Genomic DNA, 144179 nt, shown 5'->3' on the forward strand with positions numbered 1-144179 from the left:
CTGGAGGGAGAGTGTGTGAGGACAATGAGGCAGGAGGTGAGCCCAATAAGGAAGATGGAGACTAATCCTTGAAGGGGCTCATGCGCTTTGTTCCAGAGTTGGAGTTTATCCTACCTAGTGGAAGCTAGGGAAGATTTCCTATTGTAGCGTGACTTAAGGAAAACAGACAGAAAAGTGGAGATGGACCAAACTGGACAGCAATTGGTGGCCCTCCCCAAGTACAAAGGCTTATATGGTGCTTTGAGGGCAGGATGAAATTGAAATTCTGGCCTCTGCCTCCAAAATGGCAATTTACTATTATGTGTTTAATACCAGGTGGATGCTAATATAGTTCTGGAGGGAGGGAGAGCTTTCGGGCTGGGTGGTGAAAATGAGGGGAGCAGGCAGAGCATCCTGGGAACAGGGAACCAGCAAACAAAGTCATGGAAGTGAGAATGGAAGGGCAAAATGTATAATGGCAACCTGCTTTGTCCCGGGAACTAGGCATCATTAGTCCGTTTGTGTGTGTGTGTGTGTGTGTGTGTGTGTGTGTGTGAGAGAGAGAGAGAGAGAGAGAGAGAGAGAGAGAGAGAGATACAGAGAGACAGATTGTGTGTGTATGTGTGTGTGTGTGTGTGTGTGTGTGAGTGAGAGAGAGAGGGGGTGGAAAGAGAGTTTGTGTGTGAGAAAGTTTGTGTATGTGTGTGCTGGAATAGCATTACATTTTTAGAATTATTTAGGAAAAATTAACATCTTTATAATGTCTTTCTAGTCAATACAAATTATTTTGTTAACATTCTCAAAGTCTGTGACTTGAAAATAGGTAGACAAAACCCCCAAAACCAAACAAATAAAAGCCTTCAAAACCACAGTGTTGAAAGTCAGGCAGCTCTATCAGAAATGACGTAATAATCACAGTCTCTGGAATCCACCTAACCTTTCTGGGTCTCAATACTTACTGTCCTTGTCTATGAAACACCCACCTGGTTCCGTTTTATTCTTTTCCCTAGTGTTTGAACAGATTTTCTACATTAAGGAGGCAGATGGATTTGTGTCATGTACTCAAAACACACACTCTTTCTCTTACAACATCTTGAGAGTCTGATAGTTATGAGACTGGAAGATGAGAGGCTGATATTTTAACTGTTACTCTAACCCTGTAAATGACATCATTTCAGCATGTTCTTCATTGCCCAACTAGAGGGCCTGGCCTTTCCTCCATTAGGATTAGGGACTGTTGCCAGAAAAAGGCCCCACCCAGAGATGTTACTTGGGTAATGATGATTTGACTGTAGGGCTATAAATTGAGTAAATTATTTGTGTGATTAGCAGAGGTTAACTGTCACTAAGCCCTTGCACTATAGAAAGAAACTGTATCATGGAATGAGCAGAGAGGAACACATTTTAGAGAATGAGGATATGGGGAGTACTAATGGGAAGGTGAGCTGGCACACTGCAGGCAGCATTGAAAGCCCCAGGGAAGGTGTGTGAGCAGTAAGTAGGGGAAGGTGTGAGCAGTCTCCTTTTCAAGTCCTCCCTGGGCTTTGTTCCTATAACCAGTTAAGAAGTTCAATGCGTGCAAATATTAACTAACACCTGGGCCAAGTTTCCTAATGTTTCAGGCTTCAGTTTCTTTACACATAAGACTGGCTATTATAATAAAAGGAAGGGTACAATGAGAGAGTGAAGATGAAGAGAAGTGACCTATATAGAACACCCAGTAATTCAGTTCATAGCTGGCCGATAAATGTTCATGTTCTCTCTGTTTGTGAGTTCTTCCCTCGCTTCTCCTTAGCCACGTTTTCCTCCACAGCAGTTCACTCCATACAAGAGGGAGGACAATTCACTTCTTCGTTGTCTCCTTCCCATTGGCTGTCAGCGTTGTGGGATCAGGGATTTTTATGTTATTTTTTATTAGGAACTTGAACAATGCCTAGTACGCTGTTCCAAATCTTTTCAACATTTCCGTTGAATGAATGAATGTGTTTGTGAGAATATTGTCTTTCACATACAATTCTTCCTCTGGATGACACCACCTCTGATTGACCTGTTTGCTCATCCTGCCATGTCCTGATTAACAGGCCTTTTGGAAAATGTTCCTTGAAGGAGGCATTAGGGGAGAAACTATCTGCAGAGTGGCCATTAGAGGGCAGCAGTGGGCTTCACCATGGTGTGGTGAGCAGAGGCCCAATCAGGGGAGGACAGGGGAGCCTGGGAGAAAGGGTTCTCAGGGGAAGGGGAGGTAGAAAGACAAGCAGAATGCTGATATGTTTGCTCCCTTCCTTGCACTCACCTATATATCCATTGCCAGGGAGATCTGTGGCTTTTGAGTGAGAGAATACAGCTATTTTTAAGTAGAGAGAAAGAAAAATAAGGCATTTTCTGAGGGAGGTTCATAGTGGAGTCAATGGCTCCCTGCTCAGAATATCCTAAGATGTTAGTGTAAAGTGTGAATTTCTCTGAGTCCGGAATCCGAATGAGGCTGAGGGCTGGGACTCTGCACTTATTTAGCAGCTGCCAAGGGGTTCTGGGGCCTCTCAGGTGAGGACACCTGGTGAGTAGGCACCTGGCTGTCTCATCAGTGAGCCCTGATGCATGTATGTTTGCTTTTTATTTCTTAATTTATAGATTATATACATGGATGACTGTTTTAATGCACTGTGTACATTACAAAACAGTCACAAAAATGGAAAATTTGAAAGGATGTAAAACCATCTACATTAAAGTTTCTGTATCGGCCTTTTCTGGGAACTGACTAGAAATGCCTTGGCCCTCACCCACTGAATCAGAAAGTTTTGGGTGGGAATCGCCTTCAGGTGTTTTTGATGAACATTCAAGTTTGAGAACATTCCAGAGCCTTGGTTCTCAAACCTGCCTCCTCATTCCTTATTGGAACTCCATGCTGAGTTGCAGAAAAAAAGAAGTACTGATGTTGGGCTTGATGAATCCACTGTCTCTGCAGGCAGGGCCTGGACATTGGGATTTGGAAGTTTCTCCAAAGGAGCTAAACTCAGTGGACAGATTGCTAGCCCAGCTACTGTGCCCTCCCCACTAGAGCATGGTGGCCTCAGAGAGGAGCGAGCAGCAGCCTGACCTGTCGTGTCATTGACTGACAGGAGATGAGGCCATGAGACTGAAGCTTTTCCAAAGCTGCACAGTTACTGATTGTCTCAGCCAGCATCCAGTCCTCCCTCCCCTGGTGCAGCGCACATACTGAATCAGTGAGCCCAGAGCACTCCTGACATATGTATGTGAAAGTGGCTGAAACCATGGCACTTTCAGCTGTAGGCCACAGACATCAGCTCCTGACCCTGCAGGGCCCGCTGCTCTTTTCAACACTTGTTGCAGGGAGCTTTCTGGAGAATGAGCACAAGCAGCCATTAGGAGAATGGGTTCATGTGGGGTCTGCAAGCATCTGTCATACAGAGAATTCTGTGACTGAACGTGCTGCTGGTCTGATTGGCACCGGGAAGGACTCCATCCCCGTGGCCACGGGAAGCAGCCAAACTGGCGTGCAGCAGGGGGACAGTCTTCAGGGGACAGGGCAGGGTGCCCTGGTGGGGTTGGAGAAGCTCTGTGACGTTGAGCTTCTTGCCGAACTTCTTTGTGCCTCAGTCTCCTCATTTCTCCTATGCAGTTATAATAACAGCATGACTCCTGGAGGGTTGTGGTGCAAAATGGGGCTGACATCTGTGAAGAATGGTGTGCCTGTCTGAGTGCATGATCTGCAAGTGTCAGCCCTAAGTGGGTGGCAGGTACAGAAAAACGGTGAGCCTTTGAAGGGACAGAATGAAACTGATAGCTGTGTCCCTAACAAAAGGACAGAACAGAACTGATAGCTGTGTCCCTAACTCCTCTCCCAGGAAAGCCACAGAATGTATCAGTTACTCAGCCTGCCCTTATCTCAGCCAATGGGAAAGCAAGGGAAACTAGCCCCCGGCCCTCACTCAACCAACCGGAATCGACCAAGTGCCTCCACCCCTCTCCCCAAGCCCTATAAATTCTTTGTTCTCTTGGGACTCGGGGCTCTCTCTTGCATCCAGTAATGGAGGCAGAGGGGGACCAAGCCCGAGCTTGAATAAAAGACTCTATGCTTTTGCATTGGACTCGGCTCCCTGGTGATCTGTCTTGGGGGATCTTGAAATCTGGGCATAACACCTTCTTACTGCTGCATGGGGCAGAGAGCGAGAGCTTAGGATGCTACTTTTCTTTCTTTCTTTTTTTTTAGAGGTAACCTAAAAATGTCTTCATTTTTTTTTAAATCTATTTATTGTCTAAAGTTTTACATGCGTCTCCTTTTTCCCCAATTGACCCCCCAACCCAAGCCATTCCCACCCGGGGCAAGCCCCCACCACCCCAGTGTCTGTGTCTATTGGTTATGCTAATATACATGCATACAAGTCCTTTGGTTGCTCTCTAATAACCCCTCTCCTACCATTTGTCTCTGGATCTGTTCTTCTTCATCAAATTATGTTGATCATTATATCCCACATAGGAGTGAGATCATGTGATATTAATCTTTCTCTAACTGGCTTATTTCACTTAGCATAATGCTCTCCAGTCATCCATGCTGTTGCAAATGGTAAAAGTTCCTTCTTTTTTTATAGTGGTATAGTATTCCATTGTGTAGATGTACCACAGTTTTTTAATCCACTCCTCTGCTGCTGGGCACTTAGGCTGTTTCCAAATCTTAGCTATTGTAAATTATGCTGCTATGAACATAGGGGTGCATATATTCTTTCTGATTGGTGTTTCTGGTTTCTTGGGATATATTCCTAGAAGTGGGATTACTGGGTCAAATGGGAGTTCCAGTTTGAATTTTTGAGGAAACTCCATAATGTCTTCCACAGTGGCTGCACTAGTCTACATTCCCACCAGAGTGCAGGAAGGTTCCCTTTTCTCTACATCCTTGCCAGCACTTGTCATTTGTTGATGTGTTAATGATAGCCATTCTGACAGGTGTGAGATGGTATCTTATTGTTGTTTTGATTCGAATCTCTCGGATGATTAGTGACTTTGAGCATGTTTTCATATGTCTCTGGGCTTTCTGTATGTCCTCTTTCAATAAGTGTCTATTTAGATCCTTTGTCCATTTTTTGATTGGATTGTTTATCTTCCTTTTGTTAAGTTGTATGAATTCTCTATAAATTTTGGAGATTAAACCCTTATCTGAAATAGCATTGGTAAATATGTACTCCCATGTAGTGGGCTTTCTTGTTTTGTTGATGATTTCTCTTGCTGTGCAGAAGTTTTTTTTTTTTTTAATGTAGTCCCATTTTTTTTATTTTCTCCTCAATCTCCATTGCCCTAGGAGCTGTGTCTGTAAAGATATTGTTACAACATATGTCTGCTATTTTACTGCATATGGAGTCTTGTAGGATTTTTATGGTTTCCCATCTTACATTTAAGTCTTTTAGCCATTTTGAGTTTGTTTTTGTGTATGGTGTAAGTTTGTGATGTATTTTCATTTTTTTGCATGTATCTCACCAAATTTCCCAGCACCATTTATGAAAGAGACTGTTTTGACCCCATTGTATGCTCTTGCCTCCTTTTTCAAATATTAATTGAGCATAATGGCTTGGATCAATTTCTGGGTTCTCTGTTCTGTTCCATTGGTCTACATGTCTGTTCTTGTGCTAGTGCCAGGCAGTTTTGAGAACCGTGGCTTGGTAATATAGCTTGATATCGGATATTGTGATCCCTCCAACTTTGTTCTTCTTTCTCAGGATTGGTGTGGCTATTTTGGGTCTTTTATTATTCCAGATGAATTTTTGGAGAGTTTGTTATATATCTTTGAAATATACCGTTGGTATTTTAATAGGGATTGCATTGAATCTGTAGATTGCTTTGGGTAGTAGGGGCATTTTAATGACTTTAATTCTACCAATCCATGAATATGGTATGTTCTTCCATTTGTTTATATCTTCCTCTATCTCTTTTTTCAAAAAGAGATAGGCCTGTAGAGCTATGTGGTTTTCTGAGTACAGGTCTTTTACGTCCTTAGTTAAGTTTATTCCTAGGTATCTTAATTTTTTTGGTGCAATGGTAAATGGGATTTTTTTTTTTTAGTTTCTCTTCTGTGAGTTCATTATTGGTGTATAAAAAGGCCATAGATATTTGGGTGTTAATTTTGTATCCTGCTACATTGCCAAATTTATTTATTAGGTCTAATAGGTTTTTTTTCCTTTTTTTTTTTTTCTTGGTGTCAGGAGTGGGATGGTCTAGTAGTTTTTTGATGGAATATTTGGGGTTTTCTATGTATAGTATCATGTCATCTGCAAATAAAGACAGTTTTACTTCTTCTTTTCCAATTTGGATGCCTTTTATTTTTTCTTCTTGTCTGATCACTATGGGCAACACTTCCAGTACTATGTCAAACAGGAATGGTGAAAGGGGGCATCCCTGTCTTGTTCCTGTTCTTAGAGGAAATGAGTTTAGTTTTTGCCCATTGAGTATGATGTTGGCTGTAGGACTGTCATATAGAGCTTTTATTATGTCGAGGTATGATCCTTCTATTCCCACTTTGTTGAGAGGTTTTATCAAGAAAGGGTGTTGGATTTTGTCAAATGCCTTTTCTACAGTGATTGATATGATTATGTGATTTTTGTCTCTCATTTTGTTTATGTGATGTATCACATTTATTGATTTGTGGATATTGTACCATCCTTTCATCCCTGGAATAAATCCCACTTGGTCATGGCGTATGATCTTTCTAATGTAATGCTGAATCCAATTTGCTAGAATTTTGTTGAAGATTTTAGCATCTATGTTTATCAAGGATATTGGCCTGTAGTTCTCTTTTTTTGTGGTGTCTTTATCTGGTTTTGGGATTAGGGTAATGCTGACTTCATAGAAAGAGCTTGGAAGTGTGCCTTACTCTTGAATTTTTTGGAATAGTCTGAGGAGGATAGGTTTTAGTTCTTTGAATGCTTGGTAGAACTCCCCTGTAAAGCCGTCTGGACCAGGGCTTTTGTTTACTGGAAGATATTTGCTCACTGCTTCAATTTCTTTAGTAGTTATTGGTCTATTCAGGTTTTTCGATTCTTCTTGATTGAGTTTTGGGAGCTTGTGTTTTTCTAAGAATATGTCCATTTCATCTAGGTTGTCCATTTTGTTGGAATAGAGTTGTTCATAGCATGTTTTCATAATTATTTGTATTTCTGTGGGATCGGTTGTTATTCCACCTCTTTCATTTCTGATTTTGTTTATTTGGGTCCTCTCTCTTTGCTTCTTGGTGAGCCTGGCTAGAGGTTCATCAATCTTGTTTATCCTTTCAAAAACCAGCTCTTGGTTTAGTTGATCTTTTGTATTGTTTTTTTTTTTGGTTGTTTTTTTTTTTTTTTTTTTTTTTGGTCTCTATGTAATTTATCTCCACTCTGATCTTTATTATTTCCTTCCTTCTGCTTACACTGGGCTTTTTTTGTTGCTCTCTTTCTAACTCTTTGAGTTGTAGGTTAGATAATTTATTACCATTGTTTCTTGTTTTTTGAGATAGGTCTGTAGAGCTATGAACTTCCCTCTCAAGACTGTTTTCACTGTGTCCCATAGATTTTGGATTATTGTGTTTTCATTGTCATCTGTTGCCATAATGCTTTTTATTTCTTCTTTGATCTCTTTGGTAACCCAATCACTGTTTAATAGCATGCTATTTAGCCTCCAAGTGTTTGATTATTTTTCATTATTTTTATTGTAGTTGATTTCTAATTTTATGCCATTGTGATCTGAGAAGATGCTTGATATGATTTCTATCTTCTTGAATTTGAAGAGATTTTGCCTGTTCCCCAATATGTGGTCTTTCTTTGTGCACTTGAGAAGAAAATATATTCTGTGGCTTTGGGGTGAAATGTTCTGAAGATATCAATTAATTACTTCTGTTCTAGTGAGTCATTTAGGATTGATATTTCTTTGCTGATTTTTTGTTTAGAGGATTTGTCCAGTGGTGTTAATGGAGTATTAAAGTCCCCTACTATGACTATATTGCTGTGAATCTCTCCCTTGATATCCACCAGAAGTTTTTTTTTTTTTTAAATGTATTTCGGTGCTCCTGTATTGGGTGCATATATGTTTACCAGAGTTATATCTTCTTGTTGAATTGCTCTCTTTAGTATTATGAAGTGGCCTTTCTTATCTCTTGTTATGGCCTTCATTTTGAAGTCTAATTTGTCAGATATAAGTGTTGCTACCCCAGCTTTTTTTTTCATTTCCATTCGCCTGAAAACCCCTTTTTCATCCCTTCACCATCAGTCTGTGTGAGTCCTTTGTTCTGAGGTGGGTCTCCTGTAGGCAGCAGATATATGGATCATGTTTTCATATCTACTCAACTACCTTATGTCTTTTGATTGGGGCATTTAATCTATTTACATTCAAAGTTATTATTGATAGGTATTTGTTTGTCACCATTTTTATTCTTTATGCCTGTGTTCCTTCTTCCCTTCTTATTTCTTCTTTTTACAGCAGACCCTTTAGCATTTCTTGCATTGATGGTTTGGTGGTAATAAACTCCCTTAGTTCTTTTTTGTCTGTGAAGCTCCTGATTTCACCCTCAATTTTTATTGCTTGCCTTGTTGGGTACAGTCTTATTGGATTCAGACCCTTCCTTTGCATGACTTTGTATATTTCATTCCATTCCCTTCTTGCCTTATGTGTTTCTGTTGAGAAATCAGTTGATAGGCTGGCAGGTGATCCTTTGTAGGTAACTTTCTGTCTCTCTCTGGCAAACTTTAAGATTCTTACTTTGTTGCTGGTGTTTGCCAGTTTAATTATAATGTGTCTTGGTGTTGGTCTTTTGAGGTTCATCCTGTTTGGGACTATGTGATCTTCTTGGACTGTGTGAGTTTTTTCTTCTTTCCAATATCAGGGAAGTTTTCTGTCATTATTTCTTCAAACAGGTTTTCTATTCTTGCTCAGTTTTCTCACATTCTGGTACCCCTATTATGTGGATGTTGCTTCTTTTCATGTCGTCTCAAAGTTCCTTTAGGCTTTCCTCCTGTTAATTAAGTTGTTTTTTTTCTAGATGCTACTCTGCTTGGGTATTTTTTCCTACCTTGTCTTCTAGCTCACTTCTTCTAGTCTATTATTGATGCTTCCTGTTGAATTTTTTATTGCAGCGATGTCATTCTTCATTTCCACTTGATTCTTACACGTTGAATTTGTCTTCATCCTTTTCAGTGACTTTTTGACCATTTTTCTGAACTCTTTCTCTGATATATTGCTTGCCTCCATTTTGTTTACTTCCTTTTCTGGTGATGCCTCTTTTTCTTTTGTATGTGGGCTATTTCTTTGTCTCCCCATGATCACTCCTCTCTGGGTTTCTGGTTATGTAGCTCTCTCTCTCCTGCATTGACTTAAAGGTACAAAATACAATACAACAAGGCATAATGCACAAGGCACCAAACACAAATGTATTCACGATACTAATAACCCCAAATAAAGGTGGCCACCAGAGAATAGAGAATTAGGGGATAAAAAAGAGTGCAAAAATAATATTGACAGAAGGAAAAAATGTAAGAGAGAAAAGAAAAAGAAGAAAAAAAAAGGGAAAATATATGTATGTGGGGAGAAAACTCCAAAAAAATCAACAACTAATCCAAAGAATGCAAACAACAAACACCTAGAGATGAATGCAAACTACAAACAACAGCTAATCCAAAAATGCAAATAAAAAACACCCAAACAACCTATACCCCAATGAATCTGAGGAGCAGAGCTTATTTCCAGAAGGTAAGGTCAAGGAATTGAATGAATGGAAAAATAGCCAAAATTCAGTATAAAGGAGGTAGAAAGAGAATAAGTGTTTAAGAAGAAAAGTAAAAAACAAAATACAAAAAGAGAAAAAAATATATATATACTAAAATTTATAATAACAAAAGGGTAATATGGTAATTAGACCAGACAGCTGAACGACCTTCCGCACATCTGAACATGCTTCCCAACAAAGACAGACTGGCGGTGGCTGAGGTAGAGCCAGCTGCTGTGGTGGCATTGGGTGGCTGAGGCATCCAGGGCTGCGAGTAGGACCCTCCAGCCTTGGTGAGCCCACAGCCTCACCCCTGCACCAGCCACTAACCCTATGCATGGTTCTTGGGTCCCACAACACAGCCCTCACCTTTGCTGACCCTGCCGACCCGGCACCACCGTACACCCCAGCCTGGAGTTGTTCATGCACACACACGGGACCATGCACCCACCGGGCAGAGGGCAGCCTGTTCTGCTCCTGTGGCAGCACTCCCGACATCCAGGTGGAGAGCTGAGGAGGACTCAGTGCTGGCGATTATAATAGCTCTTGTTTATCAACCACTCACACTGTGCCAGTTTCTGTGTTGAACCCTTTGTGTGTGTTCATCCTCGAGTCAGCCCTGTGAAGTTGCCATGATTGTTATCCTTATTTTTCAGAGGCAGCATTTGAGATTCAGAAATGTCAAGCGACTTGCAGTCAGAAGGTGGTGAAGTCAAAAGGGAACCAGAATTTTCTTGACACCCTACCTGCTGCTGAAAATAAAGCTGTGACACCCATCGAGGTCTTGCTGATGTCAATAAATCGCTTTCCAGTAGAAATAAAATAGCGGTAAAGAAGAAGGGGAGAGTGTGGATGAGAAGTGTGAAGGAAGCACTGGAGGGTCACAGTATTTACTGCAGACTCCCTAGATAGTGGGAAAGCCAGATCAGTGCCCCAGAGGCCATCGAGGATCATGAGGGGGACAGTTACCACCCAGAAACCCTCTCATAGATCATTGTTTAAGGCAGAGATTTTAATTTATTGTAGCTGCTAACTATTTCACAGCTGACTGGAGATGCCCCCAAGTAATTAAAACTAAGGGTGTTAAAATAAAAATTTATTCTTTCATCCCTTTTAATGACCTTTGAAGAACTTTCACTGGGGTGAAAAAGAACCCTCTACATGCTAGCCCATACACATACACATTTGAGTCTGGATGCAGCTCCACTTCATCCACCCAGTGAACTGCACCACCATCTACTGGTTTGCTTCAGCCAGAAACCTTAAGATCATCTTTGACTACACTTTTGCTTGACTTTAGGTGAATATAAATGTTTTCAATTTTTATTATGGAAAATTTAAAAATATAGGTGAAAGGAGAAAGAACAGTGTAATGAACCCTACTGATATAGCAGTCACTCAGTTTCAACAATTATCAACACCTGGCCAAGAGTTTATTATTATTTGACAAATATCTATGATATATGAATCATATACCAAGTTCCAATATAGGCCCTAGGGATCCAAAGATGTATCAGATTTGACTGTAATCCAACCTGGAGGATATAACACCTGGCCTTGGTCCTTGATAGGTGAATAAGAGTTACCCAGAAAAAGAAAGCTGTCCTTATTCATTCATTCTCTTTCAACAAATAATTTTTATGTGTGAGTCACTGTCCTTGGTGCTAGGAACACATAAAGAAACAAGATTGCATTTCTACCTTCTTGAAATTTGAATAATGGGAAAGAGACATTAAACATGTGATTAGAAATGTGATGAGTATCTTTATTTTAAAAAATATTCTTATTGTTGATAGTATTACAGATATCTACCATTTCCCCCTCTTACTTCCCTCCCCCTAGGTCTTCACTACTCTATTGCCCATGTCCATGGGCTATGCATAGCCTATATAATAAAAGGGTAATATGCAAATAGACTGGACAATGGAATGACTGGTCACTATGATGCACACTGACCACTAGGGGGCTGACGCTCAATGCAGGAGCTGTCCCCAACCTCTCAGTCTCTCCCCTCCATCCACCACCCCTGGCCAGCAGGCTCTGATTACCTGATGGTGACCAGGGAACTGGGAACTGGGAGTGGGTGGCCATGGGGGATGGGACCAGCTGCCAGCAGCCAGGGAAACAACTTGGTCCTTGATAGGTGATCCTAGGTCAGGCCTAGGGACCATACTCGAATTTTGTGTGCCGGGCCTCTAGTATATATAAAAGAAAATTTATATATATAAATTTTTTTCTCTTCTTTAATTTTTCTATCTATGTATTCATTAACTATTGGAAAAGGGGAATAGAGAGTAGATAAGCCTGAGTTGGTGATTGGAATTAGTTAAGCTATTAGTAGAAGAAGATAACAAGTGAGGAGAGGAAACACAGAAGCAAAAAAAAGAAAAATAAACAAACAAAAACCCCCCAAACTAATCAACAATCAAACAAATAACAACAAGACAGAGAGAAAGAAAAAAGCAAAACAAAACAAAAAAAGGAAGAGAAAAGAAAAATAAAAAGATTTGGATAGTGAAGAAAGAGAAGAGAAAAGTGAGTATGGACTTGGAGTAGGAGAGCAGAAATTAGATATATAAGTAGGATCAAGTTTTTAACAGGAAGTAAAAAGAAAGGATAGGGAAAAACTAAAGCAGGAACAGGGTAAGAGAAACAAGACAAAAAAAGGGGAAAAGTGAGGAAGAGGGTGTTGGCATAAAGGAAAAATTGAGATAGAGTAAAATAATGCTAAAGAAAAAATAAAAATAGAATGTAGAACACTAATCCCAAAATAAAAGAAAGAAAAATAAAATAAAACTTTAAAAAAGGTAAAATAATAGTAGTAATAATAATAATTAAAAATGAAAATATAATAATAAAAAAGGTAAAATCAAGTGAGAAAAAAAATTAGTTTCTTAAGTAAAAGTTAAAAAATAAAAATGTCGAGTAGTGAAGGTCAATAACTTCCTCTACTGTTCTGTTTGGCACGTCTGTTTCCTGTCAGGTAGTCAGGACAGTATTGAAGTTCCCTGCTATCCACCGCTCCTCAGTGTCATAAGCCCTGTTTTCAAGCAGGTGGGATCTCTTTGTTTCTCAGCCTGCCTTTAGTTGTATTTACACAAGAGTCAATTTGTGATTCAACCCCTGGGTGGCAGTGTTTCTGTATTAATATCTGGTGCTAAAAGGCCTCTCTACCCAGTGTTTAGATTGCTTTCCCTGCAGCACTTAATACTGGGTTGGGGAGACAGACTGCCCCAAAGCTGGTTTTCTGTTAGTCTCTCCCCACTCTGATCCCCAGGTTCCACAAAAACAACTTTCCCCTGCAGTCTCTGTGAATGTTTTTAATTGGAAGATCCAACGTACTGGGCTTAGTAATCAAAAGCAAGGATTTAAAAAGAAAAAAAAAGCCAGAGTAAGTGTGAAGACTCACGTCTTTTCCCCCTGGCACTGCAAGTGTCACTGCGCAGCCAGTATACTGGTAGAAGTTCAGGCTGCCTTTCTGGGCCCAGCCTAGCTGTGGGTTGATTTCTAGAGTCCTCTTCTGCCAGAAGCCCCGTGGACCCCCTTGCACATTTTTGGGCTATACTGACCCCTCCGGTTGCGGATTTTGTGAGGCGCAGTCTTCCTCTGAGACTCTAGATCCCACTGCACACATTTCTCCCTCCAGCCTGGATCCCAGACCACACCTTTCTCTAGGCTAGTGGTCGGCAAACTGCGGCTCATGAGCCACATGCAGCTCTTTGGCCCCTTGTGTGTGGCCATGAAGTTTCAATCGCACTGTACGTGCTTGCCCGCACGTGGTATTTTGTAGAAGAGCCATACTCAAGGGGCCGTAGTTTGCAGACCACTGCTCTAGGCGATATCTGACCTTTCTGTCTACCGATTGCCTCACCAGCTGTGTTTAATTTGTCAATTCCAGGTGGGTGTTATTCGATTCAGCTGTTCCTTCTATCTGCTCTGTGAGAAGGCGCAGGGCTCCTCCATATATTCGGCGCCACTCTGTCTCCCCGTTTGACAGACTATCCAGGAGCCTGCGGTCTTGGAGGCTGGAGTTCTGGTGGTCGTGGGTTTTCAATTGAGGCAGCTGGTCCCTGGGGGTTGTGGTTGTAGGGTCCTGGGAGATATCCAAGGTCTCCTCAATTGAAGGTAAGGCTGGGCTTCCAATCACAGCCACTCTCCCCTTCAAGATGGCATGGTCTCTGTGGCAGAGCCAGCCACTCCAGGAGAGATTTCAACAGTAGTAGAGGCTGCCCGTACCAGGAGAGCCAGGTCCGGCAGTTCCCAGCAGTCCCTTGGAATATAGCTGTCCCCCACTCAAAAACACAGACACTCCCCGCATATCCATGCACTCTCCTTTGTTCTCTCACTCACACACTATCTTGCAGCCTGCCATCCCATCAGCTGCCATCTTGGATCTCCTTTCCTTTTTTTAAAAAAAACAACAACCCTGATGATGCTAGAAATCTGCCCCTGCATCCTGGCTTCTTCCACACAGACAGGATGAAATCACTAAATAGAAATACTTGGGATGGTGGGCTCACAATGCAATATATAGATGATGTACCATAGAATTGTACACTTGAAACCTACATAATTTTATTTACCAATGTCACCCCAACAAATTTAATTAAAAAAAGAAATAACTGTGAAACAAAAGACATAGGATTGATCAACCAGGGGCACAGAGGGTGGTTGTACTGATATAGGCGCTTTGAAAGATTATATAAAAATACAAGCTTTGATTTTAATATTTTAATTGATAGTTTTCACAAATTCAGGTTACTATGAATTAATGAACAGTATAAATGATAACATTTTAAAAATAACAATATTTTAGTGATTTCATTCTACACAGGAACCATAAGTGGCCCAAGAAAGCTTCCCTTCAGATGCTGTTAGGAGACTCAGTGAGGCCACTCACTGAGTGAGCCTGGCTGAGAGTGCACAAGCTCACCCTCCAAGAGCCAGCTATCTGGATTTGGATCCAGATGTCCCATTTGTTGTTTAAGGGGCCCTGGAATATGAGGATTTTTTTTAAGCCTTACTTTACTCTGAAGCAAAATGGACTAATCATAGTTTCTATATCCGAGGGTTGTGTCAAAATAGGCAAACCCAGACTTAGACAAGAAGAAACTTGATTCAAAAGGACAGATTCCACAGGAGAATATGCAATCTCAGGCACATGCAGGTGCCTCAGACACAAAGAGAAAAGGGTTTCCTTTTACAGGGATGGGTGGGCAGATCTCAGTGGCATTGGGCAGCTGAGCAGGAAGGTGCACAATGGCCGGGGTCTGACAGGAAATGCCTCACTGTGGTCAGCCCACTTCCTGGAGAAGCCGAGGAAGGGACACTTCAGTGCTATCTCAGGCTGTGGCCAAGCAGGGGGCCTGTGGGAAGGTTAGAAGCCTCACCAAGGTCAAGAAAGCAGAGGGCAAGACATGGGCAATTGTGAACGCATGATCAGTTCTGAGAAGTAAGTGAAATGATCCTTGTTATTATAACTCACCAAGTTTTCTGCTTATTAACTAGGAATGCTGGGTTGGTTTGTTGTTGTTGTTGTTTTAATTATAAGAGCTTGAGCTTGATTGTAAAGAGCCAGAGACTAGCTGTTTCTTTCTTTGGAGCAGAATAGTTCAGTGGCATGGCCACAACAATGGTAACACACCATGCAGTGAACATCTGCTATGACCTGGCATGGCTCAGAGGCCCCCAGGGGCTGGGCGATGGAGCCACGGAAAGGGCAAGGCTTGAGAAGTTGTGTATTTAGAGCAGTCATCTAGAGTCACTCCTGAGGTTCTATGTCTTCTTAATGCAGGCGATGACATTCCTGAAACCAGGAGTTCAGGAGAAGCATGTGTGGAGGGACTGGGAATCTTACTTAGAAATGTTGCTTTGAGGGGCCAAGGAGACATTCCAAAGCGGACATTTAGTGGGCAGGGCAGTGGTCTGGGCTGGATATAAAGATACTAGAGGCCTGGTGCGTGAAATTTATGCATGGGGGCCAGAGGGTCCATCAGCTCGGCCTGCATCCTCTCACAATCCAGTACCTTTTGGGGGATGTCTGACTGCCAGTTTAGGCCCAATCCTGCTGTGGATCAGGCCTAAACTGGTAGTTGGACATCCCTCTTGCAATCTGGGACCGCTGGCTCCTAACTGCTCGCCTGCCTGCCTGATCACCTCTAACCACTCGCCTGCCTTCTGATCACCCCTAACTGACTCTGCCTGCCTGCCTCATTGCCCCAACCACTCGCCTGCCTGCATGATCACCCCTAACTGCTCCCTGGGAGGCAGGGCCAGCCTGGGCAAGGGGCCGTGGTGTTCTGCACTTTCCAACCAGGAATGTTTTATTAGGCAGTCTCCAAAAACTTGAACTGGAAAACCTAAACATAGAGTGCTCAGATTTCAGGCATCAGGTGCTATTAGCAGGATTTCTATCCCAATTAAACTCTAATTCTGAGGTCTCAACAGTCTGGACAAACTGCCCTTCACTATCTCCAAAGTTTCTTATTCGTCACTACCCCATTTTCTTCTGCTTCAAACCAAGGTAACAAACAAAACCTTTAGTTCTGATCTTCCTCGTACAAACCTCAATTGAAATAATTTCCCGCCAGAAGTCATATCCAAATACTGCAAGACTGAGGACTATAGGGCTTACTATGCACATGCGTAATAACAGGCTCACATTCTAGTGGTAGGCGCCCAGGCGTTCTCCACAATTCCACAATCCTCTGGTCACATACTTCCGGTTTTTCTAGCTCCTCCTTAAGTGGTGTTTCCTTCAGTCACGTTGCAACATTCAGGGCCTGTAGTTGGAGAGGATTTTTCTGTTCTTTGACGTTGATACCTGTTTACTATCTGGAATCAGTGAAGTTTCAGGAGTACTGCTGCTGCCATGAACATGTCGGTCCCAAGTGCACTCATGAAACAACCGCCCATTCAGTCCATTGGTTTGCAATGAGAAAGGTACTGTGCTGAGCCATTTTCCAATCAGATTTTACTCTTCCTTCCCAGCACACTCCAAATCTACTCCGGGCGGACCACCTAACCCAGCAGACCCTTAAAACCTTCTCCCCTATTTCTGTGACTTTCCCCCATCAAACTCACACCCTATCACATTGCCTAGGGGCACCCCTAACCACTCCCTGTGGGGTGGGGCCAGCCTGGGTGAGGGGCCGTGGTGTTCTGGTCTCTGGTCATTCTAGTCATTCCACTGTTTCAGTCACTGGCCTTTTATTATATAGGACTAGAGGCCCAGTGCACAAAAATTTGTGCACTCGTGGGGGCGGGGGGCCCCTCAGCCCGGCCTGTGCCCTTTCACAGTCTAGGACCCCTCCGGGGATGAACACCTGCTGGTTGAGGCCTGCTCCCCAGGGGATTGGGCCTAAGCTGGCAATCAGACATTCCTCTGGCAGCCCAGCAGCCCTCAGGGGATGTCCACTTGCCAGTGGGGAACAGACCTAAGCTGCAGTCAGACATCCTTAGCGCTGCTAAGGAGGCAGGAGAGGCTCCCACCACCACCGCTGTACTGTCAGCCATCAGCCTGGCTTGTGGCTGAGCAGAGCTCCTCCATGTGGGAGCTCACAGACCATCAGAGGTCAGCTCCTGCATTGAGCATCTGCACCCTGGTGGTCAGTGTGTGTCATAGTGACCAGTCATTCCCAGTCTTTCTGCTCTTTTATTTTTTTAAAAAAAGATGTTATCAATCTTTTATTTAACTAAGCATTGACCTTCATTTTGAAGGAAATGATACAATTTCAAATTAGAACTTCCTTCTCAAGAAGTGGTATGAGAACATAACATAGAGTTAACATACAACCTTCAACAAAATTAAAGTTTACACAATTCACTGAGAAATAAAACACATGTGGAAATTATCATGTTCATCAGTGGAATTCTCCATGGATTACAAGTATATTGAAGAACAAAACAACACAATGAGAAGTTTAGTTACCCTGATTTTTAAAAATCATAAATAAAATATAACTTTTCAGACTAATCCATTCAATGACCATGATCATACTGGATTTTATTTCAATTTATTGGTATAAAAAATGGTTAGACAATCACATAATATCAAGAATCTTCAACACAGTGGATTCCATTTTGTTAAGAAAAAAATAGAAAACAAGTAATCCTTAAATTTTCTTCACTCTCCATAGCATATGTCGTATAAAATTAAAGTTTTGCTTCCAAAAATATGTTTCCATGTGGTTGTTGTGTTGTCTAGTGGTGCTATTAGGGTCAGAAGCACCAATGACATGAGACGTTTAACCACTGAAGGATCTTTTTTCATAAAATTTCCTTACAGGTCTGGAGGAAAATCTTCTGCTAGGCATTTTAGTGCTATAGTTACTTTAAATTAAATGTGAAATAAAAGCTACAAAAAGTTGAGTTCTTGCAGTACAAAAAGTTGTGTGGCTGAAGTTGTGGGCTCCTCGGACATACATAAGCAGTCCCATAAAATAGCTGCTCAAGTAAGAAAATAGAATTTGTCTGATTACACTTAGCATACGCTCCACTCGGATGTCCTGCTCACCCTTGCCAGAGCCTCTGAAAAACCTTAGAATCAGTATTTCTTTCCTTCAAACAGCATCTGTAATTCAAAATACAAAATAGTTCCAAAGTCTTAATCCTAAGGAGAAACAAAAATTATTGAATATATATATATATATATATATATATATATATATATATATATGTTTTGTTTTAAGTGCCAGATGTAGCCACTGCCTAGGATTAAAAACTCACCCACAACACTGCCATGCTGAAGAAGAGCTGAGAGCTGGTTCCTTTCTCCTTTCTTGGCACCTTCGCTGGTTGGTTGCTGCTCTACTTGAAGCTGTATAAGCCTACAAACACTTCCGAAGGCATCACAGTTCCTAAGTATCACATATTTCACATCTCTGGTACCCTGTACAAAATGCTTGCTTGACATGGGAAAGCAGCAAGTGGAGTAGATCTATTTCCTCCTATTATCAAAAACCTGTTTGCTAGAGGCAGAATGTGATCACTGGTGTAGGTCTTACAGTTCTTCATCACGTTGAAACTTCTCACAAAAAGCAGTTTGTTTGCAACAACAGATAGTCGCTGCTATGCCTCAATGGGACCAATGACATTCACTTTCCATTTGAGAGCAAAAGAGGGAGACGGAGATGGGGGAGTGGAAAAGAGAGTGTTGCCCGTTCCTCCTTTCTTCTGCCTGCACGTTAGTCATTCCTTCCAACTATCACTGCTGTGCTAAACATAAAAGAAAATCCAAATCTGTTAGGTAGAGTAGCTCTCCTCAATGCCTGTACCCATGTTTCTCTTGCTCTGCTTTTCCATGAGCAAGACAACATAAACACTAAGTGGTGAGACTTACTAAACATGGAAACTAGACTGACATTCCCAACAGGAGACATATGGGTCTCCAAAGATGCAGACTGGGGTCGAGTGTGGCTCATCTTTAACAATGTGATAGGACCTGTCTGGAGATCCCTGCAAAAGCAGGGAACATGGCTAATGCCCTTGTAGTGAAATGGTGTCATGTGGAAGTGCTATGAAGTCTTAAAAATTATGGCCTCAAATGCCAAGTCTGAAAAAGTAAACAAGGATATCCTTCAAGTCTTGTTGCCTTGATTTAGAGATATCCAGGCAGGAGGCCCAAGGATGACCACACTGTAGAGACTCAAATATGATTCTACTCCAACTGTGAGAATTAGGTCGCGAAATGACATGTTCACTGTAATCTCTAATGACTCCCAACAGGAAGAAAAACTTTACTCAGCCGAAACCGGTTTGGCTCAGTGGATAAAGCGTCGGCCTGCGGACTCAAGGGTCCCGGGCTCGATTCTGGTCAAGGGCACGCACCTGGGTTGAGGGCACATCCCCAGTGGGAGATGTGCAGGAGGCAGCTGACTGATGTCTCTAACTTTCTATCTCTCTCCCTTCCTCTCTGTGAAAAATCAATAAAATATATTTAAAAAAAGAAAAGAAAAAGAAAAACTTTACTCAACTTTTGAGACAGTGTTAGCAATGTCATTGTGTGGCAGAGCTGCATTCTGAAGTGCAGGGTACACATCATTAAAGAGCTCACATGAATACAAGGAACAAATTGTAAAAAATGTTTAAAGCCTCATAATAAAGCAAACTATAGCTCAGCAGGAGATCCAACTGGTATTAGGCAGCCTGCTGCCAACAGATCCCACAATTTGGAACCAGTGCTTTAGGAGTGTCGCCAGATTTGGCACTGACCTCACCTCCTGGCATTTGTGACTGCCCTCAGCTATCTGGGGAAAGCATTCTGAAGGGTGTCCTCAAGCACCAAGGAGACTGCTTCCATATAAAAAGACTCTGCACATCTTTTGAATTAAGTGTGCATCAGGTGTCGCTACCAAAATAAATACCTTATCATTGAAGTAGGCCTCAGGCCTAAGATTTTAACAGCAGAAGAACAAAAATGAGAAGGGAAAATGAAAATTCACAGGACCACCATGAAAGCCTTATGTTTGCATATTACCCTTTTACTATATAGGATAGAGGCCTGGTGCATGCGTGGGGGCTGGCTGATTTGCCCTGAATGCTGTCCCGGATCAGGGTGGGGGTCCCCACTGGGGTACCTGGCCAGCCTGGATGAGGGACTGATGGCTGTTTTCAGGCTGCCCGCACCCCCTTCACGGGTAGGGGTCCCCACTGGGGTGCCTGGCCAGCCTGGATGAGGGGCTGAGGGCCATTTTCAGGCTGGCCAAGCCTGCAACTGAAGCTCCCAGTCTCTCCTTTTTTTCTTTTTCTTTTTTTTATTCTGGGATTTATTTACCTTCTGTAATTGAAACTTTTTTGCGGGTCCAGTTCTGAGCCCGGCTGGCTGAATGCAGGTATCTGGGGTTTGTTTAGCTTCTATAATTGCAACATTGTTGCATCCGGAGCTCAGAGCTGGGCCAAGCAGGCAGGGAACCTTGGCTTCCTCCATCGCCAGGGCAACCAAGCCTTATATTCACTTCAGCTGCGTGGCTGCCGGCCACCATCTTGGTTGGCAGTTAATTTGCATATCACCCTGATTAGACAATGGGAAGCGTAGCGGAGGTATGATTAATTACCATGTTTGTCTATTATTAGATAGGACTAGAGGCCCGGTGCACAAAAATTTGTGCACTCTGGGGGGGGGGTCCCCTCAGCCCGGCCTGTGCCCTCTCGCAGTCTGGGACCCCTTAGGGGATGACCACTTGCTGGCTTAGGCCTGCTCCCTGGGGGATTGGGCCTAAGATGGCAATCAGACATCCCTCTGGAAGCCCGGCAGCCCTCGGGGGATGTCCATTTGGCAGCGGGGAGCAGGCCTAAACTGCAGTCGGACATCCTTAGCACTGATAAGGAGGCAGGAGAGGCTCCCACCACCACCGCTGTACTGGCAGCCATCAGCCTGGCTTGTGGATGAGCAGAGCTCCTCCATGTGGGAGCGCACTGACCACCAGAGGGCAGCTCCTGCATTGAGCATCTGCCCCCCGGTGGTCAGTGTGTGTCATAGTGACTAGTCATTCCCAGTCTTTCTGCTGTTTGGGTCAGTTTGCATATTACCCTTTTACGATATAGGATAAAGGCCTGATGTAAGGGTGGGGGCCAGTTGGTTTGCCCTGAAGGGTGTCCCGGATCAGGGTGGGGGTCCTGCTTGGGTGCCTGGCCAGTCTGGGTGAGGGGCTGAGGGCCATTTTCAGGCTGGTGGGTGACTGAAGCTCCCAACCTCTCCTTTTTTTCTTTTCTTTTTTTTATTCTGGGATTTATTTACCTTCTATGGCTGTCACTGGAGCTGAGAGCTGGCTCCAGCTTGAGGCCTCAGCTGCTGAAAGCAGGTATCTGTGTTTGTTTAGCTTCTATAATTGAAACACTGTTGCAGCTCCAGCTCTGAGGTCCGGCTGGCTGAAAGCAGGTATCTGGGGTTTGTTTAGGTTCTATAATTGCAACATAGTTGCTTAGAGTGCAGCTCAGAGCCTGGCAGCAGCAGGCAGGGACTCTTGGCTTCCTCCATCGCCAGGGCAACCAAGCCTCCTGTTTGCTTTAGCTACGTGGCTGCCGGCCACCACCTTGGTTGGCAGTTAATTTGCATATCGCCCTGATTAGCCAATGGGAAGCATGTTGGAGTTATGGTTAATTACCCTATTTGTCTATTATTAGATAGGATGGGAGACATGAACACAGTCATGAAAACCATGGCAGGAAGACCATTTCAGGAGCAGGTACCTTCCTTCAAGTGCAGTCTGTCCCTACGCTGATGGGTAAGTATCTGCTTATGCACTTCTATGTGCATTCGCTCAGCAACTACTAAGCTCATTCTACATGCAAAGCACTGCTGGTTTCCAGGAGGAAAAATGAATTGTTCTCCTCAAGCAGCACACGACCCAGCCCAGCAATTCACAGCTATGGAGGTTTGCCCCTGGGGACACTTGCAATGTCTGGATATATATTGATATCACAATTGAGTAGGAGAAGCTGGGACTAGCACTGGGAGGTAGAGGCCAAGGATGCTGCGAAACATCCTGAAGGGCATGAGACAGCCCTCCCACCCTTGACAGAGAACGATCTGGTCCCAAGTGTGAGGATGAGAACCCCTGACCTACACTAAGAAACAGTACATGCACTCACACAACTAAAACCCCATTGCCTTCTGCAAACTGCATGTGGTGGCTTTGTAACTTGTCAACTTGGCTAAGCCAAACTCCAGTCCCCCAAGTCCCCATTCCTCCATTTCCTGCTGGGGTGCACCCTGAGAGTGGCTCTATGAGCTGTGGAGGCCAAGGGAAGCAGCAGCACCCCTGGCTCAGACAAGTGCTGCCCACATGCCACCTCCCTCAAGATGTCGGGCAGCAGGTGGTCCTACAGCCCTCGTCATCCCCAGCTCCCCCAGCTTCTCCAACTGCTGGGCCAGGGAGAGGTTGTGCAGCTCTGTGGCAAAGGGTTTCAGCTTCTTCAGGAGCCCTGCACCTCTGAAGCCACAGGCAGTAAGAACTGACGTGGGTGTCAGTTCAGCTCATGCTTGTGGTTAGAGCTTGCTCTTGCTCTCACACTTTACATGCACCTTCCGTGGCTGATGCCCGCCCTGTAGACGTACAGCTCCAGCATCAGACAAGAAGACACATCTTTTAGAGAATGTGCAACTCATTCTTGCAATTACTAAGGGCAAGTCCTTGATATTTTTGTGTATACTAGAGGCCCAGTGTACAAATTCGTGCATGGGTGGGGTTCCTCAGCCTGGCCAGTGATCAAGGCCTATAGGGGGCTGGCCAGGTGGGGGGAGGACCCTAGGAGGTTGGCCGGCTGGCCCCCTGATCAGGGTCTATTGGGGGGCTGCCAGCCAGCAGGGGGGAGGGACTGCAGGAGGCTGGCCAGCCAGGGGCAGGACCAGGGTCTGTGGGAGGTTGGCCTGGTCCACAGGAGGTTGGCTGGGTAGGGGAGAGGGGTTGCAGGAGGTTGGTTGATGGGGGAGGGACCACAGGAGGTTGACCGGCTGGGAGGAAGGGCCGTGGGAACTTGGCTGTGGGAGCGCACTGACCACCACCTGGTGGTCAGTGTGCATCATAGCGACTGGTTGACTGGTCATTCCGGTCGTTCCGATTGTTCTGGTCTTTCGGCTGTAACAATCGCTTGGGCTTTTATATATATATATATATATATATATATATATATATATATATATATATATATACACACACACACACACACACACACACACACACACACACACACTAGGGGCCCGGTGCACGAAATTCGTGCACTGGGTGTGTGTGTGGGGGAGTGTCCCTCAGCCCAGCCTACCCCCTCTCACATACTGGGAGCTCTCAGGCATTGACCCCCATCACCCTCCAATCGCAGGATTGGCCCCTTGCCCTGGCCTGACGCCTCTGGCCTAAGCGTCCGGCCCGGGCAGCGGGGACCTGCAGTGGCAGCGGCCCCACGATCGTGGGCTTCGCTTTAGGCCCAGGCAAGGGACCCCTAGCTCCTGGGACTGCCAGCTTCGACCATGCCCAGCTCCCATCGCTGGCTCCACCCCTACTTCCTGCTATCACTGGCCAGGGAGGAAAAGGCACCTGATTCTCCGATCATGGCTGGGGGGCAGGGCAAAGGCAGCCCCAGGGCCGCCTTTGCCCTGCCCGCCAGCTCTTAGCTCCCCACTGGGTTTCCGATCACTGTCAGTGGCAGGGGGCTTCTTCCTGCTTTCCCTTTCGCCTCCCTGCATTGTGCCTACATATGCAAATTAACCGCCATCTTGTTGGCAGTTAACTGCCAATCTTAGTTGTCAGTTAACTGCCAATCTTAGTTGGCAGTTAATTTGCATATAGCCCTGATTAGCCAATGAAAAGGGTAGCTCGTACGCCAATTACCATTTTTCTCTTTTATTAGTGTTGATATATATATAGACTAGTGTCCTGGTGCACAGATTCGTGCACATTGAAAGGAAATTAATTAGAAGGTGGCCAGCAAGACAGGACTGGGTGAGACTGGCCAGAAACGCCCTAGAGTCAACCTTCCATGGTCCCTCCCTGGCTGCTGCAACTGGGGCGGAGCTGGGGCTTGAAGGGCATATGGGGAGTGAGCAGGGTCCCTCTGGCAGGTGGGATCCCTTGACTTGGTCTGCAGGGATTGGGCTGAAACTGGCTCTCCAACATCCCTGGAAGGGTCCCAGATTGCGAGAGTTGTTGTCACTAGGCAGCTCCCGTGTTGAGTATCTGCCCATTGGTGGTCAGTGCACATCATACCTAATGGCCGGTCGGATGGTTGCTTAGCCTTTTATATATATAGATTTGATCTCTGATTTAAACCTTAGTGATATGTTGTGTTTAGATCAGGGTCAGCTTATTATCATTTCTAACACAGAACAAGAGAATTTTAAAAAAATATATGTTTTATTGATTTTTTATAGAGAGGAAGGGAGAGAGATAGAGAGTTAGAAACATTGATGAGAGAGAAACATCAATCAGCTGCCTCATGCACAGCCCCCACTGTGGACGTGCTCGCAACCAAGGTATATGCCCTTGACTGGAATCGAACCTGGGACCCTTCAGTGTGCATGCTGACGCTCTATCCACCGAGCCAACCGGCTAGGGCAGAACAAGAGAATTTTATAGAACGGCAGATTATTTTTTCTCCTTGGAGTACAATCAGTGGTCCTTTCCCATAAATTTTTCTAAACCCTGGATTATTTTGTTCTTCTTTCTCCTCTTTGTCTTCTACCTCTGTCACTTCTTCCCTCTTCTTACTTTTGTCCCATTTCACCTTTTAGATGAATAAACTCCATGGATTACAATATGTGTAGTTGTGTGCCAAGCCAGTTACCCTGGGTTTGTGTGTACTTCACGTGTGTTTTGCCTGAGGCCAACACAAAGTCCTCAGTCATATCCTGCCACCACCTGGGTCTTAGTCCATTAAAGAGGTATGATGTGATAACTGGGATGATCCCATTTGGTTGGGATGGTCCACCTAACCATTGGTGTTCAGGTTTGTTTGGGACTCAGAGTCCTAGTGTCTTCCTTAAGCTGTTCAGAGCAGAGCTGTCCTCATTCCTGGGCAGACACCTACCAGGTAGGCCTTTGGCCTTATGCTCATAGACTCAGTAGGACTGAGGCAGAGGGAGAGTTCCACAAATAGCCCAGGTTAACGCCCAGTGCCACGTGCTCAGAGTCAGGAACCACATGCAGTTGTAGGAAACACAGTTTAAACTTCTATACTCATGGGCCTGTCATGGATCCATAAGCTCATGTCAGCCCCTTTGTTCAATTTGTAGCTCAGATGCCCACTTCCTACTTTTTTTTCCTGGCTCAGTATGGAAATCTTCTTACAGTTTATTTCAGGGCCAGGAGCACTACCTTACTCAGCCTGGGGGTGTAGGAGAAATGGCGTGGGTTCTGGGCACCTCCACTGACACAGCGCATCTATGGATTGCCTACCATGTGCTAGGTTCCTTGTTAGGCACTGGGGTGTAGCCTCGGATGAGATACTGTTCTTTCCTTTGTGCTTTTGTACTCCAAAATGTAGAGACCAAATCACGTACTCAAGAAAGCAATACCAAGTTAGGAACTCACATAAGGAAAATTTATGGACAATTTTATTACCAACCTTGGTGTGTGTGTGTGTGTGTGTGTGTGTATGGGAGGATCTGCAAAGGAAGGGCCCATTCAACCTTACCCTTTGTTTCCTGTCTCTTCCTTCCAAGTCCTCTTATCCATGGCAAGCTATTTTTCCCAATTTTATAGTAATTGCATTTGGAAAATGGCTTTTGTGTAAACATTTATCAAAGTTGTGTGTCACTTCTTTAATTATAAAATAATGAAACTGGATTTGATGATGAATACAAACCTTCATTTCTAAAATGTGTTTCAATGAAAAGCCCTAAATAAGGAAGTGATGCCTCCTCCACATTCTTATTTCCTCAACAAAGAACTTAGGTTGATGAGTCAGTCCCAATGCTCTGCTGTCTCTGAACTTCTGGCACATAGTTACCGGTGTGACCTTTAGGATTCGGCATATACTACAAGGGTTAACGGTGATCTGTAGAGTGTGAGCTCCCAGTGGGGTCTGACTCCTTTTTATTCTTGGTGCCTGCCAGTCTGTGGTCTAGTCAATGGTTGCTCACAGTGGCTAGTTTTTAGTTTTTAAAACTCAGCAGCTTTAAAAAGTAAGTAACACCAGAGATAGACATCCATGCCTCATGCCTGATATTTCAGATGCAGTAGGCCTATGCTGGGGTTCAGGAATCATAATTTTAGAACATTTCCTGGGTGATTGTGATGATTGGCCACATTTGAGAACAAGAGGTCTCAACGCATTTGAAACTCTCTGTGTGTGTGTGTGTGTGTGTGTGTGTGTGTGTGTGTGTGTGTGTGTTTATAGGTCCCTCAAGGAGAACGTAATGCGTAACTGCCTGCCTTTCCTCCTTCTTCCTGTTGAGTGCCAGGTTTGACCTCTGATCTCAGAGATCTCATTACAGTGAGGGCAAAATCAAAAGACGTGTAACTCCTCGAGTCTTCAGTGGTGATTCCCCCAGTGGCCAACACTCAGGGGTGATTGGTAACTGCTTTGTTAACGGCTATAAGAAGCCCCATTGTCAGTGTGCCTATGAGCTTGGCAGGTGCAGAGGTGAGACTTGCTGGCTTGTAACTCCCTCTGAGGTCCTCACTGTGCACGAGCCATGTGGACAATCGCACAGGCCTCCCGGTTTCATCCTTGGGACTTCGACATTTCTTAACCGTCCTTTTACAGATGAGGAAACTGAGACTTAGAAAGTAACTTTCACAGGATTCCAAGCTGGTATATGATGCAGTTGAGGTTTGAACTTAAATCAACACAATGGAGTTAACTGTATATTAGTGCCTGACCCATAAAACTAAAGTCTTAGTGTCACAATATAACACATAGAATTAATAATATCTATTATCTTAACCCTGGGCCATTGGCTGACAAGTTATTTTAAAAAAATCAACTTTAAAACATATTTTTTGTTTGATTAAAGGAAGCAACCTTTTGCCCCTCCTTCCCGAAACACTCACCATCTTTATTATCTACCACTGAATTAGTATTTTAATGTAATATTTATAAGGAAACCCTTATTCAAATGAATAGGTACAATTAGTTCAAACAAGTTAGCCAAAGGACAGCTATTAAAATTATTTTTGACAGGTCAGTCATTCTTTTTTTCCAGAAATCTTGACAACAAAATTGGTCTTAGCTGCTCATTTTAAAGTGATTTTATCCTTTCAATTATGTTAAACTTCCAATAAACATAAACACCCATATATACAAAGAAGCAGTGTGGTAGTACAGGTGACATCCATTTTTCATTCTTGAAGAAAAAGTTGTGAAAAATTAGCTTTTTACCAGCTCTTCCATTCTAACGGGAAGCTAATTTGAAAGATTTATAAATCTAACTTATGTGGGCAATCTGTTTTTTTATTCAAAGTTAACATAAAGCGCCAAGTTGAGCTAAGATGGAAACAGACAACCCCAAGGAGAGATTACTTTGAATGTCTTCTCACATGCCATCGAGTTAACAGAAAGTCATCACAGAGGTTTAAACTGGTCCATCTCCCTAGAAGGTAGAAAAAGTTAATTAAGTATGACATAATTTTTTTGGCTTACTTCTCCCCTTTCCCTCCATTCTCTGTCACCTCTTCTCTGATTACTCCTGCCCCTCATTGGTTACTTATTGGATATTTATATTCTATTCTGACTTTGTTTCAGAGCTTTATTTAATCTTTTGACTGTGTTTAGGTTATAGGAGTTGAAGCTTCATTTTATTTTGCATCAGTTATTATTAAAAACAATTTCTATAAGAAGCACAGAGAGTTCAAGTGATGCCTCTAAAGCCACAGCTAAGTAGCCAGGATTTGAACCCAGGGAGGCTGAACTCGGAGATTGTGTTCCTTTTCTGGAAGCTATGCTGTCTCACTGATTTTCATGCTGTTAGTAAATAACAATCAGTGCAATGTACCGAGCCTTTTAACTGTTCAAATGAATGTATATTAATTACCCCATATTAGATGCTCAGTCAACAACTTTGCGAAGTTAGTCTAACAATCACGTTTTACAAAGAAACAGATGAGGGCAACTGACTTGGCCAAGACTGCCTAGCTGTCACTCATCCCAGGCCATGGCTTGGATTTTAAAGCACATTTTTATTTCTTGCCTCTTCCGAGGATTGTGCCAGACTCAGGAACCTCTCATAAATATTTTCTGCCTGGATGAATGAATCTGCTCTGCTCACTTTCTGTAGAAGTTCAGTAAAGGTGGTTGAGGTAACTATGGCTCTGAGAAGTTAGGCAGCTTGTGTGGGTAATTCAGCTATTAAATAACTGCTGAGAGAGCCCACATCTTTCTGTCTTTCTGCCTTTCCTCAGCGACCTACTTGGGGGGGGGGGGGGGTGGGTAATGCTGACCTGCTCTCTGAGAGGCAAATTGGCAACTAGAGAGGAATCCTCACCAGACTGAGTTTAACGTTCACCGAAATATTTAGTAATGAAGTTCCACAATGTCTACAAAATACTTTCCAGTGGTTAAAAAAGAGAGAGTGAGCCAAAATTGAACAACTTGTATATCCAGGTGAAAAAGATCAGGTGTATATTGCAGTATTCTTCTGAAATTTATATAGATTTGAAGTTTTCAAAATAAAAAGATGAAGAAGGAAGGAAGGAAATAAGGGAAGAAGGAAAGGAGAAAGGGTGGGAGGGAATTTCAACAGGGTTCATCTACTGCCTTTTGCCTATCAATGATTTATTCATTAAAATTTCAAAAATATGATATTTGAGTAAATGACACTCACTGAAAAGAGTCAATGTACTGACATTTATGGGTATGTGGTTATATATACAGATAATCCTCAGATTTAGTAAACTACTATCTTGTATTCAAAGAGCAGTTGTATTTTCAATAAGTCTTGCAATAAAAATTTTCTACCTAACTATAAAGTGTGAAAGCAGGAAAATAAATAATATTGGTGTTTGAAATAAAATTGCTGATTCAGAAAGCAAGAATTCATTTAGGAGGAATCACAAGATTCAAGTGCTCAATATTCTCACTGCTATCATAAAAATAATTTTGATGAATAACTGGTAGTTTTCTCTCCAATTGTGTTTATTGACAAAAAAATTAAATACAACACAATAGAATTGAAAATTTATAGAAAAAAATCCATATCCAGTAAAATTTACTTATAATATATGCATTTTACAGTAGATTTCTGGAACTTTTTGTTTACTCTTTTATATTTTAAAATATATAATGGTTAGATATTAAATAATATAAAGTAGGAAGAAGAACAAAAATGAAAGCCTTCTTACCCACAAGCAACTATTATTTAACACTTTAGTTGGATTTCCTTTAGGTCTTTTTTATTTAAAGTATTGGTTTTTTCTTATTTACATACTTTTATATCCTGCATACATCTATTTTGTATTTTGCTCTTTTTAAATAACACTATCTCATAAACATTAGTAATAAGTTTTGATAAAATCCTTTCAAGGTAAGGGAAATAAAAACAATAAAAAAGAAACTCTGGGAGGATATATGAGAAATTAGGTAACATTTTCTGGGTGAAGAACTGGGGGAACTGGGGGAACAGAAGACAAGGGCAGGATGCAGCCTTCCCAATGGAATACCTCTCTATATAGCTGTATGTGTCACACACACACACACACACACACACACACACACACACACACACAACTTTTGACTTACAGACATATAATGCTTGCTAAATATTTAAAGAAAATTATTTGAATCCTTTAAAATTAGGGAATTATTTTTACAATATTATGTTAAGTAGATAGACATGTATTTACTTTATTTGCACAATTTCCAATTAGAGGACCATGTTGTTTATGCCCTCCCCACCTCCCCCCCACCCCCTACACAAATCTGAGTATTTAAATAGCTTTGTCTGATCTGGTTTGGTCATTAGTTGAAATTAATGCACTATCTTACTTCCCATAGTTTTATTTTTATTTTTATATCCTTGCTGATAACTTATCATCAATTTTGAGACTAAACTTTTTGTACTTTTCCTTTCCCCCCACTTTAGGAATATTTCTCTCTTTTATATCAGATATCTCATCAAAATGTAGTTGTTTATTTTTAATTGGTATGTTCTGTTCTTTTACAGAGAAAATAAAATATCTTGAAGCGTGTTCTGCATACTACTTGGCAACTTTAGCCCACTCTGTAGCTCTAGTTAGAAAATGGGGAGAACATTTCGGGCCAGGCTGTGATGCACTACAGTGACACATGCCCACTTCCTGGGGACTTTCACATGACATCACTGCACATTTATCAATGCATACCCAGTCCTTTGCCTCCAGGACTGAGTGTGAAGCTAAAAATTTGGGCCAATTTGAGCCTGGAAATGTTAACATGCACAGAGGACAGAGTTTCTGGGTTCCAGCAACACAATGTCACTGTTCCCTGGGTTGACAGAGGGGGCTGCCAGACTGTCCAGCCTGGCTGTGGCTTTCTGTAACTGCAACCCTCTCCACCCTGTCATTCCACTAGTGCTGGAGGCCAGCCTTGGCTTCCCATCCTGAGGAGTAAGGACAAAGACCTAACTTACCCTGCAGCAGCCACAACACCGGCAGTCTCCACACAGGGTCCCCAGGAGGCCGTTAACCACCTGGATGGTGCAGAGAAGCATCTGGAACACTGCTATGATGAGCAGGATGGAGAAGAGGGTCAGATTCCAGGACACCACGTTTTTGGGCTCCTTGCACTTGCTCCATAAGGCTTTGTCATTGAGGTAATCCCTGTCAGGGGCATGGGAAAGAAAGGAAACAGCTGTAAAATGTAGGCAATACCTAGACTAGAAAGTCACAATAATAATTTTCCTTTTGAAGTACTTTCATCCAAAAACATAAGTGCCATAAGAAAAATATCCTATAATATCAATACTTTTACAACAATACCTAACATGTCTATAGACTATATACTATGTGTAAGATCCTGTTCCAAACATTTTAAACTATTAACTATTTTATTTCTTTTTAAAAAATTTAAAAAATATGTTTTTATTGATTTCAGAGATGAAGGGAAAGGGAGAGAGAGAGAAGGAAACATCAATGATGAGAGAGAATCATTGATTGGTTGACTCCTGCATGCCCACATTGGGGATTGAGCCCGCAACACAGGCATGTACCCTGACTGGGAAACTAACCGTGACCTCCTGATTTATAGGTCAATGATCAACAACTGAGCTACCCATAACTATTTTATTTCTTGTAGAAGTCTTATGCTTCTTTTATTTCATTTTACAAATAAAGACATTGAGGCACAGAGAGGTTAAGTGATTTCCCATAGGTCATAGAGCTCAGTGACAGAGTGACTTTTGTGAGCTGACTGAGAGGATGGGTAAACTCAGTATCTACCGGGGAGCCAGGAAAATGAAGACACTCCAGGAAAAGAATCTCACCACCTGGGCTTGGTTCCACCTACTGTGATTTGGGACCACTTGGACATTTGACAAATTCTGCCACGTCTAGTGGCCATCTGAAGTCATGTAAAGTATAATCGTGTCACATAGTTAAAGGGGAGAGCTTGTCTTTTTTAAAGGCCTAATTCTAAACAAATTGTAAATTTGACTCAAGTATATTTTTGTCAACATGTGGGAATTCCACTTGCAAAAAGATTTAATTACCTAGAAGCACTAAGTAATCTGCTGCCTTAATATGTATCTTATAAAAACTTGGAAATAGGAGAACTGCAATACATTTACAAACTGTATATTAGGAGTCCACTGTGTGACAACGCACATCATGCCATGAAGGAGGAAAGTGAAGCACGCTGTCTTCAACGCCAACCCCAGGAAAACAGTCAGTCCTTTGGGTCATTATCCTTCCTCTCACATTCTCAGAGCCACAGATTGGTCTCCCTGTCTTCCTTTATGGCTCCTCTATCCTCCCAAGGCCTCAACGGGAAACTCCATCTGCATGTGGCTACTAAGTCAACACCCACCTTATTGTTTTTAGACCTTTTTGAGATGATGAATCTTTTAGTAATCAGTACACACTTATTTAATACATTCTGTGTAAAAACTTGAAAAACGTTTGCAATGATGGACGGAAGGAAGATATTTTGGCATTTACCAGTCAAAAGGACAAAGAAAAGGGCATTTGCTCTTGCTTTAAAAATAAAGCATTGTTCATAGCATCAATGGACCTTTCCATAAGAGCACATGTTCTAGCTGCTCACTAGCTGTGTGACTTATCTGTAAAATGGGAACAACATTATCTATGAAATCACAGAATTATTGTGATTAAATGACTTAATACTAGGCTTGATTCTAGTAGAGTGCTTAGGACAGTGCCTGGCATACGTTACGTCTCAATAAATGCTAGTGTTATTATTTCACTTAATCTGAGCTGTCTGGTCTAAAGGAAAGAGTATGGTATTTTGGATTTCAATGGACTTGGGTTTGAATACAAGCATTCCTCTTACTAGGGTGTATTTCTCACACAAGTTACTTATCCCTTTCCCAGCAGCAGTACCAGTTTCTTCATCTATAAAAGAGGCTAAAACCAACCTCTCAGTTGTGAGAAGTCACTGAGATAATACACCGTACATATTGTTGTGTAAGACTTCTTTTCAGTACTTACTATTTTTTAAACACACGTCTTTCTGTTCTGCATTTTTCCATGTAGTCCTATCCCTCTTTACAGTTTTTAAACTTGATGATGATAGGAAGTTACAGGGAGACAATATTTTCCAGGCACGTTTGGTAAAGAGAAGACCCTGAGATAAAGTGATTGGCAGTCCTGAGTTCTTCCCTCTTCTGAAGGTGTGTGCAGTGGGCACACTCACACCCTGCTTGTGAGGTGATGGTCCCATACCCAGCTCTCATGAACTCACTTTAGTCAGCGTTTCTCAACCTGTGGGTCGCGAGCCCTTTGGCGGTCGAACGACCCTTTCACAGGGGCCACCTAAGACCATCCTGCATATCAGATATTTACATAAGGATTCATAACAGTAGCAACATTACAATTATGAAGTAGCAATGAAAATAATTTTATGGTTGGGTCACAACATGAGGAACTGTATTTAAACGGCCAGAAGGTTGAGAACCACGGCTTTAGAGAGTGGAAAAGTCCTTTTTTAAAAGTTTTGCTATAGGTAACTGTGCCTTTAGCACCTCCTGGTGGTGAGATCAGCTCACCGGGGAACTTGGAAACAAGGATTGAGTTTGGTGCCTGGAACAGTCCTCTCAGTCCCACTCACAAACCACCTCAGATGCTGGTCCAGGCCCTTCTCCCATCCCCCAAACTCCCAGGTTCTGAGACTCTCAGAGATGCCAGCAATGATTGCTGTGTCCAACTCTCCGACCTCATATTCCTTGGACCTGGGGGCAAATCATGTTTCCACACTCTGTGAAGCAAGGGGAGCTGAGGCAGTGTACAGCCAGTTTACTGAGCTGGAGTTTTACAGCATCCTGCTCTTGGGAAGGGCATTCCCATGGAGCAGCAGTAATCCATCAACATCGGAATGGAGCGTCAAGGAGTTCATGCAACTCATTTCTTGCAGCTGAAAGAAGGACAGGGGAGCACCACTGCTTTGCTGGCCACTCTGCCTGGCTTTGGTCCCCTTCTGTGCTTCCCAGAATTCCGTGTCGTAGTCTGGCGATTTTTCTGTCTTCTATTAGGATTGTACACTCACAAGGACAGAGACCATGTCCTCTGTGTCTATCCCAGTTCCAGCACAGGGAGTTTCCATAAGTGATAGTAGCTTGCACCTACTGCGCCCTGCCTGTGTTCCAGGCCCTGGGCCAGCTGCTTTACATCTCCTTCCCAGCCCTAACAGTTCATGCTGCTCTCCTTGAACAAGACCTGCCATAGAGTCACCTTTAGGAAATAGTCACTGAATGAATGGACGTACACCCACCCACAGATTAAAAAGTTGAGGCTAGAAATGTAAGTGCCTGGATTTGATCTGAGGTCTGTCTGACTTCAAAGCCAATGCTCTTAACCATTACACAAATCCCTCTGTTTAAGAAAGTATATCTCCTTGGGCTATTTGAAATATGATTGATAAAATACATAAATACCTCCATAATAGTGTGCCAATCAGGGTTTATGTATATCATGATAAAGAGGTTATTCTCTTTGAATCTTCGTTTGACTGCTATAAAAGATTCAAATTAAGTCACAAATTATAATAGCATACATTTTAGAAAGTTGTAATGCATAATAATAAATTCCCCTTGTAGCAGTGAGTTATATGCATAAAAATCCTATCTAATAAAGAGGGAATATGCTAATTGATGGTCACGCCCTCACAAAGATGGTGGCACCCACAGCCAATAAAGAGGGAATGTGCTAATTGACCATCATGCCCTCACAAGATGGCGGTGCCCACAGCCACAAGATGGCGGCACTCAGTTCCCTCAGCCCCTCCAGGGGGCAGCAGGCACTGCGCGCCTCATCCAGCCAGAGTCCCCCAGTCCCCTCAGCTCTGCCTCATCCAGCCTCAGTCCTCCAGTCCCCTCAGTCCTGTCTCATCCAGTCCCCGCAGCATCCAGCCTCATCCAACCTCAGTCCCCCAGTCCCTTCAGTCCTGCCTCATCTAGCTGGAGTTCCCCAGTCCCCTCAGCTCCACAGAAGAAGGCAGTTGGGGGCGATCGGGCCCGCAGGGGATGGCAGTTGGGGACAATCATGCTGGCAGGGGAGCACTTAGGCGTCAATCAGGCCAGCAGAGGAGCGGTTAGGGGGCTATCTGGCTGGAATGCAGAGTGGTTAGGGGCGATCAGGCAGACAGGCAGGTGAGTGGTTAGGAGTCAGCAGTCCCATATTGTGAGAGGGATGTCTGACTGCCAGTTTAGGCCCAATCCTTGGGACATCCTCTGAGGGGTCCCAGATTGGAGAGGGTTCAGGCTGAGCTTAGGGACACCCCACCCCCCATGCAAGAATTTTGTGCAGCAGGTCTCTAGTGAATAATAAGGCTGAAAGTATAGCAAGCACTATGTGGCAGTAGTTGTGCCAAGTGCTCTATATACATTCTGTTATTTTATTCTTGCCTGAACCTGTGAAGTAGAGCTTCCTATTATCCCTTTTCACAGAGAAAGAGCTGAGACATGAATTTATCACCCAAGATCACATCATTGGTATGTGCTGAGGTATGACTGGACCCTAAGTCTGGTCAGGCCAAGAGCAAAGCCAGTTCTTAACATCAGCGTGTTTCTTGCTTCCTGAGAACTGGGAACAAGCCATGCTATCCCATCTCACCCTACTGATGTGATGTAGCTCTCAGCTCTAGGGAATGTGTTCACAAGCAGTTTATGGGCTTCCTTGCTAATAAGTAATCTTTGAAGTGCAAATGCAGACAGCCTTAACTGAAAGTCCAGGCAGATCGTTTAATTGAATTCAGTTCTGTGTCTTGGGGAGAGGGTTGCAGTCTGGGCAAGGAGTGCTGTGCTTGCCTATGTTCCTTTTCCCTCCCCCACTGCTGAATGTCCTCAGTCTTTCCTCTGATTTTCCCTCCCACAACTGTCCCAATGCCCTGTGCAAGCAGCTCAGGGTCAAGGAAGAGGTCGCCAATTGTCTCAGAAAGGAAGACTTTGGATGGGAGGAGATCTTACTTCAAAGGAGGCCAAGAGGGCATATATCAAAGTGTCCCAGTTTTCTTTCCCTTCTTTGGGATGCTTCCTTAGTATGGTTCTCATGACAGAAAAAGTTAACTGTCTTTGCTCCTTTAACATGATTACCAACAAACATTTCTGAGGAAAACAGTGGGAAATTCTACATCACTGAAGATTTTGTGCCCCAAGCTGGAAATCTAAGTACAGCTTGGTCCCTTCCTCCTCACACCTAATCTTGATGATTCCATCTCAGAGTCTCTGAAACTTGCCTCCTTCTTTCAGCCCCAATCCCACTGTCTGGCAGGTGCTTATGGTCTTATGTGGATGGTTACTCCAACCTTCAGTTACTGAGCCCTCCTGTCATCCTCCATGCCGCTGCTATCATGATCGTCCTGAAGCTCCCAAGTGGGCATGGCCTGTCTCTGCTGCCTCCTAATGTCCTGCAGGTCCAGCCTGCCTCTCAGTCAACCACTTGTGTGGTGCCCTTCTCTCCCTCTCCCCCATATTTGCCCTGAGCTTCTGGCCATTCTCTGAGCATATCAGGCCTTTCCCAGTTGCCTCAGGGCTGTTTTTCTCTCTGCCTGAAACTTGTTTCCCTTCCCTCCTGCAAGCAAACTTCTCATCTTCTGAAAGCAGCCTAAGTCACTTGCCTTGAGGAAGCTTTCTTGCACTCCTCAATATCACTCCTTTTTGTATTGTGAGGGTGTGGTCTGTGTTGTCATCCTAAGTAACCATGTGATCATCAGAGCAGGGACCGTGTCTGTCCCCTTTTGCTGCATGCTGGGACAAGCATCAGCATAAAGTAGGGTATTGCCAAGTGTTTTTATTTTGTTTGTTGGTTTATTAATTCTCTTTCTACTAAATACTAGCTGGGAGCCCTCAGCAAATTAACCTTTTGAACTTCATTTTTCTACTTCAGGGATAAGAATTCTTCTCATATTTATTAGGAATTTTAATTGAGATAATGTGTGTAAAATACTTGGCCCTTAGTCCTTAACAGGAGGAGGAAGGAAAGGAAGAGGAGGGACAAGCAGCTGCTGCCACTGCCATTTTGTGATAAGGAAAGAGTGGCTGGCAACTGTCTTGAGTGCTTTTGTTTGGGCTCATACAGTGATTACTCTTTCTCACTCCCTAAGCAGATGTGTATGTGTTAGGATTGCAGCTATGATGACAGCTGCTATGATGCTTACACATTGGGATAAGAAGAGTCCTTGGCCCAGTAAAAAAGACAGGAGACAGGAGGCCCCTGAACTCTGCTAGGTGGGTTTTATACAAAAAGCAATAGTGCCAATCAGTATGAATTGTGCTCAAGATAAAGCACTGTGACTTGGAGTTAGAAACTTAGATTCAAACTTCAGTCATGAAGAAATAGGATTCTTTCAGGTAAGTCACTTGTCAACTCTCTGGGTCTCAGCTATATCCTCTGAAGGAGAGTTCATAATCCCAAAGCTTTTGGGGAGGATCGAATGAGACACTGTGGGTGAAAGTACTTTGTTAACTGAAAAACACTAAGCACCAAAGGTTCACTTATTGTTGCAGGAAACTCAAGATGGGCCTCTACAGTCCCAGGGAAGGTTTGGAGCTGGTAGTGGGAGATAGGTCAACAAAGAATGTGAGTTTCTGTCTCAGAAAGTGGGCTACAGGATGAGGGAGAGTGCACCACTGAGGGAAGGATGTAGACGGCAGGGGATGCAGTGATGCACTCTGCCTGGGTCCACCCTATTGAAAGCCTTCCAATTGGGCTATATTTCACTCCTTGCAGAGAGTGGACTTTCACTGTATGTGGGATTAAATTCTAAAGTCAGCCATGAGGGAAAAACCATGAACAGTCACAACCACTCTTACCTATAAGTCACCTGGAAAGTATAGTAGGTATGGTTCTGTAACACAACCCTATAGAGCAACTTTTGATTATTTGCTAGTTTGCAGCCACTGTGTAGATGTTTAGGTATGTAAACCTTTCTCCTTTTAGAGCCTAATCAAAGCCATACAGTGGGCAGAGGTGGTAGAGAATTCTGAAATGTTCTTGCTTGCTGCAAAATTGATCCCACTTTGTTTTTATTATTAAACTAGAGGCCTGGTGCATGAAAATTCATGCACTCAGGGAGGTCCCTCTGCCCAGCCTGTGCCCTCTTGCAATCCGGGACCCCTCGGGGGATGTCCACTTGCCAGCTTAGGCCTGCTCCCTGGGGGATTGGGCCTAAGCTGGCAGACAGACATCCCTCTGGCAGCCCGGGAGTCCTCAGTCAGACATCCTTAGCACTGACGAGGAGGCAGGAGAGGCTCCTGCCACCGCTGCTGCATTTGTAGCCATCAGCCCTGCTTGTGGCTGAGTGGAGCTTCCCCTGTGGGAGTGCACTGACCACCAGGGGTAGCTCCTGCATTGAGCATCTGCCCCCTGGTGGTCAGTGCATGTCATAGCGACCAGTTGTTCCTCCATTAGGGTCAATTTGCACATTACTCTTTTATTATATAAGATCTCTCTCATCTGAGACCTATTGATGGACCTATTAGTTGTTGTGAGGAGTAGATTAAATAACATATACGACAGTGTCTATCACAGAATAACGTACAATATATCATAGTGTGATGTGAATGAAAACTGGCTTTGCCAGAAGGACAAACACTGAGTATTTTGAAAGCTGGTTTCCTGTCCTTTCCCCAAGTTGGCATTTCCTTTGCTGGCCCACAGACAATCTGTCACTCCTTAGCGGGGCCACCCATCCCATGGCACCACAAGCAGGGTTGGAGGTGCTTAGCCCTTAATGTCAGACATGTGAGATCACTGCCTGGGAGTGTGACTTGGCATCTGTTGTGTTTCCTTTCTTCCCCTTTGTTTTGTACATAGATTTACTCTAACTGGTCTTAAGTTCATCCAGGATAGTATCATTCAAGTAACAGGTAAATAGAAAACCATATTCTGTGCTGCGCTGATGCTGTCACCTGTACTTACTCCATAGTTAAACAAATATACAAGCCCTCCCATGGCAGGGGAGCCCCAGCAGTCCTCTTTGAGATGAGAGGGCTTTTCACAGTAAATTTGGGAATCCCTGCCTGTGGTATGAGGATATTAGAGGCTGTGTATTCCTGTTCAGCTATAGAGAAGGGTGGGGATATTTTATGTGAAACTTGTGAACACACTGGACCTCAGGTCATAACCAGTACCGCCACCTCCCCTCCCTGAAGCCTGCTCTGGGTTCTTAACTTTTCACTGTAAATTAATGAAAAGGTTTGAGTTAATAAACTAGTGCCCTATAGGTTTTCTAGTAATGAACCCATCCTCCATGTGCAGGAGGACCTAACAACCATCTTTCCTGACCCTCCGGGTGCATCAGTCACTGTGCTGGGCAGAGGGGCTGCAGCAGTGAACAGAGCAGAAATGGTCCCAGCCCTTGTGAAGGTTCGAGTCCATGAGCACTGTCTGGTAGGCTGGCTGTGACGGTGGAGCTGCCTTGTGTCTGTGATATTCATTACAGTCACTACTAGCCATGTGTGGCCACTGAGTGCTTGAAAGATGACTAATGTGACTGAGGAGTTTTTAACTCTATTTCGTTTACATGAATTTAAATTTAAATAGCTACACGTGGCTACTGACTACCATATTGGACATTGCAGTGTAGAGGCAGAGAATCTATATATATTAAAGCCTAAGCAACTGAACGACCAAATGACTGGTTGACCGATCACTATGATGCGCACTGACCACCAGGGGGAAGTTGCTCAACACAGAAGCTTCCCCCTGGTGGTCAGTGTGCTCCCACAGCGGGAGCACTGCTCAGCTGACAGATGGACACCAGACGCTGGGCTCACAGCTGGTAAGTGCAGCTTCAGCGGCGCAAGCCTCTTCCTCCTCCACAGCAGCACTACCAAGCAGTGGTGGTGGCAGGTGCAGCGGGGCTAGGATGAGCGGGTGTGGTGTGGCACCCGGCCCAGACTTGGGCTCCTTCCTGGCCACCTGCTGCTTCACTACTGGGCCTGGGAATGCCATAGAGAGCAGAGAACAGTGCAAGCATCTAGCAAATCGTTGGGGAAGGAAAATAAAATTCAAGTATCTAAGAGTTCTGGCCTGAACTCTCAACTTCTGTATTAGTGAACATGCATTGTTTTATAATATTTCAAGAGGTTTAAGTGAAAACAGGATATCTTTATTCTTAACATTAAAAACAAATACTAGTATAACCTATAAAGAGCACATAGCAACATTTCTAACAATGGAATTTTGCACAGTTAGGAAGTAGGGGTAAGCTGGGAACTGCTGCTTCACTTCCCCCAAGGGGTCCCAGATTACAAGAGGGCACAGGCCAGGCTGAGGGATCCCACCAGTGCACGAATCCATGCACCAGGCCTCTAGTGTGTAATATAAGGAGACTGAGCTTGAAAGTCAGAAAATGTGAATTTGAGCTGTGCCTTTGCCCCCAGATGGCGGTCTGACTTAGTTAGAGCTAGTCAAATTTCTTAAGCCTATCTTGGCAGGAAGTAAATTACCCTTTGGGGTTGTTATGGATATTAAATTATAAATTTGTTAAAAACAAACAAGAAAAAGAAAGTTGTGGGTTTTTTGTTAATCCTCACTTGAGGATATTTTTTACCCATTGATTTTTTTAGAGAGAGTGGAAGGAAGGAAGGAGGGGTAGAAAGAGAGAAACACTGGTGTGAGAGAGACACATCAATTGGTTATCTCCCCCATAAATCCCAATCGGGGTGGGGGATGGAACCTGCAACCCAGGTATGTGACCTGACTTGGAATTGAACCCAAGACACTTCAATGCTCTAACTTCTTGCCGGGGCAAGAAGAAAAGTATTTTTTTTTTCTTGTTGTCAATCCTCACCAGAAGATATTTTTTTCCATTGATTTTTAGAGAGAATGGAAGGGAGGGGGCAAGACAGAGAGAGAGAAACATCAATCTGAGAGAGACACATCAATTGGTTGCTTCCCACATGTGCCCCAGGATTGAGCTTGCACTGATATATGTACATGCCCTTGACCGGAATCAAACCTGAGACCATTCAGTCTGAAGACCAACACTCTAACTGCTGAGCAAAACTGGCTATCACAAAAAGGAAGCTTTTTACAAAGAACAATGAAAATATGAAATGCTATTTTAAAGATTTCTGTTGACATTAACTCTCATGAAGAATCTACAATGTTTCCAATGTCATTAGCTGTAAATTTGCACCTTAAAAATCTGTTTAGTTATAGTCCATTTGGGATATTAGTGAAAGCCTTTGAGCCTGTTAGTGAATAATTGTTCTTGTTTTCCATTGTCATATTTTTAATGGAAGCCAGTTCTCCCTGTTTATTAATATTACTAGAGGCCCGGTGCACAAAAATTTGTGCACTCGGGGTTGGGAGAGGAGGTCCCTCAGCCTGGCCTGTGCCTTCTCACAGTCTGGGACCCATCAGGAGATAAGGACCTGCTGGTTTAGGCCTGCTCCCGGGTGGCAGAGGGCAGGCCTAATCCTAGGTGTAACCCCTGGTCGGGCTCAGAGCAGGGCCCATTGGGGAGTTGGGGCCCCGCCTCCTGTCATGCACAGAGCAGGGCAGATTGGGAGGTTGCCATGCCACCCTCAGTCATGCTCAGGGTAGGGCCGATTGGGGGGTTGGGGCACCACCCTCTGTCACACTCAAGGCAGGGTCCATAGGGAGGTTGCAGTGCCACTCCTGTCATGCACAGAGCAGGGCCGATCAGAGGGTTGGGGCTCCGCACCCTGTCACACTGATCCCGGTGCTGGGAAGCCTCGCTGCTCCGCTGATCCCAGGGCCAGGACGCCTCTCGGCTCCCCTGATCCCTGGCCCGGAGGCCTCTCGGCTCCGCTGATCACCGGGGCGGGAGGCTCTCTGCTCCGCTGATCTCGGGGCCTCCGACTCCGCTGATCACGGGGCCGGGAGGCCTCTGGACTCCGCTGATCACCGGGGCTGGGAGGCCTCTGGACTCCGCTGATCACCGGGGCTGGGAGGCCTATGGACTCCGCTGATCACCGGGCCGGGAGGCCTCTGGACTCCGCTGATCACCGGGGCCTGGAGGCCTCTCGGCTCCGCTGATCACCGGGGCCGGGAGGCCTCTCGGCTCCGCTGATCACTGGGGCGGGAGGCCTCTCGGCTCCGCTGATCACTGGGGCCGGGAGGCCTCTCGGCTCCGCTGATCCCAGGCCCTGAGGCCTCTCTGCCCTGCTGCTTCAGGGCTGTTTGGCTTCGCTCTGCTTGGAGCCTGAGTATGCAAATTAACCGCCATCTTTTAGCTTCTATAATTGAAACATTGTATCTTTTGGAGTTGTTGCTTCAGGAGCTCAGAGCCCCGCAGCTTCGCAGCTGCGGGGATCCTTGACTTTCTCCATCGCTGGGGCAACCAAGCCTCCTATTCTCAGCTGCCTGGCTGCCAGCCGCCATCTTGGCTGACAGTTAATTTGCATATCTCGCTGATTAGCCAATGAAAAAGGTATCGGTTGTACGCCAATTACCATTTTTCTCTTTTATTAGTATAGGATTAGTTGTCTCATGTGTCTGCTAATAAACTTTGAATGTCAGCAGAGACACCACAAATGTCCTTCCCTCAGGCCAGCTGAGGTGCCCCCTTTCATTATTTCTCTTGGTCTCTGTCAAAGCAGCAGTTAGAGCTGAGATCTTGGCAGCTTTACTCCAGTACACACTCCAGCTATGCCTCAGAGAGCAGCATGCCTGAGACTTGCAAATTAAGATGACAGGACATGCATGTGCAGCATCTCCCCTTTGGCCATTTATCTGACTGTGCCCCTTGCAGAGTGTACTTTACCCGTCATGGAAGGGGTAGCCCCATGTGCTATTGTCCATGAGACATTTAGAACCCTTGTTGATGGAGATAGCTGAGATGACAAATGAGTATCCAGCCCCCAAGAATCCGATCACAGCAAATATTGTGGAGGTGAACATCTGAAAGATAAGGAGACAGTCAGGTTCTTAAGTTGGTCCAGAGGTTGCTCTCAACACACCTAACCAGCCTGTTGTTGAGCATGGTAGCTACAGGAACATTACAGGTAAAAGCCAGTATTTCCAGGAGATGGGGCCTCTCAGGTCTACTAGAATGATTTAGGTGTCTCATGTCCCCTTCTTTGCCTCATGCCCATATATTTTTCACCTATTCACCGATGATTGAAGTGATAATTATGAAATTCATGCATGGATAGGGTCCCTAGGCCTGGCCAACGATCAGGGCCAATATGTGTGGAGACTGGGAGGGAGATCGGGGAGGCCCCCACTGTCACCTGCCTTGGCTGGCCTGGGGCCTGCAGGCTGGGGGCAGCTCCTGCATAGAGCATCTGCCCCCTGGTGATCAGTGCATGTCATAGTGACCAGTCATTCCACTGCTGCCCCAATCATCCCTCAGGAACAGGGGGAGGTGGAGAAGCCCTCAGGGGTGATCAGGCCGGCAGCCACTGCTCACACCCACTGACAGCGCTGAGCGATCAGGACTGGCACTGGGCACCAGTAGTGGGTGTGAGCGGCAGCTCCGGCACAGGCTGCAGGTGCGAGTGAGGCTGGTGCCGGCAGCAGGTGTGACTGGGAGTGGGTACGAGAGGCAGCTGCCAGCCCCGATTGCCCCTCAGGAGCAGGGGGAGGTGGAAAAGCCCTGAGGGGTGATCAGGGCCTGCACTGAACACTGGCAGCAGGTGAGAACAGGGCCAGCAGCAGGTGTGAGCACCGGGCGGGACCGCGGTGCACAGGAGCAAAGAATTTTCAGTAACCACCAGAGGCTTGCCCCGATGACAGCGACTGGTGTCCTGCCTTGGTCTGGTGCCTCTGCTCACCTGCTCCACCATCTCGCCATGGCCAACACCTGCCATGTTCCGCGCTCTGCTGCCTGCTTCTGATGCCCGCCATGTTCTGTGTGCACCCCCTGGTGGTCAGCACATGTCATAGCAACTGATTGTTTGGTTGTTCTTTTTTTGGTCTATTTTCATATTAGCCTTTTATTATATAGGATTATTATATAGGACTAGAGGCAAGGTGCACACAATTCATGCGCTGGAGGGGTGTCCCTCAGCCTGGCCTGAACCCTCTCCAATCCGGGACCCCTTGGGGGATGTCTGACTGTCCCTCTCACAATCCAGGACTGCTGGCTCCTAACCGCTCACCTGCCTGATTGTCCCTAACCACTTCTGCCTGCCAGCCTGATTGCCCCCTAACTGCTCCCCCGCCAGCCTGATTGCCCCCAACTGACGCCCCCTGCCAGCCATCTTGTAGCAGCCCTCTTGTAGTGGCCATCTTGTGATGACATGAGGGTGGCTATCTTGTGGTGGCCATCTTGTGATGATGTCGCATGAGGGCGTCGTGCAAGGGCATCGCTAGAAGGCGTGACGCCACCTAGGATGTTATTATATAGGATACTCTTGAACCGAGTTTTTCAATCTTAAGTATAGAATTTCCTTTACAGGGCTAATATGGAAGACCAGTCTATTATAGAATCAAAGAATATTACAATTTAAAATGATCTTAAAAGTTTTCTGGTTTAATAATTTCACAGAGACTAAGTCACTCTGTAGTCTTAAGCACCATGCAGGTTCTGCTTATGAGAGAGAGAGTAGAAGTCTAAAAATTATCATTGGTTACAGTTACATTCCTTGAGGTTAGAAAGATTGAGTCCAATCTCTCTTCCATTTGGTAGCAGCCTTTAAAATATTTGGACATTTTATATGTTAAATAAGCATATTTTTATATTTTACATCACTCCCTTCCTTCTGCCCTCTGAAAGTTTTCTTTGGGTTAAACAAACCCAATAATTCTAGTTTATTTACCTGTTTTACATGACAAAGATTACCTTGTAAAAAGTTTATTGCAATAGCAGCTTTCTTTTTTTAAATGTATAGTCAAAAAATTATACAGTATGAAAGGCATAAAAAAAATCATGGAGCTCATTCAGGCAAACTGTCTCTTATAGATAGAAAATATTAGGCCCAGAAATATAATGTCCATTCTAAACAGCAATAAGAGAGTAGCATGGAAACATCAATAATTTTGGAAACAGAGGTGGAAAATGATCACTTCTATTACTTTGGTGACATGAAGGGGCAGTGCCAAGCATAGGAGTGTTTTTTTAAATATATTTTATTGGTTTTTTACAGAGAGGAAGGGGGAGGGATAAAGAGTTAGAAACATCGATGAGAGAGAAACATCCATCAGCTGCCTCCTGCACACTCCCTACTGGGGATGTGCCCACAACCAAGGTACATGCCCTTGACTGGAATCGAACCTGGGACCCTTGAGTCTGCAGGCTGACACTCTATCCACTGAACCAAACTGGTTAAGGCAGCATAAGAGTTTTTTCCCTGAAAAATAATTTTTATTTACAGTTGATGTACAATATTATAATAGTTTTAGGTATCCAACATAGTGATTAGACCAGCCGTGGGCAAACTACGGCCCGCGGGCCAAATCCGGCCCATTTGAAATGAATAAAACTAAAAAAAAAAAAGACCGTACCCTTTTATGTAATGATGTTTACTTTGAATTTATATTAGTTCACACAAACACCCCATCCATGCTTTTGTTCCAGCCCTCCGGTCCAGTTTAAGAACCCATTGTGGCCCTCGAGTCAAAAAGTTTGCCCACCCCTGGATTAGGCCTTTATATAGCTTACTAAGTGATTACCCCAATAAATCTTGTACTCATTTGACACCATACATAGTTATTACAATATTTTCTTTAACTCAACATATCTAAACTTGTATGATTTCAACATATAATGAATAGAAAAATTACAAATAGTATATTTTACATTCTCCTTTTTGCACTAATTCTTTGAAATCTGTAGTATATTTCATACTTATGGTACATCTTAATTTAGATTAGCCACATTTCCTATGCCCAATAGCCACATGTGGATAGTGGCCTCTGTATTGGGCAACATAGGTTAGAACATTTGAAAGTAGATTTTTTTTTTGTAGTAAAAGTTAAATAAATGCATGGATGTGATCTGCACTGGTTTTATGACATGGATGAAAGGGGGCACTGTAACAAAGCTAACTGAAAGTAACCTCACAGGCTGATTTCATCATAAATTGCTAACTAGGCAGGTGATAGTGGGTAGTCCTGCACCCCTGGCCTATAAAAGGTTTATCTTCCCCTTAACCAAGCCCCATCTGTCTTAATTTGCATCTAGGTTAACACACCTTGGAAATACCTCTTTTCAGACCCTTGGAGGTGGAACCATCCTCAAGGGATCATCTAATCTTGTTAAATAGCTGAAACCTAATCATGGAGATTTCTCTGCCTTGCTTTCTTCTACCTTCATGCAATCTTCCTTATGTTCCCTTCTTAATTCCAAATGCATAAAAGAACCTGCAAAATGATCATTATTTGGAACACTTGAGATCTTGCTTCCTGGCTTAAAAGAAGTCTTATAAATATTCTGTTCAGGTGTGAATGTTCTTACATCAACAATGATTATGATTACTTTCAGGAGGGAATGTAGTGTAATAGAGGAGAGGAATAGTGACTCTCAATTGAATCAGTAGTGATTTATTTCTTTATAAAACTATCTGAAGAAAATACGGCATTGAATTATAACTTCTTTAAACTACAGGTGGCATGTTCCGGTTTTATATCCCAGTTTAAATTTCTTACCTTAAAATGAATAAAACAACCACCCCAAACTGATTTTTCATAATGATTCCAGAGGAAACACATGAAGCAAGGTACACTTTATGTTATTTTGCTGTAAGTAATTCTAAGTTTAGAAGTCTTTAAAAATTGCCAAATTCACTACTCAGAGATAGAGCCAGTCTTAAAACCAGTATGGAATAACTAATTTTTCATGGGTTTCAATATACAAAATATTTTTATGTTAAAAGAAAAATTATAGATTACGGAAGATGGTGGCGATATAGGCAGACGTGTCCCAGGTCATGTCCTGGAGCAAATGGAGTAAGCAGCTGAAACTAATAACACCCACCCCGAATTGGCGAAATTACTCAGCTGGTGAGGCGGTTTGCAGCCGGGAAGGGCAGAACTCCCCTGGAAAGGTAAAAAAAAAAAAAAAAAAAAAAAAAAAAAAAAAAAAAAAAACACAGGGATTTGGGCAGGAAAGTTTGCCAGACCTCTGAGCCCAGAGGGTCGGGGGGAGACCGCGTGGCAGACAGCCGCGTCCCTTGGGACAGGCACAGCCCCTGACTGGGGAAAGGAGATCCGCGGGATTCCTGACGCCAGCGGATTTGAGATCTGGGTTCTGTGATCACAGAGGACTGAGCCTAAAGGGGGCAGCCTGAAGAGCTGAGCAGACCATGCAGTGCCAGTAAGAGAAGAGCTTACAGAAACTAAGCCTTCCCCATTTCCGCGGCCTGCGTGTGTTTGTTTGTTTTCACTGAATCCTGTACATAAGACATTTCGGATACAGACACTCACCTGTGCTGAAGAGAGGGAGAAGGTGCGGATGAGTGGAATCTGGGGAGAGGATGGGGAGAGAAGGGAGCCTGGAGAAGTGGCAGGGAATTGAATGCTGAGACACCCCTGGGCCCAGGATCGGGGCAGCCATTCTCTCCGGAGGGTGGGACTCCCCTACCTAGCCCCCAGGCAAGGAGCACAGCCACACCCAGATTCCACCCTGAAGGAGATCAAGGATTAAAATAATCTGATCAGTCCCTGGGAGTTAACAGGGTCTGGCCTATAGAGGGATTTTCAATCCTAGCAACACAGAGCGGGTAACTATTAAGGAACCAGCTCTGGGCAGTGGACTTCCCCACACCAGTTTTAAGTGCAATAGAGACGATAAACCCAAGCTACTGGACAGAGAGGCCCTATAGCCTCAGAGGCCAACCCCAAAACACTGCCACCCAGAGGCTGAGCCACAAACTGACTCTTAGCTAAATACAAATTAAGACAGTCTGGGAAACAAATACGGCCTGCTTTATTTTTTTTTTTTTTCAGCCTGCTTTAAAATCAGGACTGTGGTTTACAACACGGAGGAACAGTGTATCGCAGGGAAATTCAACATTCTCCTGAATACCTGACAGGACTAAGGCGAGCCAGACTGACAAGTAGAAGAACTGAAGGACCTTCACTACTGCAATTTTTTTTTCTTCTTTTTTCTTTTTTCACCTTTTAACTAAGAAACCAATTTTTTTTCTTCTTTTTCCATCACCTGATTTTACCCTTTTAATTACTAAATTTTTATTTTTAACCAGTATTATTACTGCTACCATTTTACCATTTTTTAAAGTGCCATTTTATTTTCTCTTTATTTTATTTTGGGATTAGTGTTCTCCATTCTATTTTCATTGTTCCTTTAGCATCAATTTTCCCTACCTCAATTTTACCTCTATGCTAAAACCCTTTTCATCACTTTTCCCCTTTTGTTGTCCTGTTTCTCTTACCCTATTCCTGCTTTAGATTTTCCCTATTCCTTCTGTTTACCTCCTGTCAAAATTTCACCCTACTTATATATCCTATTTCCAATCCACTGCTCTAAATCCTTATAAACATATCCCTTATCTTTCTTCACTATCCAAATTTTTTTTTCTTCTTTTATCTTTCTATTGTTTTGTTGCTGTTTGCTTGATTGTTGAGTATATTGTGTGGTTTTTTTTTTTGTTGTTGTTGTTGTTTGTATTTTTTGTGTTTGTGTGTGTGTGTGTGTGTGTGTGTGTGTGTGTGTGTTTTAGGACTAGTTGTGAGGCTGTTTTGCTTTTTCTTTTTCTTTTTTTCTGCTGGTTTTTCCCCTCCCTCCACCCCCCCCCCCCCGGTTATTTTTGTGTTTCTGTTTTCCCTTGCCTCTCTTGATATTATTGGTTGTTTCTAGTTTGAATTCATCTCCAGGGAGCTGTTGCTGGAATTTGTTGGGATTAGTGGTGGTTCTATAGGAGTTTTCTCCTCATCTACATAGTCTCTTCCCCTCTTCTACTTCATTCTCTCTTTTTGCTCTTTTTTTTTCTCTTTTCTTTCCCCCTCCTTTTTCCCAATTTCATTTTTGCACTCCTTTTTTTTCTTCCCTACTTTTCTTTACTTTTCTTTTTTCTCTTTTATCTTTTTCTCTTCTTTCTTCCTTATCCCCTAATTCTCTTAATTCGGGTGTTCACCTTTTTGGGGGGTTATTAATATAGTGAATATATTTGTGTTTAGTGCCTGGTACGTGGTGCCTTGTTGTGTTGTATTTTGTGCCTTTAAATCAATGCAGCAGATCCAAGCAACAGCAGCCTCCTGAGCACCACACCCTCTGTCTGAGGAATAGCAGCTGTACATGAAGCCTCCCCCCACCAGCCAGAAGAGCCACCACAGCTGTGAACAGCACCCACCAGAGGAGCTGCTGCCAACTGAGGAGCAGCTGCTACCAAACTGCCTGAGGAGCAACCACAGCCCAAGAAGCCACTGCCACCCAGGGAGCAGCCACTGAATGACTCAACGTCTAGATATGTCAGTGAAATCAAACATGGGTAGACAAAGAAACCCCCAAAGGAAAGAGAAGGAGGACTCTCCAAAAAGCAGCTAAGTAATACAGAGGCATGCAACATGACAGAAAAAGAATTCAGAATAAGGGTCCTAGAGTGCATAAACCGGATGGAGGAAAAAATCAACAACTTCTGCAAGAAGCTAGAAGAAACAGATGAAAAAGTCAACTACCTATGCAAGAAGCAAGAAGAAACAGATGAAAAAAATCAATAACATATGGAAGAAGCAAGAAGAAACAGATGAAAAAAATCAATAACATATGGAAGAAGCTAGAAGAAACAGATGAAAAAATCAACAACTTAAGTAAGACCCAAGAAGAAATGAAGAGTGATATAGCTGCAATAAAAAACACCATTGAGAGACCAGCTACTAACCTGGAAACAAGGGATCTCAAGCAGCATGACTGCGTGAACTCAGACTAGCACTGCTTCTTCTAACGGAAAGGTTGGACATCCCCTAAAGGTGCAGTTTGCAGTTCGGGTTGGAGGGAGGACCGAGCTCGCGCGCGCGCGGGGCGGAATCTGCGCCCAACAGAGTCCGCAGCCGTTGGGACCAGCGTGACCCGCGAGTGGGGAAGGGGCCCCACAGGGCTGCTGGCAGAAGGGAATGCGAAAAATGAGCCCATAGCTGGACTGGATGTAAAGGAGCAGCCTTGGACTTTGCCAATCTGCTGGCTGCTTGGTGCCAGGGGTGAGTGGGCGCGCGGAGACTGCGCGAGGAGACTGTGCGCAGACCTGGAAGGTGGAGGCTTGTGAATTCGCACAACTATCAGGCTCTTGTTACAGTTCCCCTTAGATCTGTGCATTTGATTATTAAACCCAGTGCATGGGATTCCCCAGTTGGGGTCATTCGCAGAGCCTGTAGGGGAAAGTTCTTTTGGGGGAGCCTGGGAAACAGCGGGCAGTGGCAAGGAACCAGCTCTGGGCAGTGGTCTTTCCCAAATCAGTTCCAAATACCATAGAGGAAAAAAAAAACAACCCTACTGATAGAGAGGACTTATAGCCTCGGAGGTCAATCCAGACACACTGCCACCCAGAGGCAGAGCCACGAACTGTCTCTTCTGTGATCACAAATAAAGGCAGTCTGGTAAACAAATACAACCTGCCTTAAAATTAGGTCTGTGGTTTACTGCACGAGGGACAGTGTATTGCAGGGAAGTTCAACACTCCCCTGAATGCCTGGCAGGACTAAGGCGTGCCAAAAAGAAGAGTGGAAGATCTGAAGCACCTTCACTTCTGAATATTTATATATATATATATTTTAATTCTTTTTTCACCATTTCATTAAGAACTCATTTTATTATTTTTTTATTTTTTATTTTTTTATCACTTGATTTTACCTTTTTAATTATTACATTTTTAACCAGTATTATTGCTATCCTTTTACCATTTTTTCAAGTGTCATTTTATTTTTTTTTATTTTTCTTTATTTTTTTTGGGGATTAGTGTTCTACACTCTATTTTCATCATTCCCTTAGCATCATTTCTCTCTATCTCACATTTACCCTTAAGCCAAAACTCTCTTCCTCACTTTTCCCCTTTTGTTGACCTGTTTCTCTTACCTTATTCCTGCTTTGGATTTTCTCTATTCCTTCTTTCTACCCATTGTCTAAATTTCACCCTACTTATATATCTAATTTCCAATCCCTCGCTATAAATCCATATACACCTCTCTCTTATCTTTCTTCACTATCTAATTTTTTTCTCTCTCTCTTTCTGTCGTTTTGCTAGTGTTTGCTTGATTTTGAGTATATTGGGGTTTTTTTTATGCTTGTGTGGGAAATTGTTTTGTTTTTCATTTTCATTTTTCTGTTTTGCTTACTTTTTCTTTATCTGGTTATTTTTGTGCTTCTGTTTTCCTTTGCCTCGCTTGATATTGGTGATTGTTTGTAGTTTGCATTAGTCTCCAGGGATCTGCTGCTGGAGTTCATTGAGATTGGTTGCGGTTCTCTTGGAGTTTTCTCCCCATACAAATAGCCACTTCCCCACCTCTATTTCATTCTCTTACTTTTTTATTTTGTTTGCTTGTTTTTGTTTTTGTTTTGTTTTGTTTTTTTGTCTTTTTGTTTTTTTCTTCTCTCCCTTTTCCCAATCTCATTTCAGCACTCCTTTTTGTTTTTTACTTTTCTCTTTAATCTTTTTCTCTTTTTTCTTCTTTATCCGCTAATTCTCTTCGCTCGGGGGGGTCACCTTTATTTGGGGTTATTAATATCGTGAATGCATTTAGTTCGGTGCCTTGTACGTTGTGCCTTGTTGTGTTGTATTTTGTGCCTTTGAATCAGCGTAGCAGAGAGAGAACTACATAACCAAACACCTTGAGAAGAGAAATCATGGTGAAACAAAGAACCAACCCAAATATGAAAGAAAAACAGGCATCATCAGAAAAGGAAGTAAACGAAATGGAGGCAATGGAGGCAAGCAACCTGTCAGAGAAAGAATTCAGAGTAATGGCCATAAGGTGGATGAAAAGAATGGAAGACCAATTCAACAATATGTGTAGGAACCAAGAGGAAATGAAGAAGAACCAAGAGGAAATGAAGAGAAACCAAGAAGAAATGAAAAATGACATCACTGCCATAAAGAACTCAATAGAAAGCATCAACAGTAGACTAGAAGAAGCAGAGGACCGCATCAGCGAGCTAGAAGACAAGGTAGAAAAAAATACCCAAACAGAGCAGCTTCTAGAAAAAAAAATTAAAAAGCAGGAGGAGAGCCTAAGAGAACTCTGGGACAATGCTAAACGAAACAACATCCGAATAATAGGGGTGCCAGAAGGAGAGGAAACTGAGCAAGGAATAGAAAACCTGTTTGAAAAAATAGTAACAGAAAATTTCCCTGATATAGGGAGGAAAAAACTCACACAAATCCAAGAAGCTCACAGTGTCCCAAACAAAATGAACCCGAAAAGACCGACACCAAGGCACATAATAATTAAATTGGCAAACACCAACGACAAAGCAAGAATCTTAAAAGCAGCCAGAGAGAGACAGAAAGTTACCTACAAAGGATCCCCCATCAGACTAGCGATTGATTTCTCAACAGAAACACATCAGGCAACAAGGGAATGGAATGAAATATACAAAGTCATGCAAAGGAAGGGTCTAAATCCAAGAATACTATACCCAGCGAGGCTATCAATCAAAATTGAGGGTCAAATCAGGAGCTTCACAGACAAAAACGGTCTACGGGAGTTTATTACAACCAAACCAGCAATGCAAGAAATGCTAAAGGGTCTGCTGTAAATAGAAAAAACAGGAAACAAAGAAGGAATGCAGCGGTAAAGAACAAAAATGGCGACTAACAATTTCCTATCAATAATAACTTTAAATGTAAATGGATTAAATTCCCCAGTCAAAAGGCATAGGGTAAATGAGTGGATAAGAAAACATGACCCATATATCTGCTGTCTACAGGAAACCCACCTCAGAAAAAAAGACGCACACAGACTGATGGTGAAGGGATGGAAAAAGGTTTTTCAGGCCAATGGAAGTGAAAAAAAAAGCCGGGGTAGCAATACTTATATCTGACAAATTAGATCTCAAAGTGAAGGACATAAAAAGAGATCAAGAAGGCCACTTCATAATACTAAAGGGAGCAGTCCAACAAGAAGACATAACTCTGGTAAATATATATGCACCCAATATAGGAGCACCCAAATACGTAAAAAATCTTCTGGAGGAGATCAAGGGAGAGATTGACAGCAATACAATCATAGTAGGGGACCTTAACACCCCATTATCTCCACTGGACAAAGCCTCTAAACAGAAACTCAACAAAGAAACATCAATCCTAAATGACTCACTAGATCAGATGGAATTAATTGACATCTTCAGAACATTTCACCCCAAAGCCACAGAATATACATTCTCCTCAGGTGCACATTTGTCATCTTCAAAGATAGACCATATATTGGGTCACAGACAAAGTCTCTTCAAATTCAAGAAAATTGAAATCATATCAAGCATCTTCTCAGACCACAAAGGCATAAAACTGGAAATCAACTACAACAAAAACAATCCAAAAAAAATCAAACACATGGAGACTAAATAGCATGCTATTAAACAATAACTGGGTTACCAATGAGATCAAAGAAGAAACAAAAAACATCATGGCAACAAATGACAATGAAAACACAACAATCCAAAATCTATGGGACACAGCAAAAGCAGTCTTGAGAGGGAAGTTCATAGCTCTACAAGCCTACTGCAAGAAACAAGAAACAATGAGAATAAATGACCTAACTCTACAACTCGAAGAGTTAGAAAGAGAGCAACAAAAAAGGCCCACTGTAAGCAGAAGGAAGGGAATAACAAAGATCAGAGCGGAGATAAACGACATAGAGACCAAAAATCAATACAAAAGATCAACAAAACCAAGAGCTGGTTCTTTGAAAGGATAAACAAGATTGATACACCTCTAGCCAGGCTCACCAAGAAACAAAGAGAGAGGACCCAAATAAACAAAATCAGAAATGAAAGAGGAGAAATAACAACAGACCCCATAGAAATACAAAGGATTGTTAGAAAATACTATGAATAACTCTACTCCAACACACTAGACAACCTGGAGGAAATGGACATATTCCTAGATAAATACAACATTCCAAAACTTAACCAGGAAGAATCTAAAAATCCCAAAGGCCAATAACTATGGAGGAAATCAAAGCAGTAATCAAAAAGCTTCCAGCAAACAAAAGCTCGGGGCCAGATGGCTTCACAGGGGAGTTTTACCAAACATTCAAGAAAGACCTAAAACCTATCATCCTCAGACTATGTCAAAAGATCCAAGAGGAAGGAACACTTCCAAGCTCATTCTATGAAGCCAACATCACCCTAATCCCAAAACCAGATAAAGACAATACAATGAAAGAGAATTATAGGCCAATATCCCTCATGAACATAGATGCCAAAATCCTCAACAAAATCCTAGCAAATCGGATCCAGCAATACATCAAAAAGATCATACACCATGACCAAGTAGGATTTATCCCAGGGATGCAAGGATGGTACAATATCCGCAAATCAATAAACGTGATACATCACATAAACAAATTGAGAGAAAAAAACCACATAGTCATATCAATTGATGCGGAAAAAGCATTTGACAAAACCCAACACCCTTTCTTGATAAAAACTCTCAGCAAGATAGGAATTGAGGGATCATACCTCAACATAATAAAAGCCATATATGACAAACCCACAGCCAACATCATAATCAATGGGCAAAACCTAAAACCATTCCCCCTAAAAACAGGAACAAGACAGGGATGTCCCCTCTCACCACTCCTGTTCAACATAGTACTGGAAGTACTAGCCGTTGCGATCAGACACGAAGAAGAAATAAAAGGCATCCAGATTGGAAACAAAGAAGTAAAACTGTCCTTATTTGCAGATGACATGATACTGTACATACAGAACCCTAAAGACTCCATCAAAAAATTATTAGACTTAATAAATGAATTCGGCAATGAAGCAGGATACAAAATTAATGCTAAGAAATCCATGGCATTTCTTTACACCAATAGTGAACTTACAGAAAGTGAAACTACAGAAGCAATCCCATTTACCATTGCACCAAAAAAATTAAAATACCTAGGAATAAACTTAACTAAGGAGGTAAAAGACTTATATGCTGAAAACTACAGGTCACTGAAAAAAGAGATAGAGGAAGACATAAACAGATGGAAGAATATACCGTGTTCATGGATTGGTAGAATCAACATCATCAAAATGTCCATACTACCCAAAGCAATTTATAGATTCAATGCAATCCCCATTAAATTACCAACGGCATACTTCACAGATCTAGAACGAACTCTCCAAAAATTCATCTGGAATAAAAAAAGACCCCGAATAGCTGCAGCAATCCTGAGAAAGAACAAAGTAGGTGGGATCTCAATACCAGATATCAAACTGTATTAGAAAGCCACTGTTCTTAAAACAGCTTGGTACTGGCACAAGAACAGACATATAGATCAATGGAATAGAATAGACACCCCAGAAATCGACCCAAACCACTATGCCCAATTAATATTCGACAAAGGAGGCAAGAGCATACAATGGAGTCAAGACAGTCTTTTCAATAAATGGTGTTGGGAAAATTGGACAGATACATGCAAAAGGATGAAACTAGATCACCAACTCACACCATACACAAAAATAAACTCAAAATGGATAAAAGACTTAAATGTAAGACGGGAAACCATAAAAATACTAGAGGAATCCACAGGCAGCGAAATCGCAAACATATGCCTAAGAAATTTCTTCTCTGATAATGCTCCTAGGGCAATAGAAACTAAAGAGAAAATAAACAAATGGGACTACATAAAAATAAAAAGCTTTTGCACAGCAAAGGAAACCATCAACAAAACAACAAGAAGACCCACTACATGGGAGAACATATTTGCCAATGATACCACCGATAAGGGTTTAATTTCCAACATTTACAGGGATCTCATGAAACTTAACAAAAGGAAGATAAACAATCCAATAAAAAAATGGGCAACGGTCCTAGATAGACACTTTTCAAAAGAGGACATACAGAAGACCGAAAGACATAGGAAAACCTGCTCAAAGTCACTAATTATACGAGAGATGCAAATCAAAACGACAATGCGTTATCATCTCACACCTGTCAGAATGGCTATCATCAACAAATCAACAAACAACAAGTGTTGGAGAGGATGTGGAGAAAAAGGAACCCTTCTGCACTGCTGGTGGGAATGCAGACTGGTGCAGCCACTGTGGAGAACAGTATGGAGCTACCTCAGAAGATTAAAAACAGAACTCCCATTTGACCCAGTGATCCCACTTCTCGGAATATATCCCAAGAAGCCAGAAATGCCAATTAGAAAGGATATATGCACCCCTATGTTCATAGCAGCACAATTCACCATAGCTAAGATTTGGAACAGCCTAGGTGCCCATCAGCAGATGAGTGGATTAGAAAACTGTGGTACATCTACACAATGGAATACTATACTGCGGTAAAAAAAAAGGAACTCTTGCCTTATGCAACAGCATGGATGGAACTGGAGAGCATTATGCTAAGTGAAATAAGCCAGTCAGAGAAAGATAAATACCACATGATCTCACTCATTTGTGGATTATAGAGAATAACATAGACTGATGAAAAGGGACAGACCCAAAGACTGAGAAACAGCGATCAGGCTATCAATCCCCAGAAGGAAAGTAGGGGAGGGTGGGGGAAAGGGGAAGAGATCAACTGAAGGACTTGTATACATGTATATAAGCCAAACCAATGGACATGGACAACAGGGGGATGGGAGCATGAGTTTGTGCGTGGGGGGGAGGTTGGGCGTTAATGGGGGGGATGAGGACACATTTGTAATACCTTAACTAATAAAAAAAAAAAACACCATTGAAAGTATCAACAGTAGACTAGGAGAAGAGGAGGACCGAATTAGTGAATTAGAAGACAAGGAAGCAAAACACACCCAAATGTACTGCAATTGGAGAAAAAAATTAAAAGACAGGAAGAGAGCCTAAGGGAGCTTTGGGACAACATGAAATGAAACAACATACGAATAATAGGGGTGCCAGAACAACAGAAAGATGAACAAGGATTAGAAAACCTATTCGAAGAAATAATATCAGAAAACTTCCCTGAGGTGGGGAAGAAAAGTCACAGAAGCCCAGAGAGTCCCAAACAAGGTGAACACAAAAAGACCCACACCAAGACACATCATAATTACCATGACAAATGTTCAGGACAAAGAGAGAATCTTACAGGATGCAAGAGAGAGACGGAAAGTTACATAAAAGGGATCTCCCATTAGATTATCAAATGATTTCTCAACAGAAATACATCAGGCCAGAAAAGAATGCACGGAAATTTACAAAGTGAGGCAAAGCAAAGGACTGAATCCAAGAATACTCTATCCAGCAAGGCTATCATTCAAAATTGAAGGGGAATTAAGAAGCTTCACAGACAAAAAAAAAGGCTAAGGAAGTTTATCACCACCAAGCCAGCAATGCAAGGAATGCTAAAGGGACTGGTGTAAAAAGAAGAAATAAAAAGCTCAGAAAGAAAACAGCCACACAAAAAAAGAAATGGCTATAAACAAGTACCTTTCAATAATAACTTTAAACGTAAACAGACTAAATGCTCCAACCAAAAGACATCGAGTGGCTGAATGGATAAAAATACATGACCCATACATCTGCTGTCTACAAGAGACCCACCTCATTAGAAGGGACTCACACAGACTGAAAGTGAAGGGATGGAAAAATATCTTTCAGGCAAATGGAAAGGAAAAGAAAGCTGGGGTAGCAATACTTATATCGGACAAAATAGACCTCAAAGTGAAGGCCATAAGAAGAGATAAGGAAGGCCACTTCATAATACTAAAGGGATCAATACAACAAGAAGATATAACGCCGGTAAACATATATGTACCCAATGCAGGAGCACCCAAATTCATAAAAAAAACTCCTGGAAGATATCAAAGGAGAGATCGACAACAATACAATCATAGTAGGGGACTTTAATACACCACTGACAGCACTGGATAAGTCCTCTAGACAAACAATCAGCAAAGAAACAGCAATCCTAAATGACTTACTAGATCAGATGGACTTAATTGACATCTTCAGAACACTTCACACCAAAGCCACGGAATATACATTCTACTCAAGTGCTCATAAGACATATTCAAAAATAGACCATATATTGGGACACAAGCAAAGTATCCCCAAATTCAAGAAGACTGAAATCATAAAAAGCATCTTCTCAGACCACAATGGCATAATATTAGAAATAAACTACAAGAAAAACAACCCAAAATACTCAAACACCTGGAAGCTGAATAGCATGTTATTAAATATTGATAGGGTTACCAATGAGATCAAAGAAGAAATTAAAAACATCCTGGAAACTAATGACAATGAAAACACAACAATCCCAAACCTATGGGACACAATGAAAGCAGTCCTGAGAGGGAAGTTTATAGCTCTACCGGCCTATCTCAAAAAACAAGAAAAAATGGTAGTTAAACATCTAATTCTACAACTCAAAGAATTAGAAAGAGAGCAACAAGAGAACCCCAGAGTGAGCAGAAGGAAGGAGATAATAAAGATTAGAGCAGAAATAAATGACATAGAGACCAAAAAAACAATACAGAAAATCAATGAAACCAAGAGCTGGTTCTTTGAAAGGATAAACAAGATTGACAAACCTCTAGCCAGACTCACCAAGAAGCAGAGAGAGAGGACCCAAATAAATAAAATCAGAAACAATAGAGGCGAAATAACAACAGACCCCACAGAAATAGAAATGATTGTTAAAAAATACTATGGACAGCTCTACTCCAACAAACTAGACAACCTGGAGGAAATGGACAAATTCCTAGAAAAATACAACATTCCAAAACTCAATCAGGAAGAATCTAAAAATCTCAACAGGCCAATAACTATGGAAGAAATTGAAGCAGTCATCAAAAAGCTTCCATCAAACAAAAGCCCAGGACCAGACGGCTTCACAGGGGAGTTTTACCAAACATTCAAGGAAGAACTAAAACCTATCCTCCTCAGAATACTACAAAAAATTCAAGAGGAAGGAACACTTCCAAGCTCATTCTATGAAGCCAGCATCACCCTAATACCAAAACCAGGTAAAGACAACACAATGAAAGAGAATTACAGGCCAATATCCCTCATGAACATAGATGCCAAAATACTCAACAAAATCTTAGCAAATCGGATCCAGCAGTACATCAGAAAGATCATACACCATGACCAAGTAGGATTTATCCCAGGGATGCAAGGATGGTACAATATCCGCAAATCAATAAACGTGATACATCACATAAACAAATTGAAAGAAAAAAACCACATGGTCATATCAATTGATGCAGAAAAAGCATTTGACATAATTCAACACCCATTTTTGATAAAAACTTTCTGTAAGGCGGGAGTGGAAGCATCAAACCTCAACATAATAAAAGCCATATATGACAGGCCCACAGCCAACATCATACTATATGGACAAAAACTAACACCATTTCCCCTAAGGACAGGAACAAGAAAGGGATGCCCCCTCTTACCACTCTTGTTCAACATAGTACTGGAAGTGTTAGCCATTGCAATTAGGCAAGAAGAAGAAATAAAAGGCATCCAAATTGGAAAAGAGGAAGTAAAACTGTCCTTATTTGCAGACGACATGATATTATACATGCAAAACCCTAGAGACTCCATCAAAAAGCTACTAGAATTAATACATGAATTTGGCAATGTAGTAGGATAGAAAATTAACCCTAAAGAAATCTGAGGCATTTCTATGCACCAATAGTGAACTTTCAGAAAGAGAGATTATAAAAACAATCCCATTTACCATTGCACCAAAAAAAATTAAGCTACCTAGGAATAAACTTAACTAAAGAGGTAAAGGACCTCTACTCAGAAAACTACAGGACATTGAAAAAAAGATATAGAGGAAGACATAAACAGATGGAAGAACATACCATGTTCATGGATTGGTAGAATCAACATCATTAAAATGTCCATACTACCCAAAGCAATCTATAAATTCAATGCACTTCCCATTAAAATACCAACGGCATACTTCACAGATCTAGAACGAACTCTCCAAAAATTCATCTGGAATAAAAAAAGACCCCGAATAGCTGCAGCAATCCTGAAAAAGAACAAAGTAGGTGGGATCTCAACTCCAGATATCAAGATGTATTACAAAGCCACTATTCTCAAAACTGCCTGGTACTGGCACAAGAACAGGCATATAGATCAATGGAATAGAATAGAGAGCCCAGAAATCGGCCTGAACCAATGTGCTCAATTAATATTTGACAAAGGAGGCAAGACCATACAATGGAGTCAAGATAGTCTCTTCAATAAATGATGTTGGGAAAATTGGACAGATATATGCAAGAAAATGAAACTAGACCACCAACTTACACCATACACAAAAATAAACTCAAAATGGATAAAGGACTAAATGTACGACAGGAAACCATAAAAATTCTTGAAGAATCCAAAGGCAACACAATCTCAAGCATATGCCGAAGCAATTCCTTCACTGATACAGCTCCTAGGGCACTTGAAACTAAAGAGAAAATGAACAAATGGGACTACATCTAAATAAAAAGCTTCTGCACAGCAAAAGAAACCATCAACAAAACAACAAGAAAACCCACTGTGTGGGAAAACATATTTGCCAATGTCATATCTGATAAGGGCCTAATCTCCAAAATTTATAGGGAACTCATACAACTTAACAAAAGGAAGATAAACAATCCAATCAAAAAATGGGCAAAGGACCTAAATAGACACCTTTCAAAAGAGGACATTCAGAAAGCCAAGAGACATATGAAAACATGCTCAAAGTCACTAATCATCTGAGAGATGCAAATCAAAACAACAATGAGGTACCATTTCACACCTGTCAGACTGGCTATCATCAACAAATCAACAAACGACAAGTGCTGGAGAGGATGTGGAAAAAAAATGAATACTCGTGCACTGCTGGTGGGAATGCAGACTGGTGCAGCCACTATGGAAGACAGTATGGAGTTTCCTTAAAAAACTGAAAATGGAACTCCCATTTGACCCTGTGATCCCACTTCTAGGAATATATCCCAAGAAACCAGAAACACCAATCAGAAAGGATATATGCACGCCTATGTTCATAGCAGCACAATTCACCATAGCTAAGATCTGGAAACAGCCTAAGTGCCCATCAGTAGATGAATGGATTAGAAAACTGTGGTACATCTACACGATGGAATACTATGCTGCTGTACAAAGGAAGGAACTCTTACCATTTGTAAGGGTATGGATGGAACTGGAGAGCATTATGCTAAGTGAAATAAGCCCGTCAATGAAGGAAAAATACCACATGATCTCACTCATTCATGGATAATAAAGACCAGTATAAACTTTTGAACAATAATAGATACAGAGGCAGAGCTGCCTCAAACAGATTGTCAAACTGCAGCGGGAAGGCGGGGGAGGGTTGGGGGGCAGGAGGGAGGGGGGTAAGAGATCAACCAAAGGACTTGTATGCATGCATGTAAGCATAACCAATGGACATAAGACACTGGGGCATAGGGGATGCTAGGGGACTGTCAAGGGCGGGGGGGAAAAAAGGACACATATGTAATACCCTTTGTAATACTTTAAGCAATAAAAAAAAACAGAAAAAAAAGAAAAATTATAAAGATCAAGTTGAAGGAGAGAACCAAGATGGTGCCGTAGGTAAATGCTGGTACTTGCAGCCTCCTAGTACAAGCACATCAAAATTACAGCTAAAACACAGAACAACCATCCAAATTACCTGAAATCTGGCTGAATAGAAATCCTACAACTACAGAAGTAAAGAAGAAAGCACACTGAGAATGGTAGGAGGGGCTGAGGGGTGAAACAGGATGGTTGAATACCCATGTGTGGTATTTTTTTAATTAGGAGGGATGTCTAGGGGTGGAGGCCCCCCATGAGAAGCAATGAGTCCCAGCCCCACACCAAACCCTCAACCCAGGGTTCCAAAGCTGGGAAGAGAAGTCCCCGTAACTTCAGGCTACAAAACTAGCAGGGCTTATCGCTGAGTGACAAGGAGGCTGCTGGAAACACAGGCAGTTCCTCTTAAAGGGCCAGTGCACGAACTTACATAGCCCCACTCCCTTTGAGCTCCAGTGCTGGGGAAGTGGCTTGGAGGGGATACAGAAACATATGGGGAGGAACTGAATTGTCTGACATCAAAGCAAGAACTTGGGGACGGCTTTCTCCCAGACAGGGGTACTCCCAGGGGTCATTGTTCCTGTTCTGAGACCTCCCCATAGTAGAGCTGACTGGCAGGCACCATATTTGAGTCCACATAAACCTGCCTCATACTGTTTGCTCCACCCTGGTGATTCCCTAAGACCCTGCCCTGCCCAATTTGCAGCCCTATCTAAGCTGTTTGCAGCTACTTTTCCATATGAATGGCCTGTCCTGGCTCAGGCTTCAGACCTTTATAAAATCTCTCAAACAAGTAGCAGCTGGCATCAGTGTGCCCCATAACTCTCAATAAGAGGCCCCAGGCCCGACATTAGCAGCAGCCTGCCTTGCTTCACAGCTTGGCCTCTCCTGGGAATTTCCAAGTCCAATACAAGTAGCAGCCATCTGCAGATTGCTCGGAAGCTCCTTAAGGGTGACCCCAGAGAGGGCTCAGGCAATGGCTGACTTTTCCCTTCCAGGGGGGCCCCAGAGCCAGTGTGTCTGACAGACAGCTTCAGACGATGCCAGATTACAATTCAACACATCCATGAGCAACACAGTCAAGGGACAGACTCAGTGAGCACCAAAGCCACGGTGAAACCAGTCCTGCTCCATAGGGGTGTCTCCTGCACAGTAGCTCTTCCACTGTAGTCACAGCTGGTCCTCACAGCCAGCTGGCCCAGGGGTATATCTTTCCCAGTGATGCCAACAACAATCAAGGCTCAACTACAATAAGACAGTGCACAAGGACACACCTAGAATGCTCAGCTCAGGTGATTAGGGAGGCTGAGCCACTGGGCCCTACACATAAGGTCATGCTACCAATTCCAGGAGACATAGCAGCTTTACTTAATAGATAGAAACAAACAGGATAAGTCAAAATGCAGAGACAAAGGAAAAGAACAGAATGAAAGAACAGAGGCAATCTCTAGAAAAAGAACTAAATTAAATGGAAACAAGAAAACTACTAAATACAGAGTTTAAAACAATGGTTATAAGGATGCTCAAGGTACTTAGTGAGAATTTCAAGGAAATTAGTGTTGACATCAAAGTCATGTAAAAAGATGAATTAGAAATGAAGGATATACTAACTGAAATGAAGAATATTTTACAGGGAAGAAACAGTAGAGTAGAGGATGCCAAGAATCCAGTCAGCAATTTGAAATATGAGGAAGCAGAAAGCACCCAATCAGAAGAGCAAAAGAGCAAAATGATCCAAAAATATGGAGCTAGTGTAAGGAACCTCTGGGACAACTTTAAGTGAACCAACATTCACATCATGGGCATGCAAGAAGGAGAAGAGAGAGAGCAAGATATTGAAAACCCATTTGAAGAAATAATGATAGTAATTTCCCCTACTGGATGAAAGATACAGACTTACAAGTCCAGGAAGCACAGAGAGTATCAAACAAGAGGGATCCAAAGAGGCCCACACCAAGACACATCATAATTAAAATGCCATAGGTTAAAGACAAAGATGGAATCTTAAAAGCAGCAAGAGAAAAGCAGTTAGTTACCCACAAGAGAGCACCCATATGACTGTCAGCTGGTTTCTCAACAGAAACTTTACAAGTCAGAAGGGAGTAGCAAGAAATATTCAAAGTGATGAATAGCAAGGACCTAAAACCAAGTCTTCCTCTCCAAACATAGGCCTCTCAGCCATTGGACCCTGCCTATGGGCTAGGAGGTGGGCCTTTATCTACCTAAGAAGGATGCTGAATGTGTGCTTGCCCCTAATATATGTCTCCTTCATCAATTGTCTTCATTCCCATTATTAAATATGCTCTTTTCAAGGCCTAGAGCTTCAAGAGACTCTTATTAAAGCACGTACTTGACCTGAATGAGTTGATTGAATTAATTAGCTATCTCACTGGATCCTGAGAAATCAATTTATTTAAAGGATTAGAGGGCAGGAGAGCTTCCGGTATGGAAGGAAGAGGTTGTGACCTGAAAACACTCAGGTCAGTTTTTAATGCCCACCTTGAAAGTAACCCTCCTCTCTGTCCTCAGCTCTCATTAGTCCAGTTTATTTGAGAGGGTGACCCCTGGAGCTGGGCTTCCATTGGCTGAGCCTCAGAGGAGAGCTTACCTCCATTTTCTAGTTTCACCTGGAAACTATCACTTAAGTGATCTCATGATTTTTTCCAGTTCCGCAGTCTCCACATCCTGCATCTACTGCCAACTCTTAGTCCTGGTTTTACTCCCCAAGGAAAGGAAAGAATGATGCAGCTGAATTCTGAGGAATACTACAGAAAGACATAGCAAAGTAGGAGAGAGAGGGGCCAGGAAAGGATAGAGAGCAAGGCTGTGGAGACAGCGACAGGATTTATGCCCCACGGGCTGTTTTACCCAGTAGGATTCATAAAACAATGTTCCACAGGAGCCCAGCATTCCTTAAACACCTGGAGGGGATGCTGTGAGCCTTGGCCAAAATAAAATCTTTCAGCATTAGAGCAGTAATCAAATTATGCTACAGCTTCTTTTTCTTTGCCTTACATGTGTTTGTGGATACCTGTCTTTATAGAATGGTTGCTGCTTTGTCCAGATTCTCAGAACGAAAGGGAACCTGGCTCCAGAGCAAGGCATGATGCAACGGCTCCTAGGGGTGGGGTGGGGCTGCTAAAGAAGGGCTCAGCCTTACCCAGTGTAGGCCACTGTGCCAACATGCAGGGCCTATAGTACCATACATTTTGAAAAAGAAGTAAGGTGTCTACATACTTTAGTGAACTCTATTTTTAAAAAGTTGGCAGCCGATTACAAACAAACAAAACAAAAACAAGAAATGCTTCTTCTGGCCACCTGGAAGGTGATGGTCTCTGGTCCAGGGCACCTGTGGCTGGGTGCCTTGGTTTACAGACTGGCGTGGCTATTCCTTTGATGGGCATTGGCCTTGTGGACAGCTGGACAGTCATTTGAAGGTGTCATCCTCAACTCACACCAAGGGCAGATCCCAACCCGGTATGGGGACAAGGGAGTTTAGGGAGCTCAGATGGACAACTGGAATTGAGCAGAGCAAATGTTTCAGATCATATTGACTCAACTGGACTTGTAAAAGTATTGATTTCTCAGCATTCCTCTTGGACTGCACTTAAATCTAATTAAAAACAAGTTTTGTACAATACTTGAATGTTATTTCACTTTTCACTGTGGTTGCATATAAACCCAAAATAAATAAATACATAAATAAATAAACCATATCTTACTGGGCTAATCTTCACCTATAGTCAACACCAGAGAATGAGCTGGTGGACTCTAAGCAGTGAGGTTTTTCTGTTTCTTTGTTTGTTTGTTTTTTGCCACCAATTTCCTTAATAGCTTCTCTCTCTCTCTCTCTCTCTCTCTCTCTCTCTCTCTCTCTCTCTCTCTCTCTCTTTGTCTCTCTCTCTCTCTCTCTTTCTAGGAATTTGTACATTTCCTCCAGGTTGTCTAGTTTGTTGGAGTAGAGCTGTTCATAGTATTTTTTAACAATCATTTCTATTTCTGTGGGGTCTGTTGTTATTTCGCCTCTATCGTTTCTGATTTTGTTTATTTGGGTCCTCTCTCTTTGCTTCTTGGTGAGCCTGGCTAGAGGTTTGTCAATCTTGTTTATCCTTTCAAAGAACCAGCTCTTGGTTTCATTGATTTTCTGTATTGTTTTTTTGGTCTCTATGTCATTTATTTCTGCTCTAATCTTTATTATCCCCTTCCTTCTGCTCACTCTGGGGTTTTCTTGTTGCTTTCTTTCTAATTCTTTGAGCTGTAACTCTCTCTCTCTTCTTTCATATTCTCATCTTCCATGTATTCCTTCAACATCTCCCAAGTAGAACAGGATTACATTTCAAGCAGAAAATAAGTTATATATTTGATGCTTACTTGGGACTTGTGATGGTGTTAAGAAGGTGAGAACATTTTCTTTGAATGAAAATCTGTGTGCTATGTGCTGTGCACCAGCCTCAGTCCTTCATATGTGTTCAATAAGTATTGTTTGATTCAATAAATGAGCAAATGTGGCAAGAAAGAATGATGACATGATTTTATTTCAGAACAGATAGCTTTCCCTTGAAGAAGTTAAGGTAAGTGTGTATAGTTCATCACTGGGCTCTCAAGTCTCTTAGGTGGACAACAGAACCTCAGGAGATGGGAGCAGGAGATGGCCTCACTCCTCATCCCGCCTTCATTCCAGTTCTACCTTCATCTTTGCCACATCAATGTATTGATCTCCTAATACTTTTCTTTAAGTCAACCCTCTCTTTCATTCATTCATAACATCATCTGAATGAAAAACTAGGATCTTTAGCAAACAGATCACAATATCATTCTTTGTTAATGTTGCTGGCAACCCTGGAGCTGGGGGCTTGTTCTTTTGTTAGAAAGGGAGATCATGAGGGGTTAGGAATAGTAAGAACTTCTTTCCATCAAAGTAAGATTTTCTTTTTCATGATAGACTCAAAGGATTGAAGGAGAATTGAAAAGGGAATAACCTTCCATGCTATTGAAAAATATAGCATATCTGAATACCAGCAAAGCCTGTCCTAAATTGGGAAATTCTGATCTAGTCCAACTTCCTCATATTACAGGTAAGCAAAGGGAGGCAGAGAGCAGGACAGTGACTTGGCCAGCTGTAGAAATGGGACCGACCTTACATCCCAGAATTCTTCCCACTCTGAGAGGAACAGGGATGCCTATTCTCTCTGTCTGTGAAAATATGGATGGCTACATGAAGGAAGAAGTCCTGCGTCAAAATGCAGGGAGAAGTGGGAAGAGCTGGGCACTGAGGTAGTGAACTGGCAATGGTGTGCATGGGGAATTTAGGGGGCTAAAGGGGAGAGGAGGTTACCATTTGTTATCTTGTCTAATCCCTTTTTTACAGGTGGACCAGAGAAGGAAATGACTTGTCTAGGGTCTCAGGGCCTCTCATGGCTCGGGGAGAGGGCCACTCCCTATCTCTGCCTTCCCAGCCTCGTGCTTTATAGGGCTCCACTGCAGCCCTCCAGCCCTGACATCTCTGCTTGTTTGTGAAATTGGAGGTGGCATTTTAAATTTATCATTATAATTACTTTCCATCCACAGGAAAAATTACATCTTTATACCTGCACCAGCTGTCCCCAGAGTCATGCTTGGGGCTGGTTACTCCTCTCCACCCTTGAGATGTCCAGCAGGAAGGGACAGTGTACCTGGGAATAATTATGGTGTCTGCCCCCCTGGTAACTCACCGCAAATCTCTTCCCACACCTCTCGTTGCCACAGCACCCACAGCAGTCATTGTTCTTTAAGCCCAGGAACACAAGCACAGGGAAGATCATCTGTCAGCAGAGAAGCACCTTAGAATGGGTCTGGGATGTGAAAGTGAAGCAGGAATTTTAGGGAAATATAGGCAGGCTAAGGGATTTTTTAGAATTGGGGTCCATGGAAAAAACACAGGGAGAAGGTACATTTCTATAACACCAGGAATTCAGGTGCAGTTACATCTCCATAAGACAAGGGAGCAGCAACAGTTGTATTTACATAAGATAAGGGAACTGGAAGTAGCAAGAAAGGTCTATATTTATAAAATAAAGAGAAGGAAGCCCTTCATTCAGATGGAAAAGAAGAACACCCAGAGGGAATAGGGGAACAATGAGGATGGAGGGGGAGAACCTCACATGTCTCCTGTGAGGTTCAACCTTTGAGCCCAGGAGTTACTATACTAACCACCTGGAAGGGAAATATTGAACAATCAGAGGGGATATCAGGCACCAGGATCTGCAGCCTTTATAAGCCATAGGGAAAGGAACTCAGTGGGACCCTTTCCCCTTCCCTACTTGGGAGTCCATTCTGTGGGACTCTTCCCTCTCCCCACATGGGAGTCTGTACTTGTCCTTTAATAAATCTCCACCTTTGCTATACCACTTTCTGTCCTTGGATTCATTCTTCAATTCTAGCAGACAAAGAATCCAGGTTCCAGTCCAAAAATTCAGTATCAAAAGCAAGACCCACGCCTGCCTGGCTGTGTGAGGAGCCACAGCCATGATGTGAGACTTGGTGGCTGAAGGTTATGGCAGGAATGACAGAACGTCGCTGGTGGAGTGGACCAGTGTTATTGAGTATTTTGATGCCATTTGGCTTAACTGCAGTTTCAATGGACCAAGATTTCAAGATCTGACACTCCCAGTCTCCTTTTAGATCAGCGGTTCTCAACCTGTGGGTCGCGACCCCTGTGGGGGTCGAACGACCCTTTCACAGGGGTCGCTTAAGACCATCGAAAAACACATATATAATTACATATTGTTTTTGTGATTAATCACTATGCTTTAATTATGTTCAATTTGTAACAATGAAAATACATCCTGCATATCAGATATTTACATTATGATTCAAAACAGTAGCAAAATTACAGTTAAGAAGTAGCAACGAAAATAATTTTATGATTGGGGGTCACCACAACATGAGGAACTGTATTAAAGGGTCACAGCATTAGGAAGGTTGAGAACCATGATTTAGATGGTGGGTTAGGAAAAGAAAAAACAAAACAGGTTGGATTGTCATGATAAGGATCTCTCTCTAAAGCAGAAGCTCCCAGTCTCTACTGGAAACAGGAATAAGAAAGCCTTCATGCATGAGTGGAAGAAGAATCCTCTGACACCTATTTCTCTTGGTGGTTCAGTCAATCAATTTGCTATAAAGTATATTTCCACCCCCTTCTCCCCCTCCACATAGCACCCTCTCTTGTTTGAATTAAGAAATTCTGTGATGTTCAGTTTGGTTCCTGGAGCTTAATTGGCCCATGAGAACCACCAGACCAAGTTTAAATGACCTAGTAATGCAGCAGACAGGTCCTTGTCAGGCCCTAATGGAGAAGGAACAATTAAGGCACTGACTTTTCATAGAGCAATGCTTAGGCTTTTGTTAGCAGCTAAGTAGCTCCCTGGTTACAAAGTGCCCAATTTTGGAAGAATGGGGTGAAAATCTCCTTCAGGAGGATTTTAATACTCACCAAGAACCCGCTTCCTAATATTCCTCCAAAAAACCAGACCTCTTCAGAAAGGTGTTCATTGTTGTCTATCACTTTTCCTCCAGGGAAAAACAAAAGGATGTTAGCCAGGATGCCAAACACAGTGAGGGGAATGAGAGTGCCCCCCAGGCACTTGGCACACCCTCCGGTGCACATGCTGGGGAAGGATGGCACAGGACCGAGAAAAACGTCCCTCACTGCCTCCTTCACGGGGTCTCTTCAAAGTTATGAGCCAGAGGGTCCTAGTCAATGTCCCAGTTCAATTTGTATGTTGGAGCTGAGAAGCCAGCCAGCCTGGGAACTGTGCCCTGGCGTTGCTTCCACTTCTCAAATGGATCAGAACCTCGATGCTGATGGCTATTTATACCTTCTCCCTGACCCGGAGTCCTGGGTGTTTTTTTGTGCTCCCATAAATGAGATTATGTTTAGAGCAATCATTTAGTCATGGAAACCAATAACCTCTGTTAATAATCCACCGGTGCAGACAAGACACTCACATTGTTGCAATCGAGCACAGGGCTGAAACAAACAGCCTTTGGAACTACCCACCTTTCCTCTGACAGTGCCAGAAATATTCTCCCACCTCTTTTATAAATCACTGGAAAATTGAATCACCTCCTAGCTAACCTCATATCCCCGAAGTAGTCAGTAATGGACAGTGTGTGAAAGGCTGACTATAAGGTTATCCAGAACTTGTTTTCTTCAATATAAAAGTGAGACTTCAATGGTCCAGTCAGGTGTCACTGAGCTCAGGCCTACAGGATTAAAAAAAAAATCAGTGTAACTATTTGTTTTATTGCCTGATTGCTGTATTTCTATACTTGCTACTGAGTTAAGATCCACCTCCTTCCCTACCTGAGATGGTAGAAAGAAAAAAGTTTTCCCAATCATCCTGTTTAGCTACATCTTCCTTGCAGGAAGAAAAACCTCTACCTTTAAGGGGAAAGAAGGTTGGCGATGGATAGAGGAGAGGACACTGGTGAGTAGACTGGAGGCAGAGCTGGCAAAGTTGGAAGAGCAGGTAGAGAATGAAGGAAGGTGGCAGTAAAATGGACCTTTATGGAAACTGCCAGTGGCCAGGGGCAAGATTCAGTTACTAATTTGTGATACTTTGTGTCACTGAAGAAGGTCTCTGTCATGCTTAGACTAGGCCCTATGTTATGCAATGACTTGTTTGGTACTGGTGTTATGAAGAACTATGGGGTTCAAAAGGGAGCCTACTATCTCTTCTTTGAAAGTCTATAGTTTAGAATAAAGAATAATAGGTAGAATTTTATAGAAAGTTGAGTTTTAGCTAAATAAAAAGTATCATTATCATGATCATGGCGAATCCTGTCCTACAATGGAGTTGGCTACCCCGGGAAGCAGTGAGCTGCATTCTGCCAAGTCTCAGGGACCCTTGGCCAGGGAAGCTGTGGGCCAGATTCTAGAGATGTCAGTTTTGATGGATGCTGAGTTTCCTTCTAAAGATTCTATGAAATATGTACTGATTGCTCTATAAGAAATACTTTCGGAAAACTCAGATTTGGAGTGAGAATAAAAACAGCAAATGTTTATTGAGCATACATAATAAATTGAGTACAAAGGAGCACTCTAACTGCCCCTCACCCTCCTGTGAAGAAGGTATCATTTCTTCTGTGCAGGTAAAGACACTCCAGCTCAGACAGGCTAAGTATATTATCCAAAGTCATTCCAGCATAACGGAGAGCTTAAATTTTAAATCAAGACTGTCACTAAAACCCAGGCTATAGTCTGGTGGTGAGATTAATAGACTTTCCCTTTTAGAAATAAAAAAATCATCTTTTCAATAGAATGACACTATGTGTACAGTATCTGGACACAGTGAAACATACTTTTTTTGAAGAACAAACAATTGTGATATTTTTCTTATTATAACATATAATAATAGACAAACATGGCAATTGACCGTACCTTCGCTATGCTTCCCATTGGCTAATCAGCACGATATGCAAATTAACGGCCAACAAAGATGGCGGCTAATTTGCATACTGGAGGCAGGGCAGGACAGCACCATCCAGCCTGCCCTGCTGCCATCTGGGCCTGCTATCTGTGACCTGGGGCCGCCGGGCGGGGCAGCAGTGATCAGCTGGCCCACCCAGGCATCCTGTGTGCGATCCGTCCGGGGCGGCGCCCCAACCACCGGATTGGCCCTGTCGTGTGTGTGACCTGGGGCGGCGGAGCAGGCACCAAGGGATTGGGCCTGCCATCTGCCACCCGGGGAGCGGTCCTAAGCCAGCAGGTGGTTATCTCCCGAGGGGGTCCCAGACTGTGAGAGGGCACAAGTGGGGCTAAGGGACACCCCCCACCCCCTCCCCTGCCAGTGCACAAATTTTTGTGTACCGGGCCTCTAGTTATAAGATAATATGGGATTTTTTTTGTAGAAAAGTCAGCTATACAGAAAAGCATATGGAAGGAATGAAAACACAGCTGTGTTCCCACCACCAGCAGATAAGATCTGTTATTATTTTTCTGACAGTTGTTCCCAACACTCCAAGCAGATGCTAATGAGCTGTATTTATAACCCACCAGCTTTGCTGGGGAGTCTGGGGAGTCCCTTGGAAGAAGACAAAGGTTCTAGGTATGTAATGGTGGAGTTAACCATGGGAGATACCACCTTGGGACAAGGCAGCTCCCCTTTTTTCTCCATCTAGAAGTTACTACCATGGCATTTGAATAACACTGGTCAACACATAGTCTTGATGTCCTAGACTTTTTAGAAAAGCAGCTGGAGTTGGAAATCTATACTATCTGAGTGAATGGATAAAAGTAAAGGATATGGTGAACCAGTCAGTTTTCTCCCAGGATTTTTAAGATGATGTGGAATGTGAGTAACTGTGAAGGAGAGGCCCTAGGTCATTTATTTCCTGTGTGAAGAAGCATCGAAAGACAGTCACCCTTCTGAGACTTCAAACACTTGATGGGTGACTAACTCATTTATGGTTCAACTATTTATTGTGTCTTTGGACCTTCGCATAAGAAGTGGAACACCTAATCTAGAGAAAGGGGATGGTGGGGGAAGGGAGGCTTGGTGACATTCACCCTCAAGAGGGAATGGAGTCACCACCAGGCTACTCTAGGCACTGGACAACATGTAAGATTCTGGACTTCTTCTTGTGATGCCCACACTTGATGACTCGTTGCTTGCTCTCTGCTTAGCAGTGAGGCCCTCCAACCTCCTTTTTAGAGACAGCAAGGAGGAGGTGGTGAGATTGAGTCCCACTTTGGGTCAAGTTCTGTAGAAAGAATATCTCAACAGTGAAAGCAGATGGCAGCTCTGGAAGGGACAAAAAGACAGTAGGGAATCTTGCGGGAAGAAAGGGAGATGAATGCAAACACAGTAGCTGTTTTCCTAGACCTCATACTCTGGGAGGTTCAACTGCAGAGGATTAGGCAGCAGGAAGTCCAGGGGTACCTCCCTGTGATGTAGGCACTTCATTCTGGAGCCAATAGAGCACAGAAGTAGATGTTTTCCAGGTGACTGATCACCAGCAGCTGCATATGCGATACTTAGGTGAAGCTTACTACCGTTTCTCAGCCTGCTAGACTTCTTTGCCCTGCAATGGATAAAAACTCATCAATCAGTGCAATGCAATTCAATCATTGACTATGTTTGACAATGTATCCACCAATGTGTCAAGTGCTATTCTAGTGCGCAAAATACACTGAGTGGCCAGAGTATTATGACCACCTGACGTTTGTAGGCAGATTAGATGTACACTGCATCGTACGGGATATGGAAGCCGAAGGCCTGTTCGAACACCTTTGCTGTCTGCAGTTTCCAAGATAAAACAGCTTCAGTTCGCACAGGAACACAAGGATTGGACAGTCGAGCATTGGAAAAAAGTCATGTGGTCTGATGAATCACGTTTCCAGTTGCATCATGCAGATGGCAGAGTGAGAATTTGGCAGAAACAGCATGAAAGCATGCACCCCACGTGCATGAGTACAACCCTTCAAGCTGGTGGGGGCAGTGTTATGGTTTGGGGCATGTTTTCCTGGCATGATTTGGGCCCTTTAATTCATGTGGAACAATGTCTGAATAGCACAACATACCTAAGTATCACTGCTGATCAAGTTCATCCTATCCTGTTGATGGTGTATCCCAATGGAGATGGCTTCTTCCAACAAGACAATGCACCATGCCACGGTGCTCGTATTGTGCAGGAGTGGTTTCAAGAACATGAGGGAGACTTTACCTTGCTTAGGTGGCCCCCACAATCACCAGATCTCAATCCAATTGAGCATTTGTGGGACGAAGTTAAAGGAGCCATCAGGCAGCTGGTTCCACAACCATCAAATCTCACAGAACTGAACAGTGCTATTCATCAGGCATGGTGTCAGATTCCTTGAATCACCTTTCAACATCTTGTGGAGTCAATGCCAAGAAGAATCACTGCAGTATTGAAGGCAAAAGGTGGCCCAACGAAGTACTGATGGGGTGGTCATAACAATCTGGCCACTCGGTGTATATCTGTCTTACTTTGCCCCCAACAGTACGATAACCTCTTACTTGTGACAGAGACAAGGGAAATCATGACAGAGGTTAAGTGTTGTAAATGCTTCTTAGCAGAACTAGGAATAGGTTCACTTGCTTGTCTTGAAATAAGTCACTCTCATTTATTCATTTAGCACATCAGGGAGAGGTTGAGGGGCCTCAGCACATTCATATTCAAGTGTCAAAGTTCAGGTCCCCATCTTTGCTGGCCTAGATTTTGGGGTAGTTTTACAACAGTGACTTCCAGAAGGAGGAAAGAAATAACAGAAAATGTCAATGGGTATTGCATATAACAAGAAAAAGAGCCATTTTACAAAACTTTTATAATTTACTTATAGATATCTATAGTAATCTATAATAATAAAAACATAATATGCAAATCGACCAAATGGCCGAAAAGTAGAACGACTGTCTGGACAACCACTCTATGACACACACTGGTGCCAGGCCAGCCAAGGCAGGTGTTATGTGATTGGTTGGGGGGGGGGCACCATTGCCCCACAATCGCCCCACAGAGGGAGGCCCAGGCCACCGGCCGGTGGTGCTGTGGTGGGTGGGCGGGGCCTCCCTTTGAGGGGTGATTGATCAGTGGGCTCTTGGACTGTGAGAGGGTGCAGGCGGGGCTGAGGGACACCCCCCCCCCCCGCGAGTGCACAAATTTCATGCACCAGGCCTCTAGTTAGGTAATAATGCAACATGTTTTGTTTACTATAGGTCTCCAATCAAAACATAAAGATCAAAAGCATTTAGTGATAGCTGGTGATCTTTATAAAATGCAAATGTGATCTTAAAAACTCTTCCTTGAAGTCCTCAGGAGGCTTCCATGGCCCTCAGATCTTAACCCCAGTCCTCTTTGACTTGTCTTCTTGCCACGTCAAGTTGACCCTCTTCCTACTTCCTTTTCTGCTCCTTTGTCTTGCCTCCCACTTCCAGTCCTCTGGGACTCAGCTCAGCAGTTCCTCTTTCCAAGAAGCCTTTGATCAGAAAAGTGTTTCACAGTCAAGAAGTGTTTCTGAAAATCTGGATAACATAAAGTTAAATAGATTTCTGAATGGCATAATGTTTTAGGGCTTTTAATTTGTAAATTGACTTGTAGTTATGGAAGAAAAGTTAGGAGAAATAGCATCCAGTGTTTCCCAAACTTCAGTGTCCTCAGAACTCTTCTGTTGTAGAATATTTTATAAGACCAGGATTTCCCAGCACATTGGGAAAATTGGAACTTCTTAATTTCTCAAGTGCTTGTGATGGTATGCATGATGGCAGAGAGAAGGTGAGTGGTCATTTGAGGCAAAGCAAGTGTAACAAGATGGGATTAAGTATGATATGAGAAGATAGTGAGAAGCCCGGTGCACAATGAGGGCGCTGAGCTGGAAACAGGGTTGGGAGTCAGCCCTGGAGAATAGGTGGAACAATGAACTCTAATGCTTTACTGTTAGGAGCATTGTTAGTGCTTCATGCTTGGATCATTTTAACATGAATCTTCCACAAGGGGACACTTTCCTGGGAGAGGCTGGGCCAAATGGCCTGGAAAATTAAGGCTACAGAGCCCACTCAGACTTCTCCAACTCAGAATCCAAGTAGATTTGTTATTCAAGCCAACATTTGCCGCATACTGCTGTATGCCTGGCCCCCATCTAAGGGCTCTGTATTACTAACTAATTTAGTCCCCAGAGCAACCCAAATAGGCAGCAAAACAGTAAGTACTATCCCTATTTTAGAGATGAGGAAACCAAAACAACTAGTAAGTGTTTTCTGCACATTTATCTATGTGTCAGAAACCACCTAAAAACTTTGTATTTCAAACAGCAACCATTTGATTACATATCATGATTTTGTGGGTCAGAAGTTTGATAGAGATACCCTGGTGGTTCTTCTGACCCAGCCTGCAGTGATTTGGACTGTTTGCTCTTGTTCAGCTAACAGCCATACTGCACTGGTTCATAGAATCCAAGAGAGCTTCACTCACATTCTTTGATGAGAAAGCTGTAAGATGGGGCTCAGCCAGCCCCTCTCCCCACCCATAGTCTTAGCTCTCTGTGTGGTCTCGGCAGCAGTGTAGTTGGATTTTGCATGGTGGGTCAAGGCTCAGAGAGACAAGAAGTGGAAACTGCACTTTCTAAGGCCTGGGCCAGAAACTGGGACATGGTCACTTTTATATCTTTGGGGTCAGAGTTGTCACAGAGTCATCTCAGATTCAGAGGGGGAGTGGCATAGCCCTCATCTCTCCATGAGAAGAGTGTCAAAAAATTTGTGGCCATCTTTAACCTGTCACAGTGGTAAAGGCAGGATCTGAACCCAGGAGTCTGGGAATGCCTTGGTAATCCCAAACTGGCATCAACTCTTCAATCAACACAGGGAGGGCTGCCTACATGCAGTTAGCTTCAAATCAAGGACTTTCTCAGCCACAGGCTGAATAATCTGGATAATTTCCTCCACTTTATATGGGTGGACACAGCCTAAGTTCAGCTTTGGACTTTGGAATCTTGCAGATACCATCAACACCTAAAAGTCAGTATCTCCAGTTGTTTTAAAAATCAGAATGGGAAAAAGCAAGCATGCCCAACCTCATGACTCAGATGGGTGCTATGTGGCTGTGTCTAACGCAGGTGTTAGTACAAAAGGGCACAGCTTGACCTCTCACAGAGGCATGAGCCCTGGCTGATAAATCTGCCCCAGGAGATCGGTCCAAATATCGATTTGTTTTAGTGTTCTTTCATGTTGCTATGGTTATAAGGTAAAAAGTTAACTTTTGAAAGAAATTCAGCCCCCACCCACTATCCATAAAGTAGAACATCACTAACTGAGGTTTCTCATCCTCTTTTTATTTTTTAATTTTTTAAATTGAATTTATTGGTATGATAGTGGTTAACAAAATTACATAGGTTTCAAGTGTACAATTCTACAATACATCATCTATATATTGTATTTTGTATTCCTCATGCAAAGTCAAGTCTCCTTTCCTCACCATTTAAACCCCTTTTACCCGTTTCTAACTGCTCCCACCTCCCTTCTCCTCTGGTAATCACCATATTGTTGTCTGTGTCTATGAGTTTTTGCTTTATCACTAAATGTGTAATAAAATATACTGACCCTTTAAAACGGATTTCCATCATCACTGATATGATGGGGAAGGAACTGTTAGTTTTTAAACTAGGAGCTTCTTTGATACTCCTGAAATCACATCCCTTGGGTGGCTGCCTTAATCTTGGACATAACAGCAGTCCTGATCTCTAACAAATGACTCTGCTGCTCATTTCCTCCATGAGACTCAGAATCAGGGTTTAGACAAGTGGTTCATCTGAACTGGCTGCCACTGCTGGTCACAGGGCTGGAAAGGCTCAGACATTATTCACTGACTCATTCGTTTGTTCATTCATTCATTCATTCATTCATTTCACAGTCACTGAACACATAAAATACTTCAGGACCTTGTTGGATGGTGGAGATTGGCAGGCAAGTTGTGCAATGACACTGCTTCAGAGCACTCAGTCGTGTTTGTGTGTGTGTGAGAGAGAGAGAGAAAGAGGGGGGGAAGAAAGGAGAGAGAGAGAGAGAGGAACAGAGAGGGAGGGATAGAGGGAGGGAGAGAGAGGTAGAAAGGGAGAGAAGGGAGAGAGAGAATGAGAGAAAGTGGGAGAAAAATGTTAGCTACATTAGTTCAGGTAGGAAAGGTCCGGTCAGTCTTATAGCTATAATTTATAAAGGACTTTTTATAAGAATGTTGAACAGGGCACGTAGTGCTTTAAAGTACAAAACGGAGCTGTAAATGTAAGGGATATTACAATATTATCAAAGCCAAGAAGCTGTTCTTCCATAAAACGTGAAGTTTTGATGCTTATAAATAGGTTTAAAATGTGGCCAGTCTACCAGATTTAATTGTCTTTCATTTTTCTTTTTTGATTGTGTTTTTTTTATATAGTTTTTTAGGGCCATATTGTACTATATATTTTTCATTTTTATTTATTTATTTTTAAAATTATTTACTGTTGAAAATATTACATATGTCCTCTTTTCCCCTCATTGAACTCTCCTAGCTCACCCCGGTCCCCACCACCCCCAGTCCCTCATCACCCCATTATCTGTGTCCATGGGTTATGCATATATGCATACAAGTTCATTGTTTGATCTTTTGCCACCCACTCTCCCCTGCCTTCCCTCTGAGTTTCAACAGTCTGTTTATGCTTCTATGATTCTGGGTCTATTTTTGGTCATCAGTTTATTTGATTCATTAGATTCCATATATGAGTGAGAGATCATGTGATACTTATCTTTCTCTGACTGGCTTATTTTGCTCAGCATAATACTCTCCAGGTTCATCTATGCTATTGCAAATGGTAAGGGTTCTTTCTTTTTTTATTGCCACATAGTATTCTGTTGTGTAGATGCACCATAGTTTTTTTATCCACTCATTTATTGACAGGCACTTAGGCTGTTTACAAGTCTTAGCTATTGTAAATTGTGCTACTATGAACATAGGAATGCATACATTCTTGCTGATGAGTGTTTGGGGTTTCTTAGGATATATTTCAAGAAGTGGGATGACTGGGTCAAATGGCAGTTCCATTTTTAATTTTTTGAAGAAACTCCATACTGTTTTCCATAGTGACTGCACCAGTCTGCTTTCCCAAGAGCAGTGTATGAGGGTTCCCTTTTCTCCACAAGCTCGCCAGCACTTTTCCTTTGTTGATTTGTTGATAATGGACATTCTGACAGGTGTGAGGTGATAGCTCATTGTCATTTTGATTTGCATGTCTCAGAATAATAGTGACATTGAGCATTTTTCCATATATCTCTGGGCTTTCTGTATGTCCACTTCAAAGAAGTGTCTATTTAGGACTTTGCCCATTTGTTTTTTCTTCTTTCAATTTTTAAAAAATTCTTTATTGTTAAAGTATTACATGAGTCTCCTTTTCCCCCCATTTGACCTCTCCCTGGCCTCTCCCACTCCCCAGCACATGCATTCATCCCCCTACTGTCTGTGTTCATTGGTTTTGCTCATTTGCATGCATACAAGTCCTTTGGTTGACCTCTTACCCCCTCGTCCCTGGCCTTCCTTCATAGGTTGGACAGTCTGTTCGATGCTTCTATGACTCTGGTTCTATTTTTGTTCATCAGTTTATATTGTTCAATATATTCCACAAATGAGTGAGATCATGTGATATTTATCTTTCTCTGACTGGCTTATTTCACTTAGCATAATGCTCTCCGGGTCCATCCATGCTGCTGCAAATGGTAAGAATTCCTACTTTTTTACAGCAGCATAGTATTCCATTGTGTAGATCTACCACAGTTTTCTAATCCACTCATTTGCTTGGGCACTTAGGCTGTTTCTAAATCATATCTATTGTAAATTGTATTGCTATGAACATAGGGTTGCATATATTCTTTCTGATTGGTGATTTTATTTTCTTGGGATATATTCCTAGAAGTGAGATTACTGGGTCAAATGGGAGTTCCATTTTTAATTTTTTGAGGAAATTCCATAATGTTTTCCACAGTGGTTGCACCAGCCTGAATTCTCATAGCAGTGCAAGGGGGTTATTTTTTCTCCGCACCCTTGCCAGCATTTGTCATTTGTTGATTTGTTGATGATAGCCATTCTGACAGGTGTTGTTTTGATTTGCATCTCAGATGATTAGTGACTTTGAGCATGTTTTCCTACATCTCTTGGCTTTCTGTATGTCTTCTTTTGAAAAGTGTATATTTAGGTCCTTTGCCCATTTTTTGATTGGATTGTTTATCTTCCGTTTGTTAAGATGTATGAGTTCCATATAAATTTTGGAGATTAAACCTTTATCGAAGATAACATTGGCAAATATGTTCTCTCATGCAGTGGGCTTCTTGTTCTTTTGTTGATGGTTTCTTTTGCTGTGTAGAAGCTTGTTATTTTTATGTAGTCCCATTTGTTTATTTTCTCCTTGGTTTCCATTGCCCTAGAAGCTGTATCGGTAAAGATATTGCTATGACAAATGTCTGCTATTTTGCTGCCTATAGCTTCTTCTAAGATTTTTATGGTTTCCTGTCTTATGTTTAAGTCCTTTATCAACTTTGAGTTTATTTTTGTGTATGGTATAATTTGGTGGTCTAGTTCATATTTTTTGCATGTTTCTGTCCAATTTTTCTAACACTCTTTATTTTTTTTTTGACATTTTGGTGTCCTGTATTAAAAAAATATCAAATAGTATATATAAATAAAAATGCACAACTTGAAATTGCAAGGGTCATGTATATCCATCATCACATATAATAACGAATACATGTAGATTATTATAAAACGATGTTTTTAGCATTATTCCATTTACCCAACATTAAAAAGGAGACATTAAAGAAAAGGAGACATTGTGTATTATTTAGAAATGTATAGCTAAGATAAACCCCACAAATAAATGAAATAAAGGAATTCCAGGAAATCCATGATGATTACAAGTTGCGAAGTGTTGGGTGGTTTTGTTCAGGATGGAAACCACGGAGTCTTCTGGAATCATGGCCACCTTCTTCTCCACATTCATTTGATGACTCATAAATCTACTTTTCACTACTCACAGATAGAGCATTTCTGTTCTATGACCTTCATTATTTCCCACACAAGTTAGTGAGATGGAGATGAACTAGAGGGGAAAGCCACACCCTGCATAAGTGACCACATTCACCACTAAGTGGTTGCTGATCATGTGCAGCAAACCCTTCCCATGTAACACTCTTTATTGAAGAGACTGTCTTACTCCATTGTATGCTCTTGCCTTCTTTGTCAAATATTAATTGAGCATAAAGGCTTGGTCCGATTTCTGGATTCTCTGTTCTGTTACATTGGTCTATATGTCTGTTTTTGTGCCAGTACCAGGCAGTTTTGAAGATAGCTTGATATCTGGTATTGTGCTCCCTCCAACTTTGTTCTTCTTTATCAGGATTGTTGAAGCTATTTGGTGTTTTTTTTTTTTTAATCCAGATGAATTTTTGGAGAGTTTTTTCTAGGTCTGTGAAATATGCCATTGGCATTTTAAAGGGGAATGCATTGAATCTATAGATTGCTTTGGGTAGTATGGACATTTTATGATGTTGAGTCTACCAATTCATCAGCATGGTATATTCTTCCTGCTGAGAGTTTTTATTAGGAAAGGGTGTTGATTTTTTTAAAGCCTTTTCTGCATCAATTGATATGATTACGTGATTTATGTCTCTCAATTTGTTAACGTGATATATCACATTTATTGATTTGAAGATATTGTACCAGCCTTGCATACCTGGAAAAAAATCCTACTTGGTCATGGTTTGAGATCTTTCTAATGTAATGCTGGATCTGATTTGCTAGAATTTTGTTGAGGACTTTAGCATCTATGTTCACCAGGGATATTGTCCTGTAATTCTCTTTCTTTGTAGTGTCTTTTTTTAAAAGTTTTATTGCTTAAAGTATTACAAAGGGTATTACATATGTGTCCTTGCCCCCCCCTCGCCCATTGACAATCCCCCGTCCTCCCCTACCCCCCCAGTGTCTTATGTCCATTGGTTATGCTTATATGCATGCATACAAGTCCTTCGGTTGATCTCTTACCCCACTCCCTCCTGCCCCCCAACCCTCCCAGGCCTGCCTGCTGCAGTTTGACAATCTGAGGCAGCTCTGCCTCTGTATCTATTATTGTTCAAAAGTTTATAATGGTCTCTATTATCCATGAATGAGTGAGATCATGTGGTATTGTTCCTTCATTGACTGGCTTATTTCACTTAGCATAATGTTCTCCAGTTCCAGCCATGCCGTTGCAAATGATAAGAGTTCCTTCTGTTTCACAGCAGCATAAACTCCATTGTGTAGATGTACCACAGTTTTCTAATCCATTCATCTACTGATGGGCACTTAGGCTGTTTCCAGATCTTAGCTATGGTGAATTGTGCTGCTTGAACATAAGGGCGCATATATCCTTTCTGATTGGTGTTTCCGGTTTCTTGGGATATATTCCTAGAAGTGGGATCACAGGGTCAAATGGGAGTTCCATTTTCAGTTTTTTGTGAAAACTCCATACTGTCTTCCATAGTGGCTGCACCAGTCTGCATTCCCACCAGCAGTGCACAAGTGTTCCTTTTTCTCCACATCCTCTCCAGCACTTGTCGTTTGTTGATTTCTTGATGATAGACAGTCTGACAGGTGTGAGATGGTACCTCATTGTTGTTTTGATTTGCATCTCTCAGATGATTAGTGACTTTGAGCATGTTTTCATATGACTCTTGGCTTTCTGAATGTCCTCTTTTGAAAGGTGTCTATTTAGGTCCTTTGCCCATTTTTTGATTGGATTGTTTATCTTCCTTTTGTTAAGTTGTATGAGTTCCCTATAAATTTTGGAGATTAGGCCCTTATCAGATATGACATTGGCAAATATGTTTTCCCACACAGTGGGTTTTCTTGTTGTTTTGTTGATGGTTTCTTTTGCTGTGCAGAAGCTTTTTATTTAGATGTAGTCCCATTTGTTCATTTTCCCTTTCGTTTCAAGTGCCCTAGGAGCTGTATCAGTGAAGAAATTGCTTCGGCATATGCCTGAGATTGTGTTGCCTTTGGATTCTTCAAGAATTTTTATGGTTTCCCGTCGTACATTTAAGTCCTTTATCCATTTTGAGTTTATTTTTGTGTATGGTGTAAGTTGGTGGTCTAGATTTATTTTCTTGCATATACCTGTCCAATTTTCCCAACACCATTTATTGAAGAGACTATCTTGGCTCCATTGTATGTTCTTGCCTCCTTTGTCAAATATTAATTGAGCATATTGGTTTGGGCCGATTTCTGGGCTCTCTATTCTATTCCATTGATCTATATGTCTGTTCTTGTGCCAGTACCAGGCAGTTTTGAGAATAGTGGCTTTGTAATACATCTTGATATCTGGTGTTGAGATCCCACCTACTTTGTTCTTTTTCAGGATTGCTGCAACTATTCGGGGTCTTTTTTTATTCCAGATGAATTTTTGGAGAGTTCGTTCTAGATCTGTGAAGTATGCCATTGGTATTTTAATGGGAAGTTTGTTGAATTTATAGATTGCTTTGGGTAGTATGGACATTTTAATGATGTTGATTCTACCAATCCATGAACACGGTATGTTCTTCCATCTGTTTATGTCTTCCTCTATCTCTTTTTTCAATGTCCTGTAGTTTTCTGAGTAGAGGTCTTTTACCTCTTTAGTTAAGTTTATTACTAGTTAGCTTAATTTTTTTTTGGTGCGATGGTAAATGGGATTGTTTTTATAATCTCTCTTTCTGAAAGTTCACTATTGGTGTATAGAAATGCCTCAGATTTCTTGGGGTTAATTTTGTATCCTGCCACATTGCCAAATTCATGTATTAAGCCTAATAGTTTTTTGATGGAATCTCTAGGGTTTTGTATGTATAATATCATGTCGTCTGCAAATAAGGACAGTTTTACTTCCTCTTTTCCAATTTGGATGCCTTTTATTTCTTCTTCTTGTCTAATCGCAATGGCTAATACTTCCAGTACTATGTCGATCAGAAGTGGTGAGAGTGGGCATCCCTGTCTTGTTCCTGTTCTTAGGGGAAATGGTGTTAGTTTTCATCCTTTGAGTATGATGTTGGCTGTGGGCCTGTCATATATGGCTTTTATTATGTTGAGGTATGATCCTTCTACTCCCACCTTGCTGGGAGTTTTTATCAAAAATGGGTGTTGGATTTTGTCAAATGCTTTTTCTGCATCAATTGATATGACCATGTGGTTTTTTTCTTTCAGTTTGTTTAAGTGATGTATCACGTTTATTGATTTGCAGATATTGTACCAGCCTTGCATCCCTGGGATAAATCCTACTTGGTCATGGTGTATGATCTTTCTGATGTACTGCTGGATCCGATTTGCTAAGATTTTGTTGAGGATTTTGACATCTATGTTCATGAGGGATATTGGCCTGTAATTCCCTTTCATTGTGTTGTCTTTACCTGGTTTTGGTATTCGAGTGATGCTGGCTTCACAGAATGAGCTTGGAAGTGTTCCTTCCTCTTGAATTTTTTGTAGTAGTCTGAGCAGGATAGGTTTTAGTTCTTCCTTGAATGTTTGGTAAAACTCCCCTGTGAAGCCGTCTGGTCCTGGGCTTTTGTTTGCTGGAAGCTTTTTGATGACTGCTTCAATTTCTTCCATAGTTATTGGCCTATTGAGATTTTTAGATTCTTCCTGATTGAGTGTTAGAATGTTGTATTTTTCTAGGAATTTGTCTATTTCCTCCAGGTTGTCTAGTTTGTTGGAGTAGAGCTGTCCATAGTATTTTTTAACAATCATTTCTATTTCTGTGGGGTCTGTTGTTATTTCGCCTCTATCGTTTCTGATTTTGTTTATTTGGGTCCTCTCTCTCTGCTTCTTGGTGAGTCTGGCTAGAGGTTTGTCAATCTTGTTTATCCTTTCAAAGAACCAGCTCTTGGTTTCATTGATTTTCTGTATTGTTTTTTTGGTCTCTATGTCATTTATTTCTGCTCTAATCTTTATTATCTCCTTCCTTCTGCTCACTCTGGGGTTCTCTTGTTGCTCTCTTTCTAATTCTTTGAGTTGTAGAATTAGATGTTTAACTACCATTTTTTCTTGTTTTTTGAGATAGGCCGGTAGAGCTATAAACTTCCCTCTCAGGACTGCTTTCATTGTGTCCCATAGGTTTGGGATTGTTGTGTTTTCATTGTCATTAGTTTCCAGGATGTTTTTAATTTCTTCTTTGATCTCATTGGTAACCCTATCAATATTTAATAACATGCTATTCAGCTTCCAAGTGTTTGAGTATTTTCGGTTGTTTTTATTGTAGTTTATTTCTAATATTATGCTATCGTGGTCTGAGATGATGCTTGGTATGATTTCAATCTTCTTGAATTTGGGGATACTTTGCTTGTGACCCACTATGTGGTCTATTTTTGAATGTGTCTTATGAGCACTTGAGTAGAATGTATATTCCTTGGCTTTGGGGTGAAGTGTTCTGAAGATGTCAATTAAGTCCATCTGATCTAGTAAGTCATTTAGGATTGCTGTTTCTTTGCTGATTGTTTGTCTAGAGGACTTATCCAGTGCTGTCAGTGGTGTATTAAAGTCCCCTACTATGATTGTATTGTTGTCGATCTCTCCTTTGATATCTTCCAGGAGTTTTTTTATGAATTTGGGTGCTCCTGCATTGGGTACATATATGTTTACCAGCGTTATATCTTCTTGTTGTATTGATCCCTTTAGTATTATGAAGTGGCCTTCCTTATCTCTTCTTATGGCCTTCACTTTGAGGTCTATTTTGTCCGATATAAGTATTGCTACCCCAGCTTTCTTTTCCTTTCCATTTGCCTGAAAGATATTTTTCCATCCCTTCACTTTCAGTCTGTGTGAGTCCCTTCTAATGAGGTGGGTCTCTTGTAGACAGAAAATGTATGGGTCATGTTTTTTTATCCATTCAGCCCTTGATGTCTTTTGGTTCGAGCATTTAGTCCACTTATGTTTAAAGTTATTATTGAAAGGCATTTGTTTTTAGCCATTTCTTTTTTTGTTTGTGGCTGTTTTCTTTCTGAGCTTTTTGTTTCTTCTCTTTATACCAGTCCCTTTAGCATTTCTTGTATTGCTGGCTTGGTGGTGATAAACTCCCTTAGCCTTTTTTTTGTCTGTGAAGCTTCTTAATTCCCCTTCAATTTTGAATGATAGCCTTGCTGGATAGAGTATTCTTGGATTCAGTCCTTTGCTTTGCATCACTTTGTAAATTTCCGTGCATTCTTTTCTGGCCTGATGTTTTTCTGTTGAGAAATCATTTGATAATCTAATGGGAGATCCCTTGTATGTGACTTTCCGTCTCTCTCTTGGTACCTATAAGATTCTCTCTTTGTCCTGAACATTTGCCATAGTAATTATGATGTGTCTTGGTATGGGTCTTTTCGGGTTCACCTTGTTTGGGACTCTCTGTGCTTGTATGACTTTTTTCTTCCCCACCTCAGGGATGTTTTCTGATATTATTTCTTCGAATAGGTTTTCTAATCCTTGTTCCTCTTTCTGTTGTTCTGGCATCCCTATTATTCGTATTTTGTTTCATTTCATGTTGCCCCAAAGCTCCCTTAGGCTCTCCTCCTGTCTTTTAATTTTTTTCTCCAATTGCAGTACATTTTGGGTGTGTTTTGCTTCCTTGTCTTCTAATTCACTAATTCGGTCCTCCTCTTCTCCTAGTCTACTGTTGGTACTTTCAATGGTGTTTTTTATTGCAGCTATATCACTCTTCATTTCTTCCTGTTTCTTACTTAAGTTGTGGATTTTTTCATCTGTTTCTTCTTGCTTCTTGCATAAGTAGTTTATTTTTTCATCTGTTTCTTCATGCTTCTTGTATATGTTGTTGATTTTTTCCTCCATCCAGTTTATGCACTCTAGAACCCTTATTCTGAATTCTTTTTCTGTCATGCTGCATGCCTCAGTTTCAGTTAGCTGCTTTTCTGGCAAGTCCTCCTTTTCTTTCCTTTGTGGGTTTCTGTGTCTACCCATGTTTGATCTCACTGACATATCTAGTCGTTGAGTCATTCAGTGGCTGCTCCCTGGGTGGCAGTGGCTGCTTGGGCTGTGGTTGCTCCTTGGGCGGTTGTGGTAGCAGCTGCTACTCAGTTGGCAGCAGCTCCGCTGGTGGGTGCTGTTCACAGCTTTAGTGGTTCTTCTGGCTGCTGGGGGGAGGCTTCACGTACAGCTGCTGATCCGCAGTGATGTGGTGATCAGGAGGCTGCTGTTGCTTGGATCTGCTGCGTTGATTTACGGGCACATAATACAACACAACAAGGCACACGTACCAGACACTGAACACAAATATATTCACGATATTAATAATCCCAAATAAAGGTGACCACCTGAATTAAGAGGATTAGGGGATAAGGAAGAAAGAAGAGAAAAAGGGAAAAGAGAATAAAGAAAAGAAAAAAAGGAGTGCAAAAATGAAATTGGGGAAAAAAGGGGGGGAAAATGAAGAAAAATGAGTGAAAAGAGAAAATGAAGTAGAAGAGGGGAAGAGACTATTTATATGACGAGAAAACTCTGATAGAACCACCACTAATCCAAACAAATTCCAACAACAGGTCCCTGGAGATGAATGCAAACTACAAATAACCAGTAATATCAAGAGAGGCAAGTGAAAACAGAAGCACAAAAATAACTGGGGGGCGGGGGGGTGTGCGGTGGAGAGAGGGGAAAAACCAGCAGGAAAAAAAATAAAAAGAAAAAGCAAAACAACCTCACAACCAGTCATAAAAAACAACAAAAAAAACCCAACACACACACACACACACACACACACACACACACACAAAACACTATGCTCAACAATCAGGCAAACAGAAACAAAACAATAGAAAGACAAAAAAAGAGAAAAAAAATTTGGATAGTGAAGAAAGATAAGGGATAGGTGTATAAGGATTTAGAGCAGTAGATTGGAAATAGGATATATAAGTAGGGTTAAATTTTGACAGGGGAAAAAAAGAAGGAATCAGGAAAATCTAAAGCAGGAATAGGGTAAGAGAAACAGGACAACAAAAGGAAAAAGTGATGAAGAGGGTTTTAGCATAGAGGTAAAATTGAGGTAGGGAAAATTGATGCTAAAGGAACAATGAAAATAGAATGGAGAACACTAATCCCAAAATAAAATAAAGAGAAAATAAAATGGCACTTTAAAAAATGGTAAAATGGTAGCAGTAATAATACTGGTTAAAAAAATGTAGTAATTAAAAGGGTAAAATCAGGTGATGGAAAAAGCAGGAAAAGAAGAAAAAAAAATTGGTTTCTTAGTTAAAAGGTGAAAAAAGAAAAAAAAATTGCAGTAGTGAAGGTCCTTCGGTTCTTCTACTCTTCAGTCTGGCTCACCTTGGTCTTGCCAGGTATTCAGGAGGGTGTTGAATTTCTCTGCGATACACTGTTCCTCCGTGTTGTAAACCACAGTCCTGATTTTAAAGCAGGCTATATTTGTGTCCCAGACTGCCTTAATTTGTATTTAGGTAAGAGTCAATTTGTGGCTCAGCCTCTGGGTGGCAGTGTTTTTGGGTTGGCCTCTGAGGATATATGGCTTCTCTATCCAGTAACAAGGGTTTATTTTTTCTTTTTTTTAATATATTTTTTATTGATTAAGATATTACATATGTGCCCTTATCCCCACATTACCCTCTATCCCCCTCCCCGCTCATGGCCTCATCCCCCTGTTGTCCGTGTCCATTGGTTATGCCTCTTTGCTTGCACATAAGTCCTTTGGTTGATCTTTACCCCTTACCCCCATCCTCCCCTACCTTCCCTCCAAGGCCCGACAGTCCAATCAATGCCTCTCCGTCTCTGGCTCAGTCCTTATTCATCAGTTTATGTTGTTCATTATATTCCACAAATGAGTGAGATCATGTGGTATTTATCCACTCTCCAGTTCCATCCATGCTGTGGCAAATGGTATGAGTTCCTATTTCTTCTTCCTCTTCTGAAAGGGCAAGAATACCTTTCAGCATTTCATATAATGCTGGTTTGGTGGTGATGAACTCCTTTAGCTTTTTCTTATCTGTGAAGCTCTTTATCTGACCTTCTGTTCTGAATGATAGCTTTGCTGGATAAAGTAATCTTGACTGTAGGTTCTTGGCATTCATCACTTTGAATATTTCTTGCCACTCTCTTCTGGCCTGCATGGTTTCTGTTGAGAAATCAGCTGACAGTCGTATGGGTACTCCTTTGTAGATAACTAACTGTTTTTCTCTTGCTGCTTTTAAGATTCTCTCTTTGTCTTTTGCTCTTGGCATTTTAATTATGATGTGTCTTGGTATGGTCCTCTTTGGGTTCCTTTTGTTTGGGGTTCTCTGGGCTTCCTGGACTTGTAAGTCTATTTCTTTCACCAGGTAGGGGAAGTTTTCTGTCATTATTTCTTCAAATAGGTTTTCCATATCTTGCCCTCTCTCTTCTTCTGGTACCCCTATAATTCTGATGTTGGTACGCTTGAAGCTGTCCCAGAGGCTCCTTACACTATCTTCATATTTTTGGAATCTCTTTTCTTTTTTCTTTTTCAGTTGGGTATTTTTTGTTTCTTTGTATTTCAAATCTTTGACTTGATTCTTGGGATCCTCTTGTCTGCTGTTGGATCTCTGTAAATTATTCTTTATTTTAGTCAGTGTATGCTTAATTTCTAGTTGGTCCTTTTTCATGTCCTCCATGGTCTCACTACACTTATTGAGGGACTCATTAAATTTATCGGCGGTTTCCATAAAATTCTTGAAAAACCTTATAAACGTGGCCTTGAACTCTATATCCTGTCATTTGCTTTCCTCCATTTCTGTCATTTGTGACCTGTTTCTTTGTCTCCACATTTTTTATGCTTCCCTGTGTTGGTAGAGTGGTTTTGTGTGCTAGGTGTCCTGTAGGGCCCAGTGGCTCAGCCTCCCCAGTTACCTGAGGTGGACACTCTTGGTGCACCCCTTTGTGGGCTTTGTGCACAGTCTGATTGTAGTTATGCCTTGATTGTTGTAGGTATCATTGGGAGGAATTGACCTCCAGGCCAGTTGGCAGTGAGAATCAGCTGTGTCTGCAGTGGGAGAACTTCTGTGCTGAAGACACCCTTCTGGGGCAAGACTTGCTTCACTGGGGCTTTGGTGGTCACTGAGTCTGCCCCCTGAGTGTGTCCCTTATGGATCTGAGGAGTTGTAATCTGGATGGTCCCACTCTGACCACTGGGTACACTGGCTCTTGGATCTAAGGAGGTGCTAATGTAGCCTCTGCCTGAGGTTACCTAGCAGGAGCTACGAAGAGAACTGCAGATTCCCCTTCCTTTTTTGGAGTTTGAAGGTGCCCTGATGAGGCCCAGCTGTGAAGCAATGCAAGCCGTGTTGGGGCCTTAGGCCTTCTTTTGGAAGTTCTGGGTCTGTCTGGCCCAGCTGCAGTTAGGTAATTTTCAGTTTGCAAAGGGCCGGGGCATTCATATGCAAAAGCCTCTGCCACAGCCTGGGTGGGGCGGGGGTCTCAGGGAATCAAAGGGTGGAGCAAGCAGCTATGGCAGATTCTCAGCCCTGCCCTAAGGGGTCTCATGTCTCAGTGTCCCGGTAATTGTTGCAAGAACCTCTGAGGGAAAGCCGCGCTCAAGTTCTGAGTTCTGCCCGCTGCCAGACAGTCCAGTTTCTCCCTGTATGAGTCCTGGGTCCCCAGAGACTTCTTGGAACCGGAGTTCAGAGCAGTCGGGAGCTTGTGCCTCCCTACCGATTCAAAAAGACAGCCTCGTCCTCAGGTGCCAGCCCCTTTCCGTGCGCGCGAGGCTCCGTACCTCTGCACTTTACTTCCGTAGCTCCTCTGGCTCTAAGTGTGCTTTTCTTTCCTTCTAGTTGTAAAATTTCCACTCAGCCAGCCTTCCTGTAGTTCTGGATGATGTCCGTTTTGTCTTTTTGTTGTATTTTTGAGGTTGTTGTGGGAGGCAGCAATTTCCCGGTGTTTATCTATGCCGCCATCTTAGTTTCTCCTCACAAGATCAAGGGTTTCTTTTTTCTATTGCACTTAAAACTGGTTTGGGGAGGTCAACTCCCCAGAGCTGGTTCTTTAAGCATTACCCTGCTCTGTGTTATTTCTGGGACTGAAAGTCCCTCTATAGGCCAGACCCTGTTAACTCCCAGGGACTGATCAGATCATTTTAATCCTTGATCTCCTTCTGGGTGGAATCTGGGTGTGGCTGTGCTCCTTGCCTGGGGACTAGGTGGAGGAGTCCCACCCTCTGGAGAGAATGGCTGCCCCAGTCCTGGGCCCAGGGGTATCTCAGCATTCAATTCGCTGTCACCTCTCCCGCTCCCCCCCTTCCCCAGCCTCTCCCCAGATTCCACTTGTCCGCACCTTCTCCCTCTCTTCAGCACAGGTGAGTGTCTGTGTTTGAAATGTCTTATGAACAGGGTTCAGTGAAAACAAACAAACGCCGGCTGCGGAAACAGGGAAGGCTTAGTTTCTGTAAGCTCTTCTCTTACTGGTACTGCATGCTCTGGTCAGCTCTTCAGGTTGCCCCCTTTGGGCTCAGTCCTCTGTGATCACAGAACCCAGCTCTCAAATCCCCCGGCGCCAGGAATCCCGAGGATCTCCTTTCCCCAGTCAGGGGCTGTGCCTGTCCCAAGAGACGCTGCTGGGCTCAGAGGTCTGGCAAACTTTCCTGCCCAGATCCCTGTTTCTTTTACCTTTCCAGGGGAGCTCTGCCCTTCCCGGCTGTAAACCGTCTCATCAGCTGAGTAATTTCACTAATTTGGGGTGGGTGTTATTAGTTTCAGCTGCTTACTCCATCTGCTCCGGGACAAGACCTGAGAGGTGTCTACCTATATCGCCGCCATCTTGTCGAATCCTCTTTGTAGTGTCTTAATCTGGTTTTGGGATTAGGGTAATTCTGGCTTTGTAGAAAGAGTTTGGAAGTGTTTCTTTCTCTTGAATTTTTTGGAATAGTCTGAGAAGGATAGGTTTTAGTTCTTCTTTGAATGCTTTGTAAAGCTCCCCTGTGAAGCTGTCCAGTCCAGGGCTTTTGTTTTGCTGGAAGTTTTTTGATCACTGTTTCAATTTTATCAGAAGTTATTGGCCTATTCAGGTTGTTTTATTATTCCTGATTGAATTTTGGAAGCTTGTATTTTTCTAGGAATATGTCCATTTCATCAAGATTGTCCAGTTTGTTGGAGTAGAGTTGTTCATAGTATTTTTTTTTTTACAATCTTTTGTATGTCTGTGGGGTTGGTTGTTACTTCATCCATTTCATTTCTGATTTTATTTATTTGTGTCCTATCTCTTTGTTTCTTGTTGAGCTTGGCTAGAGGTTCATCAATCTTATTTATCCTTTCAAAGAACCAGCTCTTGGTTTTATTTATATTTTGTATTTTTTTGTCTCTGTCATTTATTTCTGCTCTGATCTTTATTATTTCCTTCATTCTGCTCACTCTGTGTTTTTCTTGTTGCCTTCTTTCTAATTCTTTAAGTTGCAGGATTAGATAATTTGTTACTATTTTTTTTTTCTTGGTTTTTTTTTTTTTTTTTTTTTTGAGGTAGGACAGTAATGCTATGAACTTCCCTTTCAGGACTGCTTTCACTGTGTCCCATAGATTTTGGATTGTTATGTTTTCATTGTCATTTGTTTCCAGGATGCTTTTTATTTCTTTGGAACCCAATTATTGTTTGTAGCATGCTATTTGGCCTCCAAGTGTTTGATTTTTTTCATTATTTTTATTGTAGTTGATTTCTAATATTATGCCACTTTGATGTGAGAAGGTGCTTGATATGATTTCTATATTCTTGAATTTGAAGAGACTTTGCCTGTATCCTAATATGTGGTCTGTCTTTTTGAAAATGTCCTGTGTGCACTTGAGAAGAATGTATATTCTGTAGCTTTGGGGTGAAATATTCTGAAGGTGTCAATTAAGTCTATCTGATATAATGGGTCACTTAGGATTGCTGTTTCTTTGCTGATTTTTTGTTTAGAGGACTTATCAGTAGTGTCAATGGGGTATTCAAGGCCCCTACTATGATTGTATTGCTGTTGATATTTCCCTTGATATTTTTCAGAACTTTATTTATGTACTTGGGTGCTCCTGTATTGGGTGCATATATGTTTACCAGAGTTATATCCTCTTGTTGAATTGCTCCCTTTAGTATTATAAAGTAGCCCTCCTTATCTCTTGTTATTGCCTTCACTTTCAGGTCTATTTGGTCAGCTTTTTTCTCATTTCCACTTGCCTGAAAAATTTTTTCTATCCCTTCACTCTCAGACTGTGTGAGGCCTTTGTTCTGAGGTGGGTCTCTTATATACAACAAAGGTATGGGTCATATTTTCTTATCCATTCATCTACCCTAAGTCTTTTGATTGGATCATTAATCCATTTATATTTAAGGTTATTAGTGATAGGTACTTGTTTGTTGCCATTTTTATTCTTTATGCCTGTGTTCCTTCTTCCCTTTCTATTTCTTCTTCTTACAATAGTCCCTTTAGCATTTCTTGCTTTGCGAGCTTGGTGGTAATAAACTTCATTAGCCCTTTTTTGTCTGTGAAGGTCCTGATTTCTCCCTCAACTTTGATTGATAGCCTTGCTGGCTACAGTATTCTTGGATTCAGTCCCTGTTTTTCATTACCTTGTATACTCCATTATTTTCTGACCTGACATGTTTCTGTTGAGAAATCAGTTGATAGTCTAATAGGAGATCCCTGTAGGTAACTTTCTGTCTCTTTCTTTTAGCCCTTGAGATTCTTTTCTTGTAATTAATGTTTGCCATTTTCATGATGATGTGTTTGGTGTGGGTCTTTTGGGGTTCATCTTTTTTGGGACACTCTGTGCTTCTGGGACTTGTGTGACTTTTTCTTCCCCAAGTCAGGGAAGTTTTCTGTCATTATGTCTTCAAACATATTTTCTTCAAACATTATTTCTATTCTTTGCTCACCTTCCTATTCTTCTGGCACCCCTATTATGAGGATGTCGCTTCATTTCATGTTGTCCCAAAGCATCCTTAAACTCTACTCCAGCTTAAATTTTTTTTTTTCCCAACTGATGTTCAGATTGGGTGTTTTTTCTACCCTGTATTCTAACTCTGTAATTCAGTCCTCAGCCTCTTTTAGTCTACTGTTGAAACCTTCCAGGGTGTTCCTTATTGCAGCTATGTCATTCTCCATTTCTTCTTGATTCTTAACCATATTGCTGAATTTCTCATTCAGCTCCCTGTAATTCTTATTGGCTACTTGTAATTCTCAGTCAGATGTTTGAGCATCTTTGTAACCATTACTCTGAATTCTTTATCTGACAAATTACTTGCCTCAATTTCATTTAGTTCCTTTTCTGCTGATACCTTCTTTTCTTTCCTTTGGGGATTGTTTCATTGTCTTCCCATTTTTCTGTCCCTTTGTGTTTATTCTATATAATGTGAGTTGCTGTCTCTTTCTGGCCAAGGGCAACCTGTTTGAGATCAAGAGTTTGAAGCCCCTAGCCATCCAATGGTCAGGGGCTACTTAGCCCAGAGCCTGGGTCTGCCTTGAGTCTCATGCCTTTATTGTTTTTGCTCTGAGTTGTACTACCTTCCCCCTCAGGTGTCTGCTTAGATGCTCAGGGTTGGTGGGGTCGTGTGTGAAGTTTCTCTGGTGTGTGAATTCCTGTGAGGTTCCAGATCCCTCTGGCATGAAGTTCACTATGTGGCCCAGGCACCCTCAGTGGGGTGGTGCATGCGAGGTCCCAGTGGCATCTACTCATAGCTCCCAGTCCTGGAGCCTGCAAGGGGTGGTGCACAGGATCCCTCTGGAGTGCAGACAGTACTGGGGCCTAGGTGGGGTGGCATGGGAAATCTCTTTAGCATGCGTCTGGGAACCCATGGTGAGGTAGCACACCACTCACTGCAGGGCACTGTGGGGGTCCCTTTCAAATTATGGATGGTAAGCGGCTCACTGTGCTGGTTCAGGGTGGTGTCTGAGGGTAGTCTTGGTGTTGGTGTGGCTGTGCTCCTAACCTCTGTTGCTCCCCTCTTCAAGATGGTGTGGTCTCTGCCCTAGAGTGCCTGTGGCAGTGGCAGGGGCTCCCTCTTCAAGAGAGTCTGATCCACCAGCCCCTGAGACTCCTGTAAGATCTAACTATCCCTCACTCACCCCCCAACCCCCCCCAACACACACACACCCACACCACACATGTCCACACAATCCCCTCCCACTCTTTTACTCACTCACACTTTCTTCCTCACTGCCATCCTGTTGGCTGCCATGTTGGGATCTCTCCAAGTTGTTGTTTTTTTTATTTGCTTAATCCCTTCACCTTTTTTCACCCAGCCCTGAAACCCCCTTCCCTCTGATAGCCTTCAGTCTGTTCTCTGTATCTATGGGTCTGTTTCTATTTTGTTTGTTTGTTTTCTTCATTAGATTCCATATATAAGTGAGATCATATGGTACTTGTCTTTCTCTGACTGGTTTATTTCACTAAGCATAATGCTCTCCAGGTTCATCAATGCTGTCACAAAAGGTAAGATTTCCTTCTTTTTTTATGTCATCATCCTGTTTTTAAAATTAAATGTGCTCAGGGTTCTAAAGTAGACTAAGTTTAGAAACCCATGTTATAGCTTTAAAAGGCAGAGAAATTTAACACCAGGTTTTTTATGTTTATAAATCTGACTTTATGAAATTATTTATTATTCTTTTGTTCCATACCTTTGCACAGTATTTCCCCAATTATCTTTACAAATTATTTTTCTCAGTCAGGTTTTGCTATTCAAAATTCACAAACATATTAGAAAACAATAATAAAAATAAAAAGAGAACAAACAAAATTTGAAAACAATAAAAGCAACTATCTTAAAGCACTTATTATGTCAATTAACATTTGTGGGGTCAATTTTAGCTTTCAGACATTTATTCTTTTAGCATATTTATTGAGCTGTTATGTATCAGGCACTGGGCTAGCAACTGGAGACATGTTAAATCAACAGAACTTATAATAAAGGAAATATATATTAATCATAGAAAACACATCTAGTATTGATTAAATGTGAAGTAATATTTTTAATTCTTATATCAACTATATGAGTATGTTCTATTATTAATCTGCATTTTATCGGTGGGTAAACTGAGGCACAGAGAGGTTAATTGATCGAGATATCCCAATTAATAGCAAGAGCTGAGATTTAATCCCACACTGTCTGTTTCTAAAAAAAGAAAAGGCCTATGCTCTTAACCCCTATGATATATTACCTCTTGCTAATTAGATTGTCTCAGAGAATAACAAACTATGACTGTACCATGGAGTAGAGAGAGCCATGAAGGTGTACATAGTAGTGGGGAATTAAAGTGCAGATAGGGATGACTTCTCTGAGAAGGGATGCTCCTTTGAAACTTAGTTCATTTTCAAGAATACATTTTAATAAAATTATATTATATAGTAAACTAGTGGCCTGGTGCACGAAATTCGTGCACATTAAAAGGCAATTAATTAGAGGAAATATTTTAATATTGTTATTTGCCCTTTCTCTATAATAGAAGTGTCAGAGATGAAAGAAAATTAGTAAAATGTATATGAAAATCTTTCTCCTGTCAACATCTGGAGCATGCCATGGGACTCAAAGTCAAGTCCCTGCCCACTCATGTGCACCTCCAAATCATGCAAGACCTAGACCCAGCCGGCCCCACCCCCATTGGGCGAGATCCAGCCCTGGCTGGCCCCACCCCCATCAAGCCCTGCTGGGCAAGGGGCGCAGCCTCAGGTCCCCCAGCATACCCTCAGGTTCCCTGGCTCAGTGCCAGAGTCGGGGGCATGGCCTGAGGTCCCCCTTCAAGCCCCGCCAGGTGGGGGGCGTGGCCTGAGGTCCTGATTCAAGCCCCACCAGGCAGGGGGCGTGGCCTCAGGTCCCCTGGCCGGGGTGGGGGATGCGGCCTGAGGTCTGACTTCAAGCCCCACCACACGGGGGGCATGGCCTGAGGTCCCCTGTCAAGCCCCACTGGGTGGGGGGCACAGCCTCAGGTTCCCCACCCTGGCATGGCACCATGCAAACTCAGGTCCCTGCTGATCACTCATTACAGCTCGTTACAGGAACCCTGCCTCCTCTGTGGGCACAACCACCTTGTGTTATGGAAACCCTGCCTCTGTGGAGGGCGCAGCCATCTTGTGACAGCGTGACAGAGTGAGGGTCAATTTGCATATTACTTCTTTATTATATAGGATACTTATTGTAATCTAGTTACGTGCTAGGCATGACTTTACTCCTTTTCATTATTAACTCATTTTATCTTAACTGTGTCCCTCTGAGGTAGAGACATTAACTCCTTCTTTTCTATATGGGAGGATGCCAAGGCACAGAGGGGTAAGGAGCTTGACCAAGACCAGGAAGCTAGAAAGTGTCGAGGCATAATTTGAATCCAAGCCCACACACTTCTTGTCTTAATCAAAAGCAAAGGCAGTGCTGGGAGAGATAAGAGGGCTCATGCCATCCTACTGCCCAAAGATACTCACATGGACTTTAAGGACTGATTTCATGTTACAAAAGGATTGAGCAAAGAGAGCAAAATTTATGGGTGAGTCCACATTCTGAGGCCAAAATCATTAAAACCAATAATGGTAGAACTTGATGTAGGCAGATGGTACGATATGTGCTTACTCTGAATCTAATTTGGGTGGCCCTTCCATGTCCAGTGGTAGGGAGTCCAGAAGCCCACATTGAATGATGACTTGGAATGACATGGGCTTGAAATTAAATGACTATCTCCAAATCACAGCAAGTTAAACTGTTTCTCTTTTATAGACTAGAGACTGAATTAAAATTGCATAAAAACAGTCTTTCCAGTAGTAACTGTGGTTGTGCATCTGGAAGGTAGAGAATGTCTCCCAGAGGTTCTTGGTGGTCTTCATGGGGCCCATTGTAGAGCCGAATATTTTTAATTGAGATTTGCATTCTCGTGATTACCTATATGTACAGCAAAGTTTCTGGCAAAGTTGCAGACCATGGCTTTTCAAACTTTCATGTGCAAATGAATCATCTGTGATCTTGTTAAAATGAAGAGTCCAATTGGAAGATCTGGGTTGGAGCTTGAACTTTTGCAATTCTAAAAAGCTTCCAGGTGATGTTGGTAGTCATGTCATAGGACATACACATGGTCCTAGGATCATATAGTGAGGTGTACACATTTATTAGTATACTAGAGGCCAGATGCATGAAATTTTTGCAAGGGGCTCAGCCCTCGCATCCCTGGCTTCATCCAGAAGGTTGTCTAGACAGTCGTTGTGCTATTCAGTCTAATTAGCATATTAGCTCTTTATTATATAGGATTTATTTTGGGTGAAATAGACGCCCTCCCTTTGACTTCCCATTGGGTCTTCCCTTTGTGTGGTCAGACAGTTCCTACTTGCTCTAGCAAACTTCTGTTTTTGAGACAGTCACAGCCAACTTGGGGATTTCAGAAGGTTGTGAGATTGGCAGAGAACCCTCATCATTCTGGCTTGCTGTTTTATGCATGCTTCAAAGCAGTAGTTCTCCAAGTGTGAGGCCATTAAAAATTTATGCTGACACCCACCAGAAGGGCCCCAGTACTCAGCAGTATCTTCCCTCTCTTATTCCTCATTCTCTATTACATTTCACAGTTGTTATTCCAGCCTTGTCCACATTCCTCAGGCTCTCCCTCTTTTTCCCACTCCTCTGTATCATACAATCTTTCCTCCTACTTTATGGACCTAGAGCAGTGATGGTGAACCTTTTGAGCTCGGCATGTCAGCATTTTGAAAAACCCTAACTTAACTCTGGTGCCGTGTCACATATAGAAATTTTTTGATATTTGCAACCATAGTAAAACAAAGACTTATATTTTTGATATTTATTTTATATATTTAAATGCCATTTAACAAAGAAAAATCAACCAAAAAAAATGAGTTCGTGTGTCACCTCTGACACGCGTGTCATAGGTTCGCCATCATTGGCTTAGGGGGAAAGCAGAGTGGGGAGTAGAGGTTAACGTGCCTGACTTAATACAAAATAAACACCTGAAAATGACATCATATTGAACATATTCTGGCAAGCAGTTTAGACAGTTATGTTTTAGTTTTAGACAGTGGTGTGGCACCCAGAAAACATCAGCCATGTCCCGTCTCCCATATACACATGCTGGCTAGGATTCCCCACGTGGGCTGCAGTCTCATAACCACCAAGGTCTGCAGGGCCTCCTTCTGCCTAGACTGAGGTTCTTCTAGTGCAGTAGTTCTCAACCTTCCTAATGCCACTACCCTTTAATACAGTTCCTCATGTTGTGGTGACCCCCAATTTTATTGTTACAAATTGAACATAATTAAAGCATAGTGATTAATCACAAAAACAATATGTAATTATATATGTGTTTTCCGATGGTCTTAGGTGACCCCTGTGAAAGGGTCATTCGAGCCCCAAAGGGGGTGCGATCCACAGGTTGAGAACTGCTGCTCTAGTGTTTCATTCATGTGAACTCAGCTCCTGGTACCTTCAAAAGCTGCCTACAAGTCTAATGGTTCATCCACCACCTGCAGAGCAAGCAAAACCAAACCAAAACAAAACCCAAATTGACCTGTGCTCTGAGTTTTATGCTTTGTGTTTGTGAAGATGCCTGGTCATCATCCCACATGAAGTTGCTTTCTTAGACTTACTGAGGTGTGTGTGACTTTGAGGCCAGCCTACCCTTAGTTCTTTTGAGAAACCTGGCTAGGTGTGGGAACCACGCCAGAGTCCCTGGACACGCAAGGCTAATTAAAGTGTGGAGGCCTAGCCCTGGCTCAGTGGATAGAGCGTCGGCCTGTGGACAGAAGGGTCCCAGGTTCGATTCCAATCAAGGGCATGTACCTCGGTTGCGGGCACATCCCCAGTGGAGGGTGTGCAGAAGGCAGCTGATCGATGTTTCTCCCTCATCGATGTTTCTAGCTCTCTACCCCTCTCCCTTCCTCTCTGTAAAAAATCAATAAAATATATTTAAAAAAAAAGTGTGGAGGCCTTGTTGGTAGTATTCCAGATGGCCAAGACCACTTTGAACATGAGAATTTTAATCAAAATGTCTGAGGACTACACAGATGCAAGGCCACAGCGATCTCATGGCATGCTGTGCCCTTCTATAGTCAAAGAATTGATGTCATTGTTGGCAACTAGTCTCCTTTATCTAAGCAGTATTAAAAGTATATTACTAAGGCTAGAGAGCTCAGATGGAGCTGAGAGCAGTACTGCTACGATGTGAGGCTAAAAGCTCATAGAGAGCTCAAATATAGCTACCATGTTAACCAGCCAGTGTGCCGGGAGAATAGCTCAGAGGTAGTTACTATGTGAGGCTACAGATTCCAGACAGTGTTCTGGGCAGAGGAGATAGGAGAAGCTGCCGAGCCAGTGAGACTGGAGAGGCTACTGAGGCAGAGCTCTCAGGTGCCACTACTACGTGAGGCAGTGAGTCTAGGGGACAGCATGTGGCTGCTCAGATAATAACTGTGGGTACAAGGACAGCTAGTACTGTGTGGAGAGATGTGTGTTTACCAGCAGGTATGTGGCTGCCTACATGAGATTGCTGTGAAGGACTGTTTTGTCTGATGGCTATATGGCCAATGGCTTCTGCAATAAAGACTCATTCTTATATACCCACAACTTCTCACGGCTTCTCTGTTTATGACCCGATACCCAAGAAGGACCAGCCCTAGGCAGAGGGGCTCAAACCCAACAGTTAATATAGTGGGCAGGATTCGAGAAGGAAACTGCCCTGGTACTTGGCATAGTTGAGGAGAATTAAAAAGAATATATGGACTCATAGTGACTCAGAGTAGCAGTGCTTGTGCAGTCTTCTAGCTGTCTCTAACACTAGGGTATAATGAAGAGTCCCCAAGAATAAAATCTGGCTCTACCATTTGATAAGTATGGCCCTTGAGAAATTACTTAACCTCACAGAGCTTTAGTCACTTCATCTATGAAGTGAGATAATTGTCTATCGAGGGTTAAAGGAGAAGATGTAGGCAAAAGACACAGGGCAGAGTGGATGCTTATTCATTTGTCCATGTGTAGATACTGCAGTCAGGTGCTGTTCTAGGTGCTAGGGATTCCATGATGAGCATCCCTGTTCTCAGTGATATTGCAGTCTAGTGGGCGTATATCTAGTGACGTATCAGTTCCCTTCCCTGCGTTTTCTTTCCTTTTTCTTATTAAAAATAAGAGCATCTATAATTATGTCAGGTATACAATATTGAAGTCTGTGATGTTCCAGCCAAGCCTAGGTCTGCCTCTGTTTGACAGAGTCAAGGTGAGTAATGACTTTTATCCAAGAGTAGAAAAAAAAAATCCTATTCATTGACTTACTACCCTTATTCTTCTGACAGAAAGAAGAGACTAGGAAACCCATGAGGCAGGATAAAGCCTATTGCTTGTATCCAACCTCCAGGCTGAGCATCCTTGCCCCGCATTAGGTGTCAGTTCCCAAAAGGTCCATCAGAGGGTAGATTGGCTAGGAGCACGCTGATCCAAGGCCATTAGAACGCTGGCTCCTCAGAGGGCAATAGGACTGACAGGGAAGATGAACATGGGCAGCTAAGAAGGCTATGACTGTGTCTACAGAATGCTTAATATCTGTAGTTGGTGGTGGGACAGCTGAGGGAGGGGCAGGGAATAAAGCATGAATTGCTCTATAATCAGAATAAAACTTTTGCCTTATCTTATAAAACAAAGCCCACAAGTTGGCATCATATAGACCAAACACTGATTTCTGAATTTCTTAAGTTTTACCAGACCTTTTGAGTAGCCCAGACCAAACCAGAATATGATCAGTTGAGGATTCAGCTCACATCACATCATCTCACACATGTGTATGCATATGATGATATGGTGTGTTCATATCATCTCACTCAATCCTGCCAGTGAGGTGGCCAGTCAGGTATTTTTACAGCCATATATATATTTAATGGATAAGGTACTAAGGCCAGAGAGGTCAAAAGAGTTGCCAAAGTTCACACAGCCAGAAAGTGGCAGAACCAGAATTACAGTCAATATCCTCTGAGCCCTGGGCAAGGGCTGCAGCTGTTGCCATGCTGGGAGAAACAGAATGGACATGCTAGCATCTGACCCCAATTACCTGCTGCAAACATACAGGGCTGCCTCCTCCTCCTCCCACACCTCTCCCACCCTGGGTGAAAGTTAACTAATGAAATATATATAAGGGACTTTATTATGTGTATTAAATGTTGGTGTTGTTGGAAGAATATTAGGATTAGAGATTATTCATTTTCTTTGTATAAGTAAGTGATTATTGTGTAACAAACCACCCAAAACTCACTGTTTTAAAGCAGTAAGTACTTTTAATTGTTTATAAATCTACATTACTTCTGCTCTTATTGCGCCCTCCCACCTGTCTTTGGTCAGTTGGTAGGTTGGCTAGGAGCATGCTGATCCAGGCTGGGAAAACTAGACTCTCCTCCAGACGGTCTTCCGTCCTCCCACAGTCAGTTAGGCTTGTTTAATTGACAATGGCAAAATTTCAAGAGAGAGACTGGATGTATGCAAGGTCTCATTTTGCTACATTTTATTGATCAAAACAAGTCATAAGACCTGCCCAGATGCAAGGAGTTGCTAAATAGATTTCTCCAGAAGAGGGCCCTGCAGAGTCACATTGCAAGGGGGGTGGGCAGCATTAATGGGAGTCATCACTTCAAACAATCTGAGATTTCCAACCTGGAGCTACCATGAAGAAATGTGGGACCAAGGCTGTTACACTTCCAGATCTCACAAAAGAACTTGGAAGTCATACAAAATATTTCAAGGTGAGAGTGATTGGAATCTAAATTAAAATTTTCAAAATCACTGCAGGGCAACAGAGCCTGTATATGACTCTTGGAATTAGAAATTGCAGTTCTGTTTATTACACATGCTGTGTTGCCTAGGTAACTGTGGGTGCAGTATTTATTTTGACCAAATGTGGAAAGACCAAGAGTTAAAATCAATATTCATCCAAAACTGATGACAAAGCCAAATACTGGCTCCATAGAATGAACATGAGGGATACCAGGATGAACCTGAAACTTTCTAACAAACTTAATTTTCATTGCAGTTTTATTATTTGCAATTTAAATCGACTGAACTTAGAAGTCTGACCAGCATCAGATCAGTAACTACTCAGTACTGTATATTGCTAGGTTGTTTATTGTAGCAGCTTGTCTTCTGCATGTTCATGACACTGAATAGATGCTTATTTTAAATAAAGCTGATGCAGCAACAAGGTATTTGGAGTTACCTCATAATTATCTAATATTTGCTTTTTCTCCTTCATAGTATTTCTTCTTTTTTAAAAATCCTCATTGGAGGACATGCTTAGAGAGGAGAAGGGAGAGAGAGAAAAAGAGAAAGAGAGAGAGAGAGAGAGAGAGAGAGAGAGAGAGAGAGAGAGAGAGAGAGAGGAAGAGAGAGAGAGAGAGAGAGAGAGAGAGAGAGAGAGAGAGAGAGAGAGAGAGAGAGAGGAAGAGAGAGAGAGAGAACATCAATGTGAAATATTGACCAGTCACCTCCTGTACATTCCATAACTGGGGATTGAACCCTCCTCCCAGGTATGTGCCCTGACCAGGAATTGAACTGGCAAACCTTTGGTGCACAGGAATGACACTCAATCAACTGAGCCACCCTGGCTTGGCCATAGCATTTCTTTTTTTTTAAAGTAAAAATTGCATATAGTTAAGATGTATAACCTGATGATTTTATATGCATATGCATAGTGAAATAATTATTACAGTCAAGCTTATTAACACATTATCTCCTCACATAATTACTTTTCTTTTTTGTCATGAGAGCACCTGAAATCTACTCCTGTAGCAAGTGTCCAGTCTACAACAGAGTATGATGAACTGTAGTTATCATCTTGTACATTAGATCTCTGGACTTTCATCCTATATACTAGTAAGTTCAACTTTATCCAACATCTTTGACAAACATCTCTCCATTTACCCTTACTCCCCAGCCCTAATGACCACCTTTCTACTCACAGCTCTTATGTCTTCAAATTTTTACTTTATATTTTTAATTATTTTTTCTTTTCTTTTCTTTTTTAAAAATATATTTGTATTGATTTCAGAGAGGAAGGTAGAAGGAGAGAGAGATAGAAGCATCAATGATGAGAGAGAATCATTGATCGGCTGCCTCCTGCATGCCCCCTACTGATTGAGCCTGTAACTTGGGCATGCGCCCTGACCAGGAATGGAACAGTTACTTCCTGTTTCATAGGTCAACACTGAGCCATGACAGCCCAGCCTATTTTTTATTTTCAATTACAGTTGCTATACATCATTATATTAGTTTCAGTGTACCCACCCCAGTCACCAGATATTACATATCTTAGTACATGATCATCCCAATAAATCCTGCATCCATCCAGCACCACACTTAGTTATTAGTATATTAGTGACTATATTTTCTATACTATACTTTACATCCCCATGATTATTCTGTAACAACTAATTTGTACTTCTTAATCTCTTCACATTTTTTTGCCTATCCCCAACCCCCTACTATCTAGCACCTAACAAAAACTTCTCTGTTGTCTATGAGTCTGTTTCTGTTCTGCTTGCTTATTTTGTCAATTCAGTTGTTGATAGATATGTCCTTATTGCCATTTTATGGTTCATATTTTTAATCTTTTTTTCTTCTTAAATAAGACCCTTTACCATCCTATCTAATAAAGAGGGAATATGCTAATTGACTGTCACACCATCGCAAAGATGGCAGCACCCAGACAATAAGGAGGGAATATGCTAATTGACTGCCACTCTCTCAAAGATGGCAGCAACCACAGCCACAAGATGGTGGCACCCAGTCCCCTCAGCCCTGCTGGGGCGGGAGGCATGCAGCAAGGCCAGACCCGCCCCCAGGCTGGTCCAGCCTCTCCGTGTGCCTGCCTCTGGAGACCACCAGTCCCCTCAGCCCCCAAACCACCCAGGGCCGGCCTGAGGTGCAGGCAAGCTTTGGATGGCAGCTTCCCAGCCACCCAAGGCCGCCCGAGGCTCAGGTAACCAGGGCTGGCTGAGGCTTGTGCTGCCGGCAGTGGCAGCAGCAGAGGTGTGATGGGGTGTCGCCTTCCCCTGATCGCTGGGTCGCCTCCCGCCTCTGAGGGCTCCCAGACTGTGAAAGGGGGCAGGCCGGATGGAAGGACCACCCCTCCAGTTCATGAATTTTCATGCACTGGCCTCTAGTTTCATATAATACTGGTTTGGTGGTGATGAACTCCTTAGCTTTGCTTAGTTGGGAAGCTCTTTATCTGTTGTTCAATTCCAAATGATAGCTTTGCAAGGTAGAATAAACTTGGTTGTAGGACCTTGCTTTTCATCACTATGAATATTTCTTGCCATTCCCTTCTGGCCTGCAAAGTTTCTGTTGAGAAATCAGCTGACAGTCTTGTAGGAAACTAATTGCCTTTCTCTTGCTGCTTTTAAGATTCTCTCTTTGTCTTTAACCTTTGTTATTTTAATTACTAGAGGCCCGGCACATGAAATTCAGACATGGCGGGGTGGCCCTCAGCCCAGTCTGCACCCTCTCCAATCCGGGACATCCCTCTCACAATCCGGGACCACTGGCTTCTAACTGCTCACCTCCCTGCCTGCCTGCCTGATCGCCTCTAACTGCCCCCCACCCCCACCAGCCTGGTCACTCCTAACTTGCTGTGCCTGCTGGCCTGATCACCCCTAACTTCCCCCCTGCCGACCTGGTCACCCCCAACTGCCCCCCTCCACTGGTCTGGTCGCCACTAACTGCTTCCCCTGCCAGCCTGGTCGCCCCATGCAGCCTGCTTGTTTAGTCATTTGGTTGTTCCTTACTAACCCCCCTGCCAGCCTGGTCGCCCCACGCAGCCTGCTGTTCAGTTGTTTGGTCGTCCCTCACTAACCCCCCTGACAGCCTTGTCACCCCACACAGCCTGCTGTTCAGTTGTTACTGTTACTGTGATGGCGTCCCAGACAATTTGCATATTCTTCTATATTAGTATAGATAATGTGTATGGTGTGGGCCTGTTTGTGTTCATCTTGTCTGGGCTCTCTGTGCTTCCAGAACTTGTATGTCTGCTTCCTTCACCAAATTAGGGAAGTATTCTGTCTTTTTTCAAATAGGTTTTCCTTTTTTTAAATTATTATTTTTTAACATGAATTTTTTTTAACAAAATGAGAAACCATCAGTAAATTACAGGATTACAGTAGGCCCTTTGACTTTACCACAGAGGGTCTAGTGTTGCCAGATCACTGATATTTGTATTATTTATTTATTTATTTATTTATTTATTTATTTTTATTGTTTAAAGTATTACAAATAGTAGTACATATGTCTCCTTTTCCCCCATTGGACTCCCCCTGGCCTCCCTTATTCCCCACACATGCTCTCACCTCCCTCCCCCCCCCATATCTCTGTCCATTGGTGATCCTTATATTCATGCATACAAGTCCTTTGGTTGATCTCTTACCTCCCTCTCCCCCCACACACAATCCTCCCCTGCCTTCCCACTGTAGTTTGACAGTCTGTTCAATGCTTCTTTGTCTCTGTATCTATTTTTGTTCATCAGTTTATGATGTTCATTATATTCCACAAATGAATGAGATCATGTGATATTTGTCTGTCTCTGACTGGCTTATTTCGCTTACCATAATGCTCTCCAGTTCCATCCATGCTATTGCAAATGGTAAGAGTTCCTTCTTTTTTACAGCTGTGTAGTATTCCATTGTGTAGATGTACCACAATTTTCTAATCTCTTTATCTGCTGATGGGCATTTAGGCTGTTTCCAAATCTTAACTATTGTAAATTGTGCTGCTATGAACATAGGGATGCACATATCCCTTCTGATTGGTGTTTCTGATTTCTTGGGATATATTCCTAGAAATGGGATTACTGGGTCAAATGGCAGTTCTATTTTTAATTTTTTGAGGAAACGCCATACTGTTTTCCACAGTGGCTGCACAAGTCTGCATTCCCACCAGCAGTGGAAGAGGGTTTTTTTTCTTCTTCTCTGCATCCTCTCCAGCACTTCTTGTTTTTTGATTTGTTGATGATAGCCATTCTGACAGGTGTGAGATGGTATCTCATTGTTGTTTTGATTTGCATCTCTCAGATGATTAGTGACTTTGAGCATGTTTCCATGTGCCTCTTGGCTTTCTATATGTCCTCTTTTGAAAATTGTCTAGGTCCTGTGCCCATATTTTTATTGGATTATCTTCTTTCTGTTAAGTTGTATGAATTCCCTATGAATTTTGGAGATTAAACCCTATTGGAGATAACATTGGCAAATATGTTCTCCCATGCAGTGGGCTTTCTTGTTGTTTTGTTGATGGTTTCTTTTGCTGTGCAGAAGCTTTTTATTTTTATGTAGACCCATTTGTTTATTTTCTCCTTAGTTTCCATTGCCCTAGGAGTTGTCTCAGTAACGATATTGTTACTACAATTGTCTGCTATTTTGCCTATAGCTTCTTCTAAGATTTTGATGGTTTCCCATTTTACATTTAAGTCCTTTATCCATTTTGAGTTTATTTTTGTGTATGGCATAAGTTGGTAGTCTAGTTTCATTTTTTTCATGTATCTGCCCAATTTTTCTAACACCATTTATTGAAGAGACTGTCTTGATTCCATTGTACGCTGCTCTTGCCTTTTTTGTCAAATATTAATTGAGCACAATGATTTGTGTCAATTTCTGGGTTCTTTGTTTCATTCCATTGGTCTATATGTCTGTTCTTGTGCCAGTACCAGGAAGTTTTGAGAATAGTAGCTTTAGTATAGCTTGATATCTGATATTGTGATCCCTAGAACTTTGTGCTTCTTTCTTAAGATTGCTGCAGCTATTTGGGGTCTTTATAATCCAGATGAATTTTTGGAGAGTTCGTTCTAGGTCTTTGAAGTATGCTGTTGATATTTTAATGGGGATTACATTGAATTTATAGATTTCTTTGTGTAGTATGGACATTTTAATGATGTTGATTCTACCAATCCATGAACATGGTATGTTCTTCCATTTGTTTTTGTCTTCCTCTAACTCTTTTTAAAAAATGTCCTGTAATTTTCTAAATACAGGTCCTTTACCTCCTTGGTTAAATTTATTCGTAGGTATGTTAATTTTTTTTGTTGCAAAGGTAAATAGGATTGCTGTTTTAGTTTTTATTTCTGAGTTTATTATTGGTGTATAAAAAAGACACAGACTTCTGGGTGTTAATTTTGTATCCTGCTACATTGTTAAATTCATTTATAAAGTCCAGTAGTTTATTATGGAGTCTTTATGGTTTTCTATGTACAATATAAGGTCATCTGCAAATTTAAGGAATTTCCCTTCATTGTACAAACACCTTTCTACACTCTTTCCTCACATTGAGAAGGAATTTACACATATTTCCAACTATTCCTACAGTTTACTGCTGCTTTTCAGTGAATTCTCTGTGGTTTTTAATACTGTGCTACAGTGTGCTTACTGCTCTATTTAAGGGATTTCCCCGCATTGTACAAACACTTTTCTATATACTCTTTCCTCACCTTGAGAAGTGATTTTTACATGTTTTGTAACTATTTCAGACAGTTTATTGCTACTTTTCTATGAATTCCTAGTGGTTTATTAGACTGTGGTAGAGTATGCTTATTGCTCTATTTCAGGGATTTCCCTGCATTATACAAACACCATTCTCTACTTTTTCCTCATGTTGAGAAGTGTTTTCCAGGTGTTTTCTAACGATTTTGTCAAGTTTATTGCTGCTTTTCAGTGAATTCCTCGTGGTTTCTAAGACTGTGGTATAGTGTGCTTACTGCTTTTTATCAGGGATTTCCCTGCATTGTAAAAACAGATTTCTGAACTCTTTCCTGATGTTTAGAAGTGATTTCCACCTGTTTTCCAACTATTTCCTACAGTTTAGTGCTGCTTTTGAGTGAAATCCCAGTGGTTTCTAACACTGTGCTATCGTGTGCTGTATGCTCTTTAGCAGTGATTTCCCCTCATTCTCAAATACCTTTCTCCACTCTTTCCACACATTCTAAAGTGATTTTCTAACTATTTGGTATAAGTTATTGCTGCTTTTCATTGAATTCCTGGTGGTTTCTAACACTGTGCTCTAGTGAGCTAAATGCTCTATTTAAGGGATTTGCCTGCATTGTACAAACACCTTTCTACACTCTTTCCTCACATTGAAAATAGATTTATACTTTTTTTCTAACTATTCATACAGGTCACTGCTGCTTTACATTGAATTATCAGTGGTTTCCTGTGCTATAGCATGCTTACTGCTCTATTTCAGGGATTTCCACACATTGTACAAACACGTTTCTACACTCTTTCCTCACCTTGAGAAGGGATTTACACTTATTTTGCAATCATTTTGTACAGTTTACAGTGGTTTTTCAGTGAATTCTCAGTGGTTTCTAACACTGTGTTACAGTGTGCTTACTGCACTTAAGGAATTTCCCCACATTGTACAAACACCTTTCTACACTCTTTTCTCACTTTGAGAAGTGATTTCCACTTGTTTTGTAACTATTTTATCCAGTTTACTGCTGCTTTACAGTGAATTCCTAGTGGTTTCTAAGACTGTGTTAACGTGTGCTTATTGCTCTAAGAGATTTCCCCGCTTGTACAAAAACCTTTCTACACTCTTTGCTCATATTGAGAAGGCATTTACACTTGTTTTGGAACTATTTCGTACAGTTTACTGCTGCTTTTCAGTGAATTTCCAGTGGTTTCCAAGATTATGGTATAGTGTGCTTACTGCTCTTTACCAGGGATTTTCCCACATTTTACAATCAGCTTTCTACACTCTTTCCTGATGTTTAGAAGTGATTTCCATTTGTTTTCCAACTATTTCATACAGTTTAGTGTTGCTTTTGTGTGAAATCCCAGTGGTTGCTTACACTGTGCTACAATGTGCTTACCTCGCTATTTCAGGGATTTCCCTGCATTGTACAAACACCTTTCTACACTCTGCCCTCACCTTGAGAAGTGATTTCCATGTGTTTTGTAACTATTTTGTCCAGTTTACTGTGGATTTTCAGGGAATTCCAAGTAGTTTCCAATACTATGGTATAGTGTGCTTACTGCTCTTTACCAGGGATTTCCCCTCATTTTACAAACAGCTTTCTACACTCTTTCCTGATGTTTAGAAGTGATTCCTCCCTGTTTTCTAACTATTTTGTACAGTTTAGTGCTGCTTTTGAGTGAAGTCCCTGTGGTAGCTAATGCTGTGATATGCCAGGGGTGGGCAAACTTTTTGACTCGAGGGCCACAATGGGTTCTTAAACTGGACTGGAGGGCCGGAACAAAAGCATGGATGGAGTGTTTGTGTGAACTAATATAAATTCAAAGTAAACATCATTACATAAAAGGATACAGTCTTTTTTTTCAATAGTTTTATTCATTTCAAACGGGCCGGATCCGGCCCGCAGGCCGTAGTTTGCCCATGGCTGTGATATGCTGTGCCTTCTGATCTTCAGCACTGATTGCCCCTTATTCTCAAACACATTTATATACTCTTTCCTCATGGTGAGAAGTGATTTCCACCTGTTTTCTATCTATAATGAAGTTTAGAGCAGCTGTTTGGTGAATTCAAAGTGGTTTCCAGCAGTGTGCTATAATGTGTGTACTGTTCTTTAGCACTGATTTCACCTTATTCTGAAACACTTCTCTATACTTTTTCCACATGTTCAAAAATGATTTTCACTTGCTTTCTAACTATTTGGTATAACATATTGCTGCTTTTCAGTGAATTCCTAGTGTTTTCTAACACTGTACTATAGTGTGCTTATTGCTCTATCTAAGGTATTTCCTCTCATTATACAAACAACTCTCTATACTCTTTCCTCACATTGAGAGGGGATTTACACTTTTTTCACAACTATTTTGTACAGTTTACTGATGGTTTTCATATCCCTGCTGATTATTATATTCCCACCTAAGAATGACACCATGTTATATTTATTTTTCTCTGACTGGCTTATTTCACTTAGCATAATGCTATTCAGTTCCATCCATGCTGCTGCAAATGGTAAAAGTTCCTTCTTTTTTATACTGGCGTAGTATTCCATTGTGTAGATGTACCACAGTTTTTTAATCCACTCATCTAGTGATGGGCACTTAGGTTGTTTCCAAATCTTAGTCTTGTAGTCTTATGGTTTTCCATCTTACATTTAAGTTCTTTACCCACTTTTAGTTTGTTTTTGTGCATGGTGTAAGTTGGTGATCTAGTTTAATTTTTTTTGTATGTATCTGACCAAAATTTCCAGCACCATTTATTGAAGAAACTGTCTTGACTCCATTGTATGCTCTTGCCTCCGTTGCCAAATATTAATTGAGCATAATTGCTTGGATTGATTTCTGGGTTCTCTGTTCTGTTCTATTAGTTTATATGTCTGTTCTTTTGCCAATACTAGGCAGTTCTGAGAACCATATCTTGGTAATACAGTTTGATATCTGGTATTGTGATCCCTCCAACTTTGTCCTTCTTTCTCAAGATTGCTGTGGCTATTCAGGGTCTTTTTTATTGCAGATGAATTTTTGGAGAGTTTGTTCTAGATCTTTGAAATATGCCATTGGTATTTTAATGGGAATTGCATCGAATCTGTGGATTGCTTTAGGTAGTATGGACATTTTAATAATGTTGATTCTACCAATCCATGAACATGGTATGTTCTTCCTTTTGTTTATGTCTTCCCCTATCTCTTTTTTCAATGTCCTGTTGTTTTCTGAGTACAGGTCTTTTACCTCCTTAGTTAAGTTTATTCCTAGGTATCTTATTTTTCTGGTGCAATGGTAAATGGGATTGTTTTTATAATCTCTCTTTCTGTAAGTTTACTATTGGCATATAGAAATGCCATAGATTTATTGGCATTAATTTTGTATCCTGCTACATTGCCGAATTCATTTATTAAGTCTAATAATTTTTTGATGGAATCTTTAGGGTTTTCTATATATAGTATCCTGTCATCTGTGAATAATGATAATTTTACTTTTTACTTTCCAATTTGGATGCCTTTTATTTCTTCTTCTTGTCTGATTGCAATGGCTAGTACTTCCAGTACCGCGTCGAACAGGAGTGGTGAGAGTGGGCATCCCTGTCTTGTGTCTGTGTTCTTAGGTGAAATGGTTTTAGTTTTTGCCCATTGAGTATGATGTTGGCTGCTGGTTTGTCACATATGTTGAGGTATGATCCTTCTATTCCCATCTTGCTGAGAGTTTTTATCAAGAAAGGTTGTTGGATTTTGTCAAATTATTTTTCTGCGTCAATTGATATGACTAAGTGATTTTTATCTCTCAATTCGTTTATGTGATGTATCGTGTTTATTGATTTGTGGATACTGTACCATCCTTGCATCCCTGGGATAAATCCTCCTTGGTCATGGTGTATGCTATATCTAATGTACTGCTGGATCTCATTTGCTAGAATTTTGTTGAGGATTTTGGCATCTATGTACATGAGGGATATTGGCCTGTAATTCTCTTTCACTGTGTTGTCTTTAACTGGTTTTGGTACTAGGGTGATGCTGGCTTCATAGAATGAGCTTGGAAGTGGTCCTTCCTCTTGGATTTTTTTGGAATAGTATGAGGAGTATAGGTTTTAGTTCTTCCTTGAATGTTTGGAAAAACTACCCTGTGTAAGTCATCTTGCCCTGAGCTTTTGTTTGCTGCAAGCTTTTTGATGACTGCTTCAATTTCTTCTGTTGTTATTGGCCTATTGAGACTTTTATAATCTTCCTGATTGAGTTTTGGAATGTTGTATTTTTCTAGGAATATGTCTATTTCCTCCAGGTTGTATAGTTTGTTGGAATAGAGTTGTCTATAGTATATTTTTTAACAATCCTTTGTATTTCTGTGAGGTCTGTTGTTATTTTGCCTCTTTCATTCCTGATTTTGTTTATTTGGGTTCTCTCTCTTTGCTTCTTGGTGAGCCTGGCTAGAGGTTCATCAATCTTGTTTATCCTTTCAAAGAACCAGCTCTTGGTTTCATTGATATTCTGCATTGTTTTTGGGGTTTTTTTTGTCTCTGATCTTTATTATCTCCTTCCTTCTGGATACTGTGGGCTTTTCTTGTTGCTCTCTTTCTAATTCTTTGAGTTGTAGAGTTAGATGATTTACTTTCATTTTTTTATTTATTTTTTTGCTGTTTGAGGTAGGCCTGTAGAGCTATAAACTTCCCTCTCAGGACTACTTTCATTGTGTCCCATAGATTTTGGATTGTTGTATTTTTATTGTCATTAGTTTCCAGGATGTTTTTAATTCTTTCTTTGATCTCTTTGGTAACCCAATCATTGTTTAATAGCGTGCTTTTCAGCTCCAAGTGTTTGAATTTTTGGACTGTTTTTATTGTAGTTTATTTTTAATATGCCATTGTGGTCTGAGACGATGCTTGATATGATTTCAATCGTCTTGAATTTCAGAAAACTTTGCTTGTGATCCAATATGTGGTCTATTTTTTAAAATGTCCCACATGCACTTGAGAAGAACATATATTCCATAGCTTTGGGGTGAAACGTTCTGAAGGTGTCAGTTAAATCCATTTGATCTAGTGAATCATTTAGGATTGCTGTTTCTTTGCTGATTTTTTGTCTAGAGGGTTTATCCAGTGATGTCAGTGGTGTATTAAAGTCCCCTAATCTGATTGTATTGTATTGTATTGTATTGTATTGTATTGTATTGTATTGTATTGTCGATCTCTCCCTTGATATCTTCCAGGAGTTTTTTTAATGTATTTGGGTGCTCCTGCATTGGGTGCATATATGTTTATCAGGGTTATATCCTCTTGTTGTATCGATCCCTTTAGTATTATGATTTGGCCTTCCTTATCTCTTGTTATGACCTTTTCTTTGAGGTCTATTTTGTTAGATATAAGTATTGCTACTCCATCTTTTTTTCATTTCTGTTTGCCTGAAAGATATTTTTCTATCCCTTCACTTTCAGTCTGTGTGAGTCCTTTATTGGGAGGTGGGTCTCTTGTAGAAAGCATATATATGGGTCATGATTTTTTTATCCATTCAGCCACTCAATGTCTTTTGATTGGAGCATTTAGTTCATTTACATTTAAAGTTATTATTGAAAGGTACTTGTTTGTAGCTATTTCTATTTTTTGTACCTGTTTTCTTTCTTAGCTTTTTATTTCTTCTTTTTACACCAGTCCCTTTAGCATTTCTTGCACTGCCAGCTTGGTGGTGATAAACTCCCTTAGCCCTTTTTTTTCAGTGAAGTTCTGTATTTCCCCTTCAATTTTAAATGATAGCCTTGCTGGATAGAGTATTCTTGGATTCAGTCCCTTGCTTTGCATCACTTTGTAAATTTCCATCCATTCTTTTCTGGCCTGAAATGTTTCTGTCTAATAATCATTTGATAATCTAATGGGAGATCCCTTGTACATGACTTTCTTTCTTTCTCTTGCAGCCTTTAAGATTCTCTCTTTGTCCTGAACATTTGCCATCGTAATTATGGTGTGTCTTGGTGTGGGACATTTCGGGTTCATCTTGTTTGGGACTCTCTGTGCTTGTGTGACTTTTTTCTTCCCCACATCAGGGAAGTTTTCTGACATATTTCTTCAAATAGGTTTTCTAAGCCTTGTTCTTCTTCCTGTTGTTCTAGCACCCCTATTATTCGTATGTTGCTTCGCTTCATGTTGTCCCATAGCTCCCTTAGTCTCTCCTCCTGTCTTTTAATTCTTTTCTCTAATTGAAGTTCAGTTTGGGTGTGTTTTGCCTCTCATCTTCTAATTTGGTCCTCCACTTCTCCTAGTCTACTGTTGAACCTTTCCATGGAGTTTTTTTTATTGAAGCTGCATCACTCTACATTTCTTCTTGTTTCTTACATAAGTTATTGATTTTTCAACCATTTTTCTTTTTTTTTATTGCTTAAAGTATTACAAAGGGTATTACATATGTATCCATTTTATCCCCCCGCCCTAGACAGTCCCCTAGCCTCCCCTATCACCCAGTGTCTTATGTCCATTGGTTATGCTTATATGCATGCATACAAGTCCTTTAGTTGATCTCTTACCCCCCTACCTCCTGCCCCCCAACCCTCCCCTGCCTTCCCGCTGCAGTTTGACAATCTGTTTGAGGCAGCTCTGCCTCTGTATCTATTATTGTTCAAAAGTTTATAATGGTCTCTATTGTCCATGAATGAGTGAGATCATGTGGTATTTTTCCTTTATTGACTGGCTTATTTCACTTAGCATAATGCTCTCCAGTTCCATCCATACCCTTACAAATGGTAAGAGTTCCTTCCTTTTTACAGCAGCATAGTATTCCATCGTGTAGATGTACCACAGTTTTCTAATCCATTCATCTACTGATGGGCACTTAGGCTGTTTCCAGATCTTAGCTATGGTGAATTGTGCTGCTATGAACATAGGCGTGCATATATCCTTTCTGATTGGTGTTTCTGGTTTCTTGGGATATATTCCTAGAAGTGGGATCACAGGGTCAATTGGAGTTCCATTTTCAGTTTTTTGAGGAAACTCCATACTGTCTTCCATAGTGGCTGCACCAGTCTGCATTCCCACCAGCAGTGCACAAGTGTTCCTTTTTCTCCACATCCTCTCCAGCACTTGTCCTTTGTTAATTTGTTGATGATAGACAGTCTGACAGGTGTGAGATGGTACCTCATTGCTGTTTTGATTTGCATCTCTCGGATGATTAGTGACTTTGAGCATGTTTTCATATGTCTCTTGGCTTTCTGAATGTCCTCTTTTGAAAGGTGTCTATTTAGGTCCTTTGCCCATTTTTTGATTGGATTGTTTATCTTCCTTTTGTTAAGTTGTATGAGTTCCCTATAAATTTTTTAGATTAGGCCCTTATCAGATATGACATTGGCAAATATGTTTTCTCACACAGTGGGTTTTCTCGTTGTTTTGTTGATGGTTTCTCTTGTTGTGCAGAAGCTTTTTATTTTGATGTAGTCCCATTTGTTCATTTTTTTCTTTAGTTTCAAGTGCCCTAGGAGCTGTATCAGTGAAGAAATTGCTTCGGCATATGTCTGAGATTTTGTTGCCTTTGGATTCTTCTAGAATTTTTATGGTTTTCTGTCGTACATTTAAGTCCTTTATCCATTTTGAGTTAATTTTTGTGTATGGTGTAAGTTGGTGGTCTAGTTTCATTTTCTTGCATATATCTGTCCAATTTTCCCAACACCATTTATTGAAGAGACTATCTTGGCTCCATTGTATGTTCTTGCCTCCTTTGTCAAATATTCATTGAGCATATTGGTTCGGGGTGATTTCTGGACTCTCTATTCTATTCCATTGATCTATATGCCTATTCTTGTGCCAGTACCAGGCAGTTTTGAGAACAGTGGCTTTGTAATACAACTTGATATCTGGTATTGAGATCCCACCTACTTTGTTCTTTTTCAGGATTGCTGCAGCTATTCGGGGTCTTTTTTTATTCCAGATGAATTTTTGGAAAGTTCGTTCTAGATCTCTGAAGTATGCCGTTGGTATTTTAATGGGAAGTGCGTTGAATTTATAGATTGCTTTGGGTAGTATGGACATTTTAATGATGTTGATTCTACCAATCCATGAACACGGTATGTTCTTCCATCTGTTTATGTCTTCCTCTATGTCTTTTTTCAACGTCCTGTAGTTTTCTGAGTAGAGGTCTTTTACCTCTTTAGTTAAGTTTATTCCTAGGTAGCTTAATTTTTTCGATGCAATAGTAAACGGGATTGTTTTTATAAACTCTGTTTCTGAAAGTTCACTATTGGTGTATAGAAATGCCTCAGATTTCTTGGGGTTAATTTTGTATCCTGCTACATTGCCAAATTCATGTATTAAGTCTAGTAGCTTTTTGATGGAATCTCTAGGGTTTTGTATGTATAATATCATGTCGTCTGCAAATAAGGACAGTTTTACTTCCTCTTTTCCAATTTGGATGCCTTTTATTTCTTCTTCTTGCCTAATTGCAATGGCTAACACTTCCAGTACTATGTCGAACAGGAGTGGTGAGAGGGGGCATCCCTGTCTTTTTCCTGTTCTTAGGGGAAATGGTGTTAGTTTTTGTCCGTTGAGTATGATGTTGGCTGTGGGCCTGTCATATATGGCTTTTATTATGTTGAGGTATGATCCTTCTACTCCCACCTTGCTGAGAGTTTTTATCAAAAATGGGTGTTGAATTTTGTCAAATGCTTTTTCTGCATCAATTGATATGACTATGTGGTTTTTTTCTTTCAGTTTGTTTATGTGATGTATCACGTTTATTGATTTGCGGATATTGTACCATCCTTGCATCCCTGGGATAAATCCTACTTGGTCATGGCGTATGATCTTTCTGATGTACTGCTGGATCCGATTTGCTAAGATTTTGTTGAGGATTTTGGCATCTATGTTCATGAGGGATATTGGCCTGTAATTCTCTTTCATTGTGTTGTCTTTACCTGGTTTTGGTATTAGGGTGATGCTGGCTTCATAGAATGAGCTTGGAAGTGTTCCTTCCTCTTGAATTTTTTGTAGTATTCTGAGGAGGATAGGTTTTAGGTCTTCCTTGAATGTTTGGTAAAACTCCCCTGTGAAGCCGTCTGGTCCTGGGCTTTTGTTTGCTGGAAGCTTTTTGATGACTGCTTCAATTTCTTCCATAGTTATTGGCTTGTTGAGATTTTTAGATTCTTCCTGATTGAGTTTTGGAATGTTGTATTTTTCTAGGAATTTGTCCATTTCCTCCAGGTTGTCTAGTTTGTTGGAGTAGAGCTGTCCATAGTATTTTTTAACAATCATTTGTATTTCTGTGGGGTCTGTTGTTATTTCGCCTCTATCGTTTCTGATTTTATTTATTTGGGTCCTCTCTCTCTGCTTCTTGGTGAGTCTGGCTAGAGGTTTGTCAATCTTGTTTATCCTTTCATAGAACCAGCTCTTAGTTTCATTGATTTTCTGTATTGTTTTTTTGGTCTCTATGTCATTTATTTCTGCTCTAATCTTTATTATCTCCTTCCTTCTGCTCACTCTGGGGTTTTCTTGTTGCTCTCTTTCTAATTCTTTGAGTTGTAGAGTTAGATGATTTACTACCATTTTTTCTTGTTTTTTAATAGGCCTGTAGAGCTATAAACTTCCCTCTCAGGACTGCTTTCATTGTGTCCCATAGGTTTGGGATTGTTGTGTTTTCATTGTCATTAGTTTCCAGGATGATTTTAATTTCTTCTTTGATCTCATTGGTAACCCAATCAATATTTAATAGCATGCTATTCAGCTTCCAGGTGTTTGAGTATTTTGGGTTGTTTTTATTGTAGTTTATTTCTAATATTATGCCATCGTGGTCTGCGAAGACACTTTTTATGATTTCAATCTTCTTGAATTTGGGGATACTTTGCTTGTGACCCAATATATGGTCTATTTTTGAATATGTCTTATGAGCATTTGAGTAGAATGTGTATTCCCTGGCTTTGGGGTGAAGTGTTCTGAAGATGTCTATTAAGTCCATCTGATCTAGTGAGTCATTTAGGATTGCTATATCTTTGCTGATTGTTTGTTTAGAGGGCTTATCCAGTGCTGTCAGTGGTGTATTAAAGTCTCCTACTATGATTGTATTGTTGTCGATCTCTCCTTTGATATCTTCCAGGAGTTTTTTTATGAATTTGGGTGCTCCTACATTGGGTGCATATATGTTTACCAGGGTTATATCTTCTTGTTGTATTGATCCCTTTAGTATTATGAAGTGGCCTTCCTTATCTCTTTTTATGGCCTTCACTTTGAGGTCTATTTTGTTCGATATAAGTATTGCTACCCCAGCTTTCTTTTCCTTTCCATTTGCCTGAAAGATATTTTTCCAGCCTTTCACTTTCAGTCTGTGTGAGTCCCTTCTAATGAGGTGGGTTTCTTGTAGACAGAAGATGTATGGGTCATGTTTTTTTATCCATTCAGCCACTCGATGTCTTTTGTTTGGAGCATTTAGTCCATTTACGTTTAAAGTTATTATTGAAAGGTACTTGTTTGTAGCCATTTCTTTTTTTGTGTGGCTGTTTTCTTTCTGAGCTTTTTATTTCTTCTTTTTATACCAGTCCCTTTAGCATTCCTTGCATTTCTGGCTTGGTGGTGACAAACTCCCTTAGCCTTTTTTTGTCTGTGAAGCTTCTTATTTCCCCTTCAAGTTTGAATGATAGCCTTGCTGGATAGAGTATTCTTGGATTCAGTCCTTTGTTTTGCATCACTTTGTAAATTTCAGTCCATTCTTTTCTGGCCTGATGTGTTTCTGTTGAGAAATCATTTGACAGTCTAATGGGAGATCCCTTGTATGTAACTTTCCGTCTCTCTCTTGCAGCCTGTAAGATTCTCTCTTTGTCCTGAACATTTGCCATGGTGATTATGATGTGTCTTGGTGTGGGTCTTTTTGGGTTCACCTTGTTTGGGACTCTCTGGGCTTGTGTGACTTTTTTCTTCCCCACCTCAGGAGAGTTTTCTGATATTATTTCTTCGAGTAGGTTTTCTAATCCTTGTTCATCTTTCTGTTGTTCTGGTACTCCTATTATTCGTATGTTGTTTCGTTTCATGTTGTCCCAAAGCTCCCTTAGGCTCTCCTCCTGTCTTTTAATATTTTTTTCCAATTGCAGTACATTTTGGGTGTGTTTGCTTCCTTGTCTTCTAATTCACTAATTCGGTCCTCCGCTTCTCCTAGTCTACTGTTGATACTTTCAATGGAGTTTTTCATTGCAGGTATATCACTCTTCATTTCTTCTTGGGTCTTACTTAAGTTGTTGATTTTTTCATCTGTTTCTTCTTGCTTCTTGCAGAGGTTGTCGATTTTTCCTCCATCCGGTTTATGCACTCTAGGACCCTTATTCTGAATTCTTTATCTGTCATGTTGCATGCCTCTGTATTACTTAGCTGCTTTTCTGGAGAGTCCTCCTTCTCTTTCCTTTGGGGGTTTCTTTGTCTACCCATGTTTGATCTCACTGACATATCTAGACGTTGAGTTGTTCAGTGGTTGCTCCCTTGGTGGCAGTGACTCCTTGGTCTGTGGTTGCTCTTCGGGCGGTTGCAGTAGCAGCTGCTCTTCAGTTGGCAGCAGCTTCTCTGGTGGGTGCTGTTCACAGCTGTGGTGGCTCTTCTGGCTGGTGGGGCGAGGTTTCACGTACAGCTGCTGTTCCTCAGCAGAGGATGTGGTGCTCAGGAGGATGCTTGCTTCGCTCTGCTGCGTTGATTTAAAGGCACAAAATACAACACAACAAGGCACCACGTCCCAGGCACTATACACAAATATATTCACGATATTAATAACCCCAAATTAGGTGACCACCCGAATTAAGAGAATTAGGGGATAAGAAGAAGGAAGAGAAAAAGATAAAAGAGAAAAAAGAAAAGAAAAGTAGGGACCAAAAAAAGGAGTGCAAAAATGAAATTGGGGAAAAGGAGGGAGGAAAATAAAAGCGAGAAAAGAAAAGAAAAAAAAAGAGCGAAAAGAGAGAATGAAGTGGAAGAGGGGAAGAGACTTTTTATATGAGGAGAATACTCCTATAGAACAGCCATTAATCCCAACAAATTCCAGCAACAGCTCCCTGGATATGAATGCAAACTAGAAACAACCAATAATATAATGATGAAAATAGAATGGAGAACACTAATCCCAAAATAAAATATAGAGAAAATAAAATGGCACTTTAAAAAATGGTAAAATGGTAGCAGTAATAATACTGGTTAAAAATAAGAAGGTAGTAATTAAAAGGGTAAAATCAGGTGATGGAAAAAGAAGAGAAGAAAAGAAAAGAAAAAAAAGAACAGAAAAAGAAAAAAAAAGAAAAAAAATTGGTTTCTTAGTTAAAAAGTGAAAAAAGAAAAAAAAATTGCAGTAGTGAAGGTCCTTCGTTTCTTCTATTCTTCAGTGTGGCTCGCCTTAGACCTTCCAGGTATTCAGGAGAGTGTTGAGTTTCCCTGCGATATACTGTTCCTCTGTGTTGTAAACCACAGTCCTTATTTTAAAGCATGCCGCATTTATTTCCCAGACTGCCTTATTTTGTGTTTAGCAAAGAGTCAGTTTGTGGGTCAACCTCTGGGTGGCAGTGTTCTGGGGTTGGCCTCTGAGGCTATAGGGCCTCTCTGTCCAGTGGAAGTTCACTGCCCAGAGCTGACTGCGTAATAGTTAGTTACCGGCGCTATGTTGTTGCTGGGATTGAAAATCCCTCTATAGGCCAGACTCTGTTAACTCCCAGGGACTGATCATGTTATCTTAATCCTTGATCTCGTTCAGGGTGGAATCTGGGTGTGGCTGTGCTCCTTGCCTGGGGGCTGGGGGGAAGAGTCTCACTCTCTGGAGAGGATGGCTGCCCCAGTCCTGGGCTCAGGGGTGTCTCAGCACTCAATTCACTGCCACCTCTCCCGGCTCCCCCTCTCTCCCCAGTCTCTCCCCAGATTCCACTCCTCCGCACACTCTGCCTCTCTTCAGCACAGGTGAGTGTCTGTATCCGAAATGTCCCATGAACAGGATTCAGTGAAAACAAACAAACAAACGCCGGCCGCGGAAACGGGGAAGGCTTGGTTTCTGTAGGCTTCTTCTCTTACCGGGACTGCATGGTCAGGTCAGCTCTTCAGGCTGCCCCCTTTAGGCTCAGTCCTCCTTGATCACAGAACCCAGATCTCAATTCCCCCGGCGGCGCCAGGAATCCCGCGGTTGTCCTTTTTCCCTGTCAGGGGCTGTGCCTGTCCCAAGGGACGTGGCTGTCTGCCACGCAGTCTCCCTCCAACTCTCTGGGCTCAGAGGTCTGGCAAACTTTCCTGCCCAAATCCCTGGGTTTTTTTACCTTTCCAGGGGAGTTCTGCTCTTCCCGGCTGCAAACCCTCTCACCAGCTGAGCAATTTCGCCAATTCGGTGTGAGTGTTACTAGTTTCAGCTGCTCACTCCATTTCCTCCGGGACACGACCTGGGACGCGTCTGCCTATATCGCCGCCATCTTCCGTCTCCCCATTTTTCTTGATTGTTCCATAAGTTGTTGATTTTTTCCTCCATCAGGTTTATGGACTGTATGACCCTTAGTCTGAGTTCTTTTTCTGACATACTGCATGCCTCTGTTTCACTCAGCGGCTTTTCTGGCAAATCTTCCTTTTCTTTCCTTTGTGGGTTTCTTTGTCTACCCATTTTGGGTCTCACCAGCTGATTTAGATATTGAGTCATGCAGAGGCTGCTCTTTTGGTGGCAGTGGCTCCTCGGGCTGTGGTTTCTCCTGGAGTGGCTGCAAAAGTGGCTGCTCCTCAGTTGGCAGCAGCTCTTCTGGTGGGTCCTATTCGCAGAAGTGGATGCACCTCTGGCTGGTTGGGGAGGCTGCTCACTCAGCTGCTGTTCCTTGGAGATGGTTGGGCTGATCACGAGGCTGCTGCACCTCAGGTGGGGCGGGCTGAGCAAGGCTTCTGCTCCTTGGACTGGGGCAGGCTGTTCATGTGGCTTCTGCTCCTCAGACGGGGGCAGACTGGTCACATGGCTGCTGCTCCTTGGATCGGGGCTGGCTGCATGCTGCTGCTATTCCTCAGATGGGTCAGGCTACTTGTGGGGCTGCTGCTTCTTGAACAGGGGCAGGTTGATTACAGGGCTACTGCTCTTTGTATGGGTGTGGGCTGCTCACACAGCTGCTGCTCCTGGGATGGGGGACGGGCTGCTTGCATGGCTGCTGCTTCTTGGGTGGGAGTGAGCTACATGTGTGGCTGCTGCTCCTTGGGCAGTGGTGGGCTGCTCACCCAACTGCTGCTCACCAGACAGGTGCAGGCTTGTGGAAGGGAAAAATAAGACACCAACACAAAAAGCAGGTGAATGGCCAACAGCGGCCTTCAGCCTCCATTTCAACCTATTTATTTCCTTCAAAGTTATACAATCAATCATTGTTAAGTGCAGTTACTAAAACATAAGTGAATTACATAAAACCATTATTAATCAATATTGCCCCATTACTAAGGTACTCATTAATATAAACTTGCCCTGTTGCCCCAGCTACTAATAACAATTTGCCCCGCTGCTCTAGCAGCTGATAACAAACAGAGGATAGACATCTAGAGGTCATACAGTGGCAATGCACCTGGAGCTCGTAGTTTGCTACGGCTTCCACAGACGTGCTCCCACATATTCCCCCTATTTTGTCATCCCCTCTTAAGAAATATAAGTAAAAGTAAAGGTACAGCTACTAACACAGCTGGGATCCAAGAGCTAGGAATAATGGAAGAAAACCAGATTTTGGGATGCCATTGAAGGCGACCCCACAGTTCAGCCCGAACCTGGTCCTGAGATACAGATATCAATCCTGCTAACTCAGTATGGACCTGCTTCTCCAAAAGACCAATGTCTTGAGACAGATTACCATTGAAAACTTCCATAAGAGCTTGTCATTCATCATTCCAAGACTCATTGGCATAGATAAAGTTAGTAACACAGATACGGATAAACTGTGCATTACAGGTCAATTGCTGCTGTCTAGTTATGGCCTGTTGATGCTGACCAATCCACAGAACAGTAGCCTCCAGAGCTTCTAGTCTAGCCATAATCTGCTGATCAATGGCTACCTGTGCTTCCCAGTTAGAGGTCAAGTTATGCAACCCACTATCCATTTGTTGGGCTGTAAGGATAGAGATTTCTAAAGCAAACCCTGATGCCACAGCAGAAGAGGTAATTACCACAGTAGACACAATAAAACTATTAAGGAACACACAGAGGAACAGTGGGCACATTCCAGGTGAGGGTATTGTTAAACAATGCTTGAAAACGAGAGTCCCCCAAATGTCCATTAGGCCTCACCCAAGTCCCTTGAGTATAGTCCGAGTCTTTGGTAGTCAAAGGAGGATCAAGATCATTCCAAGTCTGAGGAGTAAAAGTAGGTGGATTAATCACATGAGCCCAGTGGATGGCAGCTGAACTCACCGGCAGGAGTCCAGTCAAGGCGATCAAAGCCAACATCAACCCCCTTGAAGAGTTCCGAGTGATAATAGCCAGGTAAACCAAGAGACGTGTCTGAGGCCGATCCTCCATCCCTTTTACTGTTCATAATGCTTTGAGCTTCTGCATCCAGCCTCTTTAAAGAGCCCCAGATGATAGGAGGAGCCATCTCCGTCCAAGGATCTGCGGACGACACCTTCACCAGGGCGTGTCCTGAAGGTTCATGGCTTCCATCCTCTTCCTCAGAGATCTGATCGCAAACTCGGTCGTTAGGGTCTGAATCTGGAACTTAAACACAAGCATACCCTCTTCCCCAAGTTAGCAACTCACCGGGCCTTTCCAAAAGGAGGACTTCTGATCCCAGTACATCACCTTAGGATTAGGCTTACGTTCTTGAGGAACAAAGTGTTTTTCAGCAGCTGTTTCCCCATGCTGCTGATTCAAAAAATTTAAAGAATACAGTGCCCTATTTAGCCTATCTCTAGGGGTCATCCCTCTACTCCCCCTTTTTTGTTTTAACAACATAGCCTTCAAGGTAGAATGGGCACGTTCTACAATACCCTGACCAGTGGGATTATAGGGGATGCCAGTAATATGGGTTATTTGCCAGGTTTGACAAAAAACTTAAAAAAGCAGAGCTGACATACCTGGGGCTATAGTGGCTTTAGCAATTCATTGACCAAGCTGGACTATATCATGGGAATTACTAATAATATTTAGTGGAGAATCAGGAAAATGCTGTAGAGCTAGAATTAGAGCCCTAACTTCAGCTTGCTGAGTACTAGAATATCCTTTAACAGTAAACTTTTTCCAATTTCCTTGCTTATTCCAACAGATACCAGCTATACCAGTCTTTCCTGATCTATCAGTAAAAACAGTGACTATATTATCTAGCGGGGAGAGGGTAAAGAAATTACTTTGAAAGGCTGATATTGAACATGCTGAAAAACTGTACTAATTTGTCACTAGGCAATCCATACTTGATTTCTCCAATGAAATCAGCCATAGCTACCTAACCATGTATACTATGATGAAGATAGGTTTTAAAATCTTCTTTTCTAATAGGAATCTAAATAATTTCTGGGTTACACCCTGAAAGCTGAACAATACAATCCCTGCCCTTAGCTATAAGATGGGCTATAAGATCAATGTATGGAGTAACACTTCTATGAGGAGTGTGAGACAAATAAAGCCATTCTAGGCAAAAACTATTCTTTTCCAATTGTCCTATAAGGGCTGTAGGGGAATGCAAAGTCAAAAGTATAAATAAGTGTATAGGCACAGCTGGATCTCTGCGAGTAAAAAGCAGGATGAGATATGTTGCTCTAAAAAATTCAACTCTTTCTCTGCTTCAGGAGTTAGTTGTCTGGGAGAAAATCATGAGGTCTTTAGTTCTGAGCATTCACAATCACAGGAAAAATTCCCATTTCAGGGTTACCGCTAGCCTCTTTTAGACACTGAGCCATTGCTGGCGATCTTTCAACCAAGGGACTCGCCCCTTTAGGAGAGGTCCACGGCGGGAGCATCGGTCTTACAGGAGGCACAGAGAATGCCTTAAACAGTCTCTCATTATTATCTATAACCCAAGTCGGCGGAACAATCTCTTCTCCCGGGGAAAGATCCTTGGGGTCTGGTGGGGGCTAGAGGACCTGCTATAATCTGATGACCTTCCTTATCTGCCTTTTCTAACTCTTCTTCCGATACCAAAGCCGTTGTGCAGGCGTCGGAGTTGGCTGTAATGGTCGCAAAGCGGTGGTAACATAAGCCCAGGTTCCTAAAACAGAACCTCCTATTGCACTGCCTCTTTCCTGCTCTCCCCTTAATGTACTGCCCACAGGGTTTCACACCTCCACGTCCAGCGTGCCTTTATCCGGGAACCACGGACAGTGATAATGAATCTGCTCCATAAGAGCCAATAAATCACAGCCAGTCACCCGTAGCAACTGCCTGATAAGCTTTAAAAAAAATGCTGTTGATCCTTAATCATGGAATTCCCCATGCTTTTATCGGAAGGGCTACTTACCCAAGCACTTTCGGATTCGGCCAACTTCCCTCCAATTGCACCACCCTAACCTTCCACGGTCCCGCTGCTCCTCTTGGCAAGCGGTACTGGATTCCTCACATGGGGCACCAGCTGTGGAAGGGGAAAATAAGACACCAACACAAAAGGCAGGTGAATGGCCAACAGCGGCCTTTGGTCACCGTTCCAACCTATTTATTTCCTTCAAAGTTATACAATCAATCATTGTTGTTAAGTGCGGTTACTAAAACATAAGTGAATTACATAAAACTATTATTGATCAATGTTGCCCCATTACTAAGGTACTCATTAATATAAACTTGCCCTGTTGCCCCAGCTACTAATAACAATTTGCCCCGCTGCCCTAGCAGCTGATAACAAACAGAGGATAGACATCTAGAGGTCATACAGCGGCCATGCACCTGGAGCTCGTAGTTTGCTACGGCTTCCACAGATGCGCTCCCACACAGGCTGTGTGTGGCTGCTGCTCCTCGAACCAGAGCGGGCTGCGCAGGACTGCCGCTCCTCTGTTCCTGTGGCTGCTGCTCCTCGAACAAGGTCGAGCTGCTCCGGCGGCTGCTGCTCCTCATGTGGGAGTGAGCTGCACGTGCAGCTGCTGCTCCTCAGACCAGTGCAGACTGCGCAGGGCTGCTGCTCCTCAGATGGGGGCAGGCTGCTCACACAGCTGCTGCTCCCCAGACAGGTGCAGGGTGCGGGCTGTGCATCTGCTGCTCCTCGGATGGCAGTGTGCTGCATGGGCCTGCTGCTCCTCAAACATGGGCAGGCTGTTCATGCGGCTGCTGCTCCTCAGACAGTGCAGGCTGCTCGCGTGGTTGCTGCTCCTTGGACAGGAGAGTGGGCTGCTCTCACAGCTGCTGCTCCTTGGACAGGGGCAGGCCACATGAGGCTTCTGTTCTTAGGCCTGGGGCAGGCTGCTTGCGGGGCTGCAGCTCCTTGGACAGGAGTGGGCTGCTCACATGTTTGCTGCTCGTGTGGTTGCAGTGCCCTGGGTTAAGTTAAGATTTTGGGCCGGTCAGAGGGGAGCATGCTTCAGAACTCACAGGAGCCTGAACCCAGGGTGGCTGGAGACTTGTTGACCATGGGACCACAGCTGAGGTAGCAGGTCCCTGGCAGGGGTGGCTGTAGAGTCCCAGGTGTTATCTGAGGGCACCCTGGGTGGAGGTGAGGCTGGGCTCCTGGTTACAGCAGCTCTCCCCTTCAAAAGGCTAGGCCTCTGAGGATTAGCCAGCCTCCCGGTACTGTTTACTATGGTAGCAGAGGCTGCCTAGTTAGGTGAGCCCTGTTAGCCTGTCCCTGAAGGTCCTGTGGGATCTAACTGTGCCTCACTCACATACACACACACATCTCACATGACCACAGACTCCTCTTTTGCTCCCTCACTCACTCATGCTCTCTCCCTCACTGCCGCCTTCTTCCAGCCTCTGTAGTTTGGTCTGGGGTGTTATTTACCCATTCTTGGATGTAGTTTCCTCTCCAGGTGTCTGGTTATGAGGCTCGCTCTCTAGCATCTTTCTTCAGGGATCCTCTGCCCTTCCCAGCTGCAAACCATCTCCCAGCTGAGTCTCCTTTGCCAATTCGGGCTGGATGTTACTCATTTCAGCTGCTCACCCTATCTTCTCTGGGACAAGGCTCAGGACAAGTCCATCTACACCACTGCCATTTTGTCTCTCTGGACAAACTTTTTAGATATGCGCGCCCAGGGAGGCTGGAGTCTTGGTGTTTGCAGCTGTGGCAGCTGGTCCCTGGGCGTTGTGGTTGTAGGGTCCTGGGAGGTATCTGAGGTCTCCCCAGGTGAAGGTAAGGATGGGCTTCTGATCACAGCTGCTCTACCCCTTCAAGATGGCGTTACCTCTGTGGCAGAGTCAGCTGCTCCAGGAGAGATTTCAGCGGTAGTAGAGGCTGCCCGGCCAGGGGAACCTGGTCCACCTGTCACCAACAGTCTTGTGGTATATAACTGTCCCTCACTTACAAATATAGACACTTCCAGCATGTCCACGCACTCTCCTTTTGCTCTCTCACTCACACACTATCTTGCAGGCTGCCATCCCATCAGCCGCCATCTTTCTCCTTGACCTTTTTTAATTTTCATTTTTTCCAGTAAGGGAAAAGCAGATGAAAGAAGATGATGTCTAGGAATTTGTTGCAAAATAGCCACAGTGTAGATGGATGTAGAGACACAGCTGCACTGGCCATGCTGGGGATTTGGTGGCTGAGAAGCCAGTGATGGCTACATTGTTTTACTGTTGTCTCTACTTTTATGCATATTTGAAGTTTTCTATAATAAAAAAATTAGAAGGAAGAAAGAAAGAATATAACATATATATATAACTATATACTTATATACAACTATATATAACAGAATATATAACTCTATATAACTCCCTCTATATATAACTATTATGTGCTCTAGAATCACAGACTGATAGAGCTAGAAAGTTATCCAGCCCAGATCAGTGCATTGTGTATGACATCACAGAGCCTGGTGAGACAGTGATCATTCAAGGCCACACAGATGCAGCACTTGAACTCACGCTTTTAGAATTACACCCAGCGTTTCACATGGGTCACATTATGTCTCATATCATAATTTTACAACATTGGAAACTATTTTTACACAACTATGTTCCCTTGGATCTCAATAGGAATGCAGATCAAAAGAAGAATTTATTTATTTAGGTCATATGGAAAAATGTATCCACATTTAAAATACAATTTTGTAAATAAAATGTGCAAAACATAACAGATGCATGTGCTTTACATATAATATGTACATATTCAGCACATTTAAAAAATATATTTTTATTGATTTCAGAGAGGAAGGGGGAGGTAAAGAGAGATAGAAACATCAATGATGAGAGAATCATTGATTGGCTGCCTCTTGCATGCCCCACACTGGGGATCAATCCCACAACCCAGGCATGTGCCCTGACTGGGAATCAAACTGTGACCTCCTGGTTGACACTCAACCACTGAGCCATGTTGGCTAGGCAAGCACATATTTTAAAAATGTAATTACTTCTAATATTCTCTGATTTTTCCCTGCCTTCTACACACACACACACACACACACACACACACACACACACACACACACATTTACTTAAAACTTTCTTGACTATGAATTCAAACAGCATACTCCTTCTCTCCCCCTGACCCACCCTCCCCCTTCCTACTTTATATTTGATTTACAAATATTTTGTTGAGTGCCAATTCTGTGCCCAGCATTGCTGGGTTTACAATGGTAATGAAAACATACTTATTCTATGCCTCATGGGACTTAGCAGGAGAGAGAGAGTAGGCAAACAAAAATATTAAGTATTGAGGTAAAAACCTATAAAGGAACTAAAAAGAGTAGGGAGATAGAAAACGATGAGGTGAGTAGTGAGCACTGAGGGGATATTCAGGACCATTTATAATGAGATCTGAAGGGTGACAGGGAAAAATCATTCCAGGCAGAGGAAAAGAATGTCCAGAGATCCTGGGGGTGGGGAAGCCTTATCTCAGCGTGACTGGAGGGCAATGAGCCAAGGCAAATAGAGAGAGGGCAAGTGCCAAATCAGGTGGGGTCTTGTAGCCATGGTTAGAAGCTGGGGTCTTAGTGCAAGTTCAGTGGGAGGCCACTGAAATGTTTCCAAGCTAAAGAGTGAAACATTCTTTTTGTATTTTTCTTTTTGTTCAGATCCCTTTGTTTCCTGTGTGGGAATGGATTATAGCAAGACATAGATCAAAGTCAGGAGACCAGATGGAAGACCACAGTAGTGGCACAAGTGAGTTATGTTGAAGTTGGTGGTGGTAGAGAATTGGCAGTTTTGATATATGATTTGAAGGTAAACATGAGAAAGCAGGGGGACACAGGAAAAAGAAAAAGCCAAGAACATTTCCCAGGTTTTAGGCTGGAGCAATGATGTCTATAGTAACTCTATATACATGAAGATAACTCAGAGAAGAAAAGGTTCTCTTTATTCTCCCACCCCCACCCTCAGGGGATGAAGTATAGGCAATAGATGGTCTAGTACAGTGGTTCTCAACCTGTGGGTCGTGACCCCTTTGGGGGTTGAACAACCCTTTCACAGGAGTCTCCTAAGACCATCGGAAAACACATATATAATTACATATTGTTTTTGTGATTAATCACTATGCTTTAATTATGTTCAATTTGTAACAATGAAATTGGGGGTCACTACAACATGAGGAACTGTATTAAAGGGTTGCGACATTAAGAAGGTTGAGAATCACTGGTCTAGTATGAGACACTTCCTTAGGAAACTATGAGCATCTTGGAGGCCTAGAATCAAATCCCCCATCAGTGTACTCTGAGAATGAAGCTTGGTGCCTGTCACACACGTAGGTATTAAATAAGGTTTGCTAACTGCATGTGGGAACAAGCAGAACCCAAGTAGAGATGAGCACCTGGGAGATTTCCCTAGAACATAGGATTTGAAAAAAAAAGTTTTAAATATTATTGGTTATTTTAATTTTTATTATATTTACATATTGAGGGCCCATGCCCTCTAAAAAATTTGTAGTAAAATATGCACAACATAAAATTTACCATTTTAGTAATTTTTATTTTATTTAAAAAATATATAACACCCATTAATTTGATCACAATCTAATAATTTATTTTTCTTTTCTTTTTTTTTAATATATTTTATTGATTTTTTACAGAGAGAAAGGGAGAGAGATAGAGAGCCAGAAACATCGATGAGAGAGAAACATCGATCAGCTGCCTCCTGCACATCTCCTACTGGGGATATGCCCGCAACCCAGGTACATGCCCTTGACCGGAATCGAACCTGGGACCTCTCAGTCCGCAGGCCGACGCTCTATCCACTGAGCCAAACCGGTTTCGGCAATTTATTTTTCAATTACAGTTGACATACAATATTATTTTAGTTTCAGGTGTACAGTATAGTGATTAGACATTTACATAATTTACTTAGTGATCATCCCAATAATCTTGTATCCATCTGACACCATACATAGTTTTTGCAATATATATCCCCTATGGCAAGTGATGGTGAACCTTTTGAGCTTGGCGTGTCAGCATTTTGAAAAACCCTAACTTAACTCTGGTGCCATGTCACATATAGAAATTTTTTGATATTTGAAACCATAGTAAAACAAAGACTTATATTTTTGATATTTATTTTATATATTTAAATGCCATTTAACAAAGAAAAATCAACCAAAAATATGAGTTCGTGTGTCACCTCTGACACGCGTGTCATAGGTTCGCCATCACTGCCCTATAGTGTACTTTATATCCCCATGACTATATTGTAACTATCAATTTGTACTTCTTAATCCTTTGCCTCTTTTCACCCATCCCTCCAATCCCCTCCTCAATCTGGCAACCAGAAAAATGTTCTGTGTATCTATGAGTTTGTTTCTGTTTTGTTTGTTTATTTTGATTTTTAGATTTCACTTATATAAAATCATATGGTATTTGCCTTTCTCTGTCTGACTTATTTCACTTACCATAATATCCTCTAGGTCCATCCTGCTTCCACAAATGGTAAGATTTCATGTTTTTTTATGTTCAAGTAATATTCCATTGTATATACTAGTATGTACCACTTCTTCTTTGTCCACTTGTCTATTGATGGACACTTAGATTGCTTCCATATCTTTGCCATTGTAAATAATGCTGCAGTGAGCATATGAATACATGTGTCTTTTCAAATTAGTATTCTAGGTTTCTTCAGATAAATGCACAGAAGTGGAACAGCTGGGGCCTTCTTTGTTTCCTGTTATAGTCTTTGTTTTAATGACTATTTTGTCTGGTATAAGTATTGCTATCCCAGCTTTTTTTGTTTGTTTGTTTTCATTTTCATGAAATATCTTTTCCATCCCTTTACTTTCAGTTTGTATGTGTCTTTTGATCTTAAATGAGTCTCTTATCTATACTAATAATAGAGGAATATGCAAATTGTCCGGGACACCATCACAGTAACAGTAATGATCAAACAGCAGGCTGCGTGGGGCGACCAGGCCAGCAGGGGGGTTAGTGAGGGACGACCAAACAACTGAACAGCAGGCTGTGTGGGGAGACAAGGCCAACAGGGGGGGAAGTTGGGGGTGACCAGGACAGCAGGGGTACAGTTGGAGAGACCAGGCTGGCAGGGGAGGCAGTTGGGGGTGACCAGGCTGGCAGGGGGGCAGTAAGGGGAGACCAGCCTGTGAGGGGGCAGTTAGGGACAACCAGGACAGCAGAGAGAGGCAGTTGGGCACAACCAGGCTGGCAGGGGGCCAAGTTGGGGGTGACCAGGTTGGCAGGGGGGCAGTTGGGGTGACCAGGCTGGCAGGGGGGGCAGTAAGGAGCGACCAGCTGGCAGAGGTGAGAAGTTGGGGGAAACCAGACTGCAGGGGGGGCAGTTGGGAGTGACCAGGTTGGCAGGGGGGCAGTTAGGAGTGATCAGGCCAGCAGGCAGAGGGGGTTAGGGGTGATCAGGATGGCAGGAGGGGCAGTTAGGGGCCATTAGGCAGGCAGGCAGGCAGGTGAGCAATTAGGAGCCAGCAGGATTGTGAGAGGGTGCAGGCTGGGCTGAGGGGATCCCCTTTCCCCCATGCACAAATTTCATGCACTGGGCCTCTAGTCTATACTAATAAAAGGGAAGTATGCTAATTAGACCAGATAGTCCGGAAGACGTCTGGACATCATTTCAGACGTTCTTCCTGACAAAGCCAGGGGCAGGTTGGCCTGCAAACTGCCCACGGCCCCTTTCCCAGGATGGCCTTGTCCTCCAGCAGGGAGCCCCACCTTGATGGGGGTGTGGATGGCCTGCAAACTGCCCATGGCCCCTTGCCCAGGCCGGGCCCACCCCCCAGTGGGGACACCCACCCCAATCAGGGGCATGGCCAGCCTGCAAACCCTTGGTAGCCCATCACCCAGACTGGCCCTGCCCCCCATTGGGGACCCTCCACCCCTATATGGGGCCTCCCTCAAGGCAGGCCAGCTGGCACCCACCTGTGCACCAGCCCTCTAGCCTACTAGTCCTATATAATAAAAGCCTAGGTGGCATCATGCCCTCGCTCAACACCCTCATACTACATCATCACAATATGGCCACCACAAGATGGCCGCCACAAGTTAGCCAGCAGGGGAGGGCAGTTGGGGGCAACCAAGCCGGCAGGGGAGAGTAGTTGGGGGGGGGACCGGGCCTACAGGGGATTGCAGTTGGGGGGGACTGGGTTGGCAGGGGAGGGCAGTTGGGGGTGATTGGGCTGGCAGAGGAGGGAAGTTGGGGGCCATAAGGCCAGCAAGAAAGGGCAGTTGGGGGTGACCAGGCCTGTAAGGGAGGGCAGTTGGGGGCGAGATCAGGCCATCAGGAGAGGGCAGTTGGGGGCGATCGGGCCAGCAGGGGAGGGCAGTTGGGGTGATTGGGCCAGCAGGGGAGCAGTTAGTCGTCAATCAGTCCAGCAGGGGAGTGGTTAGGGGCAATCAGGCAGGCAGGCAGGTGAGCAGTTAGGAGCCAGCTGTCCCAGATTGTGAGAGGGATGTCTGACTGCCGGTTTAGGCCTTGTGGGATTGAGCCTAAACCGGCAGTCGGACATCCTCTAAGGGGTCCCAGATTGGAGAGGGTGCAGGCTGGGCTGAAGGACACCCCCACCACGCAAACATGAATTTCGTTCACTGGGCCTCTAGTATATAATAAAAGGTAATATGCAAATTGACCCTAACAGCAGAATGACCAGAACGACTGCTGGACCAGTGACTATGAGGTGCGCTGACCACCTCTTGGTTTCTTTCCCTGGCTGGCAGGCTCTGATTGCCTGATGGCCATTGGAGGCAGGGTCAGTGAGCAGGTGGGAACAGCAAACCTCTCGGTCCCTTCCCCCAGCTGTCAGGCACCAATCACCGGATGGTGAATATGTAACTGGGGGTGGGTGGCAGCAGGGGGCAAGGCCAGCTGCAGGCAGCTGGGGAAGATGGCCCTGATCGTAGGCCAGGCCTAGGGACCATAACCGTGCACAAATTTCATGCTCCAGACCTCTAGCAGATAGTATAAGAAAGAGTCTTGTTTTCTTATCCATTTAGCCACTCTATGCTATTTGATTGGAGAATTTAAATGTAAAGTGATTGTTGATAGGTTTGTAGTTATTGTCATTTTATTATTCATATTTTTATCCTTCTTCTTCTTCTTCTTCTTCTTCTTCTTCTTCTTCTTCTTCTTCTTCTTCTTCTTCTTCTTCTTCTTCTTCTAACATTTTTTATAATACTGGTTTGGTGATGATGAACTCCTTTAGCTTTCTCTTGCCTGAGAAGCTCTTTATCTCTCCTTCAATTCCAAATGATAGGTTTTCTGGGTAGAATAATTTTGGTTGAAGATCTTTGCTTTTTATCACTTTGATATTTCATGCCAATTCCTTCTGGCCTCCAAAGTTTCTTTTTAGAAATCACCTGACAGTTTTATGGGAGCTCCCTTGCAATAACTAACTGCTTTTCTTTTGCTGTTTTTAAGATTCTATCTGGCCCTAACTGGTTTGGCTCAGTGGATAGAGCATCAGCCTGTAGACTCAAGGGTCCCAAGTTTGATTCTGGTCAAGGGCATGTACCTTGGTTACGGGCACATACCCAGTGGGGAGTGTGCAGGAGGCAGCTGATCGATGTTTCTCTCTCATCGATGTTTCTAACTCTCTATCCCTCTCCCTTCCTCTCTGTAAAAAAAATCAATAAAATATATTTTTTTAAAAAGATTCTCTCTTTGTCTGACCCTTTGGCATTTTAATTATGATGTGTCTTGGTGTGTGCCTGTTTGGGATCATCTTGTTTGGGACTTTCTGTGCTTCTTAGCCTTGTATGTATATTTCCTTTGCCAGGTTAAGGAAGTTTTTCATTATTTTTTCAAATAATGTTTTAATTTCTTGCTCTTTCTCTTTTCCTTCTGGTACCACTATGCTGTGAATGTTGGTATATTTGATATTGTACCAGAGGCCCCTTAAACTATCCTTATTTTTCACTTTTGCTGTTATGAGTGAGTGTTTTCTGCTTCCTTATTTTCCAAATTGCTGTTTGGATCATCTGCTTCATCTACTTTATTATTGATTTTCTATAATGTATTTGTTTCCATTTCTGTTATTGCATTCTTCATTCCTGACTGGTTCTTTTTTATGTTTTTTATCTCCATTTTTATCCCTTTGTTGAAGTTCTTACTGAGATCATTGAACATACTCATAAATAGTGTTTTGATCTTTGCATCTGGTAGACTGCTTGTCTCCACTTAGTTTAGTTTTTTTGTTGTTGTTGTTTTTCCTGGAGATTTCTCCTGTTGTTGGTTTTTTTTTTCATTCATTCATTACATGTTTCTTTGTCTGGTCATTTTGGCTACTTCCCTGTGTTTGTTTCTTTTTATTAGGAAGAGCTGTTATGTCTCCTGATCTTGGTAGAGTGGCTTAATGTAGTTGTCCTATGAGGTCCAGTGGCACAGTATTTCTGGTCACCAGAGCTGGGTGCTCTAGGTGTGCCCCTTGTGTGGGTGGTGTGTGCCCTCCTAATGTAGTTGAGCCTTGATTGTTGCTGGCTCATCAATGGGTGGGATGGATCCTCAGGCTGATTGGTTGTAAGGACTAGCTGTGACTATAGTGGGGATCTGTTGTGCAGGGGCTGATCCTGTGGAACATGATTCACTTTAGTAGGACTCTGAGGCCTGCCAAATATTCTATTTGGGTGTATCAATTGTGGAAGTGGTTGGGTGGTACTCTGGTGTGGTCTGAAGTTGGCCACTGGGTATGTTGGTTTTAGAGCCTCTTGGAAGGGGTTCTGGTGCAGGCCAAAGCCAGCTGCTGCTTGTGCTCTTCCCCAGACTACTTGGCATGAACTGCAAAGCAATCTGCAGATGGTTGCTGCTTGTGCTGCGTTTGCAGGTGCCAGGGAGGGGATAAGCTGTGAACTGAGGTCAGCTGCCTGTAGTTGTTGGTTTGGGGTTCTTTAGCAAGAAGTACAAGGGCACTCTTGAGGCAAGATGATGCCTATTTGTGGATTGTGAACCTTTGAGAAACTCTAAAGCACAAAACAAGACAGGCCATTTGTATGAAAAAGCCATTGGAAGGGGCTTGGGTGGGCTGGTAATTTGGGTGGGGTGGGATCTCAGAGAATCACCAGGGGAGGGTGAACAGTTTTAGCCAGTTTGATGGAGACTCTGATATGGTTCCTGCAGGAGGAGAGCTCAGCAAAGGAACATGGCTTTTGCCAGCACTTCTGTCTGGGAGAAAGTTGCCCCTCCAGCTATGGTCCTGAAGCCAGATAATTCAGCTCCTCCCTGTATGTTCCTGGAACCTTTTGAGTTCCTGCCCCAGTGCTGGAACTCAGAGTGAGTGAGTCTGAGTAGTAAGTCCATCCATGGGCCTTTTAAGAGGAAAGCCTGGGACTCCAGCAGCACTCTATCTCACTCAGCAACAATCTCTGCTGGTTTTTACAGCCAGAAGTTGTGGGTACTTTTCTTCCTGGCACTGGAACCCTGCGCTTGGGGGGCCTAGTTTGGGGCTGGGAACCCTCACTCCTCAGAGGGACCTCTGCAACTAAGGTATCCCTCCTGATTTTTAATCACCACCTCTGGGCTTGGAACTATTCTATTCTGAGTCTCCACCACTCCTATCAGTCTCCATGTGGCTTCTTCTTTATATCCTTAGGTATAGACTTCTGTTCAACTAGGCTTCAGGCAGTTGTGCTCTTCCCTGGGATACTTGGCTTGAGCTACAAAGCAATCTGCATGATGACTGTTCTGTAGTTTAGTTGTAATTTTGATGTTGTCATGGAAGGATGCAAGCCCAGTGTTACCTATTCCACCACATTGACCAAAATCATCCCCATTTTAGCCATTTTTAAATGTACAGTTCAAAGGCATTAAATATATTCACATTGCTGTGCAACCATACCATAATCATCTCAGACTCTTTTCATCTTTTCCAGCTGAAACTTTGTACCCATTAAACAGTAACTCACAATTCCCCTCTTCTTCCTGACCCCAATAACCACTATTCCACTTTCTGTCTCTATGAATTTGATTACTCTAGGCAACTCATATAACTGCAGTCAGATAATATTTGTCCATTTGTATCAGGCTAATTTCACTTAGCATATCTTCAATGTTCATTAATGTTGTAGCATGTGTCAGAATTTCCATCCTTTCCTTTTATTTAAATTTTTTTTCTTTATTGATTAAGGTATTACATATGTGTCTTTATCGCCCCATTGCCTTCCCCCCAGCACAGACCCCACTCATACCCTCAACCCCTGGTGTCTGTGTCAATTGGTTAGGCTTATATGAATGTGTACAAGTCCTTTGGTTGATCTCTCCCCCTTACCCCCACCCTCCCCCATCTTACCTCTGAGGTTTGATGGTCTGATCGATGCTTCTCTGTCTCTGGATCTGTTTTTGTTCATCAGTTTATGTTTTTCATTTTATTCCACAAATGAGTGAGAATATGTGATATTTATCTTTCTCTGACTGGATTATTTCATTTAGCATAATGCTCTCCAGTCCCATCCATGCTGTTGCAAATGGTAAGAATTCCTTCTTTTTTACTGCAGCATAGTATTCCATTGTGTAGATGTACCACAGTTTTCTAATCCATTCATCTGCTGATGGGCACTTAGGCTGTTTCCAAATCTTAGCCATGGTGAATTGTGTCACTATGAACATAGGGGTGCATATATATTTTCTGATTGGTGTTTCTGTTTTCTTGCGATATATTCCTAGAAGTTGGATCACTGGGTCAAATGGGAGTTCCATTATTGGTTTTTTGAGGTAACTCCTTGCTGTTCTCACAGTGGCTGCACCAGTCTTCATTCCTACCAGTAGTGCCCGAGGGTTCCTTTTTCTTCATATCCTTGCCAGCATTTGTTGTTTGTTGATTTGTTGATAATAGCCATTCTGAGAGTGTGAGATGGTATCTCATTGTCGTTTTGATTTGCATCTCTCAGATGATTACTGACTTTGAGCATGTTTTCATATGTCTCTCAGCCTTACTTATGTCCTCTTTCGAAAAGTGTCTATTTAGGTCCATTGCCCATTTTTTGAATGGGTTGTTTATCTTCCTTTTTTTTTTTTTTTAAGTTGTATGAGTTCCATATAACTGTTGGAGATTAAACCCTTATTGGATATAACATTGGCAAATATGATATCCCATGCAGTGGGCTTTATTGCTTTTTTGTTGATGGTTTCTTTTGCTGTGCAAAAGCTTTTTATTTTCATGTAGTTCCATTTGTTTATTTTCTCTTTAGTTTCCATTGCCCTAGGAGCAGTATGGGTGAAGATATTTCTTTGGCATATGTCTGAGATTTGTTGCCTGTGGATTCCTCTAAGATTTTTATGGTTTTCTATCTTACATTTAAGTTCTTTATCCATTTTTAGTTTATTTTTGTGTATGGTGTAAGTGGGTGGTCTAGTTTCAGTTTTTTGCATGTCTCTATCTAATTTTCTCATCACCGTTTATTGAAGAGACTGTCTTGACTCCATTGTATGTTCTTGCCTCCTTTGTCAAATATTAATTGAGCCTAGTGGTATGGGTCGATTTCTGGTTTCTCTATTCTATTTCATTGATCTATATGTCTGTTCTTGTGCCAGTACCAGGCTGTTTTGAGAACAGTGGCTTTGTAATACATCTTGATATCTGGTAATGAGATCCCACCTACTTTGTTCTTCTTTCTTAGGATTGCTGCAGCTATTTGGGGTCTCTCTCTCTCTCTCTCTCTCTCTCTCTCTCTCTCTCTCTCTTTCTCTCTCTCTCTCTCTTCCTCTCTCTCTCTCTCTCTTTTTTCTCCTAATGAATTTTTGGAGAGTTCGTTCTAGGTCTGTGAAATATGCCATTGGTATTTTAATGGGGAGTGCATTGAATCTATATATTGCTTTGGGTAGTATGGAAATTTTAATGATGTTGATCCTACCTGTCCATGAAAATGGTACATTCTTCCATCTGTGTATGACCTCCTCTATCTCTTTTTTCAGTGTCCTGTAATTTTCTGAGTACAGGTCCTTTACCTTCTTAGTTAAATTTATTCCTAGGTATCTTAATTTCTTTTGGTGCAATGGTAATTGGGATTGTTTTTTTAATCTCTCTTTCTGTAAGTTCACTATTGGTATATAGAAATGCCATAGATTTACTGGTGTTAATTTTGTATCCTGCTACATTGCCGAATTCATTTATTAAGTCTAATAATTTTTTGATGGAATCTTTAGGGTTTTCTATGTACAGTATTATGTCATCTGCAAATAATGACTGTTTTATGTCTTCTTTTCCAATTTTGATACCTTTTATTTCTTCTTCTTGTCTATGTGCTATGCTAACACTTCCAGTACTATTTCTAACAGGATTGGTGAAAGTGGGAATCCCTGTCTCATTTCTGTTCTTAGGTGAAATGGTTTTAGTTTTTGCCCATTGAATATGATGTTGGCTGTAGGTTTGTCATATAAGGCTTTTATTATGTTGAGTTATGGTCCCTCTATTCCCATTTTGCTGAGGGTTTTTTATCAAGAAAGGGTGTTGGATTTTGTCAAATACTTTTTCTGCATCAATTGATATGACTATGTGATTTTTATATCTCAATTTGTGTATATGATGTATCATGTTTATTGATTTGCGGATATTTTACCATCCTTCATCTCCAGGAAAAATCCTACTTGGTCATGATGTATGATATTTCTAATATAATGCTGAACCCAATTTGCTAGAATTTTGTTGAGAATTTTAGCATCTATATTCATGATGGATATTGGCCTATAATTCTCTTTCTTTGTGGTGTCTTTATCTGGTTTTGGAATTAAGGTAATGCTGGCTTCATAGAAAGAGCTTGGAAGTGTTCATTCCTCTTGAATTTTTTGGAATAGTCTGAGGAATATAGGTTTTAGTTCTTCCTTGAATGTTTGGCAAAACTCCCCTGTGTAAGCCATCTGGCCCCGGGCTTTTTTTGTTTGCTGCAAGCTTTTTGATGACTGCTTCAATTTCTTCCATAGTTGTTTGCCTACTGAGATTTTTTTATTCTTCCTGATTGAGTTTTGGAAGGTTGCATTTTTCTAGGAATATGTCCATTTCCTCCAGGTTTTCTAGTTTTTTGGAATAGAATTGTTCGTAGTATTTTTTAACAATTCTTTGTATTTCTGTGGGGTATGTTGTTATTTCACCTCTTCCATTTGTGAATTTGTTTATTTAGATCCTCTCTCTTTGCTTCTTGGTGATCCTTGCCAGAGGTTCATCAATCTTGTTTATCCTTTCAAAGAACCAGCTCTCGGTTTCATTGATCTTTTGTACTGTGTGTGTGTGTGTTTGTGTGTGTGTGTGTGGTGTGTGTGTGTGTGTGTGTGTGTGTGTGTGTGTTTTGGTTTTGTTTTTTAGTCTCTATGTCATTTATTTTTGCTCTGATTTTTATTATCTCCTTTCTGCTCATTCTAGGCTTTTCTTGTTGCTCTCTTTCTAATTCTTTAAGTTGTAGAGTTAGAATTTACTATCATTTTGTTGTTGTTTGTTTTTTTGAGGTAGGTCTGCAGAGCTATTAACTTCCCTGTCAGGACTGCTTTCATTGTGTCCCATAAATTTTGGATTGTTGTGTTTTCACTGTCATTTGTTTCCAGCATGTGTTTAATTTCTTCTTTGATCTCTTTGGTAAATCAATCATTGTTTAATAGCATGCTATTCAACTTCCAAGTGTTTGAATTTTTTATTGTTTTTTATTGTAGTTTATTTCTAATTCATGTCATTGTGATCTGAGAAGATGCTTGATATGATTTGAATCTTCTTGAATTTGAAGAGACTTTGCCTCCTATCCAATATTTGGTCTCTCTTTGAAAATGTGCCATGTGCACTTGAGAAGAAAGCATATTTCATGGCTTTTGGATGAAATGTTCTGAAGATATGTCAATTAAGTCCATCTGATCTAGTGAGTCACTTTGGATTGCTGTTTCTTTGCTGATATTTTTGTACAGAGGATTTATCCAGTGATGTCAGTGGATAAATGTATTAAAGTCTCCTACTATGATTGTATTGTTTTTGATCTCTCCCCTGATATCTTCGAGGAGTATTTTTTATGTATTTGTGTGCTCCTTCATTGGGTGCATATATGTTTATCAGGGTTATATCCTCTTGTTGTATCCATCCCTTTAGTATTATGAAGTGGCCTTCCTTATCTGTTGTTATGGCCTTCACTTTGAGGTCTATTTTGTCATATGTAAGTATTGCTACGCCAGTTTTTTTTCATTTACATTTGCCTAAAAGATATTTTTCCAACCCTTCACGTTCAGTTTGTGTGAGTCCCTTGTTCTGAGGTAGGTCTCTTGTAGACAGCATATATATGGGTCATGTATTTTTTATCCTTTCAGCCACTCAATGTCTTTTGATTGGAACATTTAGTTTGTTTATGTTTACAGTTATTATTGATAGGTACTTGTTTGTTGCCATTTTTATTTTTATTGCCTGTGTTTCTTCGTACATTTTTATTTCTTCTTTTTACACCAGTCCCTTTAGCCTTTCTTGCCTTGCTGGCTTGGTAGTGATAAACTCTCTTCGCCTTTTTTTGCCTGTAAAGCTCCGTATTTCCCCTTCAATTTTGAATGATAGCCTTGCTAGATAGAGTATTCTTGGATTCAGTCCTTTGCTTTGCATCACTTTGTAAATTTCTGTCCATTCTTTTCTGGCCTGATGTATTTCTGTTGAGAAATCATTTGATAATCTAATGGGAGATCCCTTGTATGTAACTTTCCGTCTCTCTCTTGCAGCCTGTAAGATTCTCTCTTTGTCCTGAACATTTGCCATGGTAATTATGATGTGTCTTGGTGTGGGTCTTTTTGGGTTCACCTTGTTTGGGACTCTCTGTGCTTGTGTGACTTTTTTCTTCCCCACATCAGGGAAGTTTTCTGACCTTATTTCTTCAAATAAGTTTTCTAACCCTTGTTCCTCCTCTTGTCAGTCTGGCACTCCTATTATTTGTATGTTGCTTTGTTTCATGTTGTCCCAAAGCTCCCTTAGGCTCTCCTCCTGTCTTTTAATTCTTTTCTCTAATTGAAATTAAGTTTGGGTGTGTTTTGCTTCCCTGTCTCCTAATACGCTAATTCAGTCCTCCACTTCTCCTAGTCTACTGTTGAAACTTTTCTTGGTGTTTCTTATTGCAGCTATATCACTCTTAATTTCTTCTTGATTCTTACATAAATTGTTGATTTTTTCATCCATTCAGTTTATGAACTGTATGGTCCTTATTCTGAATTTTTTTTGACATGCTGCATGCCTCCATTTCACTTATCTGCTTTTTCCCACCCCCCCCCACCCCGCACCCCCGATTCTTCCTTTCCTCCTTTGGGGGTTTCTTTGTCTACCCATTTTTGCTCTCATGAAAAGATCTGGGTTTCGAGTCATGCAAAGGCTGTTCCTTGGGTAGCAGTTGCTTCTCATGCGGCTGCTGCTCCTCAGGTGGTCGTGGCAGCAGTTGCTCCTCAGTCAGTGGCAGCTCCTCTGGTGGGTGCTATTTGCAGCAGTGATGGATCCTCTGGCTGATGGAGGCTGGCTGCTCATGCAGCTGATGCTCCTTGGATGGGGGCGGGCTGCTCACGGGGCTGCTGCTCCTTGGAAGGGGGCTGGCTGCACGCGGCTGCTGCTTTTTGGATGGGGGTGGGCTGCTCACAAGGCTGCTTGCTGCTCCTTGGATGGGGGCAGGCTGATGCTCCTTGGACAGGGGTAGGTTGCCTGCAGGCCTACTGCTCCTCAAATTGGGCAGGCTTCATGTGGCTGCTGCTCATTGAATGGGGATGGGCTGCTTGTGCAGCTGCTGCTCCTCGGATGGGTGTGGGCTGTGTGTGGCTGCCAATTTCTTTAATGGGGCCCTTGATTTTTATAGCAGCTATACCAACTGAGCACACTAAGAATGTTTAGTTAAAATTGAACTGCTTTCCTCAAGTAAATGGCAATGTTCAGTTAAGGGTACTGACTCAGCAATCTGCCTCTGTGAAGGACTGCTCCCTTGATGCTTGCTCCACTCTTGGCAAGGTGCTTTCTCTGCTCAGCCTCCCCACCCCAACCCAAAGCAGGTTTCCACTGGCCTCCAGTGTAGTAATAGCTGCTCCTTTGTTAATCTCTATACCCCCACCTTTACCCCCACCCCAGGCCATCCATCCTGAAGTGTTCAGCCTGGTCCTGCTACTTTGTTCTTCTTTAGTTTCTAATCTATTGTTCATGAATAAATATCTTAATTCTTCAGCTCTTTTTTAAAATTTTAAATTCTTTATTGTTTAGAGTATTACATGTCTCCTTCCCTACCCCCCCCCCTCCACATTGACCTTATCTCTCCAGATCTTGATATTCAAAGTCAACTTTATGGCTGCTTTAAAAAATTTGTTTTTAATTTTAAAATATATTTTTATTGATTTCAGAGATAAAGGGAGAAGGAGAGAGAGATAGAAACATCAATGAAGAGAAAGAATCTGATTGGCTGCCTCCTGCACACCCCCTACTGGGGATCGAGCCCACTACCCCAGGCATGTGCCCTGACCAAGAATCAAACCTCGACCTCTTTGTTTATAGGTCAACGCTCAACCACTGAGCCACACCAGCCGGGCTATGGCTGCTTTTGATGGTGAGTTTAAAATCTCCATTCAGAATCTCATTTACTCTGTCTAGGCAAATTTGTGTCCTTTCATATTTATGGCAAATGAAAGAGCCAGGAAGCAATAAAGAATGATATTGACAGTGATGATGGTAGAAATGGGAAGTCAGCAAGAAAAGATTCAGGTTTGATATATATCTCCAAATGTTATCTTCTACAGTCATGTGCCAGCTGAGCTTTTGATAAAGTGGAAAAGAGATAATTCTTCTTGATGAGTACTGGAATGCAGCTCTTCTGTGTTGATAATTAAGGACTGGACTTGATTTAAAATCCAGTTATGAGAGTACTGATGCAGAATGGAGACATACTCCCAACACAGGTTATCTCTGCATGGGAATAATAAAAAAAAAAAGTAGTAAGAGGCAGGGCCATCATTTCTCTCCACAATTTTTTTTGTTGTTCTATGCCATTCAACCTGATTTCCATCACTTTAGGCAGGAAAGATTTTTAAATTATTGCTACAAAACACCTACCATGTTTTTTTAAAAAAACAACAGCAACAGCAATATCAATTCAATGATGTATTCATAGATATTTTATTTTGTGCAAAGTAAAGTAACTTCTAGGTTCAAGTCAGTTTTTCAACTGCAAATTGAACTCTATTAGGAGGTCATGGGATCAATTTAGAAAGTCAATATTTAATTTTTAATGAAATAAAAGAAAAAATATTGGAGTATATCACAATAACTAAGAATAAGTATTGTTTGGTAGAATTTTGAGTTTAGTAGCGTGTATGTGTGGTGTGTATTTTGTGGTGCACTTTTTACTGAGTACAACACACTTCTTATTGAGTATCACAGGGAGGGAGAAAAGGTTTGAAAAAACTACCCTAGTTAACTGAATGAATTGATTGCAATACAGGACTGGTTCCCTATGCAAATATAGTCCCTATGCAAATATAGTGTTGTTGAATGTCTACCTAAAATGAGTTTGATTTTGGAGTGGTAGACAATAGATAAATAGCTAGGCTAGTTTTACATTTTAAAACTTTAATTTGAACATGAATTTATTTTTCTTCTCCAGAAAAAAGATTTAAGGAAATTTTTAAACAGTTGAATATAATGTAATGTAGCATGCGCACACACACACACACACACACACACATACACACATAAGTAATGAGTTATAAAAATGATCTAGAACAGCGGTTCTCAACCCCTTTGGGGGTCGAATGACCCTTTCACGGGGGTCACCTAAATACATCCTGCATATAAAATATTTACATTACAATTCATAACAGTAGCAAAATTACAGTTATGAAGTAGCAACAAAAATAATTTTATGGTTGGGGGTCACCACAACACGAGGAACTGTATTAAAGTGTCTCAGCATTAGGAAGATTGAGAACCACTGATCTAGAAGAAGAAGTACATTTAGAAAGTCAAATAAAGCCAGGACTAAAGATAAAAGTATTCAATAAAATTGTATACCCTAGAAAGTGGTAAGATAATGAGAAAGTAAAAAGAAACCCCTGACATCCAGAAAGGATTAATATATACAGCTAGACATCAATATTATTACATGCTGGTCTGATGCTCACAGTGTCATTTTGTTTTCCTGTTGTACAGAAACAATATTATAGACTATCTATATCCAGTGAGTAACAAATAAGGTCACTGTGCAAAACAAAATACCAAACACTCCCCTCTCCCCGTCACTGAATGGGTGACTGTGATTTCTTCACCAATGACAGCTTTAACTTCCCTCTAGTCTATCCCCCCTACAGAAAAGATCTATTGGAATTTCTAATTTACTTTCTTCCAAATTACCCAGCCAACATTTAAGTTCTTTATTAGCTTCTTCCTGACACTCTCTTACTGAGATGCTCCATGGTTCTCCCATAGAGTAGGCTCTTCCTCACTAGTCCTTTAAAAACCCAAACCTGTTCAAGTACAGGTGTTTGTGGTGGTCTTAGCCTGAATAGCATTAATAAAATCAAAGC

General features: G+C 42.1%; 1 protein-coding gene and 1 long non-coding RNA gene across 2 annotated transcripts; one reads left to right on the forward strand and one right to left on the reverse strand.

The window, feature by feature from the left end:
• The first annotated feature begins 15051 nt into the window (after nucleotides 1-15051).
• Nucleotides 15052-30793, forward strand: LOC132230543 (uncharacterized). Its single transcript, XR_009451883.1, has 3 exons — nucleotides 15052-15171; nucleotides 21843-21939; nucleotides 30698-30793. It is a non-coding gene; the product is annotated as an uncharacterized LOC132230543 (long non-coding RNA).
• LOC132230542 (transmembrane 4 L6 family member 4) lies at nucleotides 27194-69224 on the reverse strand. The gene is made up of 5 exons (XM_059688155.1): nucleotides 68856-69224; nucleotides 67096-67185; nucleotides 42533-42669; nucleotides 30756-30945; nucleotides 27194-27743 (listed from the first exon to the last, which is right to left on the reverse strand). The coding sequence occupies exons 1-5, from the start codon at nucleotides 69027-69029 to the stop codon at nucleotides 27726-27728; spliced, it is 609 nt and encodes a 202-aa protein (XP_059544138.1). The 5' UTR covers nucleotides 69030-69224; the 3' UTR covers nucleotides 27194-27725.
• Between the last annotated feature and the right edge of the window lie 74955 nt (nucleotides 69225-144179).

Source organism: Myotis daubentonii, chromosome 3 (assembly GCF_963259705.1).
Source record: "Myotis daubentonii chromosome 3, mMyoDau2.1, whole genome shotgun sequence".
NCBI lineage: Eukaryota > Metazoa > Chordata > Mammalia > Chiroptera > Vespertilionidae > Myotis > Myotis daubentonii.

Bases quoted from the DNA above. Each gene is read 5' to 3' on its own strand.
- LOC132230542 (XM_059688155.1), bottom strand. From the start codon at position 69,029: ATGTGCACCGGAGGGTGTGCCAAGTGCCTGGGGGGCACTCTCATTCCC. The intron at 67,186-68,855 runs GTGAGTATTAAA...CTCTGCTGACAG, and splicing joins TATTAGGAAGCGGGTTCTTG to ATGATCTTCCCTGTGCTTGT. The intron at 30,946-42,532 runs GTAAAGTACACT...TGCCCCTGACAG, and splicing joins GGCTACCCCTTCCATGACGG to GGATTACCTCAATGACAAAG.